Genomic DNA, 144,179 nt, shown 5'->3' with positions numbered 1-144,179 from the left:
CCAAAGGTCCAAAAAAGGCGTGGATTTTTTAAAGATGGTCAATGGTCCAACAAAGGCGTGGATTTTTTAAAGATGGTCAATGGTCCAACAAAGGCGTGGATTTTTTAAAGATGGTCAATGGTCCAACAAAGGCGTGGATTTTTTAAAGATGGTCAATGGTCCAACAAAGGCGTGGATTTTTTAAAGATGGTCAATGGTCCAACAAAGGCGTGGATTTTTTAAAGATGGTCAATGGTCCAACAAAGGCGTGGATTTTTTAAAGATGGTCAATGGTCCAACAAAGGCGTGGATTTTTTAAAGATGGTCAATGGTCCAACAAAGGCGTGGATTTTTTAAAGATGGTCAATGGTCCAACAAAGGCGTGGATTTTTTAAAGATGGTCAATGGTCCAACAAAGGCGTGGATTTTTTAAAGATGGTCAATGGTCCAACAAAGGCGTGGATTTGGTCCAACAAAGGCGTGGATTTTTTAAAGATGGTCAATGGTCCAACAAAGGCGTGGATTTTTTAAAGATGGTCAATGGTCCAACAAAGGCGTGGATTTTTTAAAGATGGTCAATGGTCCAACAAAGGCGTGGATTTTTTAAAGATGGTCAATGGTCCAACAAAGGCGTGGATTTTTTAAAGATGGTCAATGGTCCAACAAAGGCGTGGATTTTTTAAAGATGGTCAATGGTCCAACAAAGGCGTGGATTTTTTAAAGATGGTCAATGGTCCAACAAAGGCGTGGATTTTTTAAAGATGGTCAATGGTCCAACAAAGGCGTGGATTTTTTAAAGATGGTCAATAAAGAATATTTCTTCAAATGCCCAACAAAGGCGTGGATTTTTTAAAGATGGTCAATGGTCCAACAAAGGCGTGGATTTTTTAAAGATGGTCAATGGTCCAACAAAGGCGTGGATTTTTTAAAGATGGTCAATAAAGAATATTTCTTCAAATGCCCAACAAAGGCGTGGATTTTTTAAAGATGGTCAATGGTCCAACAAAGGCGTGGATTTTTTAAAGATGGTCAATAAAGAATATTTCTTCAAATGCCCAACAAAGGCGTGGATTTTTTAAAGAATATTTTTTAAAATGTCCAACAAAGGCGTGGATTTTTTAAAGAATATTTTTTCAAATGTCCAACAAAGGCGTGAATTTTTTAAAGAATATTTTTTCAAATGTCCAACAATGGTGTGGATTTTTTAAAGATTATTTCTTCAAAAGTCCAACAAAGGCGTGGACTTTTAAAGAATATTTTTTCAAAGGTCCAACAAAGGGGTGGATTTTCAAAGAATATTTTTTTAAAGGTCCAACAAAGGCGTGGATTTTTAAAGAATATTTTTTCAAAGGTCCAACAAAGGGTTGGATTTTCAAAGAATATTTTTTTAAAGGTCCAACAAAGGCGTGGATTTTTAAAGAATATTTTTTCAAAGGTCCAACAAGGGCGTGTTTTTTTTAATATTAAAAATGTCGCTCTAAATTCTTCTCCGACCATTTATGTCCCAGACCTTAGGTCACATTTCCTATTATTTTAAACAAAACCCATAACTAACACCTGCCACAAAATATACCATTCGCATGAATGCATTTTAGGTCTTCTTGTGTGAGAGCACACAGTTTTTGTGACATAAGAGGAAGAAAAAACTTGTGCATTTCTTTCAAATAAAAAAAGAATTTGTCCACACACTCCCATCCAATAGATAGGCGGATGTACATTCATATAAATGCATGCAAGGCATCATCTATGGGTCCCACAAGAACATCTACCTTAAAAAAATATTGGAGCGGATGGGAACTTTTCTGCTCCACATCTTTTTTTCTTCATATTTACATATAAGATGTGGCCATTTACAACAGCGGAGGAGACACGCTACAATGGAAGTGTTGGTGTGTGTGTGTGTCTGAATGTGTGAGTATTTATTCTTCGACTGTTTGTTTCGTTCGATGTTTTATTTTTATTTCAATTGTTTGTACGTGCAACTTTCAAAGTATTTGGCATTAGTTGGGTATCAAAGGATGTGTTTATCGATTGTACTTGACATTTGTTTTGGGGATATTCGTAGTATTAACCCAGTGATGTTCGGAGAATGTTCATCAACGGTGATGGCTGATTTGAATGGCCATACAAATGATGTCCCATTAGACAGACAGTCATCCAGCCAGCCACTGTTGCTGTGATTATGTTGACGATGTCATTAAAACATTTATGTTAAAGCAACAAATATGTATGAATGTCTGTCTGTAGGTTTGCTGGGGAAATGATGTAAAAAAATCGACACGTGATGTGTTTGTTTTTTATGTGCGTGTGGAGTTTTTCTTTTTTTAATGTGTGTGGGTTTTTTTTCGGAACCAAATTTATGAAATTATAGATCGTTTTTTGCTTCTAATTTCCCATTGGGCTTAATAGACTTCCGTTGATATTGAAGGGTACAAGGGATTATAAACATATTTCAATAATTTTGATTATAAAAATATTATATTAGATGGTTTATTAAGGGGGAATTTAAAATGTGATAATTTATAAATATTTTAATTCTTATTTATTGTGATTGACAATGTTTTCGATGACCTTCGACTGTAGAATCCAACAAATGATATTTATTTCAAGGTTCCAAAAAATTGAGGATTTCCTGGAAATATTTAGATTTTTAAAGAAAATTTTTTAAAGGTCCAACCAAGGCGTGGATTTTTTAAAGAATATTTTTTCAAAGGTCCAACCAAGGCGAAGATTTTTTAAAGAATATTTTTTCAAGGTCCAACAACAAGGCGTAGATTTTTTAAAGAATATTTTTTCAAGGACCAACAACAAGGGGTGGATTTTTTTAAAGAATATTTTTTCAAGGTCCAACAACAAGTGGTGGATTTTTTTTAAAGAATATTTTTTTCAAGGTCCAACAATTTTTTTAAGAATATTTTTACAAATATCCAAGCAAGGCGTGGATTTTTAAAGAATATTTTTTGAAAGGTCCAACAAAGGCGTGGATTTTTAAAGAATATTTTTTGAAAGGTCCAACAAAGGCGTGGATTTTTAAAGAAACGTTTTTCAAAGGTCCAACGCAAAGCGTGGATTTTTAAAGAAACGTTTTTCAAAGGTCCAACGCAAAGCGTGGATTTTTAAAGAATATTTTTTTCAAGGGGTGAATTTTTAAAGAATATTTTTTTTTCAAGGGCTAACAATTTGTTTTAGATTTTTTAAAGAATATTTTTACAAAGATCCAACCAAGGCGTGGATTTTTTAAAAGAATATTTTTACAAGATCCAACCAAGGCGTGGATTTTTTAAAGAATATTTTTTCAAAGGTCCAACAAAGGCGTAGATTTTTAAAGAAAAGTCTTTCAAAGGTCCAACTAAGGCGTGGATTAAAAAAAATCAAGGACCAACAAAGGAGTGGTTTTTTAAAGAATATTTTTTCAATGGTCCAAAAAAGGCGTGGATTTTTTAAAGAATATTTTTTCAATGCTCCAAAAATAGGCGTGGATTTTTTAAAGAATATTTTTTCAATGCTCCAAAAATAGGCGCGGATTTTTTAAAGAATATTTGTTCAATGGTCCAAAAAAGACGTGAATTTTTTAAAGAGTATTTTTTCAATGGTCCAAAAAAGACGTGGATTTTTTAAAGAATATTTTTTCAATGCTCCAAAAATAGGCGTGGATTTTTTAAAGAATATTTTTTCAATGCTCCAAAAATAGGCGTGGATTTTTTAAAGAATATTTTTTCAATGCTTATAACCCAGGAGTGGATTTTTTAAATAATATTTTTTCAATGGTCCAAAAAATGGCGTGGATTTTTAAAGATTTTTTTTTCAAGCGTCCAACAAAGGCGTGGATTTTTAAAGAATTTTTTTCAAGACCTAGAAGAGGCGTGGATTTTTAAAAAATATTTTTTCAAAGGTCCAACAAAGGGGGAGGATTTTTAAAAGAATATTTTTTTCAAGGGCTACACAAGGAATATTTTCAAGGGCTACACAAGTCGAGGATTTTTAAAAGAATATTTTTTTCAAGGGTCCAACAAAGGCGTGGATTTTTAAGGAATATTTTGTTCAAGGGTTCAAGAAAGGCGTGGTTTTTTAAGGAATATTTTGTTCAAGAGTAATTTTTTCAAGGGTCCAACAAAGGCGTGGAGTTTTAAATTATTTTTTTATCTGATTGGATCTTGTACGAATATTTTTGTATTTGTGTGAGGAATTTCACATTAAGTAATACAAATATTTACAATTTCGCCATTTTCTTCTATTATTTGCAAAACTATCAATATTTAATAAATATTTCATAAAGTTTCTAACGGAGGGCGTAGTTAATAAAATTCTAATGGAAACCATAATTTCCCTATTGGCTGATATTTCGACAACACCATTTTGTTAAAATCGCCCTCATTTCATTTCCTAATTTGCAAAGATAACAATACAACACAAACAAATTGATTCTCGGTGAATAAGCAAATAATCAAAAAAAAAAAAACTATCAGCCAACAAATGAAATTTCAAACACAAAATATACAAAACAACAACTCTGTCACATTATTTGATTTTTAGCAATTCACACCAAAGTCAAAACAATCATGTCCTCCACGTATACGTATACATACAAATTTATCATTTCGTTTCACTTTGAAGTGTCACTTTTTTATGAAGGAAACACTATTTGTTTTTTGGTTTTTTTTTCGTTCAATTAGTTAGATGTCAATCATTTCAGTTATTCGTTTTGTTTCGTTTCAAGTGAAAAATCAAAGCATTTCAAAGACAAGACGGAATGTAAACACGTTAACACGTCAAGTGTTCTTCATTTGCAAAATATACGTATTGACCAACTGAACGATGTGTACATATCATCGAATAGATAAATTTATAGATATATTGTTGTGCAACAACAAACAAATCGGTATCTAGTTCTATATTTCTTATTTCAACACATTTCTACAAAAGTTTTCGCATTCATGTGAAATGTTCTTCTGACATATAGACGTGTGCAAAAATTAATGAGGTAACATTTTTTAATTAATTTTTTTATAGTCCAAAATAATATTTTTTAAGGGTCTAACAATGACGCGGATTTTTTTTTTTAACTTTTTTCCATGTTCCTACGAAGGCTAATATTTTTAAAGGGTCCAGCATACAGTTGAAATCGTTTATAAATATATGCTCTTTATTTGATATATAGACCCATTTCGCCGGTCCCATTTTTTATATCGATTTCGACTGTATTTTGTTAAGAATATATTTTCAAAGTTTCCACTATGGATTCTATGGATATTAGTAGAAAATATTTTTCTATATAGTGTACATTTTTTTAAGAATATGTTTCAAGGTATAATAATGGCGTTGATTTTTTGACAATATTTTTTGTTGTAGAATTTTGTAGAATTTTTTTAAGAATTGAAAGAGTCTTTGTTGTTACTAACAAGGCTCTTAATAATGCGTTTTTTTTTTATTTTTTGATTATTTTTTTTAGGTCCAAGTACTGCATGTCGTTTTCTAAGAATATTTTTAAAAGGTCCAACTGGTTTTTAGGGATAGATGTGCAAGGTTTTAAGACTCACGTTGATTTTTAAGGATATTTTGCTAGGGCACAACAATGGGGTATATTTTTTACAAATAATTTCCAAGGGTCCAATAAAGATGTTTTTTTAATGGTTCGACGTGAAGTTTTTTAGAATATTTTTATGGGTCCAACAAAGACAGAAATGCTTCGATTTTTTACGAATATAACTTCAAGTCGAATAAAACGCGTGGTTTTAATTATATTCTCTCAATTGTCCATGAAACGCTTGTATCCCAACCTATTTTATGCACTTTGGTTGGTTCTTGTGTGGGTTTTTGGTTTGAAGTCTTTACGAATATTTTTAAGAGTAATTTGTTTAAGGGATCATCAAAAATGTGTTAAAAATTAAAAAACAAGGGTTCCACGAAGGCGTATATTATTTTTCAGGGCCTAACAAATTAATTATATACGAATATTTTTTAAGCCCAAAAAAAAAAAAGGAGTTTTTTCGAGTATTTTTAAGAGGAAAGTGAGTGAATTATTTGATATTTTTATGATTAAATTTCTGGGGACCAAAAAGGAGTGAAATAAAAATATTTCTTCAAGGCTGCAACACATACATATATCCAAGTACATATATCAATATAGCCTACATCAACGTAATGATCCACTGATTATCTTTCATAATCGGGACTAAAAGTAACCGTTGAGTTGTTTTTAGTCCCGAGATTTTCAAAAATATAGTCTTCCCCCCTTGCCCCTTAGTGAACAATGTATTAAACACATGAAAGTATTTTTGTATAACTCCATATTATGGCATTTAAAATGTGTATGCGACCGAAATGTCTGTACGTTATCTTTCCAAGTTCTCGGGGGTTAGCAGACTTCTTCGTAGAAAATGTCCTATTTAGGTTTACAAACAATTGGATACCAAAGACAAACATGAAGTAACCCATGGTACGATCAGGAGTGTCGTAATACTACGGAGCGTATTGGGCAACCCTTCAAACAGTAGCACCACGCAATGCGAGGGAGAATTATCGAGAAAAAAGGACAGAGGAGAAACGTATTTTTAGAAAAAAAGAAAGGAAAAGAAGAACGTGAGCGTGAGTAAATCGAGATGTACAAGAGTCAGAATGAAGTCCGAGTGAAACACCAAATCGACGGCTTTAGTGTGGGCACATCTTCCTGTAGGGATGAAGAAGGTAACATGGTGACAGATATAGACAGCGTGTTGAATATATGGAAAGAGATACCCTAGAACCAATTAGAGATGACGGTATAGATTGTACGTATAACACCTAGCTAAGGTGAGGTCAGATTATCAAATAGTCGGCTGAAGAATAATAAAACAGCAGGTGCCGATGGATTACTAGTAGAGTTGGGCAATCTAGTTCACTTAGCGGATTGATATTTCTCGTTTCTTTTTTAAAAATGAACTAGTTCCTTAATGTAGTTGCTTTGCTCCATATAGTTCCTTTTCTCCATACAGTTCCTTTGCTCTCTATAGTTCCTTTGCTCCAAATAGTTCCTTCGATCCATACAGTTCCTTTGCTCTTTATAGTTCCTTTGCTCCATATAGTTCCGACTCCTACATAGATCCTTTAATCGTTCTTTTTGTTTTTTTTTTTGCTCACATAGTTCAGAAAAAAAAGAACGAGAAAAAAGGAAAAGAATAAAGAACGAGATCAAAAAGGAACGAGATCAGAAAAATTAATTAATTATCGAGCTGGAACTAGTTCCGATCGTTCCTTTCTCGGAATAGTTCCAATGAACTAGTTCGTTCTGGAACTACCCAACTCTAATTACTAGTCGAACTTGTAAGTCAGATGCTGATCAGGAGCATGCACTAATGATTGGAACCCAAACATCCTGTGTCCCGTGCACAAAAAAGGAGACTAGACGTTATGTGCCAACAATAAAGGAATTAGTCTTCTTCCCTGCTGGAAAAGGTCATACGAAATGCAAATGTGAACAGAAATGGCAGTCTGTACACAAAACAGCACATGTTACTCGCCTACGCCGATGACATCGACATAATGGGTCGAACATTGCGAGCGGTAAAAGCCACCTTTTAACGAATTAGGAAAGAGTCTGCCAAAGTGGGACTGGCAGTAAATGGCGACAACACAAAGCTGATGGAACTTGAAAACTACAGCTTCGTGGTAGTTAATGATTTTATATACCTCGGTACTGCCATAAACAAAAATAATACCATCAACATTGAAATCCGGAGATGAATAGGTTTGGCCAACATGTGTTACTATGGTCTGTGTAAGCAATTAAAAAACAAGGCCACCTCTCGCCAGATCAAACTTACACTCTACAAGACGCAGATATTACCCGTGCTGTTGTATGGATCTGAAGCATGCAAGCAGATGAAGCTGCTCTTGGAGTGTTTGAGAGAAAAACTCTCCGGAAGATCTATTGGCCGATCTGCGTCGACGGTGAATATAGTCGAATGAACCATGAGTTGTATTATCTATTCTGGGACATAGACAGAGAAAGGAAAAGAAGAACGTGAGCGTGAGTAAATCGAGATGTACAAGAGTCAGAATGAAGTCCGAGTGAAACACCAAATCGACGGCTTTAGTGTGGGCACATCTTCCTGTAGGGATGAAGAAGGTAACATGGTGACAGATATAGACAGCGTGTTGAATATATGGAAAGAGATACCCTAGAACCAATTAGAGATGACGGTATAGATTGTACGTATAACACCTAGCTAAGGTGAGGTCAGATTATCAAATAGTCGGCTGAAGAATAATAAAACAGCAGGTGCCGATGGATTACTAGTAGAGTTGGGCAATCTAGTTCACTTAGCGGATTGATATTTCTCGTTTCTTTTTTAAAAATGAACTAGTTCCTTAATGTAGTTGCTTTGCTCCATATAGTTCCTTTTCTCCATACAGTTCCTTTGCTCTCTATAGTTCCTTTGCTCCAAATAGTTCCTTCGATCCATACAGTTCCTTTGCTCTTTATAGTTCCTTTGCTCCATATAGTTCCGACTCCTACATAGATCCTTTAATCGTTCTTTTTGTTTTTTGTTTTTTTTTCGTTCACATAGTTCAGAAAAAAAAGAACGAGAAAAAAGGAAAAGAATAAAGAACGAGATCAAAAAGGAACGAGATCAGAAAAATTAATTAATTATCGAGCTGGAACTAGTTCCGATCGTTCCTTTCTCGGAATAGTTCCAATGAACTAGTTCGTTCTGGAACTACCCAACTCTAATTACTAGTCGAACTTGTAAGTCAGATGCTGATCAGGAGCATGCACTAATGATTGGAACCCAAACATCCTGTGTCCCGTGCACAAAAAAGGAGACTAGACGTTATGTGCCAACAATAAAGGAATTAGTCTTCTTCCCTGCTGGAAAAGGTCATACGAAATGCAAATGTGAACAGAAATGGCAGTCTGTACACAAAACAGCACATGTTACTCGCCTACGCCGATGACATCGACATAATGGGTCGAACATTGCGAGCGGTAAAAGCCACCTTTCAACGAATTAGGAAAGAGTCTGCCAAAGTGGGACTGGCAGTAAATGGCGACAACACAAAGCTGATGGAACTTGAAAACTACAGCTTCGTGGTAGTTAATGATTTTATATACCTCGGTACTGCCATAAACAAAAATAATACCATCAACATTGAAATCCGGAGATGAATAGGTTTGGCCAACATGTGTTACTATGGTCTGTGTAAGCAATTAAAAAACAAGGCCACCTCTCGCCAGATCAAACTTACACTCTACAAGACGCAGATATTACCCGTGCTGTTGTATGGATCTGAAGCATGCAAGCAGATGAAGCTGCTCTTGGAGTGTTTGAGAGAAAAACTCTCCGGAAGATCTATTGGCCGATCTGCGTCGACGGTGAATATAGTCGAATGAACCATGAGTTGTATTATCTATTCTGGGACATAGACAGAGTTCAGACTTATCGAGCTGCAGCGACTATGTTCTCATGTTGTGAGAATTGGATGAGGATGCCCCAGCTCAAAAGACGACATTTAGGAACAGCCAAGTAAGTGTCGGTAATTAGGTATTCTCAAAGGATAAAAAACAATAGTTTAGTTCCAGCCTAACAGAGGAATGTACAAAGTTCAGAATAGTCGCACCTACCTCTCGGTACTGTTTGTTTTATAACGCTTCGTGGGGACAGTTCAGGAAGGGTCCACTCCTTCTGCCACTCAATATTAAAACTAAATTTTTGTGTTTTACAATATAAAAAATTTTGATCTTGCCAAAATAAACATAACCCCATTAGCCACAAAACTGACGCTTTAAAAATGTGTTCGGTCGAGGATAGCCTGCTATAGCATACAAGGGTGCTACCGATTTTTGTCCAACAAAATTACTATTATATGGAACTTTACGTTACCACAAGTATTGGAAATCTGCTCATAAAGAACAAAATCTTCGTTGAGTTTAGCCGGTCCTATCTTTTATATACCATGAGCTGGACTTTTGAATGAGAGCCAATACGTCTAAAAACATTTCCAAACTCCCCAAAATACGAAATAATGGGGAACTATTTGCTACCCAATGAGAATTCAAAATAATAAATCATAGCCAATTTGGTTAAAAACTTTCCAAAAGAAGATTGTATCGAGGCTATCCTAAAAAGTGATAATTTTTGGTATGATATCTTGCACTGTAATTCATTGTAATATTTCTAAATATTTATGGTTTTTAAAAGGCCCAGTACTTGTAAATATTCCTCGGTTAAGTGGAGTAGTGTGACCTTTGAATTCAAAGGGGTCCACATAAGGCTGTCTAAAAAATACAAATAACAAATTTGACGAATATATTTTTGTTTGAATTTGAAATCGCTGGAATAAATACAAAATACTGGTGCATTTTCCTAGAATATATGTAATCAATTTACACTTCTGAACATTTTATCAATAGGGCACAGTTGTTCCACATTTAATACTTATTAACCAATCTTCAAATATGTCACACGCCATTGTTTAAGAAATCTCAGTAGTCCGCAATGATGATAATTCGACAACGGAATTGCTATTTATTTTGGCATTTTGTCGTCGTATATCATCGGAATCACCAAATAATGCAAATTTTACTTTGGATTTTAGCCCAGCAGCGGCAGCGGTACTACGCCAATCATTGGTTCTCCATCAAAAGCTTAACATGACCGCATATCACATGCAATTTAAATAAACATACGTATGAACACACACACATACACACATGCAGACACACCTAGGCACACATTCGTAATATAACTGGCACTCATACCAAACCGCACAAACCAAATATCAGCAGTATTCGATTACAATTTCTGCGATAATTCGCAAATGTTACGTTGAGAAGAGTGCGTACACACGGCACAGCGTAATTGCATTATTGGCGATAAAATATACCACCAAAAATTCACGAAATACAGGTGTGTGTGAGTGTGTAAACAACGTACACATATTACAATCAGAAACACACACGCACAGAGACACCTTCACTTCATCGCAAAATATGCGTTATTCGTGCGTGCCTTTTAGCAATTTGGTGTCATACCCCAAAATCCGGTGTAAATTCCAAATGGCCGAATTACAAATGTCGCTGATGTATGAGCAAACAAACAAACACATCACGCACACATACACACACAAGTATACTGGGGAATGCTGTGGCAACTCGACCACAAAAGGAATATCATAAAAATGCTAAATTGTCCTAAATGGAGTCAAAGGGTTAACTAACTGCTGACTACCCCATTTATAGCCATCATCATCAGGATGTTCCCAACAGAATTCATTCACACACACTCATAATGATGGTGTTGCAAAGGTCTTGCCGTTGGTGGTAATGGCTAAACATGGTGCAAAGGTAACCGAAAACAACCTGGTCGTATAAAAATACACATTACTCGCAAAACACACACACTCGTACACAGAAATAAAATTGCTTAGCACCCACACACAGCCAAATGCAGGGCAACGTGTAATACAAACAATTGGCATTGTCACAAAAAAGAAAAAAAAACAGCAGAAAACTGGTTATAACGTGGTTAGCTTTTATTTCGTTGGTTACGTGCGTAAATGCTCCAAGTACTCGTTAGGTACTTCAATGAATATACTATCTGTGAATATTGGGGTGTAACGAATCATAATATGGTAAAGAAACTAAAATAAATTCAAGGGACTTGGGTCGATCTACATCATTTCTTCTTCTACCCAGTAAGAATCTAAAATAACAAATTGCAGCCTATTATGATGATAAATGTACTTTTATGTGGGGTCTGATCTACCCTTCAAATTCGACCAATATTAATAATTTTTGGTAGTGGGACTATCTACCTGACCAGAACCTAAAATATAAAATTACAGCCAAATTTACTAATATATTTACCAAAAATACCGAATAATGAGAGCTTCCGCTATATGGGGTCTACCCATTAACATAGGCCAACATAAATAATAAATTTTAGGGAAATTGTCTACATGCAAAACCAGTAAGGAAAGTAGTAAATTCGGACTGGGACGACTATATGATACCCTTCACCACTTTGGGTATATTGCGCATATGCATCCTTGCATTTGCATGTCAATGTTCCCTCGAAGGAACATACGCATGTCTGTCTGCAACCTAGACACCTGTTCGAAATATATATACCCTCATGGGATATACCCTCAAACTTCGGCTACTATTGATAGTAGTTGACAGAAATATTTTCTAGGTAATGAAACACGTACCCAAAACTTCTTATAATTCTGATATATGGGAAATAGAGTTATATGGGGGATACCGTGAAATTTGGGTCAATGAAACTCAATGAAAATCCTAAATATTAAATTAAAGCCACTTCTTTTAAAAAAGCACGCGAAGTCCCCAAAAAATCCGAAAATGGGAGGTACGCTTATCCTGGCACGTTGTTGGTGGTGAGACTTTCTACCTGAGAAGAATCAAAAATATAAAATTACAGCCAATTTTGATAAAAAAATCCAAACGTGTACCGAACAAGGGGCGGTTCCCTTTCATAGGTTTAGTAAGGAGAACCCAAAGAAACCCCTAAAAATCAAATTAGAGCTAATTCTGTTTAAACAAATGTACCCGAAAACCCGAAAAATCAGAATAATGGGAGGTACGGTTACATGGGATTTACCCTGAAACAGCCAAGGAGGACCCAAAATGTGCTCAAAATCTCTAAAAATATCGAATATTGGATTCAGAGACGTGCGCATGGGTCTTTAGAAATCCACGTCTGAAATGCTTCTTGAAAAAAAATTTGCTTTAAGAATTCACTCCTGTATAGGACCTAGAAAAAATATTTTTTAAAAAAATACACGTCTGTATGGACCTTGTTTTAAAAACGACTGTACGGGCTTACAACTTGCAAAAATAAAATAATATATAAAAATTGCACGCCTGTATGGGACCACGAAAAAATATTCTTTAAAAAAGCCACGCCTGTATAGAACTTAGAAAACATCTTCGTTAACAAATCCACGCCGGTATATGACCAAACAAAAAAAAAACTTATTTTAACAATCCTCGCCTGTATAGGACCTATAAAAAATATTTTTTTAACAAGTGAAAAAGCATAATGTTCGGCCGGGCGGAACATTGGATACCCTCCACCATAGGTATACTGACAGGTACTTGAAATTAAAATATAGGGAAAAAGTGGGCTCACACTGACTTTTCTACAAACCGATTATGTAAACCACGATACAAATTTCAGAAATTTTTAATGGATAATTATACCCTCAGACTTATGGCTAATGAGAGTGTATACACTTTGACATGATGAAAATGATCCTCATCGAAATATTGGTTCTAGACCCCATATTTCTTTGTACCAAATTTGTTTTTTCCAAACGTAGTTCAAGTTCGAAGAGGGGGAATATTGGTCCACTCCATTTGGTACCCCCCATAGGGGGGCTAGGCCTAAATGCGGGTTATAGTTCGTTATCGAAGTTTACGTTCTAGTTTTTTATCTCGATATCCTCCGCAGGTGAAATGATTGCAGCAGAGTCTTAGAACCAAACTCAAAACGCGAAACAAATTAGATAACTATTTTACTATAATAAAGGGGGTTATATGTGGACTACCTCAAAAAGGGGGGCAAATATTAATAATTTTTGGTGGGGAGATTTGTTACCATATACGACTACAAAATACCGAATTGCAACGCATTCGGTAGAAAAACGCGCTCAAGAACCTCAAAATAGGGGTACCATTATATGGGGGCTATCCAAAAAAATGGACCTATATTCATAATTTTTGTGGAGATATTTTGTACCTATTAAGAACTCAAAAAACTAAATTACAGCCAATTCGGTGGAAAAATACGATCAAAACCCCCAAAATACTGAAAATTAGGAGGTATCGTTATATGGGGGCTACCAGAAAAAAGTGGACATATATTTATAATTTTTTGTGGAGACATACAATACGTACCCAATACGAACCCAATGTACCAAATTTCAGCGAATTCAGATGAAAAACGCGCTCAAGACCCGCAAAATACGGAAAATTGGGGGGTACCGTTATATGGGATATATATGCCTAAACGTGGACCGATATATCCCATCTTCGAACTTGATATGCCTGCAGACAAAAGACAAACCTATGCAAAATTCCAGCACCCTATCTCAATTCCTTCAGAAGATAGCGTTATTACAACAGACGGACGGACATGGCTAGATCGTCCTAAAATTTTACCCTGATCAAGAATACACATACTTTATAGGGTCGGAAATGAATATTTCGATGAGTTACAAACGGAATTACAAAATTAATACAATGGTGGGGGTATAAAAATCGACCCCTTGAAAAAATCTACTTTGAAAATCCACGCCTCTATAGGACTTAGAAAAAATCTTCTTTAAAAATACATGGCTGTATGGACCTTATAAAAATATGTTGTAAAAAAGGATTTCGTGAAACCTCAGCCTGAAGGATGTCTATTGAGGCCTTTTACAGATAAAGGACCGTTTTGTAAGCCTTTTCTATACGGAACTCCTTTTTAAGGGTCTCACATTTTTTTATTGCCTTACATATTATTTATTTTTAAATTACTCCCCAAATTTCCCTGTCATATATCAAATTATGTATATACATACACAATTCCGGAGCTGTAAATAAATACACACACACATAAATATAAATATGTTATGTATCTCTCTGTTAGAGCTACAGCCTGACACATCTATGACTGACTAAAGCCACTTTCACATAAAACGACAATAAAACTCAAATAAACAGAGGGATGTGACTGAAAATAAAAATGATAACAACAACAAGAACAATAACAACGGCAGCAGCAGTGAAAACAAAATACATACATACATTTACAGATATAGATATACGCACGCACAAAAAAGAAAAACTAAGAAAATTATGAACTCTGAAGGGTTGATGTGCAGAATTTTAATGTAAATTGGCGATAAGATGGTACAGTGGGTTAGCCCAGTGACTTATTTGGCAATCAAGGGGTAGTGATGGAATGGGACACGACACTTGAGGGCGAGCTATCGAAATAACATTCACAACGAGCTACTCAAAAATTCTAAAAAAAATGTTGAATCCTCTAAAAAAATATTCTTAAAAGAACACTTAAAAATATTCTTTTACAAATCTGCGCCTTTATTGGTCCTTAAAAATATTGTTTAAAAATTTCACGAATACATTGGTCCTTAACAAGTATTATTTGAAAAAATCTACGTCTGTATTGGTCTTGAGCAAATATATATTTTTTTTTAATTCACATCAATTTTAGTCCTTGAAAAATATTCTTTTACATATCCACGCTTGTATGGTCCTTGAAAAAGTAATCTTTAAAAAATCCTTGCCTTGTGTTGGTCCTTGAAATAATATTATTTTAAAAACCGTCGCAGTATAAGTCTTTGAAAAAATATATTCTTTTAAAAATCCTCGATTCGGATGGTCCCGGAAAAATATTCTTTAAAAATCCACACCTGTACTGGTACTATACAAAGAAAAAATTAAAAACATCTGATGGTGAAGGTTTTGAAAATGTTGCACACTGTGCAATGACATCGTAAAAGAAACACATCTCATTGTAGGGAGTCTAATAGGTCCCTTCACAGTGGATAGGATACATCCATAATGGTTAGGCCACAGATATCGTGTCGGAAAAAATTATGATTATTCATTGACAAATTCAATGAGATTTGCCAACATAGTGGAGGAATGTCTAAAAATCATAGGCTGGGTATTGACTTCAAATTCTATAGTCATATAGAAAAAGGAAGGGCAAGTCGTTAATATTTTGCCATTATAAAACTGAAAAATGTTATCTTCAAATGATAACGCCTCCCCTTTGCCGCCCTGCAGCATCCCAAAAGGCCCAGGGAAACAAATGTGTAATTTTTCAATGAGTTTGAGGTTATTGTGGCTTGTGACAATCATGATGATGATGATGCGGATGCTGATGATAAAGCAGCTTCCTTTTTATTCCGTCCGTCTGTCTGTCTGCAATAGTATATAAAAATACAATATTAGAAAAGTACTCACATACACATGCACGCAATAGATACAATAACTTAACGAATGAATAACAACAATGGCGGGAGAAACAAAAAAAGAAAAGAAACAAATGGAAAAAGGCAACAAATAATAATAATAATGGGATAACAAAACACCCTTGACACCCAGTTAAACAAACAGTCAAAGAATGCCAACAAGAAAAGAAACAGTAACAGCAACAACAAAAAACGAAAGAGGATTAAAGTCATTCATACAAAATGAAACTAAAGAAGAAATAACAACTACAACAACTATATGAAAATGAAAATAGAAAGCGCTAGTTGGAAAATAGCAATACATAAGCAAGTAAATATAGTGAAGCAAAAAAATAGAAAAAACGAGTAATCATGAACACGCAACAGCAAAATGGAAGAGGACACGAACAGATACATATACATACATATAAGTATAAATAATATATATAAATATATCCGCGCAGTGACTATTTTAAAGTTTTGCAAAACAATTTGTAAGTTATAAAAATTAATTAAATTATTAAAGTGCCCCCTCCAGCTTGTAATCGTCGTATATAATTATTTTAATTTTGTTTTAGGATGTTTGTGTATCAGTAAAATTATCGTAACTTTAATGTTTTAGCCGCATTTGTACATTCACCTGAATGTAATTAAGCATTTCTAATGATTATTTTAATTATTTTGAAAAATTATTTCTTCTTTCTTCAATCGTAGCAATGCGCCTATCTTTCATCACTGTCTTCAGTTTTGAAAAGTGGAAAAATTAAGTGGGTCAATTCCACTGTGGTGAAATTTAAACTACTTTGTTAAGTTTGTTTCATTTTTTTGTGCCGCAACTATATATCCCTTATACAAGCCCACATTTTATACTCTCCACCATAGAATGGAGGGTACCAAATTTCTCCGCAATAAATTATAGATATATGTCCACATTTTCTGTCAATCCCCATGTAACGTTGCATCCAAATTTTCAGTATTTTGAAGTTTTTTTTCTGTAGTTTTGGTGATGCAAAAATGTTAGTTTCGACATTGAGCTACATCAGTCCTCAATTAGGCAGAGCTCCTCATATAATATGTGGTGTACGTTGGAATTGCAATTTTCGAATTTCGAAAAAATGAGTGTTGTGCTGAATTGTGCTAGGTTTGTGCCAAATTGTGCCGTAACTTTTTTTTCGAAATTCGAAAAACTAAGGAAGATATTCGAAAAAACATTTTTTTTCGAAAAAATTTCACAGAATTGCAATTTTCGAATTTCGAAAAAATGAAAGTTGTGCTGAATAAAGCTCAATTTGTGCTCAATTGTGCCGTTTAAATTTTTTCGATATCATGTACCGTTTTCGAAAAAATCGATATTTTCGAACGTATGGCAGGATTGCAATTTTCGAATTTCGAAAAAATTAAAGTTGTGCTGAATTGTGCTAGCAGAGCACACAATTGTGCCGTTTAAAATTTTTCAATATCTCTTACCATTTTCGAAAAAAATACGATTTTCGAACATATGCCAGAAGTTGTGCTGGATTGTGCTCAACGAGCACATAATTGTGCCGTTTAAATTTTTTGAATATCTTTAACCGTTTTCAAGTTTTTGCAATTTCGAATATATAAAATAAAACCAGTATTTTGTATGAAAAATCTTTGTAAATTTGCTAAAAATGCAAATATCAAAATGCGCTAAATTGTGCTGAGTTGTGCTCGCCTAGCACAATTTTTTGTCCATACATTACAAATTTCTATCGCTACTCGTTACTCGCTAAAATTAAAAAATTCTTATAATTTCCTTAAAAATTAAAATTTTCGAAATCTAAAAGTTGTGCTGATTTGTGCTAGCCTAGCACAACTTTTCGTCCATAAATCGCGAAATTGTGTTTCCACTCGTTACTCGTTAAAATCGATCATATTTATTTGGGGATAAAAATCGTTGTAATTTTGCTAAAAATCCAAATATCAAAATGCGCTAAATTGTGCTGAGTTGTGCTCGCCTAGCACAATTTTTTGTCCATACATTACAAATTTCTATCGCTACTCGTTACTCGCTAAAATTGAAAAATCCTTATAATTTCCATAAAAATTAAAATTTTCGAAATCTGAAAGTTGTGCTGATTTGTGCTAGCCTAGCACAACTTTTCGTCCATACATCGCGAAATTGTGTTTCCACTCGGTACTCGTTAAAATCGATCATATTTATTTGGGGATAAAAATCGTTGTAATTTTGCTAAAAATCCAAATATCAAAATGCGCTAAATTGTGCTCGCCTAGCACAATTTTTTGTCCATACATTACAAATTTCTATCGCTACTCGTTACTCGCTAAAATTGAAAAATCCTTATAATTTCCATAAAAATTAGAATTTTTGAAATCTGAAAGTTGTGCTGATTTGTGCTAACCTAGCACAAATTTTTCGCCATACATTGCAAATTTCTATCGCTACTCGTTACTCGCTAAAATTAAAAAAATTCTTATAATTTCCTTAAAAATTAAAATTTTCGAAATCTGAAAGTTGTGCTGATTTGTGCTAGCCTAGCACAACTTTTCGTCCATACATCGCGAAATTGTGTTTCCACTCGTTACTCGTTAAAATCGATCATATTTATTTGGGGATAAAAATCGTTGTAATTTTGCTAAAAATCCAAATATCAAAATGCGCTAAATTGTGCTGAGTTGTGCTCGCCTAGCACAATCACAGCACAAATCAGCACAACTTTCAGATTTCAAAAATTCTAGTTTTTAAGGAAATTATAAGAATTTTTTAATTTTAGCGAGTAACGAGTGGCGATAGAAATTTGCAATGTATGGCGAAAAATTAGTGCTAGGTTAGCACAAATCAGCACAACTTTCAGATTTCAAAAATTCTAATTTTTATGGAATTTATAAGGATTTTTCAATTTTAGCGAGTAACGAGTAGCGATAGAAATTTGTAATGTATGGACAAAAAATTGTGCTAGGCGAGCACAACTCAGCACAATTTAGCGCATTTTGATATTTGGATTTTTAGCAAAATTACAACGATTTTTATCCCCAAATAAATATGATCGATTTTAACGAGTAACGAGTGGAAACACAATTTCGCGATGTATGGACGAAAAGTTGTGCTAGGCTAGCACAAATCAGCACAACTTTCAGATTTCGAAAATTTTAATTTTTAAGGAAATTATAAGAATTTTTTAATTTTAGCGAGTAACGAGTAGCGATAGAAATTTGTAATGTATGGACAAAAAATTGTGCTAGGCGAGCACAACTCAGCACAATTTAGCGCATTTTGATATTTGCATTTTTAGCAAATTTACAAAGATTTTTCATACAAAATACTGGTTTTATTTTATATATTCGAAATTGCAAAAACTTGAAAACGGTTAAAGATATTCAAAAAATTTAAACGGCACAATTATGTGCTCGTTGAGCACAATCCAGCACAACTTTTATTTTTTCGAATTTCGAAAATTGCAATTCTGGCATATGTTCGAAAATCGTATTTTTTTCGAAAATGGTGCTCTGCTAGCACAATTCAGCACAACTTTAATTTTTTCGAAATTCGAAAATTGCAATCCTGTCATACGTTCGAAAATAATGATTTTTTCGAAAACGGTACATGATATCGAAAAAATTTAAACGGCACAATTGAGCACAAATTGAGCTTTATTCAGCACAACTTTCATTTTTTCGAAATTCGAAAATTGCAATTCTGTGAAATTTTTTCGAAAAAAAAATGTTTTTTCGAATATCTTCCTTAGTTTTTCGAATTTCGAAAAAAAAGTTACGGCACAATTTGGCACAAACCTAGCACAATTCAGCACAACACTCATTTTTTCGAAATTCGAAAATTGCAATTCCAACGTACACCACATTCATATAATGATAACTACAAGTGTTCGGCTATTCCTACTCCACGTAGTTGGCAATTTTCATATTGAACCTGCAGCTTCCACTCAATCCCCTCTAAATTGCAGTATTTAAGGGATATCAAACCCTACCACGTGGCGTCAATATCGATCGACTTTTTGGATTTTTAAGAAAAAAATTAACTTAATTACAAATTGCTCAAATTTGTATTTTGTCGGCATAGGTCCACTTTTGGTATGTTTCCTGCATTTTCATTTCAAATACCTGTCAGTATACCTATGGTGGAGGGTATCCAAAGTTCGACCCCACCGAACTTGACACCTTGTTTCACATGTTGTCTTTTTTGTTCCTAGTCACAATTGAAGTAGTTTTAATTTGACTAGATATTGTGAAAATTAAATTTAAAGAAATTGAGAATGAAGTCGTCATTGACGTTCCAGGTTAATGTACACATATTGGAATCTACGAATCGGAAAATTTTAAAACCGAGATTTTGTAAAAACTGTTCAAAAATGCTCCCCTATATATAATATATGTATATTATATATTTTCATACCATATACGTGAATGGTGGAACAAACACTCCACGTTTGTCACGACATTGACACGAAATTTTGCACGTGGAATAGAAGTTTGTCCGATTGAAACAACATATTGCACTACGTACGAAAAGGGGTCTAGAATAACGTATGTTATGTTTGGTTAAAATAGGTTTAACTTTTGATATAGCTCCCTATATATTTTCGAACGATTTCAAACATCCAAGGTTTGTCCAATTGCGATGAAATTTTGCTCAGCGTTCCAAATAATGCCTAAACTTACATTTATTGATTTTTGTCGGAATCGATTTTAATTTAGATAAAAAAATCTGTCTGTCTGCGTGATTGAAATGAAATTTTACATAGATTGGCGAGTGAACTGTGTATGGATTGAAGTCGGTTCACATCTAGATACTGATTCACATAATTATTTTTGTCTGATTTCACTTCAATAGTCCTTAAAAATTGCTACGTATGTTAAAATTAAAAGATTACAAACATTTATGATATATACAGTTGTGGTCAAAATTATAGGTGCGCAGCCTGTAATCAATAGTTGGAAAACGAAGAAACATGCTGTGATCGGAAGATTCAAAAAATATTTTTATATGGTGATACTGGGGTCTGACAGTATGTGAAACGTCCAAATAACTAAATTTACGATCCATAAAACAATCAAAGATGGCGGATCACTTTTGAAGCTTTGTAAGATTTTCTCGTACTGCGGATTTCGACCAAGGTATTGGATTCAAAATGCAATTTATGCCGCTCAATGCTGCAACATATTATGGTTCTATAAGCAGAATATGAAGTACATATAAAATGGAAAATTCAACACAGCAATGGTCCAAAACAGAGCAGTCGATTAGCAAAACATTTATCCAGGACATTACGCGATTTCAAGAAAAGAATATGGTTTTCTTCAGTAAAATTATTTCAATACAGTACATTGCTATTATTTTGACTGCAGCTGTACCTAAAGTTGCGACTTCTCTACTTTCGTTACTGGTACAAAACAAACGTTTATTTGTTGTACCATTCGTTATACGCAGTATAAACCTAAATTTGGAAACATTCGTTATATCCCGAATTAGTTAAACTAAGTATGCAATATACTGAGCGTCTATGTATCAGTTATATCACATGTAGACTACAAGAAAAATGGCAAATAGAAACTGAAAATTGGTATAAATGTAATTAAAAACCAGTGAGCGGAGCAGTATAGTCGGACGGACTGACCATATGATACCCTACACCACTTCCATGAAAATATAACTTTCTGTGGTTCTATATTCTGGGCTTGGGCAATATTTCGCGATATTTGCACACTCTTAACCATATTGAGGTCAACAAATATCTAATATTCAGTACATCCCTTCTAATTACTTGTCCAGATTCCCTTCACCGTGGATTGTTTTGTTATGTTCGGCTTTCAATTATGACCTATAGATCGACTCGAAAAAAAAACACACACAAAATTAAGTTAAAACACAAAACACAAAAAGTTAAGTTAAATCCCAATATTATTATCTGATCAACCTCGAAAATTATAGGCGTTCTCCTTGACCATACCTGGATCCTGATGAAAATTTCAGCGATCAGCGCTATATTTTCGCCCTCTAGTGTGGTAATGGGTTACTAAATAATATCTGAATACTTAAGCACCTGTAAATATTTACGTGTAACTTCCACATCCGAGAACATACGACAATACAATTGGTATCAATTTAAAGGTTAACCACTCATCTTGCATATACTAGCAACTTCTCGGGACTATGTCCTTCAGGGGCAAATCTATACCCTATAGAGTAAATATTTTGTAATTTTTCACACAAAAGGCCAGGGCCTATTTGACCCCATATATATATTTACCGATTTTTTTCAAAACAGGAACCCGACAAAAAATGAGTTTTTGGTCCATTTCATCCCCTAAATATTAACCGATATTTACAAAATAAAGGGGTCTTCATTGGCCAGAACCCATCCTACATACAAAATTTCGTGAAGATTGGTCCATAACTGTGGCCTGTATCGTGTTTACATATCATAATGGACAGACGGAAGGACACACATGACTAGATCGAATCAGCTATTCGAGATATGACGATCGGTATTCTTAATGACAACATAGTTGTCTGGGGTATAATAATAAACATGTTTATTCTTTGATAAATAAAATATTCTAAAAAGAGGGTAATTTAAAAATAGTTTCTTTGAAATAATTCAATTAGAAAAATCGATCTATATTCCCGGCCAAAAGAAATTAAATTCTCTGAATTTGTCATTTATCTAGCTTTGTCATTTATTTACTTGGGTAGTATATGGGTTGGGCTATAATTTAAGCAAGAAATCCTTTACCAATTAAATCCATTCCGCAACATTTAATTATTGTATTTGATAATGATGTAATATGTACGTTTTTATATATATTCCTATTTTGCTATGAATACTATAAATGTGTTATTTATGTTATTTGTCAAATATGCTAACATATGCCCTTTTCTTAAAAGTCCTTAATATAACTAATTTCTTGCTCATAATCAAATTATACCAGCGCCATGCCATTAGTCTAAGTTTATACAATTTAATTTTTTATCTTTTTATTTTTCACGTGGTTTGTCGTATTCCATTGCTTCCTATTTCATCGAGTTTTTTCAATATAAAACTTCATTTTGATCATGTAATTTACTATTTTCACACTGGCCCTTCTGTTAGTTAGTCCTTCCGTTTAATTATTTACTTATAATCGTTGTTAATAAATTGGACATGGTCGATGCCGCCGGCTATATAAATATTCTATAATTTCCTAGAAATGTTCGATACAAAACAATTTTCCCAAAGAAAATTTCCTCTGATTTTATTTCCTTCCAATAGGCTGTTTGCTGTTCAACAATGGTATGTTTCCCGTTAGTGTCTTAAAATCAGAATGACCGGTTTTCTCTTTGCTCAAGAAGCAAGTTTTTCTCGGTAATGGGGTTGTTCTGATAAAAAATTCAATACATTTAAACAGTTAATAAGAATAAAGAAGACAACACATGCTCTATGTTTTCTCTCTTTTTCTCCCTCTCATGTGCTTCCTTCTTTTACTTGTTCGATTATCGAACAGCAACATCAGCAATGTCGTGTCTATTAGGGTAGTAATGTGTGTTCCGTTATTTCTCAATAATGGTTGCCTGAGTGGCATATCTCCCTCTCTCACTCACTCTTTCTCATTTATAGTTCTCATTCTTTCTATACGAGTCTACTCGTTAGTTTGTAACTAGTTGGATGTTTTCGAATATATCCATCCTTGTCAGGCAAATGTTTTGTTTCTTTCTTTTTTTTGTTTTTGTTGTATCATGTTTTGTTTTCCTTGTGGCGAGCACTACTCTACTGAGATTTCTTATCAGAATCTCACACAGAGACAAACAACTGGTATATGGGTATGCATGTGTGTGTGTGTGTTGTTGTTTTCATGAAGGAACACTATTAGAAGTATTGTTATGCTTTTGTTTCGTCTTATCTCTTGTTGTGTTGTGCTGTATTGCCATCGTTAACCAAAGACCGATCGACCACTCGTCATTGTTTTGTTTGATATTGTTTTTGTATGCAAGCACTGTTGGTGTTGGCGTTGTTCTTGTTGTTGTTGGCCCTTGGTTTGTGTGCTCTGATTTTGTTGTGGCGCTGGTATCTCTTGTTGCTGTTTTGCCCCGCGCCAAATACTCAGAAAACCAAACGACCGGGCCAGTCAGTTGCCCGTTGTTGTCTCTTGTGTTCGAGAGCATTGCTGTGTGCCACGGTAAAAATGTATACATTCGCTTGTATCTCTCTTAAGAACGTTGAAAATATTTTCCCGCCGTTGTAAACATGGTGTATGAAGAAGAAACGTATTGGTAATTCGTTGTTTTGGGTTTCAATGCCGCCTTCTTGTTTTCAAAAAAAAAAAAATATCGACACAACAACGAGTGGATTTGTAAGGCTGCTAGTAGCTGGAAAGCTTCGCCAGAAAAACCCTCGGAAAAAGGGGTGGTAAATATCCATAACCGCCCTCTAAATCTTCTGGCGCTGCTGCTGCCATCACTGCTGTCTCCTCCGCTGTCGTTGTCGTCGTTGCTCTTTTTTGAGTATATGGTGGTAGTTAACACTGTGCTGCTGGATATTTATGAACATCGCTGTGTGTGTGCCTGAATGCGTGCGTGTGTGTGTGCGTTCTAAGTGAATATACAAAATATATATTTTTTTGCTGTTGGTTGGTATCTCCGGCGGCGCGTTTCCGTTTTCCTAGCCTGACTGCATTGTCATTCGTTTACGGTTACTCGTAAAGCAGACAACAGACAAAACAAATACCGCTCGTTTAACCTCATTACCAATCAATCCCCATCAGAATTGATACAACAATCCGTAGGCCACCACACGCTCGGAAACACAAGTCACTTTTATTCTGTTGGTCGTTCACATTCACTCTCCGTCGTCTGTTTGTCGTTTGCCACCGTGCTAGTTAGCAGTAATAGATCAAAGCGAACGAACGAACGAAGCAGGCAGCTCATTCATTCTAATTACCCCCGGCTGGATTAAATTATTAAAACAGTTAAGCCGTTGTGGATTTGAGAACTGCAAAGCTTTTTTGCAAGTTAATAACACAAGAAAAAAGTAGAGGAAGAAAAAAAAACAACAACAAAATACGAAAAATAAAATAATAACAAGTTTAAAAAAATAAATCTATCTCTATGCCGATTAAAAGTGATTATGAAAATCAGTGAAAGTGTGTTTGAAAAAATTTAAAAAAAACCAAAACAACAACAAAACGAAATGAAATCACAACAAACCCCGTGGAAACAGCAAATCAAAACACAAATCAATAAATCTTTTAAATAAATCCCTTAATATTGATACAAAAAAGATTTGCAATAATTTTTATTGTTCAATAACTTTAAAAAGGAAATTCCAACATTTCATAAAAAATTCCAAAGAGATTAAAAAATTAAAGCGTCGGGTCATAAAAGTCAATCATTAGCTGGCCATTAAAACATTAAATATTAAAAAAAAATCAGAAAAAGAAATATATCTTTGAAAATAAAAACGAAATCATAAAAACCAATAACAACAACCTAGTTCTTCAAGGAGACTAAAAGTTCTAAATAAAAATTTGTGTTATTTTTAATAACAAAAAAAGTGTAAAAAATTAAATTAAATAAAAGTGGATTAAAGGTGAACACAAAACTACATCAATCAAAAAAATTTTTGCCAGTTTGCAACAACTACAAAAAGGTGAGATATATTTTTATTCTTCATAAAATGAAAAAAAAATAATAAGTGATAGTTTATTTAAAAAAATTCCCCCCAGAAGAACTTTTAAAATGTATTTAAATAATAAAAAAAATATATATGGCATTTTATTTGAAATATTTCCCCTCCGGAAAAACTAGTTCAAAGTTCATTTGATCATTTATTATTATTTTATTGTTGTTGCTGTTGTTTTATTCTTAATGATTTATAGCCGTTTTACCTTAACATTTTGTTGCCGAGATTTATAGTGTTCCGGGTGCAGAGATTAGTCTAGTTAATCCGTGGCATATGGATTTGTTAATTTTTTTATTATTATTTAGATGTTTCGGAATGTGAGAAATTTTTATGTTAAGGCGTAAGAAAAAATTAAGCCCGCGGCAAAAATCAATTTCAATTTTTTTTATTAAAAAAAATAATAATAAAAATAATTAATAATAATAAAATAATTAAAAAAATGCCAGAAATACAAGTTTTAAACAATAAATGTTATTTATTGGAATATTTATTGGAATATTCCTGAGACTTTTTTAAGATTTTTCGAATCTCGAAATTTTTCCGAGTTTTTAACGAATTTCGGATCAAACATCTGATATTTTTTCGAATTTGGAATCAAACGCAAATCCTATTTTCTGTCCTCGTTTTTTTTTTTCTTTAGAGTTTTATCCGAAATTTTGCAGAAAATCGAAAATTCCATAAAAATTTCCAATTTTCCGATTTTTTACCGATTGTTTTTAGTATGTTAGCTTTCAAAACATGATATTAAACCTTTCCACTTTCGTGGAAATATTAATGTGGACCATAGTAGAAAGTCTTTTCGGAACTATTTACCTACTCTCTAAGAATATTACAATTGTTTCCATTAATTGGGATATTCAAACCTGTATCTGTGGTGAAAAAATGTTGGATTTCATAATCCGAAATAAAATGAAATCAATTAAATTTCTAAATGTTGACAATGTTTTATTTGAAAGTATTTAGTTTCTAAGCCCAAAAACAGTATATTTTTGAGTTCGAACACTAATAGCCTAGACAGACGACAGCCTTAATTTGCATTAACAGTCTTAATTCAAATTAACTTGTACATTATCCTCATTTTTATGTGTCGTAAATTCACAAAATCAAACTGAATTTATACTGAATTAAACAATTCCAATATGGCAATGCTGTAGAAAATAAATTATTTGTTGTCAAATTTGTTTACGTTTATGAAAAAAAAATTAGAAATAAAGGCAAATTTCAACATTTTTTCCAATCGGGAGCTGTTTTACAACCATTTTAGCTGTTATTCTTCCGTTCTGTCATGTATCCATTTCATAAAGATGTAATCCCAAACAATATTGGAAACAATTATGAAAATTTTCATCATACACACAGACAAACAATAGTTTTGAAACAAAAAACTGGTTCATAAATGCAGAAACTCTCGTCTGTCAGGGGTAAATATTAATTCAAATTAGGAACTTTTTAATGCAAATTAAGGCTGTCGTCTGTCTATGGTATAACACAATTTCTACAGACACCTTTTACGATATTTTCGTCCTGAAAAATTTATAATTCGGGTATAAAACTGTTTTCGGCACGAAATTATTTGAATGAAAATCATTTTACCTCTTCGTGGGGGTTATACTTTAAAGGTGAACACTGTCGAGTCTATGCAGAACTATTTTCTCTGCAGACCTATTTAATTTAAGTTATTAACGATGCGGAAAAGCCCTTTGCATTTTATATTAGGGCATTTGAAGTAGGTTTGGCACGATGTGGAGTGGAATAAAATTACCTTAAAGTGAAGCAGAGAAGACCACATAGGAGATAAAATCTTTGCAGCAGAATAGGTTAATTTTTTCGACAAAAGGGTTATTATAAAAAACACGTCATATCTTGATAAATTTCTAAAAAACCTTAATGTCAACAGAGAATGAAACCACTTTTCCAGATTTTCTTCCATTTCTTGACAAAGTTTTCTTGATGATTTGATTGGAAGAATAACCGACGGCATTATAATATTGCCTAGAGCTTCTTGAACAGCTTTCAACAGCCTAGTAATGGCAAATCCAATTTGGCATGGATAAAAAAAACCTCTGTAAATTGTTTAAATTTATTGGCCCATATTATCGAGATCCTATTGTGATCTGTATCTAAATTTTCTATCTATTATTTATTGCATTTTTGGATAAATCGCTCATTTGCTACAAATCAATTTTGCAGATCGATTTTGCAAGGAACAGATGAACTTCTACAGCTTCTCAATCAGATTATGAAAGAGATATTCATCTGAATTTTTAACCCAACATGAAGTCTGATATAGAGAACAATTCTGCATAATTAACTCAAAAATCTTTTGATTTATGCCTGTTTTGTAGCAAATCAGCGATATGATAAATATCGAAAATTTATTTTGGAAATTTTTTTTGTTCGATTTTACAGTAATCAAATATTTCAACTTTTCTTCGGTTTTATATCCCGTAAAACATTCCATATCGAATAAGGAATTTATAAAATATATTATACATATAAATCCGGTTACATTCCTCTTATTTAATATGAGGTTCATTCAGACAAACTGTAAGACTGGACAACAACAATGAACGATTATTATTATCGAATAATTTGATTTTTTTGCTAATGAAAACTATTTTTAAAATTCTAATAACCGCTAACCTTACACTCTTTCTTAATAACCCTTATCGAGCATTTTTATGTCGGAATACCGAATTATACACGATGTTTATAGTATCTAATTGTTGGAAAACATTCAGTATAAAATATTTCATTACTGAATAGTGGGCTTCCATATTCACAATTCTGCCTTATTTTTATGAAATGCTTCCTGCAATTTGGTTGAACTTAATGTGATTTCTTGAGATACAACCTTTCTTAAAGCGGTTGTGTCACAATTCAACTGGCTTTGGCCCAATCTCGTTCATGAACCGCAACGCTATTTTTCAGTTCGTCCCGCAGATGATTCCATTAGTTCATTTTAGTTCCATTGTTCATTGGTGCACGTCCCTTACTACGGTCACTGAACGGGAAGATCTAGAGCAACGATTGGGTCGAAACGAACAAGGTGAACGAGAGCAAAAAAAAAAACGATTGAGGCAAAACGAACTAAATGGACCAATGAACCGAACATGGTACCGATCGTTCCGTTAGGGAATAATCCCTTTGAACCTTTTAATTACTTTTTTATACAGTCGAAATCGTTTACAACGACCTCATTTATAATGCCATATCAGTTATAACGACTGTATCCAAAGTCACGATATAGGTTCTGACATTTCATTTATATCGTTTATAACGACATATGGCTTATAGCGACATGGCCGCCGTTATAAGCGATTTCGACTGTACAATACTTTCATTGTTCATTTTTTTCAAATAGTAAAATACGGAAATCGACTAAAACTATTTTTATTTTTGGACTTCATATATTGCATTTCTATATATGGACTTATATTTTTATTTTTAGTTTTTTACCGACGGCTAAATATAAACAATGACAATATTAATATTTATTTTTAGACAAAATTCAATATTAATATTCAAATATATTTAAATTAATAACAAAATTTATAAATTAAAAAAATCACCCGTAAACATATAATAAATCTTACATTAATTTCTACAACGTTTATCACAGCACGTACATAGATAGATCTCTTTCGATTTCACCATACTAATTTATATACATAAAGAATGTATACACACACTTATACATATGTATATACACAATATACATATCTAAGTATATTGATATATATCACTCCAATTGACAAATGACGTCTACTGGCCATTTAAATTTGTCGTGTTTTTCTTTTTGTTTTTTGGTCCTCGTCACCAGCTATCATCTATCTACTATGTACATATATATGTATATACCTATGCAGAATATCTTTATGGCCAATAGTAATTTGTCCATGTTTTTTCATCATAACTCTCAACCAACACTTCAACTAATAAAAAAATAATTATTTATAACAATTTATGAGAGAGACAAAAAAAAACGAACATTGACGTCATTTCATTCATTTCTCCTTATTTATATACAATTCTATGTTACACATTTAGCTAAAAAAAATAAATAATAAGAATAATAAAAAAGAAACACCCAACGCTTTGCGAATAATCCATTATGGCTGGTCTGGTTGGCTGACTGGCTCTATTTGCATATTTTGTCAAAGCAAATAGAAAAAAAAAACAAAACAAAAAAACTCTTTTGAAATTGTTTATTATATGGTGATATAAAATAATAATAATAAATAAAAAACAATAACCTACACACACATAAAATGATGTTGGAATTTTTTTTTGTATACGAAAAAAATGAAATGAAATAAAAATAATTAATGATATTTGGCCACCCCATAAGGTGCAAACCACAAAATGTTTTGTTTTATACGAAAAAATTAATAAAAATGCCGGGACAACAAGAAATATATATGCGAATAAATAAAAAATTAAATAAATTATTACAGTTCACCATGATTAAAATGAACACGACTTTTTCAATTGTTATAAGTGGTAATTATTTAGAAAACAAATGGCAAAATAATTTACCAAGAAAAAAAACATCATTTGCATTTGTGGTCGCCTGTGTAATAATAAATATAGACCTAACAACAAATTGCTTATAATTTATGATTATGTTTTTAATAATAATTATATTGTGTTCTCTTTTTGAATTAATATTCTAACAGAAAATAACCAATAATGTTTGAGAAATTTATGTGCAATACCGAAAATGTTCTCATAGAGAAATAAATTATAAAATTGAAAAAGATTGAAATATAAATTATTTTTTTTGTTAACTAAATTAAATGGAGAACTTATAATAGGCATGTTCGTTAACATAATAATTTTGTAAAAAAAGTTGTAAATAAAGTCAATTATGTTTGAGAAATTTATGTGAAATCCCAAAAATGTTCTCATAGAGAAATAAATTATAAAATTAAAAAAAAAAATTGAAATATAAATTATTTTTTTTGGTTAACTGAATTAAGGGAACCCCCGCCCCCCATTCTCGATTTTAATTTTTCAAGATTTTCAATGGGCTGGTAAATCAATACCAATGCTTGTTAAGGTTTGTAACTTTGCACATATATATTTGAAGGTTTAGAAAGGAAGAAAAATAATTTACAAACATTTTTTGTTGTTGTTTTGTTGTTGTTTTTTGTAATTAAAGAGAAGTCCTTATTTTCGATGGCGGTCATGATAACACCTCACTGGAACATCGGAATCCGAAAATTCCAACGGTGTTAGAAAGAGTACATGCCTGGCTCTCGTATGAACTAGGATTATTGACTTCGCTCTAAAATGAACAAAATGGCGCACCTTTGAAAAAATATTTTTTGGAAAATCGCCGATTTTTTACCAAAAACCAAGTTAAAAAATAAGGAAGATCTTCACCGATTGGCTTTATCCTAGTTCATACGATAGCTATACACTCACAGAGAAACGTGTAAAAATTGGAATCGATTGTGTTATTAGTTTTTGAGATATCGTGCCCGCCATTCGCAAAAGAGAAAAACGCTGACACAATAAATCGGCTATATTTTCAAGAGTTCTTGAGATTTTCTCTTGAAATTTTGTAAGGACATTATTGAATTAGTGTAGAATCGAATTAAATCAAAAAATATTTTGACCCCGAGAATGGGGGGGTCCCCTTAAATGGAAAACTTACAATAGGCATGTTCGTTAACATAATAATTTTGTAAAGAAATTGTGAATATTAATATTCTTAAAAATTTATTCGAAATTTTTCTCGTAGAGGAATAAATTATAAAATTAAAGAAAAACAAAAACAAAATGAAATATAAATTATTATGATAACTAAAACGGCATTTACATTAAAACTATTTACCGTGTTAACCTACTCTATGAGGATTTATTTGGCATGTATACAATGGAATTGACAATTGAAACCCACTGGGTTAAATAAATCCTGTACAATGTAAACGTACAATAAATTAAATGCAGAACTTACAATAGGTATTTTCGTTAACTTAATAATTTTGTTAAAAAAATTGTGAATATTGACGCGTTCTTAGTGGGAAGAGAGTGAAATGAGGGAATAAATTGGACAGTTGTGTTACTGAAAGTCAAGGAACACTTACTACTCTGTAATGGTAGCATCAGAGGATTTTAAATCACCTATTTTCGGGGGAAAATCACATTGTTAAGAGTGATCTATAAAATATAATCACCATTCAGAAGGTCTTCTGCCAGTTCCAATCCCTACTGCCTATGGAAGAATTATAAAAAAAATTCTTAAAAAATATTTTCCATCTTCAGGTGATTTTTTTTCAACACCGCCACAAGTTCTAAAGAAGTCCCTGCATTTATGAACCAATATTTCATCTTCTGCATTTGAAGATCTGTAGAAAATATTTCATCTTCAACTTCAACTATCATTTTTTCCAACAAAAAAGATAATTGCTTACCACAAGAGTTCCCTAACCTTGTGTCGCATGCCAGTCTATGCTGAGGCGTTATCTCTGTTTCTTCTCTCCCTATTTTTGTTTTGTAGTATTTATTTTTTTACGCAAATAAACAAATAAAAAATACACATTTATATATGTATGTTTACATGACTATTATTATTACTGTGAATGTTGTCTTCTTACAACAATTATGAATGTAGGGACATTCTTAAAAAAAAAACAAAGAAAAGCAATGAAACGAAATAAGAAAAAATATTTACATTTCGGTTCATATCTTGGTTGGTTTCGTTGGTGTTCTTGTACTTTAGGTTTTTTTATTGCTCTTCGCTATTAATAGTAATTAGACCATTTACTGACAATTTTGTATGTGGTGGTAGTGCTGGTGGTGTTGTAAAGGTCTTGTAATGATTATCACCAAGTTATCACCTTAAGAAAATTTCTATTCTACATGTGTAAATGAAAGCAGCGACCGAAAAAACCAAGAAATTTTGGTAAGATAATTAAAAATCTGGATTTAAATATTGAATAATGTTGAAGTTATTTCCAATAATAATGTTATGAGAAGATATATAACAAAAAAAAAAAAATAATAATAATAAATAAATAAAAAAAAATTAATTTTAAGGATCGGTTGACCATAATCCCCATCATCCCCACTGAAGTGATCACATTTACAGACAAATTTTCAAATGTGGATTTATAATTTTATTTTAATTGCCTTGTAAGGGCAGTGATCATTTGATCAAAAATCTGCTTTGAAAAGGACTGTTTCTAGAAGGAAGAAAAATGTTTGACCTTGACAAATTTGAATTTAATTCGCATATGCAAATTCGCATCAGGGTGAAATAAATACAAGTTATCAACATACGGCCTTTGTAAAGCCACATAGGCCAATATGCTTGATGATCTGCTTAACCAACGGCGAAATGCGTCGCTTAATGGTGGGTACGTAGGTTCTTCTCCAGACTTTCGCTTCCATTCCAAAACCTAGATCAAAAATATTTTCTTAAGGTAATAAAAATTGGATTTGAAAAAAAATTCTGAAGAATTATATGTGTGGTCAAAAAAATATTTCCATCTAAAAAAAATATACAGGCGTAAAATTATGAAAAGTCTAAAGAAAGGTGGATAAAAAAAATATTTTCATCTAAAGAAAATTCTTGGGACAACTAAGGTGCTGCATATAAAAATAAATGGGATTCGTCTATTAGAAAACGTGTTTTGAGAAACCAACTTTTCAGACTAAATTCTATTTGGTTTGTTAGCCTTTAGAAATAGATGGAGAAGGTTCTTGGAATTAAAAATAATTCTAGGTTCTACAATATATACACTCATTTCGAACCCTTCTATTGGCACCCACATTAACATTTCTCTGTTTGGGGGTTCCTTACCTTTCGAAACACCGAAATGTCAAATTAAAATTATATGGGCGGATTTATTGAAAAATATTGGAAAAAAAATCCTTTGAAAATCGAATGTGTCAAATATGAGCAATATCGCTTAAAAATTAGTGTAGGGCCTTTAAAATACGAACATCCGATGACATTAGTCGTAGGAGTTCTTGATCCTCAAAGAATAGGGGTATTCAAAATATCTACAACCCCTTGAAGACCCTACTAGGCTTATTTTCCAAACAAAGTTTATTTTAGTGCAACATCACGGACTATGGACCTGCATTTTAATAGGAATATAAGCATAGGGGTTTCAAAATCACCATACGAATATAGATTAAGTCTGATGCTTAATGTGAAATTTCTTTAAAATATTGTTTCGGAATTCATTTTACAAAGAGTTTGTTTCAATGTTCCTATTAGACCAACTCGCGATTACGAACCACTTCCAGTTGATTATTACAAACTACTCTAATAATGATCATTTACTTTAATGGAATTCGATCTATCTGAAAATCCTTATTAATTTAGTCTGTAAGGATTTTGTATCTATAGACTTAAGATAATAATAAAAAAACAGAATCATTTTAAGACCCTAGACTTATTTTCCAAATAAAGTGTCCTTATGTGAGCATTTCAGATAAATAGATATCCTCTTTCAAAACATGTTGTGTAGATCCTTGTATCCACACAAAAGGGCCGATTTTCTATAATAAACAGAATTTGTTGTAAATTGAACCTATTCTATTGGATCTATGTCAGAAAATGAATACATATTTAAAATTTAAAGTATTTTTTTTAATTCAAAAGCACTAGAATTTAATAAAAAATAATTCCTCAAAAAATATTAGCCTGGTAAAGAAATCGAGGAGTTTTTTTAATAATCTTTGTTCAGTGACCCAAAATTACAAGTTAAAAATATTTGGTCAATAAATTATTAATTTTTTTAATTTAATTTTTTTTTTCAAATAATCTTCGTTTGATGATCCACAATTACAAGGTATACCCCCTCCTCTATGTCACTAAATATAAATATTTATTTCTTTACTACACATATCTCCTTCGCTCTCTTTTTTGTGTGTTATAAATATTCAAACCATTATTTCAAACCATAATCAATAAAGAAAGCAAAAACCTTGACAGCAATCATAAATTTAATAGCAGCAAAATACAATAATAACAAGAAAATTTAGCACACAATGATAAAAAAAGTATACCAACAGTCGTTTTTGTTTTGCCGGGCAACTCATAAATAGTGCCGGTGTCAGTATTGCCGTTTTTTGTGGTTCTTCGTTTATTTTACCGACCGTTCGCTTGTCCTTCTGCTCTTCACCACACATTCGAACACCGAAACCACTGAGATAAACATCTTAAATAAATAAGTAATAAAATAAAATAAAAAAAATTGGCAAATACACACACTCGCTTGGTTAAACTAACAATGGAAAAATTCAATAAAAAAAAAATCTAAAAAAGAAGAGCAACAGAACCAGAACTATTTATGATAGTCATTAACACAATCAGAACGCTCACAGATATGAACTATCTCTTCTTGTGCGGATGCATTCATTCAAATATTCACCGATATCGAACTGCAATATTGCGCGTACGCACGCACAACAGAAGCAGTGACAGGGATATATTAAACCATAAATGTTCGAGTAAATATTTATTTAGTAGCATTCAAGCAGCCAACCAACTAAGCCAGCCATTCAACCATTTATTAGCTACCCAGTTGATCGCTGCAACACCTTTAAATATTTGCATTTGCATCTAATTATTGCATTTGCAGCAACAACAATATAATTTCTAGTTAGAATTGCAGTAGTGTTCGGCTGGCTTTCGCTTTCATTTTTGCATTTCGAACCACAAACGCACAGACAGACAACCACCTAACCTACCCAGCCAGCCATGCAGCAATTCAGGCAAAAATTTTCAGTGATTATCTGATAAGCTATATTATAGCTGCTGGCAGTTCTTTGTGGCTGCTGCTGGCTGGCTTCTTCTGTAAACAGACATTTATTGTTGTTGATTTGGCAAAAAAAAAACTCTTCTTGTTGTTGTTTTTGTTCATAATTTGTTTTGTTTTGTTGTTGTTGCATTTTTTGTTATCTTGTAAAACCAAACAAATCTTAATCTAATAAATGTTGATCTCTATTTGATCCCGAATAGGATTAACTTGTATTTTGTAAGGATTAGAAAATTTATTTCAAAAATGTTAAGTGTTTTCGCAAAAAAAAAAGTGTTGGAATGACAAAAAAACTGAAAATAATAAATAAAAATAAATAGAATGTAAAGTTCACTCACTCACTACTATTCAGTAGTGAGTGACAGTGATAAACAATTTTTTGTTGACGTTTAAACAATTTATTAGGTGTTGTTATTTTTTTTTTTATTTTTTATTTTGACACCTGTTGTAATGGGTTGGAGGATGGTTCGATTGAAGTGAATTTTAGTTTGAGATATGCGGCTAGGGTCTTTAAAATACCTGAAAACAAAACACCTGACATCACAGTCAAATAGATCTGCTTGCATATAATTCTGGGTCTAGGTCTTAATGACAAAATTTACATAGAGATCTGAAAATTTAAAATTACAGCTACATCTTTGGAAATCCTGGATCGAAATCATTTTATGACATTCGGCACATTATGATAATTTTACATTGATCAATTATCTTCAAATAGGTTTGAAAATTTGAAATTCCAAACTACAACAACTTCTTTGTAAAATAATGTTAGGGCAGGTCTTCAAAATAACAAAAATTTGGTCCAAATCCATTTACTGGATGGTATGCCATTCAGCTCATATTGAAAACTGGAGTGGGATAAATCCACCAATCAGATTGGGAACCGGTTAGAAACTTTTAAACACCTGAAATGGATAGGTTCTCAGTGATAAATAGACGTCTTTTGAGTCAATTTTAAATATAGGTTCAGGTTCAAATAATTAAAAATCGTTGCGGATCCTTATATTGTAGGATTTGTCATACAGCTCATAATAAAGGCTGTATATATTTCGATCAGTGGAATCAAAATGTTGAGAAATGAGACCCAAGGAGAACCTGAAATGTAAGGCTAGGGGCGGGATTTTAAAATAACTAAAAATCAATGCGGTTCCTTATATGAACTCATATAGAAGGTTGTCTATAATATGGAAAATCGATTGAATTGGAGGCTAGAAACTTTTAAACACCTGAAATGGACAAATTCTCAGAGATAAATAGATCACTTTGCCGACAATTTTAAATTCAGGAGGCCTAAAAATGCAAATTATGGGTAACTCTTTGCATAATATAGTTATGTCGGACCTTCTAAATAACTAAAAATTTTTGCGGATCTTATATCGGAGGCTATGTACAGTTATGTACAAGCTTCTAACATGAGACGGGTTCTTTATGTGAGAATGAGAATATGACCTTAACCTACGGATGCTTATATGGGTAGCTATGTTAGAACATGCAAATTTCTGTCAGACCGTAAGAATCTTCAAAATACCTAAAATCAGTCGGGACCCCAATATAGTGCTATGTAAAAAATTGGACCTACTTTAGGTTGAAAAAATAAGTTTATGACCATAAAAATACATAGAAACTAGTATGTGGACCCTTATATGGGGATCGAAATATTGCAGACATTGAAAAATTGCTGTCAGGAGATATATAGGCCCTCAGATAACCATAATTGTGCTGGTCCAGGGATATGATAAAAATGTTATTGCATGGAGGTTTTCTTATTCTCAGAGAACCTAAAACTGTCAAACCGATACATAGGTTGGAGAATTAGGTTAGGACCTTCAAAATTCCTATTCTATTCCCGAAACCGTATATATGGGGCTATGCCAAAACATGGACCCCCTTGGATGTTCTATGCCTGTAATTTAATTCTTCGAATTACAAATTTCGGTCTTATTACAGTACATCGTTTGAAGTATATGACCTTCAAAATACCAAAAACCAATCCGAACATGGGCTTATATTGAGCATTTTTACCCTTTCACCCTTTTTTGCGGACTATATCAAAGCATGAATTCACATTGAAAATGTTTCGACAGAATGTTTTTTCCACTGAGAACCTAAAATATTAACTAATCGAAACAAAAATAGGAAGGCCAGAACCTTGAAAATACCTACTATAGATCCGACCCCTCTTTATCATACAATGGACTCGCAGGAGAATCGAGAACCTAAAATCTTAATTAATGGAAATATAGACAGGAAAATAAGGCTAGAAGCCTCAAAATACATTTAATCAGCTCGGATGACTCAGAAACCCCTCAAAACGTCTAACCAGATTGAAAATTCTACACCACAGGTATTTTCCTCATTCGAAAAAAAAATATCTAAAATTCAATAGCAAAAGTATCCAAGGATTAGTAAAAATATATGTGAAAAAGTCCAAGTATATATTTTAAATTGTCAAAGCTCTATCGTAATTTCAAAAGAAGGCCATGAGAAAATCGACATTGAATTTTACTCGGATCGAGAATATTTGTATTTAATTGGGTCTCCGAAGAATTTTTCGAGGTGTTGTAAGCGGAATAGTAATTTTAATTACACTCCGCTTTGTGGTGGGGGAAATACCAAAACCAAACAGGCCCTATGTAGATACAGAACTTCTATGAACAGTTCTTCTACAGAAGGCCTTAAATATATAGAAAACTGTATACAGGTATTCTATGACAGAGTGTGAGAGATACAAAAATTCTACGGACAGAGTCATCCACGGGTCTGGTAAAGACAGAAAACCTTCAACAGGCCTTTGATATGTTGAAAACTGTCTGCAGTTTGCTATGACATAGAGTCATTAACAGTTCTTCTACAGACAAGAAATACGATATGTTTCGAAATTCTTCGACACATCTTACAGTACGCTTTAAAGAGAATATCATCTACAGATGGAAGAAATTCCAATATTGGATGTTATCCTAGGGTCTATTAAAATTTCGAAAATTATAGTATCATAGATATCATGGGTTCTGAAAGTTATTTTATGACCGCTTCTTGTTCTTCTTAAAGTTCTGATGCAAATGTTATCAAAAAAAAAAAAAAATGGAAATGAAAACAATTTAGTTATCTACCTTTATTTATTATTTAAAGAAGAATACCGAAAAAATAAACTTAAAACTATGGAGAAGGTCTAAAGTCTTTCTTTACCCACGACAGATACCAGGGAAATAAGGTGAAAAAAATTTTTAATGATTTTCAAGATTATCACGTTAATATTTTTTGTTGTTCTACAAAGAATACAACAACACAACCAGGCAGCATCACAAATATTTGTTGTTTTCCTATATACGCAGGGCCATGCCACAGAAACGAAAATAAAAGAAAAACAACAACAAATATTTCCAATGCTGCGGTTACTTGCCAACAAGATCAACGACAAGTGTTAAGATAGGCTGTCTTTAAGAGTGTTGGAAGGTTAAGCGGCTAATGTTTGTGAAATCTCACAATCTCTCAAAGAACAACAGCAGCAGCAACAACAAAATTCCAGATAAAACAAACATTGCCTTTATCTTTTATGTTTTTTCTTTCTTTCGTTTTTTTATAAATAATTGTTGCTAATCATTGTTTATCTTTTTCTCTTGTTCTTCTTTTTAGACTACCTTTGCATAATTTCTTTCGTTGGGTTTCTTGAAACGGCCTGAAAATTGTAAACTTTACCCCAGTGTACGATACCGGCCTCACCACGACGACTACATTTTTGCAACACTTCAAGGACGTCGTCACGACGAAGTTCTCGGGCAGAGATCACCATCTGCCTCCGCTACATCCGCACCACCAACAAAGCACCCTGCACGGCCACCATCAGCCACACCAAGCTGTGGCTCAAGGATTCTCCACCATTTTTCCCACATATCTAGGTATGGATCGCGCCAGCGGCGGTAATGCTGCTGGCGGCGGTCATGGCTTGTCCACCGCTCCGATTGGTGTCGGTGTTGGCGGTGTGGGTGGTGGTGCCCTAAATGGCCTCGAAGCAATGTCAGCCGAATCGACTGGCCTGTGTTTACAGGATTTGGTTAGTGCTGGTACAGCAGCGGGTGCTGGTTCCACCGGCTCTGCAGAAAGTGCCACCACAACCAGTACAGCGATGAGTAGTGGCAGTACCACGGGAAGTTCAACTGTAAACAGTAATGCTTCGGTGGGTGGCGGCAGTGACCACTTGCATAATCATCATAGCCTCCACGATTCCAGTTCATCGGTTAGCATTTCACCTGCCATTTCGAGCCTCATGCCAATCGGTAGTCTGAGTCATTTACATCATGGCGGTCAGGATTTGGTTGGCGGCTACTCGCAACATCCACATCATAGTGTTGTACCCCCGCATCATACACCGAAACATGAACCGTTGGAAAAGCTCCGAAGTAAGTAGTAATGATTGATGAATTATCTATTATCTATATTATCTAAGGAACATTTATTTATATAAGATGTTAAGATAAATTGGGATATACTGCCATAGAAATGAGTAGATAATTATTTTTGGAATCAGTATAAGGTATCATCGATTCTGGGATATCATCTATGTTATCTAGATAATATAGATGTATTATCTAGATAATATAAATTTACCAAGTTTAATATTATGTGATAAAAATCAAGTTAATTTAATTATCTATGGAATTTGATTAACGTAGACAAATTATCTATGATATTCGACAGGTGTTCATAATACATTTCTGTTAACTAAATGGCAAATGTAAAGTATCTATGTTATATAGACGAAAAAGATAAACTATCTTTGTTATCTTCACAAAGCAAATTAATTATCTACATAATTTTGATTATACAATTGAATTATCTTTGCCAAAAGGATGACGTTTACTAATTATTTATGTTATCTGGATAACGTAGCGAGGTATCTATGTTATCTAAGGGACATGTAGGGAAGATAAATGTTATCTAATTTACAAAAATTGCAACAACTACATAAATAAATTTGATTATCTATGGTATCTAGATAATTTATATAATGCATTTTTGTGGCTTGGCTAACGTAGATAAAGTATCTATCGAATCTGTGAGGTGTACATGACATATTTATGTTATCTAAATTACATATTTAAAGTATCTATATCATCCAGATGAAAGGGACAAAATATCTATGTTATCTAGATAACAAAGATACTTACGTCATATTTACGTCATTTAGATTATAAAATTGAATTATCTACGTCAATGAATGCATGTTTACGAATTATCTATGTTATCTGATTCACATTTAGTAATTATCTATGTTATCTGTAGGACGTTTATAAAGTATATATGTTATCTGGATCACTACATGTTATATTCACGACGTTTGTGAATTATCTATGTTATCTAGAATCCATGTATGTATTATCTATGTCATCTCTATGACGTTTATTAAGTATTTATGCTATCTGAATCACATTTATGCGCTATCTATGTTATCTGAATCACATTCTACATCACCCATGATATGTTTACTTATCCGAACACATTATCTATTTTATCTAGACCACTTTTATGCATTATCTTTATGATGTTTATAAAGTATCTATGTCATCTGGAAGACATGTATACATTATCTATGTTATCTAGACCACAGTTATGAATTATCTATGTTATCTTTATGACGTTTATGGTGTATCTATGTTATTTGGAAGACAAGTACACATTATCTTTGTTATCTAGATCACATTTATGCTATATCCATTTTATCTATGTTATCTAGAATTAGCTATGTTAACTTGGTGACGTTTATAAAGTATCTATGGTATTTGGAACACAGGTATGGATTATCTAGGTTATCTGGATAGCATATAAACATTATCTATATTATCTAGACCACAATTTTGGATTATCTATGTTATCTATATGACGTTATGAAGCATTTAAATTATTTGGAACACATATGTGCCTTATCTAGGTTATCTGGAATACAGTTACGCGTTAGCTATGCTATTTTTATGACGTTTAAGAAGTATCTACGTTATCTGGATCACTTCTATGAATTATCTACGATATCTAGATGACGTTTATGACATATCCTTGTTATCTGGGGTTCATTTATGAAGTATCTGATGTTGCTTAGGAAGTATCTTTGTCATCTGGGGTACATTTTTACATTATCTATATTATTTCAATGTTATATATAAAATTTCAAGAACCTTTACGATTTATCTAAGTAATCTAAAAACAATCTATGCCATCTGTACAACATATTATTACGAAATATATTGGATACACGATTCAAATGTCATAAATTAAAAAATCTGAATCGGATTAAGTAATAATTTGACAATTTTTTCTAACCGATCATTACCTAAAATTTTATTATACGCATTTTTTATTATTTCCCATTTTATTATTCCAAGAATTATTTTTGTAAACATCAATTTTACAATCATAACAAGTTGCGTGTACGAAAAAAAATATTTCCCCCAACAATTTTGTAAGAGATTCCGATCACTGCTCTTTTTCGTTCATTATTTTTTGACAAACAGTGTCGTTGCTTTTTAGTGACATTTAACAAATTAACAGCAAATTAATGAGGTTATAATTCACCACACAAATGAACAGAGAGAATGTCAGACATTCAGGGCAGAATACAGAATAAGACACACAATTGCCGCCGAAAGAAAAATAAAAAAGCATCCAAAAAAAAAAACACCAAATTGTCGATGAGTGTCGTTTACACATTGATCGTGTACGACGGTGGGGGATGAGGGAGGTAGCAGAAATTTGGAAAATTGATCATTTAGTATTGGGAGACCTATATAAGTTCGGTGCGTCAATTTTCATACATCCCTCCTTTTTTGGTTTCGGACTTTCCGGCAGAGGGAAATAATGTATGTGTTGAAATGACACGGACAGCAACAGGCAAACAAATCGGTGACAAGTATATGGTGTATGTGAGGTTGTGTGTCCCACTATATATTGCCATACATTCCAAATTGGTGATAATTAGTCAACACCAATAACAATCTATGGCATTAGATGGTCCACGGAATTGAATGCACACATGAATGGGGCGGAATTTCTGTGGGTGTTTGGCGTTAAATTTTTTCCACCTCTATGTTTTTTTTTTCTTATTTTTTATAGAAAAATATTCGAATATATCACAATAACTGAAGTGGCCCATCAAATTATAATAAAAATAATTAAAGAAAACTGCTACCCAAAAAGAAATAATTTCACAAGATTGACTGACAGAGAGACAGACAGGGCAAGTGATCAAAATCCCATAAAAATGTTTAACATAATTATGACAATAATCTATTTGAATTCGAATCGATTCGTATAGAATTATGAGATAAATGATTTGAATGATTAGAAGTGGCGGAATGGGAAGGGAAATATATGCTTAAGCATTTCCTTCCGCTTCCGTGTAGAAGGCGAAAAATCCCTTATGTTTGATGGCTCGCATACAAGTGTATGAATAACTGAGCGGATGGCTGGTGACCCCTTTGTGATAGGATATTATCCAAAACGTCACTTCAATTCCCAAAACAATTTGTTACAAACTGCGGCAGTGCCAAAAGGCTTGCTTCACAGGCAGAAAAACACTTGTGACCTCCGCCCCCAACCCCACACTCACCAAAAGGCCAAAATACACAACGCCAAGTGCCACATGCACTTGACGTTTATTCAGTGGAAATTGTGGCATTGCGTTGTCGCTCTATGGAACTCAAGAGCATATCAAATTTCCAAAAACAAAAGAAGACCCACAGAGCAAAAAAAAAAGGGAAAACTCCCTTGTTGCACTTTCACACTCTCACATAATTGAAGTGTCAAACAGCGAAATTACAAAAGCCGCTTAGACAGACATAAAGGCATCATCGTCACCACCACCACCAAAGTCATCATCGTTGTTGCTGCTGTTGTTCCTGCCACAGCTACATCATTGGAGGCAGCAATCATGTTGCTTGCTTCCTCGGTGGTGGTGGTGGTGGTGTTGTTGTGTAATGCTGTGTTTCAATTTGCTTGCGCTCATTCATTGTTCATGCGAGAGGGGTGCTCAATTAGCCGTAACATTTTTCCCGTTCCTTCGCCCCGTTCACACGAAATTTAGACGACATCAATTTTTGTTGTATCGTGTATTACAAATGATTACACAATGATTAGGTTGGAATTCCAAGGGAGTATTTTTTCTTTCTTGATTGTTGTTGTTGTCGTAATTTGTTCACTTTTGGCAAACAAAGATGTTGCGTGAAAATTTATCAAAAACATCGCTTTCAGATCAGCTTCATTAGATAATGACACAGTGGAGGGTGGTGATTTTGGGGAGATCTTTTAATTTAAAAATCTATAGAAAAATCTCATAAGGCAGAACAACTTCAAATGGGGTTCAATAAAAATAAAACCCTACTGTAGGGTCAGATAGGTTGGGAGAAGGCCTTTTATATACCTTACAGGTCGGGGCACCAAGGGTAGACATTTTCAATACGATTTTATTGGAAGATATTCTGGCTTGATATCTTTAAGTGGTGTTCTATAAAAAGAATAAGGTTCCGAAAGACTATATACAGATCTTATATGGACAAAAGACCTCTAGAACATCTTCCAAGGTTGGAAGGTTGATCAACAATTGCATACATGTATTTTAGGACGACAAAAGGTCACAGGTTTTCCATGGCAGTTCCTTTATAAGTAGAAACCCTATTACAAATCTTCTATGCACAGTGGGTCTCCTAAGATCTTTTGTGAAGAGAAGATATATCTTCTACAGACAAAAGGACATGGAGTTCTTCTCGGGACAGAAACTAGAATATCATCAAAAGGTCTACTAAGTCCAGAATACCACCGATAGGATTCTATAAATGACGATTTACTGCAAATCAAGGTTGAATAAAAATTTCGTAAATGTTTTCCTAAACAGGAAAAAAACTTTACAGGCCTTTCCTGGGCAGGACAGAAGTCTTTCAAGTACAGAATACCACACTAAGATTTTCTATGGACATTTTCATTCAAAAATCTTTTGTTAACAGACGTCCTGCTGTTATTCTATGGCCAGAATACCACCTTCCCATGCGTATATCACCTCCTAAGCAGAAGAATACCTAGACTTCGTGCAGATCTGCTATGGACATGGATCCCTTCTATAGAAATTTTACGGACAGAAGTGCTCTTTCATGTCTTCAATGGACAGAACACCGCCTACGGGCTTCTTTTAAGCATATCACCTTGCATAATCACCAGTTCACAGAAGTCTAGGTCTTCTACACGAAGAATTCCTTTAAAAATATAAGAATCAACAACTGACGACATCCTGCAAATTTTCTATGGACAGGAGCCCTTGTATAGAACTTCTTTGGGCAGAAGATCTCCTACATTTCTTCTATGGACAGATCATCCATTCCCCCGGGCATATCACCTCTTAAATTCTTCTGCTAATAGGAGATCAGACCAGAATACCTTTCATAGAACATCTATGTACATAAGTCCTCTTTTTACCTCTTCTACGGATACGAAGATTCCTCCAAGCCTGTAAAAGTTCAACTATGGGCAGAAAACTTCCCATTGGGCTTCTACGAACAGAAGACTTCCTACCGGACTTCTGTGAACCGAATTTCTTCTAATTGTCTTCTGTTAACTGAAGCCTTCATACAGATACATTTTGAACACAGGATAAGTTTTCAGTAGATACTCGTAAAACACCTCCTTGAGATCTTCTGTATATAAACGACCTCCTGCAGGTCTTTTATAAAGAAAATGCGTTTATCCGATATTCTATAAACGGAAAACCTTTGACAGGTCTCCTATGAACTCAAAACATTTTAATAGAGAAAGAGGGCCTTCAACACGTATTCGGTAAACACAAAAACTTCGAAGACCTTTGAAATATTTTTCATAAATCCCAATTTGGAGGTCTAATAGACCTGATAGGAAAGAAGGCATTTACAGGATTAGAATCTTTAAGAGGCCTTAGGTAAACATAAAAACTTCGATAGGTCTACTAAGAACAAAAACAGGTCTTCAAAAAACGAATAGGATATCTAAAATTTAAAGAAGTCAGATCCTATAAAAATATATTTTTAATGTGGCTCAAGCTCCTCAAAAATGTTCTGAAAAATATATGTGTATTGTTCTAATATCGCCTCAAAAATATTTAAAAAATCTTTCTCAATACTCTATTGGGGCTTGAAAAAATAGTTCAGAAATCCGATTTTGAAGGACTTATGATCCTCAAATCCAAACTTGGCTCTATTAATACTTAAACAAATATCAGTAAATGGTCACGATAATAGCTTGAATAGCGCCTTAATAATAATTTCAAGGCCCAAGCTCTGGTAAGATCTCAAAAATATCAAATAAAGTCTGTAAAAAAAATCTTTAGTAGGGGCTCTAAATTAGAATAAAAAATCCACGCTTTCAACTCTTTGGGGAACTAAAAAATAATTTTTTTCAACAATAGGTGTCGGGTAGGCCATATCAATTTATTTAGCGAAAGATTCACGATTATGGCTCCAATTGGTCTTCAAAAACCCGTTGCTCTGATAGTGGTTAAAAATTCCCTCAAAAATATTTTTAAAAAATCTACGCCCATGACACTAATGGAAACATAAAATTATTTTTTTTCCAAAATAGGTCTCTGATACGACATAACCATTCACTTTTCCCAAGATGCACGATTATGGCCCCACTTGGGCTTCAAGAGCCCTTTGCTCTGATAGGGTCATACAAAATGTTTAAAATAATCCATGGTTATCCTCCTGTTGGAATTAAACATATACCCATCGACAGGTCTTTTTAGAGCCCTTGAAAATATTTTTAAAAAATCTACGATGGATCTCTAAAGCTCTGATAGTGTATGGAAAATAGTTTTTTTTAAATTCCGAAATAATCTTCTGGCCCTAATAGTAGTGAACAGGAAATCCTTCGACAGGTATTCCATGAAATGAAGCCTAATACAGGTTTTTTTTTGCAAATTGTAGACCTTCTACAGATCCTCTATAAACCTCTTATAATATTATTCTTCTCCAAAAGTTCCCTTTAAAAAAAAATTCCCCCACTGTCCCCTTCCCCTTCCTCCTTCTCCTCACCCAGACTCAAATCAGCAGAATTTCCCTTTTGTTCATTTTGTTGTTGTTGCTATTGTTCCGGAGTACCAAAAAATTATATTTATTTATAACAAGTGTGGCACATATAATTGCTATAAAATCGGCTATGCCATGGCACAAATGGAGTGAAGTGGCTGGCTGGCTGAGAAGTGTCTGCCACTGCCTTTGTTTGTAATGCCATATCTGTTATGAATATGAAATTTCTTGGTTCGACTGCTCAGTCGCAGTCTTTTGTTTTTCCAGAGCATGGCTAATTTTGTTGTGTTTTGTTAGTTTTGGCAAAGAGATGACATGGAAATCGATGGCGATGGTGATGATGATGATGCTACCGTAAATGATTTGTTTGTTGTCGTTGTCGTCGTCATTGCGTGACTCTGTTTTCCTATTGTCAGCTAGCTAGGCAGTCACTGAATTTGTTGTGTGTGGGCCTGTATTGTATTCATGGGAAATTGTGACAGCTGTTGATGACATATTTTCCAATTTTATGGCTTGACATTTAAATATCGGTGTTGTGATGATGGTGGTGTTGATTTTTGTGTTTCGTTGTTTTGTTGTTTTTTTTTATGAGGAAGGGTACTTGACTCGCAAAAAAATATGTATGTGGACATTTGTGGTTTAATTTTTATGGGCGTTTTGTTTTCATTTTTTTGTTTGGTATTAAGGACTGTTAAATGTGGCAATTTAGGCTAGTCACACTTGTTGGTGGGATACTATTTTTAAACATTTGGAACAAAACGTTGGACTACATTATCTAGTGATTCATTCTTCAAGGAAGACCACACATTTTTAAATGTTTCAAATTAAAATAAAAAATATTGAAATACAACATTTTCACTTGTTTCCCGTACTTCTCCAAAAATAACATCTAAACTCCAAATACCCCAAAAATGTTTATCTTCCAAAAACAGGACAAAGTTTAAAGGTATTTCAATTTGCACAGAAAACCAAACTAATCACCCAGCTATACACACATGTCGTAGACAGTCATACGGAACAGCCATCCAGACACAATGCAACAAATTGCATTAATTCGAACGTAGAAAAACAAACATAGATAAAACTCCAACAAATAAAATATAAGCATGCAAATACCCGAAAAACGTTTCCAACAGATGATTTGCATGGCTATGACTGCAATCCTCTATAGATCCTTTGTAAAGGACCTTATATGAATGTATGTTATAGCTGTATTTACAGTATTTGTCGTTGTCGCATTGTAATACTATTCAGCCAGAGAGTAAACATATTCGGCAAAAGGTGTGTAGTAGGAAAAACACACACATGTGAGGTTAAGTTTATTAGGGGTATTCACTCACTATGAAAAAATAAAAAAAAAGAAATAAAAAGGTGCAGAGGTCTCCAAAGACCTTACAAAAGGTATGTAAAAAAATCAAAATATTTAAAGAAAGTCCACATCTAAGGTATAGGTCTTCTCACTATATAAAACAATAGGCTTGAGCCATAACTATGGAGATTCGAAAATACCGAAACAAATCTATTATTAAAGCTCTAATAGAGTTTCACAAATATTTTTGAAAACATTCTGGATTATATGGTTTCAAAAAAAAAAAAAAAAAAAAAACTTAAGACAAGTTCAAAATTCGGATACCCTTCACCACTTTGGGTACATGCAAGAGATGTTCATATGTACAATATCCTTTTGATAGAATAGACATATCATATTTGGAGGATCATTGAAATGGAATCGGACAAAATTAACTGCGTACATAGATATTTGAACTAAATCAAAACAACCCATACACATAAACTTTGAAATTTATGAAAAATGTACATAGGCTCCTCTATATGCACCATTTGCATAAAATCGGACAAAAATATATGTGGGAGCTATATTTACATTTGAACCGATATATATCCGAACCTATTTCAACAAAACTTCTCGGATGTCAGCCTCTTTGTCTCAATCGTAAAACATTGACTGTATGGTGCTCCATTTACATAAAATCGGACGCAACTATATATGGGAGCTACATCTAAATCTAAACCGATTCCAACAAAACCTCGCATACATCTATCCAAACCTAATTCAGTACGGTGTGCGAAATTATGTCTTAATCTGAAAAATATTGGCTGCATGGTGCTCCATTTACATGAAATCGGACGAAACTATATGTGGGAGCTATATCTAAATCTGCCGAGTAATTTCAGTAATTTCAATATGGATATTAACCTGTAGTAAATTTCAATACGCTATGCAAAATTTTGTCTCAATCGGACCAATATTGGCAGTATGGTGCACCATTTACATGAAATCTGACGAAACTATATGTGGGAGCTATATCTAAATCTGGACCGATTTCAACAAAACTTGGCATACATCTATCTGGACCTAATTCAGTACCCTTTGCAAAATTTTGTCTCAAACGGACCAATATTGGCAGTATGGTGCTCCATTTACATAAAATCGGACGAAACTATATATGGGAGCTATATCTAAATCTGGACCGATTTCAACAAAACTTCTCATACATTACACTGGACCTAATTCAGTACCCTGTGCAAAATTTTGTCTCAATCGGACCAATATTGGCTGTATGGTGCCTCATTTACATAAAATCGGACGAAACTATATATGGAGCTATATCAAAAGCTGAACCGATTTTTTCCCAATTTCAATTGGGATCGGATCATAAATGCGACCTGTAATTTGTTCACAAAAATACATGGACGAACGGACAGACGGACATGCATAAATCTACTCAGAAAGTGATTCTATGCATATTCTCAAAAGGAACCATGGGTCTATTTCGATTCCTTTTGCCTGTTACAAACATACGCATAGACATAATACCCTGTATCACAGTGATGTGAAGGGTATAAAAAATGTAAGTCCACGTTTGTGGGACTTCATATTTGATGATATATATTTTTTGGAACAACTCTAGTTTAGTAAAAACGGTCAGATTTTTCTGAATTTTTTTTTCAGAGGTAGGTATTTTTACCCTAATTATGGGGATATCTTTTTTTCTTGGGGGACGTACCCGGTTACCCTGTTATTTGACATGGAAGTACGGGTACCCGGTTATATCCGGTTCCACGGATCCGGTTAATATAAAATGGCCGGCCACCCAACAACAACCATGCTATTTAAAAGGAAATTCTGTCATGTAGAACGATTTTCCTTGTTTTTATAGGGTTCTAAGGCCCATATCTTTTGATTCACAACAGATACAGACACATGTCGCACCATTTTGTGGTCTATAATTTGAGACAGCATTGGGGAGGGACTATAATGGACCCAAGTTCGACTTTTAGGGGGTTTTCAATAAAATCGGAATTTGTTTACTGTATCTCGAAAACGGTTTGAGATAACCGTATCACCACTCAATGGAAAGGTATTTTTATAACATTTAAAATGATATACATTTTATATTAACCGGATCCGAAGAACCGTATATAACCGGGTACCCGTACCCGAACTTCCGGGTCAAATATCCTGGTACGTCCCCCATGAAAAAAAGATATCCCCACCATAATGAGGGTAAAAATACCTACCTCTGGAAAAAATTTCAGAAAAATCTGATCGATTCTACTAAACTAGAGTTAAGACAAATATTGTTTTGAAATGCCTCGCTGAGAGCCTTAAAAATTAATTTAAAAAAAAACATTTCAAAAAATATATCCAAAAGTTTCAATCAAATTCAATCCATTTAAATTTAATCTATGGCTCCGATAATTCTTCAATTCCTAGATTTAGAGAAAACTATATATATTTTAAATAGTCCACGTTTATAGCTCTGATAGGCCTTTAGAAATACATTTTATTCTAACACACTATTAAGGTTCAACGTTCGAAGTTTTTAGAGACCTTTAATAATTATTTTAATATGTTGAAAATTATTTTAAAATGTGTGGCTCTGAGAGACCTCCAGATTTTTCTCCGAACATCCATCCTGTTAAGACTTTCAAAATGTTGTTCTCCACCTGTGAATACCCCTAATATCTGCTGTTGACTACATTTGCAAAAGGGCAACACTTGCCACTTGCAATAACCCCAACGGATATTATCATGGCCATTTTCAACTGCTGACAACTGTCCTCGGTTCCCCTCTCTCTCTCTCTAAATATTCGATTGCATGGATACCAACGTTGCCGGTATCGTCGAACTACCTTTAACAATGTTGGTGATATTTTAATGTCATTGCTTATGTTGTTATATTTGTTTGTTGTTGGCGATGTTGTTTTTCCAAGGGGGGGCATTACCTATTTGCCAGTTGTTGCCACTACTGCCGCTGTTGTTGGCATATTTGGTGTTGAAATAATGGTTTTGCAACGTGTTCAACATGTATGCATTTGGGATTTCAATTATTGGTTATTTAAAACGAAACAAAAAATAAAGGTAAATACCTTGTTGTCATGAATTGTAAATATAGCAACAACAACAGATATGAGGAAGGAAATGGAGTATCAGAATTTATACTACAAATGGTAGTCATGTACGAATGAAAAAAAGTATTTATTAATAAAATAAAATTATGCATTTATGAATTTTAATGGCTTTGAAACGTGTGTTATTATAAGTTTTTTTTTTGTAACAAAACAAATCTATTTTCCTCTACTTTTTTATAATTTCCTGGGAAATTTATCGATTTTGTTTGTTGTTGCTGTTTTTGTTTTACTCACATGATGCTGTTAGTTCACACACGTTTTCAAGTTCATAGTTTGTCACAACAAAAACAACATTTTATTTTTAGCCTTTGGAAAAAATTACTCTTTAATCCTTTTTGAGTGATGTTAGCATGCATACTAGTTGCCGCTTTTGGCCAACACACACGCACACTCACCCGGTAGCATCATCATCATCATTGTCTCATGTCTCGTTTTTTTAATGATTTGTTTTGTCTCATGTTTAAATACTTTTTTAATACCATCAAACGAAAATGTCGAGCAGATGAAGATGAAAAAACAGAAACGAATATCTGCTGTCATAAAATAATACTGAAATACCCTTTAATATCCACACAACAGTCAAAGAATTCGTGGATCCCGTGCACAATTATTTCTGTTTTTTACAGATGTGGAAGATGGGGTTTTCAGTTTTTTTTTTTTGGTTTTTTATGTGTTCTTATTTCTTCTTGCGGGTTGGGGTATGGCCGACAGCAATTTCGTTTTGTTGTGAATTATGTTGTCAACAGCTGTTAAAGTGTGAGTAGCTCTTTTTTCTGTTTCTTTACTTTGGTGGCAGAATGCAATAGTTATTAGCATACTCATTTGTTACGAAGAGTTCCTGGAAAGTTTTTTCCCCAATTTTTTTTTAAATTTATGAAAAGGGAATAAAAATTTAATTTTAGTAATAAATAAATCAATTTTAAGATTAGACTGATAGGCCTTTAAAAAATATTAAAAAAAATTAATCATAAAAAATTATTATTGAAGAATATTTGAAGTACTTTCAAATTATCTTTAAAGAAAATAACGCAATGAACTTGCTGAAATTGTTTTAGAAATCTAATTTGGGGGTCAGATATTTTCAAATCAATTCAATATGTTCATCCGTAACAATTTTTATTCATTATAAGATTTGGGGATCTGATATTTCTCTAAAGAAAAAAAATGAAAAGAGTCCTTCCGAAAAAAAAATAAAAAAAATCACCATTAAAAATATTTTTTTTTTACAAATCACAATTTATAGACCGGATAGCCATTCAAAAAGTTTAAAATATAATTTTTTAATTAATTTTCTATAAAAAGTTGGGTTGACCTTTAAATTGATATTTAAATATAGTGATGTATCTACTAGCAGATGTGGGAGTTACAGTCAAATATTTACATGTGCTTACGTATTCAAATATTATTTAGTAATCCATTACCACATTAAAGGGAGAAATATCGCGCTGATGGCTTTGCAATTTTTCATGAAGTTCCAGTTATAGTTATCAGTACAACGCCTACAATTTTTTATCAGATTAAAATTTGTGTTGTGATGAAATCGGCTCCGACAACAAATTTTTTGTGTGTTTTCAAATAATTCAAACACACCCACCGTGAAGGTTATTATCTGATCATCACCTAACATTTTAGGCGTTTTCCTTGACCATGACTGGAACTTCATGGAACATTTCCGCCCTCCAGTGTGGAAAGTTAGGTTCGTGGTAATATATGTAGGGTATCGTAAGCACCTGTAAATATTTAAGTGTAACTCCCGCATCCGAGTACCTACGACTATATAATTGGTATCAATTTAAAGTTCAACCACTCATCTTGGATATACTATCAACTAAACAACTATGTTTCAGTGGTAAATATATACGCTTTGTGCAGCCACAAAATTTGTAATTTTTCACACAAAATGTTGGTCCTAGACCACCTTTAAGTATTGACCGATCTTTATCTCGACTAGCTGAGTGCTTATTCTTTGTGTCCGTCCCCTTTTCCATGCAAAATTTGTTTACACATAATTGCAGGCCTCTGGAACGACCAGAAAAACCGAAATTGTGCATGTAGTTTTTTGTCCATTAAATCCCCCTAAATATTAACGTTTTTGGTAAAGATCGGTAATATTCATTGGATGAAATATCCTACATGCAAAATTTGTGAAGATTTTTAACTGTGGCCTGTATCGTGTTTACAAATTATAATGGACATCGACGGACACACATGAAGAAGGAGACTCAGCTAGTCCTAAGAATGACGCATGCGGTTTTGATAAAGGTGGGTCAATATTTCGCGGCGTTACAAACTTTTGGGGCTGCACAAAGCTATAATACTCTTTAAAAAGAATATCAGAAAGTCAAATTATATTATAAAAAATAAACTCATGGACTTGCGGATAATATTTTAGAACTCTGATTTTGAGGTCTGATGTTTTTTCAAAAACATATGTTGTCTATCTACCCACTACTATTGTTGCGAAATTGCATCTACGAATTAAATTCAACCGTATCAAGGTTCGGTCATTTGGCATCACACCAGAATATTCCTTTTAAGAGCAGATAATTGGAAAAAAATTATAAAAAAATCTCAACATTTATGGCGTTTATGGCCCTCAAAGATTTAAAAATAGGGCAACGTTTAGAGCCCTCACAATCCTATCCCTCAAAAATTAAAAAAAAAAAAACAGATTCCAAGATATTGTTCCGTTGCTATTAGATTCAAAAAAAAAAATCAATTTGTTTTTAAAACATCCTATTTTTTGAACATCAAAAATATTTAAAAAAAATCCATGTCTTCAGATAGTAATAAAAAATAATTTTTTAGAACATTGCAGATAAGCCTTGAAATAATTTTAAAAAAATGCTCACCTTCCGATGATTATTATAATGATTACTTTGGATGATCTTAAAATAATTTGAACAAATTTAAAAAGACAACTACTAAATTTTAAAAAAATCGATTTTAGAGTCCAGGCCTTCAGATAATCTTTAAAAAATGTATGTTTTTAAATCCAAGCCTTCTGATAATCTATACAATATATTTTTTAAGAACACGTCTTCGGATAATATTACAAAATATATTTTTTTTTAAATCCACGCCTTGAGAAGATTATAAAAAAAAATAAAAAGATGCTTCCAAACCCTTTTTTTGTTTTTCCAAATGTTCCATATGGCTTAGGCCATAAAAGCAGTTCTTCAAAAATTATATTTTTAGATCAGATAATATGTTTAAAAATATTCAAATATTTCTGGGAAAAAATATATCCGAAAATTAATTTTATCTATTTTTTATGCACAGTTCCAAAAAATTATTTCAGGAAATATCCACAAAGATCAGGTCATCTATGCACATAATAGTTTTTTCAGCAAATTCCGCACAATCATTGTTTTTTGCACTCTTCTTCCCCCCATAAAGCTTCAAGATGAAATATTTTCTCATTAAATTTAAAAAAAAATATATATATATTTTAACATTCCACCAGTAACAGAAAAAATGTGTATTTAAATGTACATATTTACAAACACTTGTCTAAAAACAATGTCTGTATAAATTTCCATTTGTAGTATTTACACACTTCTAAGTGAAAGGTTCAAAAAAAGCGGATCGCAGACAATTTTATTTTGTTGTGTTGCGTTCAAAAAGATAACAAATGACGTTTATCTTTCTATGAATTGGTTTATCTTGAGAATAATTGTAAATAGTGGAGGTATATGTAGGTGTAGATGGTGGTGGTGCTGCATACTCTTATGTTTGTGGAATTTATTTGAAAATAATTTGTAAATTTTGTTGGCATAAAAGACTTAGCATACGATTTGCTGCCGAGAGAGAGAGAGGAGAGGAAGAGCAAAATGTTAAAGGACAAAGGTAGCACATTTATTTTTGCAGAATAATCATCATCAATGAAGTATTTCAGACCCATCCAAATCGAATTCAGACTTGGTATCGATTTAAATGAGTGCTTCTTTCGAATGCTAGATTTTCATCGATCTAAAAGTTTTCAGAGCTCGTCTCCGAATATAAAAATATATTTAAAAACCTTTATAATATAATCGGACAAACATCTAGGCGAACATTGATTTTACCCTAAAAAAAATCTTGATATTAAAATAATTTGGAAATTTTTTTAAGGGGAAATGAATCGTTGCCCACCAACAATTATTTTTCCAAATCTAACTCTATTTAAGTATTATTTTTTTTTTATTGAATCCAAAATTTTATTTTTCTCTATCTATATCAAAAACTAAAGCAATTTGTAAGTATTACAACTATCTTCATCAATTGTATGGTCATACACTCATTGCAACTCCCCTTATTTTCCACTACATTAAATTTTCCGCTGTCAATATGGAAAAGATAAACATTACGATAATCTTCATTTTGGGCCAATAGCCAAAATCAAGACCATACTCTAAGCGGAAAATTACTACAAACAAATTCATGCACTTTTATAATGAGAACAGCCCTCTCCAAGGAGTCTGTGGTCACCAAAACCAAAGGACAACACCAACACCAGCCCAAAATTGCATTGAGAACACAAAACAAATGTTCCAGCTTTTAAGCATAACATATCATATGGTCTCGGTAATGTCATTATAATTTATTTTTCCTTAGTCTCTATGTGCAAGAGCAGATTGAAACTAAGGGCTGGCAATCTAAATCTAAAAATCGTATTGAAGATTGATATATGGCTTTGCTGTCAGTTGTGAACAAAAACTCATTTGTCCTCAACTTCGCAGTCCTTAAATGCACGACATACAATGTACAGACACAATAGATAAATGTGGTCAAATTCTCGTTGAATTGAGTTTCTGTGGCTAATTCAAGGAGAATGTCCTTTGCCGTTTTGGTTTTTGGAAAGGGGGAGGTGCTTGGTTGACTTCTATGTAGTATGTGATTATCATGTGATTTTGTGGTGGACATCTCAATGGAAAATTTATGGCTAGCATTGATGGCTGGCCGAAACAAAAATTAGGCAATTATTATTGGGCAAAAGGCAGAGGAAATTTGTTTGGCAGACTGAAGATATTGGAGTAAAATACATATTTATTAGCAACATATGCTAACAATTTGTTAACAATTTCACAGTTAAATGGAGATCCATTTAATACAATTGTTTGGCCATAATTTTAAACGAAATCTGCAGTCAATCTCAAATTTAAAATATCTTAAGAATTCTTCTCACAATTTCTTTTCATTTCCACTTCTAATAAATTATCTTAAAAATATCTCTGGCTTGCACAAAAAATGCTTGTTATGACAAAACATAATTTAAAGCGAAAAAAAAATAATTTATTTAAATTCCATTACTGTTTTTTTTTGCTTTTTTGCTAAGAGATTATATTTAAGCCATTTAAGAAATTAAAATATTGAAAATGAAATTTTATAAGCACGCATAATATGATTTGTTGAAATCTGTTTGTATCATTTAAAATAAAAAGATAACAACAATAAATTAATCCTTTAATAATTCCTTTCAAATATAATTTGTGTGGGGAAATACAGACACACTTTCAAAATGAAATGAAAATTTCGAAAAAAAATTGCAAATCAAAAAAAAAAAAAAAAAAAAAATATGCCACATTATGAGAGGTGGATTAAAAGAGAAGTGACAAAAATTCTATAAAGATTATAGATTCGCATACATATATGCAAGACGAGGCAATAACTAATAACAAGTATGATGGAATGAAGAAATCAAAAATCTCTTTAAAAATTATTTAAACAATTCTTAAAAAAATTAGAAGACAATTTTTAAAAAATATATAGAAAAAGATAGTTCAGTTTATCTTTTAAAATTAAAACAAAATATGCCTTCAGATAATCTTGAAAAATAGTTTTTTTAATCCAAGATTTCAGGGTACCATTTAAAATTAATTTTAAAAAACATCGTCTTTTGAGGCTTTAAAAAATATTTTTATTAAATTCATGCCTCTGCGAGGCTTTATACATGTTTCTTTTAAAAAGTCCACGCCTCTGTGAGGCCTTAAAAATGTTTCTTCTAAAAAGTCCACACCTCTGTTGAGACCTTAAAAAGTTTTCATATAAAAAATCCATACCTCTGTGAGACCTTAAAAGGATTTCTTTAAAAAAACCACGCCTCTGTGAGGCCTTAAAAATGTTTCTTCTAAAAAGTCCACACCTCCGGCCTTAAAAAATCCACGCCTCTTATGTGACGTGTTGAGGCCTTAAAAAATCCACGCCTCTTATGTGACGTGTTGAGGCCTTAAAAAATCCACGCCTCTTATGTGACGTGTTGAGGCCTTAAAAAATCCACGCCTCTTATGTGACGTGTTGAGACCTTAACAAATCCACGCCTCTTATGTGACGTGTTGAGGCCTTAAAAAATCCACGACTCTTATGTGACGTGTTGAGGCCTTAAAAAATCCACGCCTCTTATGTGACGTGTTGAGGCCTTAAAAAATCCACGCCTCTTATGTGACGTGTTGAGACCTTAACAAATCCACGCCTCTTATGTGACGTGTTGAGGCCTTTAAAATATTTTTTAAACAACCGACGCCTCTTGTGTGACGTGTTGAGGCCTTTAAAATATTTTTTAAACAACCGACGCCTCTTGTGTGACGTGTTGAGGCCTTAAAAAATCCACGCCTTTGTTGAGACCTTTAAAAATCAACGGCTTTGTTGAGGCCTTAAAAATCCACGCCATTATTGAGCCCTTAAAAATTATCTTTAACAAATCCGCGCCTTCGTTGAGCCCTTAAAAATTATCTTTTACAAATCCTCGCCTTTGTCGAGAACTTAAAAAATATTTCTTAAAAAATCCACGCCTCCGAAATTATTTAAAATAAAAATCAAAGCTTCTGTTGAGGGCGGAAAAATATAAAAACCCAATGCACCTATTTTGTAATGACTTTCCATAGGGCCTCTTAAACGGCTGTGTAGTATTTTTTTCCTATAGAAGGCCTTCTTCTAAATAATTTATTTTAGTTATCGAAAATGATTCCTTATCTCTCGGGGGGTAGGGTGTATCATTGTTTTTCCTAAATTTCACGTTCAATTAAATTTTCCTTAAATTTGTCCTCAGTTTTCCCTAACCGCTTTCCCTAACAACTTTAAATACACACACAGAGAAACAAGTGTTATTTTTTCCCTTGTTGTTGTTTTTTTCTGGCAAAGTAAAGCAACCGGAAAATGAGGATAAATGTTGTCTTAAATGTCCCCGGCCCCCAAATCCAGCCTCCTTCTCTCACTATGAAACGTTTTCATTTATTCTAGTGACAAGACAGCAGCAGCAACAACAACAACCACAATATATAAAGATACACGAGAGCAACAAAAAAAGGAAACAACAACAAAATGTCTTCTTTTTCCCATTTATCTTATGCGTGCTACAGTGCGTGGCAGCAGACGATGAGGACGACACGGGAATATGAAAAACTCCCATGATTCTCGCAAAAAAATATCCTTCTCGTTGTCATCTTTTTTTTTTTCTTGGGCACTTTAATTTCACGTGGAGCATGGAGGGATGGATAGGGTGGCATGCAGAACAGCCATTTGAGGCTGGCATACAAGTGGGTGTATTAAAGAAAAGAAAAATGTTTTCTGTAGACTAACGTCTAGGCAGCATAGAGAAGGGATATAGCCACTCGACAGGCATTCATTCATGCAGTGATTATGAATTCCAAATGTGTAACCAAATATCGATTTGTGTTGAACACAAAAACAACAACAACAGCAGCAAAAAAATCTTTAGATTTCGTGGGAGTTTTATTTTTGGTGTTTAAGTCTTTAAGAATCCTTCTTAAGATTTTACTAAAATTTAAAGGGGCCAAAAAATAATTTTTAAAAAATCTACGCCTTCAGATAATAGTGAAAAATAATTTTTAAGGAATCCATGCCTTCAGATAATTGTGAAAAATAATTTTTAAGAAATCCACGCCTTCAGATAATCGTGAAAAATAATTTTTAAAAAATCCACGCCTTCAGATAATCTAAAAAAATAATTTTTAAGAAATCCACGCCTTCAGATAATCGTGAAAAATAATTTTTAATAAATCCACGCCTTCAGATAATCGTGAAAAATAATTTTTAAAAAATCCACGCCTTCAGATAATCGTGAAAAATAATTTTTAAAAAATCCACGCCTTCAGATAATCATGAAAAATAATTATTAAGAAATTCACGCCTTCAGATAATCGTGAAAAATAATTTTTAAGAAATCCACGACTTCAGATAATCGTGAAAAATAATTTTTAAGAAATCCACGACTTCAGATAATCGTGAAAAATAATTTTAAAAAAATCCACGCCTCTGGGAAGTTTCTGAAAAATAATTTTAAAAAAATCCACGCCTACAGATAATCGTGAATAATAATTTTTAAGAAATCCACGCCTTCAAATAATCGTAAAAATAATTTTTAAAAAATCCACGCCTTCAGATAATCGTGAAAAATAATTTTCAATAAATCCACGCCTTCAGATAATCTTGAAAAATAATTTTTAATAATTTCACGCCTTCAGATAATCTTAAAAATTATTTTAAATAAATCCACGCCTTCTGATAGTCATTAAAAATAATTTTTATAAAATCCGCCCCTTTAGATAATATTGAAAAATAATTTTTAATAAATCCACGCCTTCTGGTAATCATTAAAAATAATTTAAAAAAAATCACAAATTCTAATAGACGTGAAAACTAATATTCAAAAAATCCGCAATTTAAGCTTTATCTCTCTCTCTCTCTCTTAAAAATTGCGAGCTTTATGGTGACTAAATCCACATCGAATTTTATTCTAATTATAATTGCCCATTTCCCATCCTTACCCATTCCAATAAAAAAAATTGGGAACTCCATGTTCACCTCATTCCTCAATCAAAGTCAATAGTTATTAGCATTATTGCTATTAGCAAGACCAAGAAGAAAAAGGGTCAACATATGCATTACTGTCACCTTTTGCCAAGGAAAATATTAGCAGACGGCCAAGTTAATCCTTTTTTTTGTGTGTGTGCCGGCAATAATAACAGCCCTTAAAGGAGACAACGGCCATTACAACTACAAAAAAGGAGAAATGATGAAGATAGCAGAAATGACAAGAAAAAAAAAACAAAAAGCCCTCAATGATGAGGAAACCAACAAAACACACCCTTCTTCTCATCCTCCTCCTATCAAATAATAGTTAGGATAAGGGAAAACCTGCAACCACACTTGTTATGACCCCCAATCGCCCCTTTCCAACAACAAAAACACATAAGGTTAACCCCAAAACGAAATACAACAAACCACCCACTCATCTATGTTATACCACTTACCCGGGTCTCTCTCGCCCTCCATAGCTTCTCTCTCAATTCTCCCCAATACCCTTCGCAAGAGATAACGACGACAAGCAAACAAACATATCACTAAATGATATGACAATATAATGAGGCAAACAATGTTGTTGTTTTTTTTTTTGTCTTCTCCCATATGTCCAACCATTGAAATGATGGAGCAAGGGAGAAGGTTATTTTAAGAGGAATGAATTGTGAATGGATATGGTCATGGCCGCACATACATATATAAACTTGTAGAGAAAATCACTGCAATAATGAACAGTAATGGTATAATAGTATGTACAAGTACAAGGATCACAAAAAGTCAAAAGGAACAGCCAGAAAAAAACTAAAAACACCCACACACTCACATGTATGGATGAGTGAGTTAGTGAGTGTCTGGTAAAATGAGTATGGGGAGATGGTTGTGTTGGCAAATGATAGAGCAAAAGATAATGTCCAAGAAAAACTCATTAATTTTAGTGTGATGTAGCGAGATAAGATTGATATTTGGAAGGAGAGTAGTTTTTTTTTTCTTTTGCACATATAGGAGGGGAAGGGAATAGGGAAAAAGAAACAATAATACAAAAAAATGTTAGAAAAGCAAATTTCTTAATATTGACCTTTAACAAATAGTCCTTTAAAATGTATTCAAAAATAATCCACACTTAATAATATTTAAAATAAATATATTTGAGAATTTCTTCAAAAAAATTTATTTTGAAATCTTTAAGAAAAACCTTAAAAAATATTTAAGTAATTCTCCCCGAATAATCCTTTTACATTTTTTATACCCCTCATCACAATGTGGTACAGGGTATTATGTCTTTGTGCATATGTTTGTAACAGGCAAAAGGAACCGAAATAGACTCATGGTTCATTTTGAGAATATGCATGGAATCACTTTCTGAGTCGATTTATGCATGTCCGTCCGTCTGTAGATGTTAAATTGCAAACAAAGTACAGGTCGCATTTATGATCCGATTTGGATGAAATTTGGCACAAGTCACTTATTTGGCCCAAGGACGAACCCTATTGAAATTGGTGAAAATCGATTCAGATTTATATATAGCTCCCATATATATTTTCGCCCGATATAGGCACCAAAGTCCCTATATATCTTTCGATTTGCATGAAATTTGGCATAGCGTACTGAATAAGGTCCAGAATGGTGTGTGCCAAGTTTTGATAAAATTGGTTCAGATTTAGATATAGCTCCCATATAAAGTTTCGTCTGATTTAAGGTACATGGTGCACCAAAGTCCCTATATATCCTTCGATTTGCAGGAAATTTGGCACAGCGTACTGAATTAAATCTTGAACGATGTGTGTTAAATTTCGTGAAAATCGGTTCCGATTTAGATATAGCTCCCATATATATTTTCGTCCGATTTTAGGTAAATAGTGCACCAAAGTCCCTATATATCCTTCTATTTGCTCGAAATTGGGCATAGAGTACTGAATTGAATCTAGAATGATGTGTGCCAAGTTTCGTGAAGATCCGTTCAGATTTAGATATAGCTCCAATATATATTTTCGTCCGATTTAATGTAAATGGTGTACCAAAGTCCCTATATATCTTTCGATTTGCACGAAATTTGGCAAAGCGAAATGAATTAGATCTAGAATGATGTGTAAAGTAAAGTTGTGTAAAGTAAAGTTTTTAACTGAACTGCTTAGTTTCATGAAAATTGGTGCAGATTTGGATATAGCTCCCATTTATATTGTCCTTCCATTTGATGTAAATTGTGCACTAAAGGCCCAAAGTTTGTACGATTGACACACAATTTTATATAATGTACTGATGTTAATATAAATTAGTCTCTGTAAGTTTCCTTGAAATCGGTTCAAATGTAGACATAGTTCCCATATATATTTTCGTTGGATTTTAGGTAAATTTTGACTGACACGAAATTTTGCACAACGTATCATATTGAGACTAGAATCACGTTATTGTATTTTAGTGAAGATGGTGCAGATGCAGACACAGTCATATATAATTCTGATTGAGATTAAATTTTGAAAAGTGCGGCCTACGAATAGCGTGTATCAAGTTTGCTCTATATCGATTTATATAAATTTGATCAATTGAGCGCAAAAGACTCTAAACTTGCCTGAATGAAATGAAATTTAGCATAGGTTCCAGAAAGGCATAATGATCACATATTCAAGTACGTTCATGTCAATTTTGTTTCGAAAAGGCGGAGTCTGTTAGGAGACATATGAAGAATATACCCACAGTGGTGAAGGGCATCATATAGTCGACCCAGTTCGACTTTACTACTTTCCTTGCTGGTTTTTAAATAAAAAAAAATAAATTTTCTTTTTTTCACATTAAATCCCGCCCATAACTACATTCAAGCGAATACTATACCCATGTTAAAAATTTCTAAATTTCAATTGGAAACCTATTCTATTCTCCGTTTAATTTTTTTTTAATTTACATTTTTTTAATTTTGAAATTCATAAATCATTGTTCTGATTTTTTTTAACTCATAATCGAGGTTACCACCTACTGTCAAAAATTATAATTATAATTGTCAAAGTAGCGGATTACAGTGGCATTAAAAGGTATTAGCTAATAGCTGTCAGGCAACAACTGACAGTCTGTCGGATTCTAAAAAAAACTGACAGTAGCATATAACGCCTCCTTTAGGCAAAAAAGGATCACACACACACGTATAGTGGCATTGAAATTTCCCGTCGTTGTCGTCCCAGAAGTCAAACCTCCCATTGTGAGTGAGCGTGTGCAAGGTTTTCTGTTGTTGTTTTTGTTTTTTTTCGTTTTTCTAAATCTCAGAAAATTAAACATTTTGTGAAAATCATTCATTCATTCGCTCATTCATACTGTTGCCTGTCAACATTAAATGCAATAAATGAATTCTAAACGTTTCCAACGAAGTTGCTGAGGTTAGGGGATGAAAATGGAAAACAGTCAAATTGTTGGTCGGCCACAAAACTATTAATCATTTGTTGGTGTCCCCGCTGCTGCTGTTGTGCGTTTCCACTAAGGGTAGTTTACCATCCGTCAATGTATTTGACTTTATCACATTGGCAATAAAATCGTAAATGCTTAGAAATGAAGCGGAGAGGGGAGAAGAAGTGATTCATTCATAGTTTTTCTATGAATGAAATGAAAGAAAATTTTTGGAACAAAAAATTAAAAACAATATTAATTTCAAAGGCATTGTTGTATTAATTCGTAAAACAAATAATGCCCGTGTGTGTGTGTTTTTCTATACAAATAATCCTTAAATGGGATAAGGATAGTTATTTGGTCTGTGAAAACCACAATGCCACTTATTCGCATTTAGGGGCTTGACTGGGCCAAACAATAAATTAATGAATCTGCAATGTTTTGGTATTGTTGTGACCACCAGTTCTTGTTTGATTTTATGAGGAAAAAAAAATAAAACTGATGCTACTAAAACAAATAAATATGACACACGACACCAAAGGACAGCAAAAAGTAAATAAATAAGTACACCACACAAAAGGACCCACCACAAATTCGCTGAAAGTCGGTTAGGTTAGGGGCTACTGTTCAGCAGCATCATCATAATAAAGTTTCGAGGAAAAAAACAGGGATATTTACCTTTCAGGGAATAATAAAAAAGTCAAATATAGGTCCATAGAAATCCTTGTGTCCCTTCTATAAAAAAAGGACATTTGGTTCCTCTAGAAAAAATTGGAAACACAAAAAAAACCAACTAATGATGATTTGGCAAATATGAATCTCTATATTTTTCTAATTTATTTTGTTGTTGTTTTTGCTTCCTTCTGGTCCCCCTCTTCTTCATTAGTATCATCCACATCAGCTGTTATCCTTTTGTTTCACCCTCCATCTCCTCCCTAGTTATCATTTCTTTGCCATTTCTATTTTTACCACCAAATCAATAACTATTTTGACATTTGAAGAAATAAACTGTCATTTCATTCATTTATTTCGTCGATAACAAATGTTTTGTTTTCATTTCATGGCAAATGGCAAACCAATTTTCTGTTTACTGTTCTTTTTGCAAAGGCGAAAGGATTGCTGGGGAGTTCTCTTTGTTTGTTTGTGTTTGTATCGTATATTGATGTTGCCACGAAAAAGGGTTCATCCCTGTTATCCTTTTTGTTGTTTGTTTTAGTCAATGAGTTTTAATTTCACACACCATTTGTTTTCATCTCGAAATAAATGATGTGCAAAAAATTATATATGAACAGGTGTTTGAAATTTATGATTTGGAGATTTCTGATTAGAAGGATAAAAAGACAAAAGGGGAAAGGATTGAAAAAAATGTTAATATAGGAAATCTAGTAATGTTCACTGTAGAACCCCATAATATTTTAAGATAGAACTTGGAGATTTCGCACATACATTGCTTCTACTCCTAGGATGTGTATCGGTCCACGTTTTGGTATAGGCCCTTATACGAAAAGTAAGCCCCAAATATTTTATATTTCGGGAATTTTGGCAACTTTTAGGTAGAAAAATCCTTCTAATAACAATATTTGCCCACATGTTGAGATCACCCTACGAAAAAATGGTCAATATTATCCTAAGCCTCAGGGCAGCCCCCATATAACAGCATCCCCTGTTATTCAATATTGTGACTATTTTTTTCAACCGAATTGAATCAATTTTGATATTTGGGTTCACATTGAGTGACATATTTTCCTACACAAAATTATATAGATATTAGTCCCAAAATATTATTAAATTAATTTTTTTTTAGGTAGCCCTCATATAATTGCGCCTATCGATTTTCGGTATTTTAGAGTGTTTGGGTTCGTCTTATACCCATATAGGCTGTAATTTAGCATATGAGATTCTTATAGGTCAGTATATCCTCTCACCAAAAGTGAAAAATATTGGCCCAAATTTCGGGGTAGGTCTCATAGAAGAATACCTGCCAACTTTCGATATTTCGCATTTATTTTAGGTCCTCAATGGGTATAAAATTTGCCCAAGTTTAGTGGTAGCCTTCATATAACAGTACTCCCGGAAATTTGGTATTTTGCGAAGTTTAGATACATTTTCCAGTCGTGTCAAAAATGGTCAATATCGGAACCTCCCTAAATTTCAGTATTTTGAAAGTTGGGCAACAGTTTTCAAGCACATTGGCTGTTATTTAATATTTTGGATTCTCATTTTGTAGCAAAACCTCATACCAAAAATAGTCAATATTGACTCAATATTTAGAATAGACCTCATATAAAGGTACCCACATTTCTGTATTCGGCATGTACCCACATTTCTGTATTCATATTTTGACCTATCCATTGGATGACAAATTTTCCTATCAGAACATTTTCAATATCGGCCCTCATTTTGATATTTGTAAGGATTTTGTTTGGCATCTTCAAGTTCCTAGCTCATTTTATTTAAGATGAGAGTCTAAAGTTAGATATTTTTTCTGACAGAAATTTACAATGAAATATCACTCTTATAAAAATTGTAATCGATTTTTAGGTATTACTAATTTGCACTCGGAGGGAATAAAAAGTTCGAAGGCTTTGCATAATCTAAGTTTGATATGAGGTTTTCTGACTAAGAGTCGGATTAAAAGGGAAAAGGACGGCGGAAAAGTATGATTATCGATTTCTTGTCTATGAGGACCCTAACTATAATTTTGTGAGCAATGTTTTTGTAGAATATTTGAGTGTCAACAAATCTTGTTTTGTGGTATTTATTTTACGGTTCAAATAAAAAAGAAAAAGACGCACAAGGACTCGAGATAGAAAAAGGATATATTTTACAAAAATAATTTTCATTGAATTTGACTGCAGAAAAGTGATCAAAAATAACCTGCAATTGTCTCAAACCATGATATAAAGTTTTTTTCTTTATGAACTACAAGTCCAAAAAAATTTATCACCCTGTAACTCAAAAACTGGATCTATAGCGAATTTGTACTTCTGGGAAGTACAGAATACTCGCCAAGGGATTTTATACCCAGAAGAAAATGTTGACCACCCAAAAAATTGCAACACCCTGTAAAATATAAAGAACTACTGTTAAAATTCGGAATTATTCGCTTCGTCAGTCCCCAAAACGTATTCTAGTTGTTTTTTTTTTTAAATCGTGATAGAAATTTTCATGTTTTTTCCTACAAACATTTTTTTTAATTCTTCCAAGATTTAAAATATTTTTTAGTTGTCAATTTTTTTCAGCAGGTTGTTCTAACAAAAAAAATCTTACAAAAAACTTGTTCCCTTTTTATAAAAATCACTAATCTCCCTCCAAAAAAACAACATGTTTTTGTACGTGACTTTTTTAGAATTTCCAAACACGCTGTTGTTGTTGTTATTTTTTGTTGTTTCGTTAAAAAATACATCGTTTCATCGCGCCTCTTAAAATAGTTTTATTGTCCACAGATGCTCTTCTGGCTATTCAAATAAAATTGTAATCGACCATGAAATGCAACAATTCAAACAAATAAAACAAAAAGGGCAACAAAAGTTATTGGCAATTAAAAAAAAAAATGTTACAAAGTGTTCGATTGCAAAATTATTTTATTTGGAGGGGTTGTGAAACATTTTGGGGATTGTTGTAAAAATTAACAAATATTGTAATAAAAATTATGTAAATTTGATGTTTATTAAAAAATAAACAACATTAACAATTTTTATTTTTATAAAAAATATATAAATTAGACTAGGTTCATATTAAGGTCATATTTGATTTAATATGACCTGAATATGTCCATAGTGTAAGGTATATATTTTTTTTATAATAATTAAAATATTTATTTTTGTTTATTTATTTATTAAAAAAAATCATATTTTCCTAATTTTTTATTTTTATATTAATTATTATAAATCATATATTAAACTAAGTTCATATTCATTGCGTTAATATTAAAAATCTCCATAATTATTGACTTTTTAGACAAGTTTGTTTAAATATCTTTAAAATTATTTAACAATGATGAAAAAAAATTAGAATTTTTATTAATAATCTCTACTGAGGTCATAATTGTCCCACAATGTCCCTCTCTGCCTCATAATATCATCTCTTCCTTCTTACAAAGTATATTATAAATCACATTAACTAAGTTATGACCCAAAGGCCCATAAAAATTCTTAGGAGGTTATTCATTACATTTATTAAATATTAATGAAGACCAGTAATATATATTTTTTTTTTTCAATTTTCCTCGAACACGAAAATTGTTTGTAAATGAAACCACTTTGCATTGCAAACAAATGTAAACATTTGTTTGTGCGCTCTAAGTGGCCCTCTCCATTCTGCGGAAGGCCCAATAATTCATGTCACAGTGACATTTTTATGTGACACAATTCCCCCAAGATTTGTTCAATGAATTTTTATTGATTTTTTGCCCTAAAGAGAGGGAGTGAGAGAGAGGGGGAGAAATATTTCCCTAAACATTTGGAATCGGTCGCTCATTAGTTCAAGTAATTTGTCGATTGGAATTTCCAAGTAAAGAAGTTGCATACTTGACACTCCACAGGTTGTTTATGTCGTCAGCATCATCAGTCATTAATGCCACCACGAACATGCACCACACAAACTTGTGGCATGTGGCACTCAATGGGCTAAACAATTAAATTGTTGCACTATTTTCAAGTGTTCTTAGTGACTCGGAAGAGTGAAAGGAATTTGAGAAGATTGAGAGGTATGGAGATGTTTTGTGGTACACAAGGAAGAAGAATTTGGAAGAAGCAAAAATAAGAAGTGATTTATGGATAGAAGAGGTCTTCTTCAAGTAGAAAAAATATCCTTCAACGATATTCTTAAAAAATCCATAGGCATACGTCTGATATTCCTGGAAGGATTTAATATATTTTTTTTTTTAAATCAGCCCAATCGTTAAAAATAATTCCGTGTGGAATTTCTTTATTCTCCCTTTTTCCCAATCGTAAAGAAAATTCCGCGCGGAATTAAAGGGAGAAGAAGTAGGCATCATAAGAAAGTTCGATTTGTGTTTTTCCTCTCAAAATATCTCACAAACAAAATCGAAGGGAGATAGAATTTAAAATACAAAACAGGAACAGGAACTTTTTGGCAATTTTATCCACTTAGGACAAAGGTGAACTTCGAAAACAGTTACCACCTCGGAGAGGATAGAACTAAATGTTGATTGTGCCATACAAACATCAAAATCATTTCCAACGCAAGTTTATATCCACCTTCAGCAAAAAAACGTAACACGATGTTGCACCAAAACTTCCAAAAAAGTATTGGAATGCTGGTTTGCTTACCCGGTAGTATTTTTTGAATCTGTTGGGAAATACATATCAGATGTTTCAATTATTTTCAACTTTTCTGCACTTACAATGATTGTGGCAATTCAAGAGGATTGGAACTATCTCGCATTTGTCTTCTTGACAATCTTGTAGAAGTTCTTTGTTGCTTTATGGAAGTAGCAACATCCTCTAAATATTCTCTAAGTATAATACTATTCATATTTTGGGTTTCAATTATTTATTTCTTTTTAATTATTTCGTACAACACAAACACTTTAAATTTGCGCAAACAAATAAAGGTACACAAAGTATGAAAAAGACCCACAGTTGAATAAAATGAGATGCCATATTCCAAAAATTTTATTCCTAGATTTTCTACGATTGGAGGATTTTTCTCTCGAGAGAAATTCTTTCCTTAGGAATAGAATTTCTCCCACATTTTGGTGATTGGGCTAAAATAGTTCAAACTTTCATAAGTTCGACCCTGACGAAATTTGTATACCCTCCACCATGATTATGAAATGGTCTTCCATATATATAGAACGTGGTCTTGTATTTCAAAAATAGACCTTCTTTTCTTAATTTATGATTAATAACCCCTTTTTCAAACGCCCTTCTTAAAAACTCAAGTTCCATTAATTTCGCTTAGAGTGTTTGCCGGCACACTCTTAACGGCCGGGTCGTTAGACAAGTAAAGTATCTTAAATGGCCATTATTGAAATTGCATTGCAGACAAACAGATAGACAAGAGGCAACAACTTGCACGACAAGAGGCAACAACTTATCCCTATCGGGATAAGGATAAAAAACAAAAGATGAAGAAAAAATAAAATAAAAGATAATACACAATCTTAGCCTCCAATGGGGCCCATTAGAATCGGAAAAAAGCAAAGCAAAAAAAAAATGTAGACACTCGCCGCATAAATGGCCATAAATCCTTTTATGAGCCATTTAATAGCATTTTAAGTAGGTTCTGGTTATTTCGTCTACTTGAGGCTCATCTTGTGTGTGCCCATTCATGATTCAATGGCTGGCAAAGATTTATCGGAGAAAAACATATTTTTTTTTTTTGCTAAAAAAATAAAGTGAATTGCTTGAAAAGTATTTTTTTTTTCATTTTTCGTGTTTAGTTTTAAGTTAGCAATAATCTGTATTTAATATATAATTGATAAGAAAAATAAAATTCCGACCCCTCCTTCCCTTTAAATATTGTTTTTTATATAATGTTTTCTTTGTTCTTCGTCTTTTGCCAATTCTGGTTTATTCTTTTCAGTTTGGGCTGAGACTGGTGATTTTCGTGATAGTCATAGTTCTATGGCCGCTGTAGCAAATGGCTTGGAGCCATCCCATTTAAATAATTTCCAAAATTCATCGTCATCAACATCGAACTTGGCCAATCGGAGTAGAGATCGTAAGGATGGTAAGTAAAATTAAAAAAAAAAATTATAAAAACATATTAATATAAAAATCCGGACCGAACTTTTAATACTCTACACCATGAGGTAAATTTTCAAAATATGTAACATCCATTGAGAATTTTATTTCTGGCGCTAGGCCATGGGTAAATTGTTGCCAAGAGAAAATAGACAATAAGGTTTGAAAATTGGTCTAGAATCGGAAAAGATGTGTGACCTTTGTATATGGACTTATATCGAAAATGTTTTGTACACAACAAGATCCGGTGATGCTAAAATGTAGTCATATGGGTTAAAAAATGCGAATGGGACTTTCCAAAAAAGCTAAAACAAGGACTGGAGTTGTATATGGAGTCTATATGGGGACTAATAAATACAGACGAGGGTTTCTAACCAATGAGAACCCAAAATACCAAGATACATATACCTTGGAATCCTCAAAATACCGACATTTTTAGAGGTACCGTTATGGGGCCTAACTTGGACGGATTTATCACAGTTTGGAGTAGTATCAATATCCGTGCGAAATTTAAGGGCTCTCTCTTAAATATTACATGCTATATCGGAATTTTAGCAGACGAACGCCTTAGAATTTTATTCGTATCAAGAATATAAAGATACTTTATGGAGGTGTTGGAATATTTGGCGAATATTTGGAGGTGTTGCACACGGAATAACATATTGAACATAGAACCCGCCTAATAGTGAAGGTATTTAGTTTTTGCATAAAATCTTTGAGGACCCTTAAAATATTAAAAAAAAGTCCCTCGCTGATTTTTTTTAATTAAAAACTCCCTACCTCTAAAATTAAGTTAAAAAAATTTGGTACTTTCAGAATACCGAAAACCCCCTCTCAATAAAAGTCAGTTATCGACTTTCCGATAATATCGATAATTTATGATCTTCAAACCCAACGGTAGCAGCAGTAACTGTCGCATTCATGCTACGTTGTCGTCACAACTGGTCATAACACACCTATTTCGGCAAACCGTCATACATACACAATCGTAAAAATATATATGTTTGTAGTTCCCCTACTCATAAATCGGTGGTTAGCATTCTCATGACCGTGATTATTTTGATAGAATGCGAAGGAAGGGCACCCCAAAAATAAACCAACACAGAGGGGGGGGTGCATGGCAGGAATACAAACTTCAAATCAATTTTGATAAAGCAAATTTCCTTTGTCGGCAAATGTTCGTTCTAACCAACATTTGATTATGATTGTGGTGGCCGATTGTGGTGATTTCATGTACCCAAGTACTTAAAAATGTTCTGATATTGTTATTGTACATACTTATGTGTATGGATGGATGGATGGCTGGCCTGGCTAAAGAATTCCATAACAAAAAAAATGATTGATCGATATATAGAATTTTTCTATGTTTGAAAATTATTGTTGATAGCTAATATTTTGTGTTGTTGTTTTTCGAATGTTGCTTTGTTTGGAAGCTCAATAAATCTGTTTATAGACAAATATAAATTTAGGCTAACTACTGATATGACCCAGAGCGGCATACTACAAAAATGTCTTTGATCTGAAGTTTTTTCAATAAATTTTCAATTGAGTAATAGCTGGAATATGGTAAAAGTTTTTGTAATAATGGAATTTAAAAAAATGGGTGAAGTGACCCACCATTTACAGTAGTAGGGGGTAGCTTTTTGTGTTATTATTAAAGCAGTTTTGCGGTAATTAATTTGTCAAACATAAGTGCCTAGGTTTTGCTACCCTTTCCCCCAAAATTTTCAGTATTTTTTTTGTTCTCTAAGGCGCCCCTTTTTGCTTTAGTTCCTCCGCTGATAAAAAATACGTGTAATAAATGTTTTGTCAACACGTTAATAAATGTCATCGATTTTTTGTAAATTGGAGGAATTCTAGGTAGCTTATCTTTGCCAGTTTGGGTTCTTTTATGTTTTTGGATGGTTTTTGATCAACATTATCGATTTATGTTTATTTTTGAGGAGTTTTCAATTATTATTATTTGTTAATTTGGTGGTTATACGTTTTTAATGATTTTTGATAAAAAAAACAATAGACATATATGCAACAACCTATTATTACGAGATATACCACTTCGAAAAGTCAGAAAAACCCATCAAATGCCAAAAAAATGGCCCCGAAAATCCTGGAAAATATCTTATATCCGACTATCTTTTATTCTATAATATTCTCTATCCGTCTTTATACCATTCTAGTCCTTGAGGAATTATCCTTAAAACCTCTACGCTTCATACCCTGCTAGTCCTTTAGGAATTACCCTTAAAACCTCCACGCTTTATACCCTGCTAGTCATTGAAGAAATGTCTTTAAAAACCCTACGCTTTATACCTTGAGAAATTATGCCTTGAAAAATTATCCATAAAAAACCTACCCTTTATGTCTTGAGAAATTGTCCATAAAAAACCTACGCTTTATACTCCGCTAGCCCCTGAGGAATTGTCCTTAAAAAAAATACGCTTTGTACTCTGCTAGTCGTTGAGGAATTATTCTTAAATCCTGATATATTATTCTTATAAAATCTATACTTTAGATCTTGGAAGTCCCTGAGAAAATATATTCATAAACGTGTGGGAAAATATTCTCAACAACTATACAGTAGACCCTAGACAATTTTGGGAACATATTTTTAAAAATCGACTTAGAAGAGATTCCTTAAAGACAATGACAAATGAAGAGATTTAAGGTTCTATGCTTGTTTTCAGAATATATTATGAAGGACCAGCAGAGGCTAAAGGGAGATATCTACGCTTTTGACTCTAATTATCTTTCAGAGTATTTTTAGTCCCTTAGAAATTATATGTGTATTATTAAATGTACGCTTTAGCCTTTTAAAAAAAGTCACCCTTTAGCCTCTGGTCGTCCTTCATAATATATTCTGAAAACATGCTTCAGAATCTTAAATTTCTTCATTTGTCATTGTCTTTAAAACATGCTTCAGAATCTTAAATTTCTTCATTTGTCATTGTCTTTATGGAATCTCTGCCAGTCCTTCAGAAAAGACTGGAAGAAGAAGAATATTCTGTAAAAAATCCAAAACAAATTTACATTTTAGAATCTTGTAGCCCTACCGAAAATATTCAGGAAATAATTTAAGCTTTAGACTCTACCTCAAAATATATTCTCAAAATATACTCAAGCTGCTTCAGCCTCCGCTAGTCCTCTCTATGCCCACGCTTTAAAAAAAAAAATCCACACTCAATCCGAACAATATTCTCTAGACTACTCACAGGGAATATTCATAAAAAATTACGGCCGGTGTTCTCACATTACACTTTCAAATCCGAATTTAATGTCCAGAGAAATATTCATAAAATATTCTGAAAAAATGACGTTGAACTTCTGATAGTCCTTAACAAATCCTAAAAATCTTGTTAATTCGCTGTTTCGAAATCCTGGGATATGTTTTAAAAATATCAGACTCTTAGCTTCAATAAAACCAAATTTACACGTAGGTTGGATATTGTCAACACAAATTCAAAATTGTTATATTAATTCTGTTAGCAATGACTTACCCGATCTGGTAGTAGTCCTCAACCTGCAAATAAATAAAGAAAAATAAAATTATTTAATATATGTTTTTAAATTCATATTTTTTCTAATGTATTCATCATTTATTTTTTGCAGGTAATAATCGTTCCCTCAATGAAACAACAATTAAAACGGAAAACATATCAAATTCCGGACATGATGAACCGATGACAACGACCGCCGATGAACCGAAAAACGATAAGAAAAATAAACGTCAACGACGTCAGCGTACACATTTTACATCACAGCAATTACAGGAGCTGGAGCATACCTTTAGTCGTAATCGTTATCCGGATATGTCGACACGTGAAGAAATTGCCATGTGGACAAATTTGACGGAGGCCCGTGTTAGGGTAAGTTAGAACTTAGATAAAAATTATTTGTTTAACAAGAAGAACGAAATATGGAGACAAGGAATGTTTTGAAGGAAGTTTGCCATGACATGTTTATGGTGATTGATTAGTCAAAAAATAGTATAAAGAAATTAGGTATTTAATATTTGAATATCAGAGCAAAAGAGAACAGGGTTGCCATTATCAAAATAAGCGAAGAGAACAGTGTTGTATGCGCCAGTGTTAGTCCCCTTGGCAACCTATCTGCCAACATATAACCTCACATTTTGTGTTTTCGTTATACAGTTTAAAAGGAAAATTTATTGCTCTGCCATCCAAAAAACATTTTTCCATACAATTTTGTTGAATCGTAAATTTCATTTGAGGTTATGTTGTTTTGTTTGCCTGCGCCATTGGTTGGAGAGTACAAAATACATTAAATGCTTTAAAAAGGCAGATTAAGCTTCTGTGGTCATAGGGCGAAAGGAGTGGAAGCGAATTCTGTTGTTGTCGCAATGGAGTCATTGTAATTTTTCTGGTTGTTGTTTATTTGTGGTTGTTACAAAAAAAAGTGGAAAAAATCTGCATCTGAAAATAAAAACAATATTTACACCATTGTTGTACAGCTGCTAAATGGCTAGCTGCCTGCAGGGCGGGTTGGCTGACAATGGTAATGTGTTGCAATGTAAATATTATCATTCCCCCCGGTGAATTGCAGTGGGAATATTGAATGCGGTATGGTGTTAAACCTCCTACCAAAAACACCAACACGTACAAAAATCCCACAACAGAGTCGAAGCCCAGCAGCAACAACAACAAAGCTGTATATTTTCGCGCAATGCAGTTGCAAAAAACAAAAACAAAACAAAAAAATCCACAACAACACAGCACAGAAAGTCTGTCCATGGACCAAAAACTCACTGTTGCACCATTTTGTAAAGTTGCCATAAATTTCAACACCATGTTTGCAGTGGTTTTACTAACAGTAGCATCAGCGGTTTTTACCACAAACAACCTCAATACCATCATCAGCAGCAGCACGAAGTCGGGTACTATGGTTGTAGCCATTGTGTTCTGGCATCATCAGCAGTATCACACCCTGCCACCCAACCCAACCACCAAAACATTGTTTTCCGGTGAATGGAGGTAGATTGCTGACCAGTGCTTGTGAGGCTGGCTGGGTTGCCTATTCTGGAGCGTTATGGCCATTCATATTTTAACTTAACTTTATGTCTACAAGCTAAAGTTGCCATTTTTATGAGTCTATGTGGATGGTATTTTATTGTAAATTTAAACAAAATAAAATGCCTTAATTGAGAGGGAGATTACGGGCAGGTCCGGAAAAAAATAAATACAAGAAAAATTATTTTTATAATGCCGCAAGGAGAGAAATTCCCTTGGACGGTGGGTCAATTTTTAAGAGCTTGCGATATGCTATGAAAAAAGTCCACAATGCACACAAAGGTCATGCAATGAACCTTTGAAAAATATTCTTAAAAAGTCTACACTTTAGACTCCGCTAAGCCCTTAAAACATCTAAATTTAGACTCTGATAAGCATTAAGAAAAGGTCCTCAAAAATCCACGCTTTGACTTCGATATTCCTCCTATTAGCCTTAGGAAAATATTCTTTAAATGTAAACGCTTTAGACTTTGCCAAACACCAATAAACTATTCATAAAGAATCCATGCATTATGTCCTGCTAAGCCTTTGAAAAATATTCTGAAAAAATCCGCTATTTAGCCCTGAATAAGCCTTGAGAAAATATTCATAACAGTCGATGATTCAGACTCCGCGCCTTAAACTCAAATAAACCACTGAACGAGTCAGTCCACCGAAGGAGTCAGTTCACTGAACGAGTCAGTCCACCGAAGGAGTCAGTTCAATGAACGAGTCAGTCCACCGAACGAGTCAGTTCACTGAACGAGTCAGCCCACCGAAGGAGTCAGTTCACTGAACGGGTTCAATGTTTATTATTATCGTTAACTGAACGACTTAGCTCACTGGATGCCGTCGGTCACAGAACGACATTAAATTTTATTATCTTACTAACAGTTTCCTTCTCTGAAACTCTAACTTTGACCAATTGAACTGAACGACGTGAAACGCGTTGAACCAAAACAATTTCACTTAAAATAATAGAATGAGCAATTGGATTCCAGGTCCATAGTGGCCATCATAGAATGCGAGGCTCAGAAGGTCAAATGCGAATAATGCAGTACTGTTTTAATTGTATCTGGAGGTCAGGTAATAATTTTAAATAATTTTAGTTGATCCCGAATTTAGTTGCCGTGCCAATTGAACTGAGTGACCATTTGAACCACATAAGGCAACTGAACCATTTCACCACCATTTCACTTTTAAAAAATATGACCTGAGTTCTTTCGATCTCTGAACTAAACGGTATTGCCCATGACTATTCTGAGAATTTGCTATGTTTTGAAATAATAGTCTAAAGAAATCCTCGCTTTAGTCTCTGAGACGTCTTGAGGAAATATTTTTAAAAAATCCACGCTGAACGAGGTGAACCAAGGCTTAGTTTATTTTAAAAAAATATGACCTAGTTCCTCCGATCTCTATGAAAAGCCTAGAATAATATGCCCATACCAAGCAGTGTTCTTCACAGTAAAGTCTGTGGTCAGATCGTAGTTTATTTTTCAAAAGAATTGTCCAAAAAAACTTCTATTTTAACCCTCATATTTCTTGGACTATTGTGCAAACTCTTTCCTGAAGAAAAAATGAACTAGCTTAATTTAGTTCAAAAGTTCCTCTTAGCTGTTCAATCGTTGCTTGGATGATGTCAGTTAAACCGGCCAATGAACGATGTAAATGAACATTTAGATAAAACCCTAGGTGAACGAGAACAAAAAGGAACGACTAGAGCAAAACGAACTAGAGGTACAAAAGAGTCTAGTACCGATGGTTCCATTTGCAGAATACCGATGGTTCCTTTTGCAATTCTATCGAATTAGACCAAGTTGAACATAGGAGTTTTTCTTGTAAGGATTGTAATTCTATTGAGTAGATATAGAATCAAAGATTTTTGTTGAACTCGATGGATACAAGCAAGGATTACAGCAAATTTAGCAGGATTACAGCAAATTTAAAATATTTCTAGCCACGAGTCGCCTTAGACTAGCACCGCTTCCAATTGTCGGCTTTAGTCCTACAAACGCTACCAGGCTACCTATGAAATGGGTATGTCAATTCTCATTCTATCGAAAGAATTTTAATTCTACTGAGTAGGTTTAGAATCGAAGATTATTGTAGAACTGGAGACAAAACATTTTACCAACGATAAACTTACTTTTTCCAATGGAGCATCTTTACTCGAAGATCAATTGCTATGGAAGAACTTTCCCAGGCTTTTTCATACAAACTAAATAGCTTCTTTTTAATGTGATTACTAGTTCTATGAAAATGTCATTTAATCTCCCGAATGTTCTTCATACGTCGTCTTGCATGCCATTTGAAGATACTATTTCTCCGTTTTGTGATTCCTCTTTAGATAAATACTTCTCTTTTTATTACTCAGCTTTCCTTAAGATCTTCAAAGAAAGTTGGATCATGTCTAGAATTCTCATAGAGGTATTTAATTTCTAATTTCGAATACCTATAAAAATCCTATTATTTGTCGAAAATAGAACCTGTGAGAATATCATATTCTCAAATTTCTGTTCCCACACACCATTTAAAAAACGTATTTTCTTAAGGATTACCAAAATCTCACTTCTAAAGCCCTACATAAATACCAAATCAGCTGACTGCTTCAAACATCTGTTAGAAGTGTTAAAAAACAATGACTTCTATGTCAATAAACACAATGAACCCTTTTCCCCGAAAACGCTACTCACTCAACACGCACAAATGTCAACAACTCGTCATATAAAAAAATCAATGTGACGCTTACAATTATGATTTGTAAACATGGGCAAGTATAGATGGCGCCTAGCGGCAAACATAAAAAGCAATATCTTCATAGAACGCCAAACAGTAGTCCGGACAAGACGACAGAACAACGCATAAACCCTCGTTCATTTTTGTCAGGACAACGACACAAACAATTATGATTATTATTTTTTCTTTTGAGAATATGATTATGATGATTGGTGTGTGACGAACAAATGTCAATACCAACAAACTATACCCATTATTGCAACAACTCCACATTTGTTTTGTGTAATGATCGATTGTCAGTGACAGTAATCAGACAGATACAATGGGCAAATAAGAGCGACTTACCGACACCAATGGTCAGAATTGGAAAAAAAAACATTTGGAAGTGTGTCTGTCTGTAGACAACATTTTTTGAACAATTCTAATTAAGGTGATAATATTTGATAATGTTATCTAAACTAGTAAAAAAGGTGTTTCGTTTTGAGGAAGACAGAGATTTGTTATGGTTACTTGCTTTCCATGGGGATTATGGTGTTATTTTGTGAATTATGGTATATTAATACAGGTGGCGCCCAAACAGAAATCAAGATAGCTATGTACTTTCTTTCGTCATGTGGGAAAGTATTAGTTTTTTATTTTTAAAAAAATCAATCAATAGGTATTAACTTCAAGTGGGGATATCATGAATCTTGATATTGGAAAATTCGGAAGGAAAAGTTATTTTGAACGATAATATACAAGATTGAAAAGGAAGGGGGAATTGTACGGTGTTTATTATTTTTTGGAACAAAAATCGTACATGGAGACATTCATAATACTTTTAAACCTCCTAAGAAGTTTTGAACCGCCTCGAAATGTTTTACTTAAGAACCAAAAAAACCTTACTCGAGTATGTGTATATTAACTACAGATTTTCAGGTGCATAAATATCATCTAACTATTGAACAGCTCAATACAATCGGTATTCAAAGTATTAAATATTTGAAAGTGTTGTTACAATTATGAGTATCCCAATCGGAGTCTCAGTCTAGGAATACTTAAGTCGATTTTCGATTAGACTGCCCTAGCTCATACGATCTTTTCCATGAACCATTTAATGGAACTAGTTCCTTTGTGAACTAAACGATTTTACGTGCGACTAATTGATAAATCGAATTTTCATGTATCAAAATTTAGTTACTGGAATTATTTTTTTATAATTTTTTCCTGCAAATAGCCAATTTCGTTCCTGAAGCCGTTTGATCTTTTCGGTTCGCTCTACAAAAGGAATTAGCCATTCATTTAGTTCCATAATTCATTTACGTTCAATCGTTAATTCAGTTCAATGAACGAGAAGATCTAGATAAACGATTAAATCAAAAGGAACTACGAGATCGAGAACAGAAAAGAACGACTGGAATAAAATTAACTAGATGAAAGAAAGAATCGGGCATAGTACCGATCGTTCCTTTTGCTGAATAGTTTATTCGATTTTTCACAACCCAAAAATTCAATTCTAAACAGTTTCTTTAAAAGTTTTCTTCTGCACATTTCCTGGAAAACTTTTTGCCTTAAATATTCATGTTTGCATTCTCCGTATTCTCCATTTAAAGTATTTCTCAAATATGCCTTTGTCCTTTTTGTTATACGATTAACTTCAAGTCAAACAAAACTATTATTTTTACTGCACAATATTTTACTGCTCTCTGCTTCGGAATTGTAGAATAAAAAAGAATACCATATTGTCTCTTCTTTTGTAACGAAAAAAAAGCAATACAAAGAAGTAGAACACAAAAAAGTTGTGTTTGCACAGGATAATCCCTTTTTTATAAATTGTGTTAAATTTTATTACTTTTATTTGTATCCTGCAAACAATGAAACTTTGAGAGAGGGAGGAAGTATTGTTCCAGCAACACTATATTCTGACTTGGCTGGGTTACAACTACAACCAAGGGTTGTTTTGTTGACTAACATCATTAATTTCCATGTGGTTTTTTTGGAATTCATTTGAAAATCTAAATAACTCTAAAGGGAATAATTTTCACCACCACCATCACCCTTTCCCAAAAGAAAAATCATTTCTCCCCCTGTCGAGCTAAACGCAAATTCAATGTTGATGACAAATTATAAAAGCATTGTTTAACATTTAGATTTGATTCTATTACTGCGGCCCGAAACCCATCAATTTTATGAGAAGACGAAAGGGCAATAAAATGCCTCATATAATGTAAATCTATATGGACTGAATGGTTGACTGACTGGCTGGATGACAGAAAAAAGAGCACAAAGAGAGGGGGAACTTGAATCGCAACAGAAGCAAGCCATATAAATTACAACAATATGGATATCATTAGGTGTAAAATATGTTTTTGTTGGTTTTTACCGCTTGCAACACATGTTAAAATTGACATAATTTCGCATCATAAAAATATTCCATATTGTAAGGACAAAAAAAGGACACAGACACTTGTTTGTTTGTGGCCAGAGGTAAGATGATGATGATGGTGGTGGATCATCGTCATAATGGCAATTACGCCACTACTGAATAAAGCCAATGATTATGATTACAATTACATAAACTCTGGTGCTTTCCCGGTGTTTTATTTCCTTCAACTCCCAAACTCTTCGGCATCATCCCTTGTCTTGAGGAAAATGAGAAAAGTTTTGCGCTGTACATAAAAGTTTCGATTATGGTTTTGCGAAATGTGTAGAGAATTCGAATATACCAAAATGTGAACAAATGTTCAAACGATACAAATTGTTGTGGAAATTTGCATTAAAAATCCATGAAATTACCATTGCAGCAGCAAAAACAAATTTGTCATCATCATAGCTGCCATTAGTGTCAACATAGAAATGTTGTCCTTTCTCTTTTTGTCAGAGCAAAATAAAAGTTTTCTTTTATTGCATTGCTTTAAATGCCGGCAAGTAATTGTTATTCTCTAAACAGCTGTTTGTATTTCGTTTGCCGTTTTGCCTAAAAGTATGCAGCAGGTCTTGTTGGTATTTGTTGATATACTCCTAATTGTTATTTTATGACTTGAAGAGATATATTCTCATTCTAATGTTATAAGACAATTTTACAAACAATTTTTACAGACTACTACTATAAGACAATTTTTACAAACTACAATGAATTTATTTGAGAGGAGAAAAAAATGACGATTTTGTTTTCAGGATCTAATTTAAATCATCTTTTTGATTCGATTAACTAATATAGTTCACTCAGATGGACTAAGTATTTCACACATTCTTCGGATATTCTTAAAGCGCAAAAAGCTGTCTAATAGTTTCGATGCTAATGACACGAAGTTCTCATAACGAAAAGTTCCGATGGCTCCATTCGGATGATATTTTTTGTTCAAATGAGAACTCATATTTTTACAAGTACGCTTGATATGTGGATTACAAAATTGAACAGATTTTCTGATATCTGGTTATGTTTCCATTTTCCAAATAAAGCGAAGAAATTAATTCGATTCAACAAAATAAACTATATGAACAAAAGAAACGAAACTTTAAACTATTCCGACCGTTTATTTCACAGAGTAGTTCAATCGAAATTAATTCTATTCAACAAAACAAAGATGAACAAAAGAAGCGAAACTCCGAAACGAGTTAGCTCTAAATTTATGTATTTCAGAAATGCAGAGGAAAAACCCCGAGAACAAAGCTTTCTGAAACCTTTCAGACCGGGTTGAGTTCATTATTGAGCAAAGTGAACTAGAATTAAAACTGAACTTAAAATATTCTGACCGTTCATTTCATTGAATAGTTCGTAACTACATTACATTCAACTTGGCATTTCAAGGGATTTAGATGTTATTGTTTTTTTTTGGAATGAGGAAGTACTAACGTGGGAAACGGAGGAACTCCAAACAATGTGAAATAATGGACTAAACTAAATGACTCAGGGTACTTTTCATATGTTAATATCTCCCGACGAAAACCTCCTGCTGCTATTGAGTAGAGTTTGACAAACTCTTTCCTAAAACGGTTCAATCTTCTTTGTTTCGAAACAACAAGGTCGTTCATTTAGTTCCGCAGTTCCTATTCAAGTACAATCGCTCATTGTTAGACCTGAGTTAATCCGGTCAATGAGCGATAAGATCTACATGATAAATGAACAAAATCATCGGACCTATTGTCTATCAACCCTTTGAACTGGTTCATTCTGGAAGGTTTCAACTATCACAGTGTGCTAGGATATTTCAGCTGAAAGAAAGTCTTTGTATTAGCAACTCATCATTTATAGAATCTGTCGGTCAACGGACGGACAGAATTCAAAATAATACTAAGTGAACGTAAACAAAGATGGGCGACTGATAATGAAATATATGAACTATCACCGATCGTTCCTTTTGCTGAATAGTTTTATTTTTCAAATTAGTTCGTTCTGGAAAGTTCTAATCATTCGGTGTGATAGAAAAATGGTTTCGAATATATCATCTGATGAGTCTGTTGGTGGCTTGGAAACGGAATGAGAATTCAGGGGGACTTTTTCGAATCACCAATTGAATCGATATCGATACATGTATTCGGTTGGATTTCCTGCCAATTCAAAAAAAAAAAATTTTACAAAAAATGTGGACTTTATGAGACTTTGTAGAGGTGTTGTGTCCCCCAGAATTGAAGTTGATTGAACGTAACATAATGTATACGCTTTGTCCTTATGTGGCTTGTTGTTCCCGAATTTTTGAAAATCGTCTATATTTTCTCTATGATTTTATTCATGCTATATTTTTTGAGGTTCGGTTTAAAAATTCAGCTAAAAATTTCTAATACGATAATACTGGGGAATTTTCCCTCCATTAAAATTCTCCTCCACAATTTTTGACATCACCTCAATTCGGTACTAAATCAATTTCCACCACATTAAATTTCAACAAACATATAAAAAAACACACAAAATGTCCTAAAGAGACTCCAGTACATACATACATACATTTTTCAAATGGTATGGTATTTTTATGGACCGCAAATATCTAACCAACTTTAATCCCATTCGAACTGTTTTTTTTAACATTCACAGACTAGGTAGGCTAGCTCACCTTTGATGGTGTAACCTAAAGGTGGTGGTTGTTGGTCTGGCAGCCATATGGCGACAGGTGTTGCCAATTGTGTGTAAAGAACATTCATATTTATCGCATTGGCACACAAAAAATGAAAACGGGAGTAGAGCAAAAAAAGAAAAAACATCCTTTGGACAAAAAAAAAAAATCACCTCTCTCTATGACAGAATAAAAATAACCATTAAATGCTCGTTTTTACTAACCAAAGTTCAAAGGTATAGAAAATATGTGTATGTGTGTGCAGCATACATAAAAATATGTACATATGTATGTATGGGATATGTTCGATTTGACGACTCCATTTGAAGACATAACAATGGCTTACAGGCCATCCGGTCGTTTATTTCTATACAGAGGTGGAGGAGAGTTTTTTAAAAATCCATAAAGTCAGCCATTAATGGTTGTCGCGGGCATAAAAATACCCTCACACATAAATGCCATTGGAGGCTTACAAATGGTTGGGGTTTGTTGTTGCTGTTTTTTCTGCGCTTGATTACCAATTTTTGTCCGAGTTTCGTACCAAAATGGTTTTGGAACACATATTTGGTGGGGATTAATACGAATTAGGTTTAATGGAATTGAAAAGTCTTTTTTTGTGACCAGCTTTTCTGCACACAAGGTTATATAGACAGGGTATTTGTAGTAACTTCGATGTTTTTTTATAGATCTGAGATTTTCTTTTTATTATTATTGTTTGAATTGGTTTCCAATTGGCTAAACTTCTGAAGTAAATAGAAGAGAGCGGGACCATCGTACACACTTTACAATTTAAATCAATTACTTGGGGTATTTTCATGGGAATACATTGGTACACTTCTTTAATTACCTACAACTATGGAGAAGAGGGAAGGGAATGTTTGAGAGAAAAAGAGAGATAAAATAACATTACTGCTGGCTCGTGTCTCGGAGGTAATTAAAGGCAAACACAACTAAAAATTACCGAAAAATCAGCAATTTCACACTTCGAACTAGAATTCTCACACATACATCGAGAAAAGGTTGCCCGACCAGGTTCTGATTACCTTTTACTAGGGGTGAAAGTAAATTTTCGTCCTTTAGTCTACATTTGTTGCATTCTAAAGTCAATTAAATTACAAGCATATTTTTGGTAGGACGTCTGTGGTGGTTGACTGGGTTGCGTGCACGATTATTTGGCATAACTAAATTGTAACACGCGCCTCCACGCGTTCTAATGCTTAATTAAAATCTCATATAAGTTAACTGTTGTCGTGCCGAAGTGATTTGATTTCAGGATCTAAAGAAATTGGAAAAACAAATATTTGCCTTTTGGTGGGAAAAAGGAATGAAAATGAAGATGTCATCCGAAAGGCTCGTTTGCGGGTTGACAAGTGTAACGAATCGGCGTAAATTTTTGCATTAGCTGGATAATGAGCTTCGAATTTCAGTTTCATTGGAGATTATGGGAAAATTACAAAAGGTTTATGTGGGAACATTGTTTTTTTTTTATCAGAGAGAAGCCATGACAGGTCCTTTCTGCTCCCAAGAGAATATGTCATGAGCTAGAAATAATTAAAAGGTATTGACGAGGTTTATTGTCTATAGACATATTTAAAGGAACTTCTTCTGTTCTTACTATAGAAACAAATCTATAGCGGAAGGTAACTTATGACCTTTGAAAAGTCCTCAATTTGAAGGGAACCTCAATACAAAGGGGACCATAGCAAGGCGTAGATTTTTTAGACAATTTCTTTTTTTTGGGACCATAGCAAGTCGTAGATTTTTTAGATTTAATTTTTTTTCAGGAAGCATAGCAAGATGTAGATTTTTAAAATATATTTTTTCAGGGTCCTTATCAAGGCGTAGATTTTTTAAATGATATTTTCAGGGACCATAGCAAGGCGTAAATTTTTTCAGGGACCCTAGCAAGGCGTAGATTTTTTAAATTACATTTTCAGGAACCCTAGGCAAGGCGTAGATTTTTTAAATGATATTTTCAGGGACCAAAGCAAGGCCATAGCAAGGCGTAGATTTTTTAAATGATATTTTCAGGGACCAAAGCAAGGCCATAGCAAGGCGTAGATTTTTTAAATGATATTTTCAGGGACCAAAGCAAGGCCATAGCAAGGCGTAGATTTTTTAAATGATATTTTCAGGGACCAAAGCAAGGCCATAGCAAGGCGTAGATTTTTTAAATGATATTTTCAGGGACCAAAGCAAGGCCATAGCAAGGCGTAGATTTTTTAAATGATATTTTCAGGGACCAAAGCAAGGCCATAGCAAGGCGTAGATTTTTTAAATGATATTTTCAGGGACCATAGCAAGGCGTAGATTTTTTAAATGATATTTTCAGGGACCATAGCAAGGCGTAGATTTTTTAAATGATATTTTCAGGGACCATAGCAAGGCGTAGATTTTTTAAATGATATTTTCAGGGACCATAGCAAGGCGTAGATTTTTTAAATGATATTTTCAGGGACCATAGCAAGGCGTAGATTTTTTAAATGATATTTTCAGGGACCATAGCAAGGCGTAGATTTTTTAAATGATATTTTCAGGGACCATAGCAAGGCGTAGATTTTTTAAATGATATTTTCAGGGACCATAGCAAGGCGTAGATTTTTTAAATGATATTTTCAGGGACCATAGCAAGGCGTAAATTTTTTAAATGATATTTTCAGGGACCATAGCAAGGCGTAAATTTTTTAAATGATATTTTCAGGGACCATAGCAAGGCGTAGATTTTTTAAATGATATTTTCAGGGACCATAGCAAGGCGTAGATTTTTTAAATGATATTTTCAGGGACCATAGCAAGGCGTAGATTTTTTAAATGATATTTTCAGGGACCAAAGCAAGGCGTAGATTTTTTAAATAATTTTTTCAGATGCCATATCAACGCGTAGATTTTAAAATAATGTTTTCAATGACCATGGCCAATCAAGGTTTTTTTTTTTAATGAAGAAGAGCCTTCAAAGGTTTGTATGTAAAGAAACAGAAATATTGAAAAAAATAATTTCCTTTACAAACAAAACAGAGGCAGAGAGAGAGAGAGAAACACAAAAATTTGCCCAGAAACCAATTGATTTCCAATTGAAATGTAATGAAAAAATCCATGTATCCTCCTGTGTCACATCGACAATTAATCATATTCTCTCCCAACTATAATGTCTAATCATTCAAATTTGTTTACACTCAAAAAAAGAGAATCTGCACAAAAAACGGAAACAAGAAATTGCACAAATAAATAAATCACAACACACACTCCCCTTACCTACTATCTCCTCTCAAAAAAAAGGAACTGAAAAAAGCGAAAACACTTTTTAACCAAGTCTTTATTTGGCAATTAGTCAATATTTGTTGACATTTGTTTCATGGCAAGAGTAACCAAAAAATCCAAATCCAAAACTCCCCTTAACTTGTCATCATCATCAATCAAAACTTCTTTGCCTCGGAGTTTTTTTTTCGGTTTCCAATCGAAAGTTAACGTAGCATAAAAATAGCAACAATTTTGTGCTACTATTTTTTACCTGATGCCATAAGGACAAGATTTAGTTTTTCTGTTTCTGCTGGTATATCCATCCATCCTACTTGTAGTCTATCATCACCGAGCAAAACCAATTAAGATTTGCGAAAAAAATCCCTCTTGCAGATTTTCACTATTTTTTTTTATTCGATTTGGGTATGATGGACCCTTAAGTGGAAGTTAACGAGTGGATTTGAGTTTTTTGTTTCGTCTTCATCTCTCTTTTTATGGTTAAATGTTTAGATGAATTGCTTTATGGATGAATGGTTGAATGGCGGACAGTCGGCCAGCCTGCATAAGGATGCATTTGCTTGCCTGGGGCATGGATAAAGGACCATCGTCGTATCATTTACCAAATGATACGTGAAAAGTGACAATTGACGAGATCGATGACGTTGGCAAAAAAATCCATTTCGTTGTTACTTAGTTTGCATGGCATTGAGGGCAATGCGAAGTGATATATGAGTCATGGGAAAATTATTGGCAGTTGGTCAAGTTTTTTTGGGGGAACAGATTTTTACTTTTTTTTAAAATTTTCGCCTTCTAATGTGATAATGGGTTACTAAATAATATCTGAATACGTAAGCACCTGTAAATATTTACGTGTAACTCCCACACTTAGTGAAGAAATATTGAGAACAATGTAGTCCCGAAAAATATATATAAGTCCACGCAGAACCTTGAACAAATTTTTTACATTACCGATTGAAAGTTTCCATTTAGAAACTATTACAGTCAAACTCGTTTTTAACGACATCGTTTTAACGACATATCGGATATAACGACAGTATCCAAAACTCCCGAAAAATAGTTCTGTTCTTTAGTAGATATTGCTTATAACGACCAATTTCTCCAATCCCTTGACCGTCTTTATAAGCAGACCCGAGTCTACTTATTTTTCCTGAGAACCCAGATCTGTTTTCTAGGAACCGGGAAAATTCCTCTTCTAACAGAATTTCTAGATAAAACCAGTGAGCGGAGCAGTATAGTCGGACGGGGCCGACCATACGATACCCTACACAACTTCCATGAAAATCTAACTTTTTGTGGTTCTATATTCTGAGATTTGGCAATATTTCGCGATCTTTACACTCTTTTGACTGGCTAGAGGTCAGCAAATGTTACTAATAATCAGTACAGCCCCTCTAATTACTTGTCCAGATTCCCTTCGCCGTGGGTTGTGTTGTGATGTTCGGCTTTCGACTCGAAAAGTACAAATAATTAAATTTTCGGTCCACTTCATCCGAAAAGTTATTATCTGATCATCACCTAACATTTTAGGCGTTGTCCTTGACCATAACTGGAACCTCATGGAACATTTCAAAGCGATCAGCGCTGTATTTCCGCCCTCCAGTGTTGTAATAGGTTACTAAATAATATATGAATACGTAAGTAGCTGTAAATATTTAAGTGTAACCCCCGCATCCGAGTACCTACGACAACATAATTGGTATCAATTTAAAGGTCAACCACTCCTCTTGGATATACTATCAACTTCTCGGATCTATGTCCTTCAGTCGTAAATATATACGCTATAGAATACAAATTTTGTAATTTTTCACACAAAAGTTAGGGTCCATTTGACCCGCTAAATATTGACCGTTCTTTATTAAAACTGGCATGCTTATTCTTTGACCCGATCCCCTTCTCCATGCAAAAATTCGCGGTGTTTGGGCCATAATTGTGAACCAGAAAATCAGACAAAAATTTAGTTTTTGGTCTGATCTTTTCCAAAAACAATAGGGGTCTTCATTGGCCAGAACCCATCCTACATGCAAAATTTCGTGAAGATTGGTCCATAACTGTGGCCTGTATCGTGTTTACAAATTATAATGGACAGACGGACGGACACATGTCTAGATCAACTCAGCTAGTCGAGATATGACGATCGGTATACTTAAAGGTGGGTCTAGGACCAATATTTCGCGGCGTTACAAACATTTGGGGCTGCACAAAGCTATAATACCCTCACAACATAGTTGTGTAGGGTATAAAAACAATTTTCTTAGAGATTTGAAAATAACTTTATTTAATTTTCTATTCACCTTCCCCTTTATCCTCTCCTCTCCACCTTCTCCATTTCTTTTATGCATCAACTTCATTATAACAGACACAATTTATTTTAATTTTAAAAAGTTAATAATTTTTTCGTAGAAATGCAAAAAAAAAATCCACCCAAACCAAAAACAAAAAAAAATTCCAAAACTGGAACTTTTTTTTCACATAAATTAATATTTGCCCATAATTCATGTTGTTGTTGGAGTTTTTGTAACATTTGCTCGCTATGTGTTTTATTTCTTTTTTCTTTTGTTTTTGGGGGTAAATAAAAATTTTTGATTTATTTTCTTGCCATTTTTATATACACACACATATAAACGAAACACAAGAACAACAACAAAAATAATATACATTATGTCTATATATACATACATATTTAAAGATATGTATACATTGTGAAATATTTATATTTGTTGTTGTTGTTGCTGCTGTTGTTGTATACGTTTCTTTTGTTTGTTGTGCTGCTCTCGTTTTTCTCATTCATTCAATATTTATACACCAGCAAAACGTGATGTTATAATTCTTCCATTATTATTTTTATTGTGGGGGTGGCTTAACATTCATTTATATAGATATGTATGTATGTAGGTCTGGATGTATTTATATTGGAGGGTTGCCATTGCTTCGGAACCGAGAGAGAGAAAGAGTCTATATTTATGTAATATTCAGAATACTGAGTATTTAACAAACATACATACAGACACCATGTTCCGACAATGCCAGTACTTACTGCCATATACAATTTTTCAATGTAGAAATGTGGGGAAAGGGGTTTTGGTGAGAGGTGGGAAGGGGGGAAAGGGAATGCAAAAAGAACAAACAAAAATGTAAAAAAAAACAAAATAAAACAAGATTTTCAAGTATGCTACGTGAGTACGAAAAGTGTATTTATTCTGGTGTATTTATGTGTATTTTATAATTACTGCACATGCGTATTTTTGATACTTAAATCTGCCCTGGGTAGAAATGTGAATCTAAACCCCCTCCACTCCCTGCCACTCATAACCCAGCATTGGCAGGCAGCAAGTCCTTTAGTTGGAAGTTTTTATCCCAGAGCCTGGCATCTAAAAATAAAGGAATATTATGGAAAGCCCCCTCATCACTGTTGCCATGTTACACCAGCCATCTGTGTTTTGAGAAGTTCCGCACAGAGGGTAGGAGGAGTAAAATCTTATTTTATTTCAAAAAAAAAAAAAACGGAAAAAAACAAAATAAAACAAAATAAAAGATGGCGTGTTGTATTCCACGAAACAAAATAAATATCTACAAAAATGAAATAAATTCAACAATGGCACACAGATTCACAAAGTGCAGAGGGTAATTTGCTGCCATACCCCACAGCCAGCCATCCCCCCATGGCTGACTGACTGGTGGGTTCCAGCAATATGCCAAAGTACATTTATTTTCATTTCCAAAAAGAGAAAATACGACATTTTTGATTGAAGTAGCTTAAAATTTAATATTAAAGTTGAGAGAGGAAAAAAACAAAACAAAAACAAATAATTGGAATTGAAAAATTTCCCAAAAATGGCATCATCTGTTGCAGAATTTTTGAGATCAAGAAAAAAAAATATTAGGGAAAGTAAACATCGTTTTAAACAGGTCCATAAATTGATATTTTTGACATATTTAATTTTTTTTATGAAATTGGGGACAACATTTAATTTTTTCTATGGAAGAGAATGCAGGGTGCGGATCAGGGGTTTGAGTATCGAAATTTGTTTCCAGAAGCATGAGAAAAAAATGTTTAGAGGTAAATTGCTTCTAGAAGCAAAATGAAATATCAAACTACAGACTCGCAGGTTGCAATATTCGACTTCGGACCTTGAACATACCAAAAATTATGCCTTACCTCCTTTATACGGGAGCTATGTGGGAACATGGACTTACATTAAAAATGTTCTGCGAAAAAGTTACGTGAGCTATGCGGGAACATGGACTTATGGACTGAAAATGTTTTGTGAAGAAGTTGTTTACCCAACAAGATCCCAAAAAATGGCACTTTGGAATGCAAAAATATTGTCATATCGGTTGGAAAATGCATAGGGCCATAAAAATACCTACAAAGGGTCTGGAGCTTTGAATAGGGCCTATCCAAAGAAGTAGACCAATTTGGAAAAAATTTTGGTAGGAATATTTGCGACCTAATGAGAACCCCAAATAATGAAATAGATCCACTTAGGTTGAAAATCGTGCCCAATCTCCCAAAAATATCGAAAATGGGAAGGTAGCATTATTTTGGGTATATACCAAAATCTGAATCGATATTGATAATTTTTGGAAGGGACATTTGTGATCCAATGAAAACTCAAAATATCAAATTAGAGCCACATCTCTCAAAAATATCGAAAATCGGAGGGTACCTTCATACGGAGGCAAAACCAAACCTGAACCGATATTGATAATTTTTGGTAAGAAGTTTTGTGTCGCAATGAGATTTCAAAATATCGAATTAGAGCCCAAACGGTCAAAAAACCTGCTCCAAGCTCCTTAAAATACCGAAAATCGGAGTGTAACATCCTATGGGGGCTATACCAAAACGTGTTCCGATATTGTGGATTTTTCGTAGGAAGATTTGAGACTCTATGCGAATCTGAAATATCGAATTTGAGCCAATTCGGTCAAAAAACCTGTCCAAGCTTCTTAAAATACCGAAAATCGGAGCTGTAACAAAAATTGGATCGAAATTGATAATTTTTTGTTAAGAAGTTCTGTGATCCAATAAGATTTCAAAATATCGAATTAGAGCCAAAACGGTTATAAAACCAGCTCAAGCTCCTCAAAATACCGAAAATCGTAGGGTACATCCTTTGGGGCCTATATCAAAAAGTGGATGGATATTGATAATTTTTGGTAGGAAGATTTGAGACCTAATGAGAACCCAAAATATTGAATTGAAGCCAAATCGGTTAAAGAACCTGCCCAAGCTCTCAAAATACCGAAAATTAGAGGGTACTGTTATATGGGGACTATATCAAAACGTGAACCGATATAAATAATTTTTGTTATAAAGATATGAAATCTAATGCGAACCTAAATTGTCAAATTAGATGCAGTTCGATTGAAAAACATGCCCAGAATCCCCAAATTCCGGAATTTCGGAAGGTATAGTTATATGGAGAATATGCTAAACGGTGGACCGATACGGATTATTTTTGGTATGACCATTTGAGACCCAACGCGAACTCAAAATATCAAATTAGAGACAATTGGGTTGAAAAACAGGCTCAAAATCTTCAACATATCGAATAATGAGGGTTGCCGCTATATGGTACCTACCCTGAAACATAGGCCAATATTGATAATTTTTTGTAAGGAGATTTAAGACCCAATGCGAACCCATAATATAATGCGAACCATAAAAAAATACCGAAATTCGCATATTGGGAATGTACCAAATCGTGGACCAATATTGATAATGTTTGGTATGAGGATTTATAACCTCATGGGGAACCAAAAGATGAAATTATAGCCAATTTAGTTGAAAACGTGCTCAAAATCCCCAAAATATCGAATAATGAGGGATACCACGATATGGGGACTACCCCGAAAAATGGTCCAATGTTGATAATTTTTGCTAGGAAATTTTTTTACTCGTTGAGAATCAATAATATATATATATATATATAGCCAATTCGGTTATGAAGCGGTACTCCATCTCCTAAAAATACCAATAATCAGAAAGTAGCGTTATATAGGGCCTTTTCCAAAAAGAGGTTCAATAAAAACAAATTATAGCCAATCCGATAGAAAAAACACGTCTAAAATCTCCTAAACACCAAATATAGGAGGGTACTGTAATATTGGGGGCTAGACCAAAATATGGACGGATATATCGCACTTTCAATACCAAACATACTTAGAGTATCAGAAATGTGTGTGTATGCAAAATGTCATAGCTCTCTATTAAGTATTACGAGATCTATCGGCATTTCCAGATTCAGGTAAATCGTCTGTAAATATTTCGAGATGTTGCAAAGGAATGACGGAGGTACATTAATGGTACATGGCTGCCCTCTGGCTGAGAACGTTTAAATTTCTTCAATTTTTTCAAAATGTTTACTTATTTTCTGTATAGCAATAATTCGGAATGCTTTGAGGACCCTTCTTCCAACGATTTTTATCTAATTTGTCATTTCAGGATTTGTGGGCAGTGAATATTTTCTTGTCTCTCCGATTTTTATTTCTCCAATTTTTATTTCCTTGCCAACAAAAAAACTAATCAATGCCATTTTTTTCATCTCTCTTCCAGGTGTGGTTCAAGAACCGTCGTGCCAAGTGGCGTAAACGTGAACGCAATGCCATGAATGCTGCCGTTGCTGCGGCCGATTTCAAATCTGGCTTCGGCACCCAATTCATGCAACCATTTGCCGATGACTCCCTCTATTCATCGTACACCTACAACAATTGGACCAAAGTTCCCTCACCGTTGGGCGCCAAACCATTCCCATGGCCTGTCAATCATTTGGGTTCGATGGTCACAACAAATCACCATCAGAATTCGGTAAATTGTTTTAATACTGGGGCCAGTGGTGTGGCGGTCAGTATGAATAATTCCATGTTGCCCGGCACTATGGGTACCACATTGACAAATAGTAATGTTGGAGCTGCACCCTGCCCCTATAGTACACCTGCCAATCCATATATGTATAGGGCGGCGGCCGAGCCCTGTATGACCTCAAGTATGTCATCGAGTATTGCAACGCTGCGCCTGAAGGCTAAACAACATACAACCGGTTTTAGTAGTCCCTATTCGGCACCATCACCCGTGTCGCGTTCCAATTCGGCGGGTCTATCGGCATGCCAGTACAGTGGGGTGGCTGATGTTGTCTGAGAAAACGCCCTTGGGGCTTTGCTGAATCAACATCAACACCATTTGCATAATTTTTCGTCGTCATCATCGTCGTCGGGTAATCATCAAAGTGGGGGAGGAGGATCAGGTGGGGGCAATAATTTGGGCAACCATTGTGTTAATCTGAATAGCAATTTACAACATCATTTGCAACAACATCATGGTAATATGCACAATAACAACAACAATTTATTGATGGATCATCATCATCACCATGGAGATGGTGGGGGTGGTGGTGAGGATAAATCGCCTCATGATCATCATCAGGGTGATATTGGTGGTGGTGGTAGCGGCAATGGTGGTGTTGGCGGCAATTCAAATGGTCTCATGGGTTCCAATGGCAACACTGATGGCGGCGAAGATGATGAAGATGTTATCGATTGAAGCGGCAGCAGCAGCAAATCCCGGGCAAAGAAACTACAAAAACAACAACATCGGCCAAATCTCCAATTGGGAAATATCAAAATCTTAGATTTAAGTTCTATGGGAAAAACAAATATAGTTGAAGGATAAAAACCAAAACCCTAAAAATCAATCAACGTGTTTTTTAGCAAAGAAATGAAAAAAATAATAATTGTTATTTGTAAAAAATATGTCGTAACAAATTAAAAAAAAATAATTAATAAAAACCCCAATCATAAATAGTTTTGTAAGCCATGATAATAAAATAAAAAAAATGTAATTTATAAAATATAAGAAAAAAAACAAAAATCAGCTGTTTTGGAAAGCTATAAACAAACTGACTAAGCAACACAGCTGCTTTCCACACAAAAACAGCTGATAGGGTTGCCATGTCAAAAGAAAACAAATCAAAAAACAGCATGGAAAATTAAACAACAAAAAAATGTATTTTATAAAATACTTAAAAAAAGAAGAACAATAACTACTTTAGATTATATTTTTTTTTCTTTTTTCATTATAACCAAAAAATCATAATAATTATTATATATTAAAAAATAGTTTATTTAAATCATAATTTCATTCAAATTTTTTTCTGGTCATTTAGCAAGTTTTTGTTCAATTATCTTTAATATCTTTTTTTTATAAACACAAAACCAAAAACGAAACACCTTTGTAAATATTAAATACAATTTTTAGGATAACCACCATTTCTCCAAAGACCGCCAAAACCAAAAAACTTATTTTTAATTTATACCAAAAAATTATTTAAATTAATCATTTTTTAGCAATTTTTTCTCATTCATTACTTATTTCTTTTTAAATTAATTTAGTCAATTTATGTATTTGCATTTTTTTAACTTTTTATCATACCAAAAATATCATATTTTTCAATTTTTTTTTCAAATTCAAATACTTTTTTTCAAATTTGTATTTTTTTAAGTAATTATTTTTCGTATCATAATAAATACAAAAAAAAAAACAAACCTATAAATAGACTTCTTATCATCTCTATACATATTATTATTATTGTAAAACAAAAAAACATATTAATAATGGAAGACAAACAAACAAATATTAAAATAAATATCTCTTAATATATAATGTCACACACACACACACAACAACAATAAAAACAATTAACCGTTTTTATGAAAGTTGTCTAGTCGTATATAAAATTTGAAGTATAACACAAAAAAATAAATAATTAATTATAATAACAATAATTCAAATTAATACAAAACAAACCAAAAACAAAACAAATGTATAGTTTTTAAGGACTTTAATCAAAAACAAACAAACCAACCAACAACCAAAAAAATAAGGAAGAACAATAAAAATTTAATAAAAATCGAAAATTTCAAGAGTTTTGTATAAAACACATTTCCTACAAGGGTTCAGCACTTACTTACTTAGCTGGCTTGTGACAAAACTTTCGTTTCATAAGCCGAGCTTAAAAAAGATTTCCAGGCGCATCGGTCTTTTGAGCAGTTTTTCCAGTTTGAAAGGTCATATTCGGCAATGTCGTCTTCCACTTGATCTTTCCATCTTATTCGTGGTCTTGCCCTTCTGCGTGAACCATCAGCTGGTTCGCTTTTATATGCCTTCTGGGCTGGGGCATCTTCATCCATTCTCACAACATGACCTAACCAACGTAGTCGCTGCAGCTCAATACGTATAACAATGTCGATGTCCGAGAATAGCTGGTACAGCTCATGAGCGATATTCAACGTCAACACAGATCGGCCCATAGATCATCCGGAGAACTTTTCGCTCAAACACTACAAAGAGCTGCCTCATCTGATTGAGCAAGTACCAATGCTTCAGGATACATACAACAGCACGGGTAATATCAACGTCTTGTAGAGTATGAGTTTGGTCTGGCAAGAGGTGGCCTTGCTTTTGTGTTGCTTACTCAGACCATAGAAGCAACTGTTGGCCAACACAATTCTACTCCGGATCGTTCACTACCTCGAAACTGTTGTTGCACATTATATGCGATGGGAGGGAATAAGTCTCCTATTCCTCTATAGTTGGCACATATCGTCTTGTCTACATTTTTGTGTACGGGACACAGAATGCTGAGGTTCCAATCATTGGGCATGCATTCCTCCTGCCAAATTGTACAAATCAGCTGATGCATACTCCTGACCAGCATCTGACCACTGGTCTTGAATATTTCGGCTGGTAATCCATCGGCACCTGCTGCTTTATTGTTCTCCAGCCGATTAATTGCTACTCCGACCTCATCTTGGCTAGGTGGTATACAATCTATACCGTCATCTCTTATTGGTTCTGGGGTATCTTCTTCACCGCCACTATTTGATGAAATTTCTGAAAATACGTTTCTCCTCTTTCCTTTTCACCCGATAATTCTCCATAGCATTACGTGTTGCTACTGTTTGCAGGATTGTCCTATACGCTGCGTTTTCCAGGCCAGTAGCATTACGACACTCCTGATCGTACCATGGGTTGCTTGATGGTGGTTTTTGGTACCCAAGTGTTGATTTTGCTGCAGTTTGTAAGGAGTGGGCAATTTTTTGCCATTGTGCTTCTATACAATTGCCGGGACAAGAAGTGCTTTCGTCAAGCAGGCGGGTAAGTTGAGCGGAGTAGGCCTCGGCCACCTGTTGTATTTGTTTGCAGTTTTTCGACGTCGAGTTTCCGTGTTGTATTAGATTGCACTTTTGCTACCATGTTTTGCTGCCGCGAAGTCTATCAACCTCATGCCGTTGTCGAATGTTACTTCATGAAGGCTAAATTTTCCGACGCCAAAGATATTTTCCCTCCCGGTTTTGCATTAAAATCTCTTAGCATAATTCTAATGTCATGGCCAGGGCAGCGGACATATGCTGTTTCTACTCACTCGTAAAATATGTCTTTGGTCTGCACATCTTTGTCTTCGGTTGGAGCATGAGGGCAAATAAGACTGATGTAGAAGAACTTCGCTTTTATACGGATTATAACAATTCGCTCATCTACTGGAGTGAATCTGGAGAAGAGGGCGTTTATTCTCCTGTTAACCATAAATCCACAGCCAAATTTATGTTTCGTTTCATGGCAGCTATTATACAGTGCGTAATCGTCTGATTTACTTCGGCCTGTCCCGTTCCATCGCATTTCCTGTAAGGCAAGAATATCGGTTTTGTACTTCTTGAGTATATCCGCCAAAGCGAAAACTGCGCCTGTTCCGTACAACGTGCGCACATTCCAAGTGCAGATTTGAAGATCGTGGTCCTTTTTACGTTTGTGGGGGTCGTCATTATTAGGAGGTTTGGTTTCCTATGTTTTTCATAGTAGGAGGGGTTTTCCGAGTGTGGGCAACTAATCGATTTTTTATAGTTCTTATGAGTGAACTCGCGGCACATATCGGCTCACTATTTAAAGGGGTGATGAAAATAGCTACCCCAGGTGACACCTCGGGGAGATCAGTGTAAGGTAAGCCTGGGCTTCGCCATGTTGAAGCCAATAAGAACCGTTGTTTGGTATCTATCAATACAATACCATGGTAAAAATACCATATGAAAATCAAATCATATGAGTTCTCTCAAAGCCCTTCAAGTTTTTTTCTTGATGTGTTGAAATAAAAATAAGTCATTGGGTTTCAAGTCAGGGCTGAACGGTGAATGAACCATCAATTACATGTTTTAATTGGCAAAAAAGTTGCTAGTTTAAGCGATGTGAGAGAACTCGCATTGTCTTGGTACAGAATGATTTCATACGTCTCCTCTTTCATTCATCATTTTTGTGAATTTTTCTTTAACCAATTGAAATGTAGCTTTCATATATAATTTCGCCCGATTTTTTATGTAGACATTGAGAAAAAAATTCTTCAATGTGAAGTTTATTGTTGATGTTACAATGGTTCCATATCACGATATATTTCTCCATATCTACCCTCCACCATAGTATGTAATGACGCTTGTCATTCCATGTTTAGGTCCTGAAAATAATAATTTTAGACAAAGAGACCAATCCTAGAGCATTCTTCAGCTCTGATCCGAAAAAAAAAACTTAAAAGTATATGCGAATCAAGCAACATCATTCTATTGACCTGGACATATTTGGGGCTGTGGGGTTTGGTTCATTGTTCTGTTGAAAAATCCAATAATATATTGTCTAATATCAGGGGTTAACTTAATTATGAGTTTCGATATTGGCTAATTTTTATTCGACAATAAATTTCGATACGATTCGATCGGAATTTTTAAAGAAAAGTTATCGATTTTTTCGAGAGTAACCGGTAATTGATATGTAAAAGACCTTTATATTCTACGGTGATGTGTTTATTAAGTAGATATATCACAAATTCTATTGGAGAAATTTGCTTGTAATTTTATTTTGTAAAAATTTTATAAAAACAATAATAACCAGTGAGCAGTCTAGTCGGACGGGGCCGACCATACGATATCCTACACAACTAGCACGGAGCTCTTACTTTCTACGGATTTTTTTCCGAGCCTAGGCAGGTGGTGCTAGGTGCTTCCTTACACTGACATATTTTCCGAATATTACTAATATTCAGTACAGTCCTTCTAATTACTTGTCCAAAATATAATTGATTGTCCAATTCCTTAATTTCTCGGGTCCATGTCCTTCAAGAGTAAATATTAGTTTGGGGAAAAATGTTGATAAAATCGGAGAAATTATCGAAGTTGACCGGCATGTAAACAGACGTAACATCGCCTAGGAGCTAAAAATCGACCATAAAACTGTTTCAAAACATTTACACAAAGGTAGATTGAAAAAAACTCGATGTTTGGGTGCCACACCAAATAACAAAAAAAAAAAAAATATGATGGATCGAATTTCCATATGCGAAGCCTTGGAATGAGAAAAACCCATTTCTTAAAGGGATGGTGACTGGAGATGGGAAATGGATCACAATGGAAAAGACCGTGTCCAAAGAGCGGCGAAGCAGGACTAACAGTCAGGAAGGTTCTGTCATGCATTTGGTGGGACTGGAAGGGGATTATTTATAATGAGTTGCTTTCATATGATCAAACGTTAAATTCTGATCTCTACTGTCTAAAACTTCACCGTTTGAAGATAGCAATTAACCTGAAACGGCCACAATTGGCCAACAGACCAAGAGGTGTCGTGTTCCACCAGGACAACGCTAGGCCACACACATCTACAGTGACTTGCAAGAAACTTCGGGAGCTTGATTGGGAAGTTTTAATGCATCCGCCATACAGTCCGGACGAGGCACCAAGCGATTATCATATTGATCTTGCATTGACAAATGTATATAATGATAAAAAATTTGATTTTAGGGACGATTGTGAAAATCGACTACTAGAGTTTTTTTTTTTTTTTTTTTTGCTAATAGAGAGCAGGACTCTTTTCTTTCTTTTCTTTCTTTTCTTTTCCTCCAAACTAATATATACGCTATGGTATACAAATTTTGTCATTTTTTTACAAAAAGCTCAGGGTCCATTTGACCAGTTAAATATTGACCGATATTTATCAAAAAAGGTATTCCTGTTTTCTTTAGCCCGATTCATGTAAAATTTCGCGGTGAAAAATAGACAAAAATATAGTTTTTGGCCCATTCATCTCCTAAATCTTAACGGATCTTTACCAAAAACAATAGGGATCTTCATCGGCCAGAACCCGTCATAAATGCAAAATTTCGGATGGACGGATGGATACACATGTCTAGATCAACTCAGCTAGTCGAGATATTACGATCAGTATACTCAAAGATGGGTCTAATAACAATATTTCAGGGCGTTACAAACTCTTGGGACTGCACAAAGCTATAATACCCTGACAACATAGTTGGGTAGGGTATACAAATACATACCCTAGCTACAAATCAAGATATGGAGCTAAAAATGATCAATTTTTCCTCCTGGAGGCATTTCATCCACAATACGAATTTTCCACCCCCGGACTCCGGAAATTTTCTATCAAAAACATATGATTGCAAAAAAAAACATTTCCAAACTCAGCAAATTGTCCAAATGTGGGAGATACCGGTGTATGAATGTTAACCTTAATGTTGGCCAATTCAGTTCAATGTGCCCAAAATACCGGAAATTTGAGGATACCGTTATAAAATGTGGTAAACATTCTAGAATCAGTAGGAATGTATGTATAAAATTTCAAAGCCCTATCTTAAATATTTAGAGTTCTGTCCTGATTTGTTTGTTCCGGTGGATAATTAATCCACACACCTACAATTGCTCTCATGGTATACATATGTTTTTTCTGCAACCTACGGTAGTGTTTTAAAGGTTCAGAACGATAAGTGGTCTCGGAACACTTATGTTGCTCTGAGAACCTAGATTCGAATCCTAGCCGTACTCAGCTTGGGTATTTTAATTTGAGTTTTTTGCCTACATATTAATTTCCTTCCATCATTTCCCCCTTGGCGTCTCTATGAGACCAACATCAATTTATCGTGTTTAAGAAAATATTATATCTTCAGGTAGCCTAATGAAAGTCTTCTTTCAGATAGGAAAAGAATGGCATAGGTCACCTTAAGGTTTGACAACAAAGGTAACCCAATAATCTAAAATTTTATTTTCGGACCCGCCATGGCCTTAAGAAATTGTTTGGTACTTTAGTTAATCTATTGAACACATTTTATGTGTTATGTTTTAGATCATTATTCCCCACACCCATATAAACTTCAAGATGCCATAATCAGGAACAAGATATATGAGATAATGTTCCAAGGAGGCCATACCATGTTGACATATTAATTATTTCAATATCTTAAGTACATCATTATATTATCATTTTGAAGCAAGACATTTATTATAGAACCCATCCCCCACCCTGCTTCATCTTGCCACTTACTGCAGATACTAACCCATTAATATATATATAAATATATATAAATATATAATTATGTATGTATGTTCGTTTTTCGCAATGGCGGCGGGTCGTTTATATTTGTTTCGTTGTCTTAAGTAATGTTTATAATTAACTTTTTGGCGTAATTAATGCCAACTCTAATTATTGTTAATCATGCTGAGAGAATCTAAAAGCGCCCACAAGAAAAAAAAACATCTAACATTCCATTCTGTGACGCAGTTCCATCAGTTAGGACACAAGAACGAGAACAGCAACCCCAACATAAATATATGAGCTACAATTAAAATCAAAACCCAAACCCCAAGTTTGTAGCGAAAGATCCCATTCCTCATCGAGAGAAAGGGAACGCTTCACTTCTTATTGTTGTTTTTTTTGTTTCTCTGTAAAAAATGTTTGGTCTTTAATAAAATATCTTTTTTGACTTTGTATTTATTTGTGTTGAGTTCGCTTCTTCGTATCCTGGGAACTAAGACAGACGCCTGCCATACGCAGCAACAATACAACAACAACAAAAATTCAAGTCAGTGTGTATTGTTGTGTGTGCCATGAAAGAAGGCTTCAAACCAGCCCCATTGGAGAATAAAGTAGCAGCGCCATGTTGTATTTCCATCAAGTCAGTCAGTTGGTCTGTCTGTCGTTTGGTGGGAGTTAATATCTCTGACAGTATGGTAAGCATCAACTACCCCAATGGGGGCCATACATCATGGCTTCATTTTGAAGAAGAAGAAGAAGTTTGTGTGTTTGCTGAACATTAACCCCCTTCATCAGTGATACAATATTGGGTTTCCCCACCCCCTTCTTCTTTTTTGTATTCTTGTGTATAGTTGACAGTCTGTTATTATTTAAAGATACTGTTTTCCCTGTTAAGATTTGGTTTGGGAAATTATCGGCTTTTGGTTTCTTTAAACGGGGAGATAAATTGTCTTATGTTGGGCAATGTATTCCTGATACCTTCTTATCTTAGCATGATTATTATAGTTTTTATCATCATACATGCAATTATTATTATTTCCATGGCCCTTAGCTATTAGCCCTTCATGTATACCCTACAGTCTGCTGACCACACTTTAATATGTAATGTTAGTCTTGATTTAGATTAGGCGAGTTTACTTGCGGCAAGTCTTTGTTTGTAGGAGAGAGGGGCAAGGGGTATAGAAATGAAAAAAAATTGCTCGTACCGACAATTTTCTGGCAATTCGTTTTGTGTATTTCGGATTTGTTGACATTTTATATGTATTTAAATGTGAAAAAACAACAAATAAAAAAATATTTTGGAAACCGAATTGCCTTGTATAGACGCATGGAGCAAGTTCAAAAGAGAACGATAAAAATTGCCGCAAGGAAACTCGCCTAATATAAATCAGGACTTAGGTAACAAAATCGAGCTCATGGTCCGTCAGAATCATTGACGTAAATGACATACAATTACAAAACTATTAGGTTTTTGACAAAAGAATATGGAAATTACGTATGCTTTACTGAAATTCTTATCAAATTTCAAAATTGTCTTCTGAAAAAGTTTTGAATTTTTTATCAGGACAAATATATTCTTCAAAATAACTGCATGCATTTTATACAGATATATTACGTATTCGACGTTTATATTAAGAGCCCAGAAGGACATATCCGCCATAAGTCAAGTTTTGATGACTTTTTTGCTGGTAACACTGAAGTTCATGAAGAAAAATCTTTCATTTGAATTTGGCGAACAGGTAGAGCTAGAACTCTAAAGTTTGGAAGGAGGGTTTTTGGAAATTCCAGCTGTAAGTATCCTAAAAGTACTAAAATTACTTAATTATACCCTACACAACTATGTTGTCAGGGTATTATAGCTTTGTGCAGACCCAAGAGTTTGTAACGCCGCGAAATATTGGTCCTAGACCCACCTTTAAGTATACCGATCGTCATATCTCGACTAGATGAGTCGATCTAGACATGTGTGTCCGTCCGTCCATCCGTCTGTCCATTATAATTTGTAAACACGATACAGGCCACAGTTATGGACCAATCTTCACGAAATTTTGCATGTAGGATGGGTTCGGCCCAATGAAGATCACTATTGTTTTTGGTAAAGATCGGTTAAAATTTGGGGGATAAAATGGACCAGAGGCCGCAATTATGGCCCAAACATGTCGAATTTTTACATGGAGAAGGGGATTGGGCCAAAGAATAAGCATGCCTGCTTTGATAAAGATCGGTCAATATTTAGCGGGTCAAATGGACCCTGACTTTTGTGTGAAAAATTACAATATTTCTATTTTATAGCGTATATGTTTACTCCTGAAGGACATAGAGGCGATAAGTTGATAGTATATCCAAGAGGAGTGGTTGGTCTTTAAATTGATACCAATCATATTGTCGTATGTACTCGGATGTGGGAATTACACGTAAATATTTACAGGTGCTTACGTATTAAGATATTATTTAATAAACCATTACCACACTAGAGGGCGGAAATATAGCGCTGATCGCATTGAAATGTTTCATGAGGTTCCAGTTATGGTCAAGGACAACGCTTATAATTTTCGTTGATGATCAGATAATAATTTTTGGATGAAGTGGACCGAAAACTTATGTTTTTGATTCTACAATTATAAGCCGAACATCACAACACAACCCACGGTGAAGGGAATCTGGATAAGTAATTAGAAGGGTTGTACTGAACATTAGTAATATTCGGAAAATATTTCAGTGTATGGAAGAGGTGCTATTGACCTCTAATCGGGCAAGAGGGTGCAACTATCACTCGGAATAAAAATCTGCAGAATGATAGAGTTCTGTGGTAGTTGTGTAGGGTACCGTATGGTCGGCCCCGTCCGACTATACTGCTCCGCTCACTGGTTTTAAATTAGGAATACGAATCAAGTATCGATATAAGGACCAAAGGAGATAGTTTTGAAAGCAAGTACTCATGTATAAGAAAAATACTAAACTGTACTAAATTTGGTACAATTTAAATGTAGTGGAACGGATGGAGCTGCTATACTGAAATTTGAAATTAATATTACCGTCAAAGTGTATAGCTATATGTAGCTAGTTTGGAAATTTATACTTATATGTACGAAAAGTACTAAATTTGATACAATTTGGATTTAGGCGTACCGATAGAGCTGGAATACTAACTATTTGAGCTACAATCCTAAAATTTGAAGTTTGGAAATGCTTATTAAATGGCACTAAATTTGGTACAGTTTAGATTTAAAATGAACCGATATATCTGGAATCCTAAAATTGTTTAATAAGATTTCCATTGAATTGAATATGTGTGCTAAATGGTACTAAATTTGATACAATTTGGATTTAGGTGAACCGATAGAGCTGGAATCCTAAAATTTTGAATTAAGATTGTAACTATATTTAAAATTTGGATTTTTTTGGAAATAAGTACACGTTAGTGTCGAACTGAATTACTGTTGCGGTCAGAATCTATGTGTAGTTTTGATATGTGGAGGTAAATTTGAAATTGCGACTGCAAAGGTTCTAAAGTTTTAGTTATGTTCGATATAGGTGTTTAAATAATTTCCCCATTCGCTAACGAAATAGCGGGCATATGCTAGTTATTTATATGATTTTACCAAATCGGATACTCCATTCGTTTCATGTGAAAGTCTGATATTAGATTTACAAGTTATTAAAATATTGACACTTTTTGTAGGAGGTATCAGAAGGATTGGACTGTTTCAACCCATCTTCGAACTTGATCTAGGTATTGTTAAATATATTTTTCCCACCAAGGTGGCCTAATTTTGGCATCATGGGTTTTTGGAGTGTTGAACACATGAAAAATGTCCTATTGACCCTCTATGGCGGAGGAGGGATTAGAAGTCGGTAAGCCCCACCCTCAAAGGCCTGTATATGTATAACCAATATACGGACGGTGGTTTGTAAATCAACTCCAAATTGTCTTAAAGGGATTTGGTCTAAAGAGCATTTGGGACAAAAACCGTTATTTCGATGCGGCACAAAGTGTATAATCCATAATAGTATACAAAATCAAGTAAAACGGTTTTCCGGTAACCAGTCATTGAGATTTATGGGATGAGACTTATATATTGCACCGACCCTTACAATATATAGTTGGGGAAAAATAAATCAATTATGAATATGTCGATAAAATCGAATAAATTATGGAAGTTGACCGGCATGTAAGCATTCGTAACATCACCCAGAAGCTAAAAATCGACCATAAAAGTGTTTAAACCATTTACACAAACCTGGATTCAAAAAGAAGCTCGATTTTTGGGTGCCACACCAATTAAAACCAAAAATAAGATGGATCAAAATTCCATTTGCGAAGCCTTGGCCAAACGGAATGAGATAGACCCATTTGTTAAACGGGTGGTGGCTGGAGATGAGAAATGGATCACACACATTAACCCGGTGCGAAAACGATCGGGATCAAAGAGCGGTGAAGCACCTCAAACGGTTGCCAAGCCAGGACTAACGACCAGGACAGTTCCGCTATGCATTTGGTGGGACCGGAAGGGGATTATTTATTATGAGTGGTTTCCATATGGCCAAACGCTAAATTCTGCTCTCTACTGTCAACAACTGAGCCGTTTGAAGATAGCAATTGACCAGAAACGGCCAAAATTGGCCAACAGGAGAGGTGTCGTGTTCCACCAGGACAACGCTAGGCCACACACACACAACTACAGTGACTCGCCAGAAACTTCGGGAGCTTGGTTGGGACGTTTTAATTCATCCGCCATACAGTCCGGACTTGGCACCGATTATCATCCTCTTCTTGCATTGCAAAATTTCTTTAATCATAACAAATTGGTATCTAGGGGGATTGTGAAAATCGACTACTAATAGATTTTTTTTAATAGAGAGCGGGACTTCTATGAGAGAGGCATAATGAGGCTACCTTTAAAATGGCAACAAATCATACAACAAAGCGGTGCATATTTGGCCCAAATCGGACATTCCGAAGTATGTTAAATAAAGTCCTATAGTTCATATAAAAATATTGAATTTATTTTTCCCCAACTAAATATTTTCAAGACTTATTTTAGGCGTTGGTATTTTTCAAGACCTACTACCATTGAACATTTTAAGGAATATTTTTCGAAAATCTATTACAGGCGAGGATTTTTTAATAATATTTTCGAAGTCTATTATTGGGCGTGTATTAGTGGCATGGATTTGTTAAAGAATATATTTTATGAGCATGTGTTTTTTGAAAAACTATTTTTCAAGGTCGGAAAATAATTTTTCAAAGTCTATTAGAGGCCAGGAGTTTTTAAAGAATACATTTCCATTAAAAAAACAAATTTCAAAGGCTATAACAAGCGACCATTTATTATCTACAATCTATTCAAAATAGGTCCATGTTTTGACATAACCCGATGCGATTTCGGTATCGGTTCCTAGTTGAATTTTCTAACAGGTAATTTCCCTATCACTTAGGATCCATGCTTTGAAATAGGCTATTTATATAAGGGTCCCAGTGGATTTACTTTCGAAATCATTTATAATTTTTTATTGCATTATCTTTTTTCCAAATAAATAGTATTTTACAAAATTGTCTTTAAAATTCTGAAAAAATCCGATTTTCTTTGTAATCACATTACAAGGATAATAAAACATCATAAACATTTATTTCCCGGCATTTTACCACTTTAATTGATCCCATAAAATAAGATAATAGAAGAGTTTAACACAAAATAATGCCTAACGCCCAATGTCACCGTGTCAAATCGAAATGAATACTTCTTAGCAATGGGTGGTGGTGGTGGGGTGACAGCGGAGTTGTAGCTATTAAAGTAACATTTTTTCGGAAAACAAAAATTTGGTTAGAAGGATATCAGAATGTTTGTTTTTTATTTTATTTTCGACACAGTTGGAAAGACATAAATAACTTGGCTGAAACGGCGAACAGCAAGCCGGAACTGAGAGAGAGAGATCGTGAGTGAAAACGAAACATGAAATGTTTACTAATGAAGTTCTAAAACAGCAGGACGACAACTTATTAACCCTTTGACACTTTTGGCAAATAACAATAACAACTGTAACGGCAGGAGAATCGACAACATTACCCACCGCACATAATATAAAATGGCAATGTGTGCGTGTGAGTATACGATATGTATGGCTGTGGTGCGTAGAGAATGATAGCACACCCCCAAAACGGAATAATACACTAAGTTTCAAAAGTTTAAATGCAGATTTTAATGAAAGCATCCACACATTAAGATTATCAGCATATTTCTAAGACTAAAAATAGCGGATTTTGTGTTTAAATTGAGCAGATTTTTTACTCTTTCATCCCGTGAGAATCCTAGCATTATTGTCATTTGTGTAATTTAAAAATCCACATTCACACTTTTTACCATAACTGTGAATAGTCACCAACCAACATTTAAATTGACTAAGAGACTTTGACTAACACAGACTCACACAACCTGAAATAAATATGTTGGTAATGGCTTCAAAATTTAGCTATAGAACCCACAACCTCATTCTCTTCCATTTGCTATGACGGTAGTCGGAACCACCCACTATTATTACGGCAATAAAATCAATCTTATTAAAAATTCAACTTTAAATTGTTAAAGGGGATGGAATGTGCGCACGCGAAGTGGTAGGGGAGACTTCTTGTTTTACAAATGCTTGTTTGTGCGTGTTTTATTTCGTTTCGTTTTATTTTGTTTGCATAAATCTTAAATAAATCAAAACTCTCTTGCAAACACACACAAAAAGTTTGTCGCTCATTTAGATTTATTATGAAATCGACATGAGGAGGAGAGGGGCGCTTTAAATGATGGGTGGGTCGGATAGGTAGTTATGTTACCTTAGTTCAATTTAAAAATTATTGGTCAAATTTAATTCCATTAAATGTATTTTTAGTAAAAGTAAAAAACTTCATAAAAAATACGGGACACGAACTATTTTACCCTCCACCATGAGGTCAGTATTAGAGGTGTCTAAAATCAATTATATGGACGATATGCCATTGTTAATTGTTTGCATACCAAATTACACACAGTTTGAAATATATAACATATAAGATTTTGAAAAAATAGATGACAAAAACAAAAAAGTATAATAAATAAATAATATCATGTGTATAAAAGTACATTTAGACATTGCATTTACTTATAAATATATAACATGAGTTAAAAATCGTTAAGTACGACCGGGTCAAATTTTGGGTCCGAAGCGAATAATCTTGGGAACTTTATATAAGGAATACAGCAAAGAAGTATGATGGCAATTTTTCTTAAAATTAAAAAAAAAAAATTAAAAGATGGGTTTCATTATATTGGGGCACTTAGAAACTTAGACCGCAAAATATCAAATTACGGTTGCAAAACGTCTCTAAAAATCCTGAAAATATCAAAATTTAATGATTAATAATTTTTTAGGGATGTTGCCGACAGTTATATACCCTCACCCTATGGTTTGCGGAGGATATTGACCATTTGTGTGGGAGATACCAGAAGGAGTGGACCAATGGTAAAGATAACAGGTTGTGAAAAATTTGGTTTAAATCGGATATTCCATTCGCTGATATTGGATTCATAAATATTGAAAATTTCGATCAGGGGGAGGACAGGCACCGGAAGGTGCCATATAACCGTAATTTCAGATATTAGGTAATTTTTTGGCTTCCTCTTAATTTAACTAACCATCAAAAATATATTGGCAAATTTCCTGAAATTTATTTTTTTAATTAATTTGATCCTATATCTTCCCAAGAATACTTCATTCAAATAAAAAAAAAAACTCGTGAAGACACCGATTTATTGTTCCTTCGTACTTCCTATGTTTTTACAAAAAACTTTTAATCCATCCAATCGGTTCCAAATGTTATCAAGTTATTCTGGACCTCCATAGCTATCGTATGAACCAGGATAAGTGTAATTGGTCAAGATCTGCCTTATTTCCCTGATTGATTTTTGGTCGAAAATAAATGATTTTCCAAAAAAAAATTTCCTAGGTCCTGTTCCTGTTACGAGCAAAGTCAATAGTTCATGCGAGAGACAGATATATAGTCTTTGTATTCGCGTTGGACTTTTCCTTAAATACGAAAAACAACAGAATTTGTTCAATTTATTAGGTTGGGGGAAAAGAAATCCATTATGAAAATGTCGATAAAATCGGAGAAATTATCGAAGTTGATCGGAGTTAGCAGTCGTAACATCGCCCAGGTGCTAAAGCTAGATTCAAAAAGAAGCTCGATGTTCGGGTGCCTCACCAATTAACTGAAAAAAATAAGATGGATAGAATTTCCATCTGTGAGGCCAAACGGAATGAAATAGACCCATTTCATAAGTGGATGGTGACTGGAGATGAGAAAAATTTATCACATACGGTGGCCAAATCAGGACTAACGGCCAGGAAGATTCTGCTATTTATTATGAGTAGGTTTCATATGGCCAAACGCTAAATTTTGATCTCTTTACTAAATTCTGATATTTCACCAGGACCATGCTAGGCAACACACATCTACAGTGACTCGCCAGAAACGTCGGGAGCATGGTTTTAGAAGTTTTAATGCATCCGCCATTCAGTCCGAGCTTGGCACCAAGCGATTATCATATTTTTCTTGCATTGGGAGGATTGTTAAAATCGACTACTAGAGTTTTTTTTCAAAAAGAGAGCTTCTATGAGAGAGGCATTATGAAGTTACCATTAAAATGGCAACAAATCATATAAAAAACGGTGCATATTTGAAAATTTTAAACCAATAATGTGGGGTCCCCTTAACTTTGCACATCTTAATATTTCTTTCAAAAATATCGGTTCACTACTTCTGGTACATCCCCCACAAAATGGTTAAAAATGTAGTTGAGATATCGGTCCACTCCTTCTCTTTACCTTCAAGGGAACGAAATTGGCAGAATATCTAGCTTCAACCAAACTTATGTCTTTATAATACTATCACCAAACCTAGATCAAATCTGAAGATGGGATAAACCGGTCCGCCCATTCTGGGACCTCTCCCACAAAGCGTCAGAAATTTGGTCGACTCCTTTTGTTACCTTCCCCACAAAGGGCAAAATTTTAAAGAATTGAAAATGTGAAGTGAATGGGGATGGTCCAAACTTGGTCGACCTTAGTATTTATACTAACCATAGATTTAGTACAACTATAGGTTATGCCGATCTTATAAGGACAATTATTATTTTTTCTACAAATTTAGATTATTAACATATGTCTTTTAAAATCCTATAACACCTACAGATGTCTTCATTGACCCTGTCCTATAACAATAATAACAACAATAAAAGATTTGCGGTCACATTTCATTCATTCACTTATTTCGGTACGAGTATATCTGCTGTGAGCCCTCTTCTGTCTTATTTCACATCTCTCACACATCACATCACACGCACAGGACAATTACCCTTATTCCCAATTTCATTCACTTTGCATGACACTGCCATTTGGCTATGAAAGCCTATAAGGATGTCTGTTGTCTGTTCGGTCGGTCACATACCCTGCCTGCCTACAGCTATCCTTCCACTTTCCACTCTCATTTATTTCCTTCCTTCCATTACAATTACTTTTATTATGCGGTGATTTTCTGTGTTCACCTCACGGGGTTGTCTTTTGTCAGGCAGTTTTCATGGTTGGAAGGGTGTCGGAAAGAGGAAAGAATAACAACAACAACAGCAACACAAAACGATGGGTGTCCCAGAGCAAATGGAGGATAGTGGCTTGACGTTGATTATCATGATGAGGAGGATCGACCACGACGTTGTGGATGCGGACAATGATGACGATGGACAGACGGACGGACGGACGGACGGACGGAGACGCTGAGACATCGACGACGACACTGACGATGATGATGATGGGGTGCATATAAATTCGACATAATTTTATAGTAATGAATGAATTGATGGATGGTTAAATGCATGAATGGTTGGTTGGATGGAAGAATGAGTGGAGTGGGGAGAGGTAGGAAAGGAAGTATGTCAATTTGAACTTTTGTCCGCCGCACCAGTTTATTTTGCCATGGCACAAAGCGTTTTAAATAAATAAGAAATTGAAGCGACCCAAGGGGTGATGGGGTGGATTGCGTTCGAAATGAAAATCAAAAGGAAGAAAACAGGTTTATTAATATTGGTGTCAGTTATTCTGTAAGTGAGTGTGTGCGTGGTGGTGGTAGTAGGCAATGTAAATATTTTTGGTCATCAGGTTCCAGTTGGTGTAAGTTGGCACCTTTTACTTTTTGCGGTAAAAATAAATTACATTTTAATATCATGCCGGGGTTTGGTTGTTGTTATTGTTTTCTTCCTTTTCATTTGTTCTATTTTAATATTTTTATTGGTTTTTGTTTTTATCTTATTTGCATATCTTCCCCCTTCTGCCGGTGTGTACCACACATTGCATTTCCGAATGCAGGTGATTATTAAATCATATCATGTGTGTTTAATGATTCACTTAGTACCTCCTTCTTTGCGTGTGATTTATAGTCACATCTTTTGTTTAATTAATTTTTTGTAACATTTCAATTTAAATTTATTTTTACAAGGCAGTCATCAATGACCTTCTATAGGAAGAAGACAAGGAGGTCTTCTATAGCTAATGAAATAGTAGAAGCTAATGATTTTTTATATAGAAGGAAGCTTCGGTGGTCTGCTATGGATAGACGACAAGAAGATCTTCTGTGTATGGAAGACGAAGCGGTTTTCTTTAGAAGGGAAGTCTTCTATGATTAAAATACAAGTGGGTATTAAAGAAAATATGTAATTCTATTGGTAGGAGACTAAGAGGCCTTATGTGGATATAGATTGAATATCATCAAGGCTAATGAAGGTATATATACGTTGCTTATATAAAAGCAGTTAGCTGAGCAGTATAGTCGAACGGGGCCGACCATACGATACCCTACACAACTATCACGAAACTCTAACTTTCTGCGGATGTTTATTATCTGATCATCATCGAAAATTATAGGCGTTGTCCTTGACCATAACTGCAACCCAATGGACATTTTCAAAGTGATCGGCGCTATATTGTATTGGGTTAATAAATAATATTAAAGTGTAACTTCCACATCTGAGTACGTACAGCAACATAATTGGTATCAATTTAAAGGTCAACCAGTCCTTTTGGATATACTATCAACTTCTCGGGTCTATGTTCTTCAGGAGTAAATATATACGCCATAGAATAAAATTTGTGTCATTTTCCACACAAACGTCAGGGTCCATTTGACCCGCTAAATACTGACCAACAATCTTTATCAGAACAGGCATGCTTATTCTCTGACCCTATTCTCTTCTCTATGTAAAATTTTGCGATGTTCGGGTCATACTTAGCGACCAGAAAACCCGACAAAATTATGTATTTGGTCCATTTCTTCCCCTAAATATAAACCGATGTTTACAAAACAATAGGGTTCTTCATTGGTCAGAATCCATCGTAGATGCAAAATTTCGTGAACATTGATTGACGATCGGTATACTTAAAGGTGGGTCTATACATTTCGCGGCGTTACAAACTCTTGGGACTGCACAAAGCTATAATACTCTGACAACATATTTGTGTAGGGTATAAATATGCCTCATTTATTAGACACCCTGTATCTTTTGACCAAACCCGTTTCAGACAAATTTGAGTCCATATACAAATATCCATTCGTTTGTGAGTCTGCCTGGAGCACATGAAATTTCGAAGAGTTACAGTTGTCACTCAAACTTTGCATCTATCTATCATAATAATACAAGTTTGAATTTCAAAGATAAGGAGTTTCGGTCTAATCTTTCTGATAGTTCACCCGTAAAATTTAAATGTTTTTGCTGAAAAATCTATTTATAATATGTGAACGATATACTAACGATTTGACGCCAACTCTGCAGAACCAAATATGTTTAGCAAACATATATAATGCTTAACCATGGAGTCTATCTGTTAATTCCTTCCAGCTCCTCCCCACAAAGGGTCCAGATTTTGAAAATTTGTTAAATCATATACCAATCCTATTCACAACTTTTGAAAATATATACAATTTTTTTTTCGGCAGATGGCTGTATAGATAGATAGAGGTTTCTCGTAAAGTATCGATCAAACAATTTCAGATTTATGCTCGTTGGAAGGATGACATTTCGCAGTAAAAAACATTATTTTGCTGCTTTTTGTTTGGTGCATTCAGTTGTGAATTACAGGGTGTTAAAAATGAACATGAACAAAGAGAAAATTCGGTACATGTTACAATTTTTCTTTGACAATGGCGAAAATGCAAGCCAAGCGGCTAAAATTTTGAATGGTGTTTATGGTTCCGATACTTTAACAATTATGTGCAATTTTGGTTTTGTAGATTCCGTTCAGGAATTTTTGATGTTAAAGATCCACCTTGCACAGGTGAGCCGGTCGTCGAAAATGTTAGCAGTGGTAACATTGCCCAGGAGCTAAAAATCTGTTTCAAACCATTTAAAATTGGCCAGAATTGGCCAACAGGAGAGGTGTCGTGTTACACCAGGACAACGCTAGGTCACACACATCTACTGTGTCTCGCCAAAAATTTTGGGAGCTTGGTTGGGAAATTTTAATGCATCAGCCATACAGTCCGTACTTGGCAACAAGCGATTAAAATGTTTTTCATGCTATGCAAAATTTCTTTAATGATAAAAAATTGGTATATAGGGTGGATTGTGAAAATCGACTACTAGAGTTTTTGCAAATAGAGAGCATGACTTCTATGAGAGAAGTATTATGAAGATACCTTTAAAATTGCAAGAAATCATACAACAAAACGGACTTCCGAAGCATGTTAATTAATGCCCTATAGTTTATATAAAAATAATGGATAATTGATATGTTTAATATTACCATTACCACACTAGAGTGCAGAAAGTTCGCTCGAAAGTGTAAGAAAGAGGATCTGTTGGCCTCTAATCGGAAAAGGCGGTACAAATACCGCGAACTATTGCTCCATTCCCAGAAAGTTAAAGTTCAGTGGTAGTTGTGTAGGGTATCATATGATCCACCCCGTCCGACTATACAGCACCACTCACTGCTTTTTGTGATCACATTCGGTAAAATTGAATATAAAATATTATTGTAAAACATATCCTGTTTTCTATGTCAAGTCCTTATGGGTCTTTTTCGCCCTAAACAATTGATAAAACTTTCATGAATATCATTTGAAAACTAAAAATAGACTTTAAAGTTCGAATGGAAACCGAATTGATGAGATATTAATGAAACATTTAAATATCTTTAAACTATTACAACTACCAATTATATACCTTACAATTGGTCAGAGACTTCGGAAACGAATTTTAAACGCGTTTTTCTCGAAACAGTGTTTTTTTAATGGGTACTAAATTTGGTACAATTTGAATTTGGGCTGAACCGATAGAGCAGGAATGCTGAAATTTTGTAGATCGGATCACTGTTTACGGTGCAGAATTGGGCTATGTAGGAAATTTTTGGAAATTCGTACTAATATGTAGGGGAGAGGGGGGCACCTTTGAACACTTTTTGCTTTCAAGCCTTATAAAATTTTTTATTTTATAATTTTTGGTTTCTTATAAATTTTAACTAATAGGTACATATGTAACCTTTAAAATGAATATACATATGACATACTATAAGCTTGATAAATATATCTTATTACTGTTTTAAAGGACGAACTCAAAGTGTTCAAAACTGCCCCCCCAGGGGGCAGGGTTTAGAATTGGGGAATATAGAAAGATTAAATATTCATACTAATGTGTTTTAAATGGTACTAAATTTGGTACAATAATATTTGGGTGACGCAATCGGGTTGGAATCCTCAAATTGGGAAATATAATTTCTATTGCTTTTATATTATTGTGTACTAAATGGTCCTGAATTTAGTAATATTAAGATTTGGGTTAACCTATAGAGCTCGAATCATGAAATTTGGAATTAGTTTTGGAAATAAGTACTACAAGAGTACGAAATGTAATAAATGATAGACAAAATTAGTATAGAGCTAGATTGCTGCTGCAGTCGGAATAGTACGTATTCCAGAGGACAAAGGAACTAAAGGGTACTAACATTTTAATGATGGTCAATATTGGGGTGTAGATTGATTAGCTCTTCAGACTATGCAGTTCTCTGTGAAAACAAAATATTGTATTTAGATATGTTTAAATAATTCTCACGTTCACTGACGAAGTAGCGGGCATATGCTAGTATTGAAATAAATGACGTTTAATACATGTTATATATGTATATGATGTTTTCAACTTTTACAGCCTTTTAATAGTCAAAAACCTAAAAAATCGTCACAGGACCATCTCTGATTAACACTATAAAGCACCGCCATATAATACACTCTAAGAAAATGGACAAGAACCATGAAAATGGGAACCCTTACAAATCGGCTCAGCGCCTTTTTTACCGGTCGAAGGTGATATTATTGATGTAGACTGCCAATCGTCTATCAGATGAGAACCGTCCCTACGGCCACCGATAATGACCTCTTCGATATGGAGGAGTAAATAATCAGAGTTCTCCCATCTCTTATTAGAGGACGAATACCCATGTCCTCTCACCGCTAACCACTTCTGAAGGAAAACAAAACTCAGACCCTTCTTTAGAATAGCACAAAGTGGACATACCTAAATATATATAATATTAGAATTCAACATTTCGTTCTTTTAATAAACCCAAAAAGGACTTTCATGTAACTCCTTTCTTATTTTTCCTCCATAGAAAACCAAACTGAAAAGAGGGTTATCTCTAACCAAGCCAATTTATGTTCTGTTACATACATACGTACGTACACCCCAAAGTTAACACCACTGCTTCAATTACATTGCAAGTTGTATGAATGAAACGAACATGGATTGACTGGGAGTGCGGGTGTATGTGGGCGTTAAATGTGGCTGGTATTCCTTTGTGTAGAATAGAAATAACCTTATGTTCGAAAAAAGGAATACTCTCCCACCAAACAAAGCAGTCGAGTCAAGTGACATATTTTATTTGCCATACCCAGCAGTCATTCATTGTCTAATGACAATGTCGAAATGTATTTAAGAATGAGCGGAGATTGTGTTGTGTATTGTTGTTGTTGTTGTGTTAGTTAAATAAATATTTTGCAGTATATTCTTCAGCAATTGTGGGTTATATAATGTCAATGAAACAATGAGACAAACATCTCAAAAAATACATACTCCCCATGCTGGGAGTGTGCGTTCATGCCTGTATGATATAAAATCACCACCAACATCGCTGTGATATAAAAATGTGGAATTTGTGATAACTGAAATGAAATGAGAAATCTAAATCTAGTAATCAGTTGGTGACTGTGATTGGCAAATGTACCAGCCATGGACAATTTAACCTTTTGCTTTTGTTATCATTATTAAAAATGGAGAACAATATGAAGAGTATTGTTTTCTTTGAAATCACTTAAGACTACACATCCTTCATAGATGTTGTTATAGTGTGATTTTTTGGTAGTTTAACGTCTGACCAAATTATTATATTTTAAATATGGAGGGATGAAATATTGAGGGAGGGATCAAAAGTATACAAATATGCTACTAACACCACTGAACGCAACATTAGTATTACTTTTGATCTACTTCTAAAAATATATGAATGTAAGAAGAGTGTGCTATAATGGGAGTGAAAAGTATCCAAAAAGAGTGTCAGTCGGTTTTACGTACGCTAAAGGCTCCAATTACCCATGAAAAATTAATTTTCAAACTAAAGTAGCCAGAGGATAGCGCTTCAATTTTAAATATTTAAAATTTTTAAGAAATAATCAAATATCTCTCGTTCTACAGGGTGAGATGAAAAAACTGCAACCAACTTCAGACTGCTGCCATTTCTAAGCCTCTCGTACGACAGCTGTTAAAATTATACCAGTGACAGCTCATTGTATTGTTTACAAGCGTACAAAAGCATTTTTGTGAAAATTTTCCAAAGTTATTCGTGATGGAATTCAAGCGTAATAGTGTGATGTCTTTATATTTGTCTGGAAAACTACAAGAGGCTATCGTTAGATTTAAATGTGAATAAATCTTTTGTGTCTCGTAAAATCGCTTGTTACCGTGATACTGGTAGCGTAGCCCGATGTCAAGGAAGTGGACGGAACAAAACAGCAACATCAGCAGAAATGGTTCGAAAAGTAAAGAAGCGACTTGATCGAAACCCGCGTCGCAGTGCAGGTCAAATGACCACTTTTTCTGTGCAAAATTAATAGCGGCAACAAAATCTTAGTATTCGTCATGAAATTTGGCCCAACTGATTTTTTGTTACTAGAATTGTTATTGTTGAATTTGGAAGAAATCGGTTCAGATTTGGATATGGCTCGCATATATATTATCATCCGATTTCAGGTTTAAAATGCACCAAATCGGTAATATACAACGGATGACGATGACATTTGGTTTGTACGATTTTTTTTGAGTCTGCAAATAAGTGTGTCGAATTTCGTTCATAGCGGTTCAGATTTAGATATAGCTCCAATATATATGTTCTATCCGATTTCACGTCTAAGGCTATAGGCTAAAAACAACTTAGGAAAATTTGTTTCAGATCGGTCCAGATTTAGATATAACATCCATATATATGTTCCATTCGATTTCACGTTTAAACCACGCCAGAATTGCAATATACAACCGATCATAACGAAAATCAGAAATCTCTGCCAAATTTGATTCAAATCGGATCTGATTTAGATCTGATCTGATTTGGGGTTCTTGGGGTGTGACGTTTCTCAGTTGAAAGGTCAGTAGCTTATTTTCTTTTACCAAATTTAAAGTTTTTATTAGGTGCAGTTTTTTCTGAAAAATTCTTAAGCAAACAATTTAAATCCGAATATAGCCATTCATGATTTTTGTCTTTGAAAACATTCATGTTTCTGTGACATTTTTACCAACTTTGCGCTAATTTTCAGCAAAATAAATGAACTGTTTGCTTTAAATATTTCTCTCTTTCATCCGAAATGTTGTCGACATCAATTTTGCTCACTTAATGTTTGAAAACAGCATCAGCTTTTTTCTTTTTGTTAAAGCTTACTGAAAGTCAATATATCAAATTACTTTAACTCTTTAAAGTCTTCATAGGCTAAAGGGTTATTTTCAAGTATAGTGTCGCAAACATAAAAATGTTTTGATTTAATATAAATATGCTCACTTGTATCTATATTTTCCATTTTACACTAATTAATTATTGTAAACACAATCGAAATAATACGCACTCAAAGTTGACTAAGCACCATAGAAATATAAGCATATTTATAGAATAAATTATATTGAGCGACTTGCACGGCCAGATGTGTAACGGTACTTCATATTTAGCACTAATATATATCACGTCTCTCTATTTTGAAGTGTTCTAAATACAAAAACAACAACAACTCGTGAAAAGCGACACTTTGATTTTTTTTTCAATTTTGCACAGAGAAAAACCGGTCATTTGACCTATAGGCCGAAAAATGGCTCGGAAAATATTGAAAAATGAGCTCGGGCCATTGAAATTCTAAAAAGTGCTAGAACTCAAAAGAGCTAAAGAGTTGCTCTGCTTGTCCGAAACTGGTGAACTGCCGAATTTGGGTTTCTCCAAAGAGAAAACATTTGTAAAGAAACAAAATGATCGTGTTTACTTGCGCAAAAGGTCAGCTGAAAATGTACACCTTTGGTTGGCCACGAGAACTCAAGCGCCGACAATGGTGATGGTGTGGCCGCCATAAAAAACAGCCGACGGTCGCTCTCCACTCGTATTAATCGACCGCGACATCAGAATAAATGCTGAATATTATCGCGAAAATATTCTGGCGGGTGTATTAAAGCCTTGGGCACGCAAACATTTTGGCCACAGACCATGGACATTCCAAAAAGACTCAGCACGCGCCACCCAAGAATGGTTACAAAATGAGGTTCCTCGCTTCATTTCCAGCGCACAATGGCCACCAAAATCTCCGGATACCAATCCGTTGGCCTATTGGGTCTGAGGTATTTTGGAAAGCAAGATTGGCACTAAAAAATACCGAAGTGTCGATCATCACAAGCAAGCGCTTCGCCGGGAAACATTCGGGCAGCGTGTGATGGTTTCATTGGCCGTTTGAAGGCCATAATTCGTGCCAAAGGTGACCAATCCGAACAAATCTAAACATATTTTAAAATTTGATGCTAATTCCGACGTTTTTTACTTTTATTATAAAAAATTAAAAAAAAAATGTAAAAATTATGGCGTTTGACTTTGTTGCAGTTTTTTTTTATCTCACCCTGTATGTTTGGCCGTAAAGTATTTTTTTGTTATAAATGTTTCTTACCTTTTAATTTCCAGCTTCAATCCTGAAAATAAGAAAATTAGATTTTAAAATCACTGTTTTTTTTTTTTTGTGTTGCTCTAGTTATGGCGGATAAATGGGATATCTGGCCCACAGCGCGGATACTCAAATTCAAAATTTTAACACTTAGGAGAAGAGGTGCCAGAAGGAGTGGATTGATGGGTTCTATCTTCTGACTTAATATAGGTTTGGCTAAAATATTCCGATATGCACTGTTTGGTTGAAATCGGTCATCTCATTCGTTTAATATTGGATGTGCAGATTTCAAATGTTTGTAGGGAGGTAACAGATGGGGCGGACCTATCTTGATGTATAAAAGTGCTTAGTGTTCGCCAAGACGAAACGTTTGAAGCTGGAATCTTAAGATTTTGAGTGTGGGCTGTTGTTGGTGTGTAGGCATGAGATAAGGCTGGGTTGTTGGAAATTAGAACTAGAAGGCTACGAAAAGTACTAAAATGTACTAAATATGGTGCCTTTACTAGATTTATTTATAATTGTATATATATTGAACATTTATAGCTAGAATCTTGAATTTTTATATGGAATACACGTTGGGAAGGAAATTGTTTTAGAAATACTTAAAAAAAAATATGAAATGGTACTAAATTTAGTACTTTTGCATTTATTTGAGCTTATAGAGATGGAATCCTAAAAAAAAAATAGAAATACTTTAAAAAATTGTTTTTATGTGTACAAAAAGTACTAAATGGTACTAAAATTGGTAAAAGTTGGATTTTGGTGAACAGATAGAGTTGGGAATTTAAATGACTGTAGGATTGAAGTACTTTAGGAAATTCGTACTTATTGGTACGAACAGTACTAATAGGTACTAAATTTGGTAATTATTGGATTTAGGCGAACGAAGAGACCTGGAAACCTAAAATTGTTAGAATTGGGTTATGGAGGTATCGTTCTTACGTGTACTAAATTATACTAAATTTGGTACAAGTTGATTTTGTGTGAACTGGTAGAGCTGGACTCCAGAACTTTGAAATTAGGATTACTGTTGGAGTGTAGGATTGAGGTAATTTAGGAAATTCCTAATTAGGAAAACAAAAAGTACTAAATGATAATAAATATGTTTTCAATTTGTTTTTGCGGATAGGACTGAAGTCCTTAAATTTGAAACCTGGAATTTCAATTAAGATTACTACTAAGAACACGATTGATGTAGTTTAGGAAATTCGTACTTCTAGATACGAAAAGTACTTAATATGGTGCAATTTAGAATTGTGTGAGCGGATAGGGCTGAGATCCAGAAACTTGGAATGAAAATTACTGTTGGAGTGTAAGATTGAGATAATTTTGCAAATTCGTGCGCATGGGTACGAAAAGTACTAAATGTACTACATAAGGTACAATTTCAATTTGTGTCAAGGGTAAAGCTGGGATTCTGAAAGTTTTGTAAGTTTTAGGTAGTTTGGAAATTTTTTATTTATATGGATGCGAAATGGTACTAAATTTGGTACAATTTGCATTTAGGAATCCTGAAATTTTGGTTATTGTTGGAGTGTAGAATTAAGGTTAATTTGGAAATGTATGCTTATTGGTACTCAATTGTACTAACTATGATATAGTTTGCTTCTGTGTAAAGGGAGGAAGCTGGAATCCTGAAATTTGGAATTAAAATTACTATTGGAGTTTATGATTGAAATTTGGATTCACTTTTGAAACTTCGTAATTATGTGTATATGATACAATTTAGATTAGAGTGAACGGATAGAGATGAAAAACTTATATTTGGAATTAAAATTACTGTTGGAGTATAGGATTGAGGTAGTGTTGGAAATTCGAACTTATAAGTACGAAAAGTACTAAATGGTACGATACGATATATGGTACAATTTGGAGCTATGTGAACGAAGAGGGCAGGGATACTGAAATTTATGATTAAAATTACTGTTGGAGTTTGGAATTGGGAATGTTTTGGAAAATCATACTTACGTCCACGAAAAATAATAAATGGTACTAAAATTTGTACAATTTGGTCTGTGGTGAAGGGGTAGCACTGGAATCCTGAATGTTGCAACTTAGGTTACTGCGGGAGTGTAGGATTGAGATATGTTTGGCATATTTGTACGAAATGTATTTTACAGAATTCTACCAAATCTGATACAATTTGGTTTTTGGTGAACGGATATTGCTGGAATTTTTAAATGTGGACTTACGATTACTATTTTGACTTACTTACGATTACTATTATCAGTACGAAAAGTACTGTATTTGGTCCAATTTGGATATGGGTGGAATTAATATTACTGTTAGAGTGAAGGATTTATGTAGTTTTAGAAATTCTTACTTCTGTATTAAATCTGGTATCCTGAGATTTGCAATTTAGATTACTGTTGAGCTAAGAAGATAACTTTGGAAATTCGAATTTATATGTACGAATAGTAAATAGAATAGAAAATTCACTTAATTTGGAACAATTTGGATTTGGGTAACGGAGAGAGCTGGAAACCTAAAATATAGAATGTGGGTCATTGACGGAGAGTACCAAAGGGTTTTTGGTACTAACTGGTACTATATTTAGTGGTGGTATGAAGGTAATCTTGAAAATGTGTACTTATGTGTTCGAAGAGTGCTTAAAGTGAAAACTGTAGGCATTTGCTAAAATATTTAATTGGAACTATGTTCACTTTTTAATCTGCGTAATCGAAAAAAAGAGATTTCGGTAAATATTCTTTAAAAATTTGCATTTATGGGTCCCGATGGTAATTAAAAAATAATCTTTAAAAATCCACACCTTGAAAATTTTGATTTAAAATTCTCGCTGTTTGACCGGACAGCCCTTGATTTTTTTAAGTCGACGTTTACAGATCCTGATGACCCTTAAAAATCCACACTTATTGGTAGGATATTTCTTTAAAAATCCCGGTAAGTGTCTTGATCGTTCTAAATGAAAAATCCTTTAAAATAAATCAAGTCATATACAAATTCTGATATACATATATATTTAAGAGTCTCCAAGGGGTTTCGAGCAGATCTTTTTCAGTGTTTTTAGAAGGAATATTTAAAGCATGATTTCTAGTGTCTTTAATCCGAGTTTTTCTAATGTGACCTACGAAAGAATTGTTCTAAGCACAGTTTTTGTTTAAGAAATCATCTGTTATTTGTAATAATTTCATTATATTAAATTGACAGTTTTTCATCCTCATAATCTTTAATATTTTTACCCCCCAAAACAATGTCAAAGCAATGAATGTCACCTTCTTTTCTAATCGTTTATGACCCTCCTCTATATTATATTGTGTTCCGTTTTTCGGTTAATATTTTTTCTGTTGGTTATTTTGCTTTGCTTTCAGTCAACATTAAAAAGCCATAATAAGAAGATCACAAAAACTGTCATAAAATTTGGTCATATAAAAATGTCTAAATTCAGACGCAAACAAAACAAGGACAATAACCACGTTAATATGGACTGGCCAATGAAATAGGGGGGACGAGCTAGTGGGAGCAGGAGTATATGGGTCTGAGCTGGGCTCTATATTGTGGAACTTTTATTTGATTCGTACTGGAATTACTTTATTTATTTTCAACTTTTTATTTCTTTTTTGTTGCTCCATAAACTTTATTGTTTTCTTGTATTCAAGGATGGGGAAGAGGAGGGGATGGGATGGGGTAGTGGTGTGGAGGCTTGGAAAAGGGCGCGTGTTTTTATATGTTTTTAGCCACAATTTCTATTTTTGCAATCTTCTCATGGTGTGGTGGTTTTATGATTTTTGGGTCAATATGGCGGCCATGGAGCTTGCATCCGAAATATCAACAAAATGGTGTCATGTTTTATGGTTGTCATTTGAAGCTCATAAAAATGTCTTCATTTTGTTTGATTTTCTTTATTATTTTCTTTGGAGAGAGAGGTGGACATTTATTTATCCTTAAAGGTAGTAGCTGGAGCAGAAGCAAATTTCATTGTGATTTGATTAGTTTGAAATGCCACGTTTTCATAATTAATGGGTAATTTTATAACCTCTTTGATTAAAAAGTCATTAGATTGCTGGAGGCTTAAAGACAATTAAACGGGTTTTACAAAATTAAAATCAATTGGGCTGATGGTTCATGACAAAATATTCTTTAAAAATCCACGCCTATTGGCCAGATGGTCCTTGAAAAAATATTCTTTAAAAATCCACGCCTATTGGCCAGATGGTCCTTGAAAAAATATTCTTTAAAAATCCACGCCTATTGGTCTGGTGGTTCTTGACAAAATATTCTTTAAAAATCCACGCCTATTGGTCAGATGGTCCTTGAAAAAATATTCTTTAAAAATCCACGCCTATTGGTATGGTGGTTCTTGACAAAATATTCTTTAAAAATCCACGCCTATTGGTCTGGTAGTCTTTGGAAAAATATTCTTTAAAAAATCCACGCCTATTGGTCTGGTAGTCTTGACAAAATATTCTTTAAAAATCCACGTCTGTGGGTTCAACAGTCCTTGACAAAATATGCCTTAAAAATTTTCTTTAAAAATCCACGCCTATTGGTCTTCTAGTCTTTGGAAAAATATTCTTTAAAAAATCCACGCCTATTGGTCTGGTAGTCTTTGGAAAAATATTCTTTAAAAAATCCACGCCTATTGGTCTGGTAGTCTTTGGAAAAATATTCTTTAAAAAATCCACGCCTATTGGTCTGGTAGTCTTTGGAAAAATATTCTTTAAAAAATCCACGCCTATTGGTCTGGTAGTCTTTGGAAAAATATTCTTTAAAAAATCCACGCCTATTGGTCTGGTAGTCTTTGGAAAAATATTCTTTAAAAAATCCACGCCTATTGGTCTGGTAGTCTTTGGAAAAATATTCTTTAAAAAATCCACGCCTATTGGTCTGGTAGTCTTTGGAAAAATATTCTTTAAAAAATCCACGCCTATTGGTCTGGTAGTCTTTGGAAAAATATTCTTTAAAAAATCCACGCCTATTGGTCTGGTAGTCTTTGGAAAAATATTCTTTAAAAAATCCACGCCTATTGGTCTGGTAGTCTTTGGAAAAATATTCTTTAAAAAATCCACGCCTATTGGTCTGGTAGTCTTTGGAAAAATATTCTTTAAAAAATCCACGCCTATTGGTCTGGTAGTCTTTGGAAAAATATTCTTTAAAAAATCCACGCCTATTGGCCTGGTGGTTCTTGACAAAATATTCTTTAAAAATGCACGCCTATTGGTCTGGTGGTTCTTGACAAAATATTCTTTAAAAATGCACGCCTATTGGTCTGGTGGTTCTTGACAAAATATTCTTTAAAAATCCACGCCTATTGGCCAGATGGTCCTTGAAAAAATATTCTTTAAAAATCCACGCCTATTGGTCTGGTGGTTCTTGACAAAATATTCTTTAAAAATCCACACCTATTGGTCTGGCGGTTCTTGACAAAATATTCTTTAAAAATCCACACCTATTGGTCTGGCGGTTCTTGACAAAATTTTCTTTAAAAATCCACGCCTATTGGGCTGTTGGTTCTTGACAAAATATTCTTTAAAAATCCACGCCTATTGGGCTGTTGGTTCTTGATAAAATATTCTTTAAAAATCCACGCCTTTTGGCCGGTGGTTTTCGACAAAATATTCTTTAAAAATACACGCCTATTGGCAGGATGGTTCTTGCAAAAATATTCTTTAAAAATCCAAGCCTATTGGGCTGTTGGTTCTTGCAAAATTATTCTTTAAAAATCCACGCCTATTGGGCTGTTGGTTCTTGACAAAATATTCTTTAAAAATCCATGCCTATTGGCCTCCAAAAATATTCTTTAGAGACCCAGGCCTTTTGGCCTGCTGCAAAAACATGCCCCTTAAAGTACCTCTCCCCCCTCTTCCTCTACACAAATTGACTGTTAACTCTTTAGGCTGTAGTGTTAAATCCTTGGATTTATTTCGAATCGACCTACGAAATTTGTTGCAATATTGAACTAATATTCCAAACAATCTGATTTCAAATTTCACACTCAATATATTTTAATCTAAATAAGAATATAAGAGAAGCGATTTTTTTCGAAATAAGTTAAAAAGAAATCCCAATAAAATGTTTATAATCCAGTTGAAGTAACGCCCTTTTTTGTTCTTGTTGTTGTTGTATTGAAATCCTTATATAATGCAAGTCAATCAAGCGAAAAATAATAGCAACAGTAGTAACAACAACACACAGAAGTTCGCATATGAATTAAATATTTCGAACAAAAAAGGGCAACGAGATAAAAATACAATAACAAAATAAATTGTGATATTTCTCTATCTCACTCGACCCCATCAGAGACCCATGGCAATGATGTTCCTCGGAATAGAATATTGGAAACTATGGAGAACCGAACAATACAACACTGGTATGTACAAATGGGTGATGCAGTCAAGCATATGGTTAGGAAGAGGTTGATACAATACATGTTCAATGTATGGGCGCCTCTATATATGGGACTATCAAGAAAATATTCTATGAGGACCAGCAGACCAACAGGTGTGGATTTTTAACGAATATTTTGGCAAGGACTAGCCGCTCAATAGGCGTGGATTTTTAAAGAATATTTTTTCAAGGACCATCTGGCCAATAGGCGTGGATTTTCAAAGAATATTTTTTCAAGGACCATCTGGCCAATAGGCGTGGATTTTTAAAGAATATTTCTTCAAGGACCATCTGGCTAATAGGCGTGGATTTTTAAATAATATTTCTTCAAGGACCATCTGGCCAATAGGCGTGGATTTTTAAAGAATATTTGTCAAGAAACATCCGACCAATAGGCATGAGTTTTTAGAGAATATTGTGTCAAGATACATCCGGCCAACAGGCGTGGATTTGTAAAGAATATTTGTCAAGAAACATCCGACCAATAGGCATGAGTTTTTAGAGAATATTGTGTCAAGATACATCCGGCCAATAGGCGTGGATTTTTAAAGAATATTTTGTCAAGAAACATCCGGCCAATAGGCGTGGATTTTTAAAGAATATTTTGTCAAGAAACATCCGGCCAATATGCGTGGATTTTTAAAGAATATTTTGTCAAGAAACATCCGGCCAATCGTCTTCGATTTTTAAAGAATATTTTGTCAAGAAACATCCGGCCAATCGCCGTCGATTTTTAAAGAATATTTTGTCAAGAAACATCCGGCCAATAGGCGTGGATTTTTAAAGAATATTTTGTCAAGAAACATCCGGCCAATAGGCGTGGATTTTTAAAGAATATTTTGTCAAGAAACATCCGGCCAATAGGCGTGGATTTTTAAAGAATATTTTGTCAAGAAACATCCGGCCAATAGGCGTGGATTTTTAAAGAATATTTTGTCAAGAAACATCCGGCCAATAGGCGTGGATTTTTAAAGAATATTTTGTCAAGAAACATCCGGCCAATAGGCGTGGATTTTTAAAGAATATTTTGTCAAGAAACATCCGGCCAATAGGCGTGGATTTTTAAAGAATATTTTGTCAAGAAACATCCGGCCAATAGGCGTGGATTTTTAAAGAATATTTTGTCAAGAAACATCCGGCCAATAGGCGTGGATTTTTAAAGAATATTTTGTCAAGAAACATCCGGCCAATAGGCGTGGATTTTTAAAGAATATTTTGTCAAGAAACATCCGGCCAATAGGCGTGGATTTTTAAAGAATATTTTGTCAAGAAACATCCGGTCAATAGGCGTGGATTTTTAAAGAATATTTTGTCAAGAAACATTCCATAAAAAAATTATGGAACAACACATATATGGCTGAATATGGCAATAAATTTATAATCATGTACATACATTTGTGAATATGAAACAAAATGCTGGCAAACGAATGAACAACCGAACAAACGATAAAAGGGACAAGGGAACCAAGGATGTTCGGTGGATTGAAGCGAGAAAAGCTTTGGCTAAATGTGAAATCGATTGGAAAACAATTTCCAATTTTTAAAAGAATTATCACCGCCATATTCGCGCGTGCTTCACTTAAATCACACATAAGTAACCTCTAAATCTGTTCCCAGTGGCACACATGCGAATTGTGAATCATGTGAAGGGTATATCTTTGCACAGAACACACAAACACATACACAAATATATGTATGCTCACTGAGGTACGTTTACATTTTGCGAATTTGATGATGCTGGCTGCTGTCCCGTGCCGTTGTAATAGTGAGGGTTCCTCTTCAATTACAACGTTACAGCTATGCTTTTGTAGATATGCTAGGATCGAAGAAAAAATACATTTTGAAGATGCGAATAGAAAATGAAGGACATTGTCGTGTGGCTGCGTTGCCATGATTTGTCTTCAAAAGATTTCTTGAAGATTATTGTCTGGGGGACAAATACCAGGACAATTGGTAACACAGTTTTAAGTGTAGAGAAAAATTTGAATTCAATGCAAATTATTTGGAATAATTAACAAAGTGGATAAAATGTGTTTAAAATTATTTTGAAATCCGCTTTTGGTCCTTTTTAAAAATATTCTTTAAAAAATCCACGCCTGTATTGATCCTTGAAAAAATATTGTTTAAAAAATCCACGCCTGTATTGATCCTTGAAAAAATATTGTTTAAAAAATCCACGCCTGTATTGATCCTTGAAAAAATATTGTTTAAAAAATCCACGCCTGTATTGATCCTTGAAAAAATATTGTTTAAAAAATCCACGCCTGTATTGATCCTTGAAAAAATATTGTTTAAAAAATCCACGCCTGTATTGATCCTTGAAAAAATATTGTTTAAAAAATCCACGCCTGTATTGATCCTTGAAAAAATATTGTTTAAAAAATCCACGCCTGTATTGATCCTTGAAAAAATATTGTTTAAAAAATCCACGCCTGTATTGATCCTTGAAAAAATATTGTTTAAAAAATCCACGCCTGTATTGATCCTTGAAAAAATATTCTTTAAAAAATCCACGCCTGTATTGATCCTTGAAAAAATATTCTTTAAAAAATCCACGCCTGTATTGATCCTTGAAAAAATATTCTTTAAAAAATCCACGCCTGTATTGATCCTTGAAAAAATATTCTTTAAAAAATCCACGCCTGTATTGATCCTTGAAAAAATATTCTTTAAAAAATCCACGCCTGTATTGATCCTTGAAAAAAATATTGTTTAAAAAATCCAGCCTGTATTGATCCTTGAAAAAATATTGTTTAAAAAATCCACGCCTGTATTGATCCTTGAAAAAATATTGTTTAAAAAATCCACGCCTGTATTGATCCTTGAAAAAATATTGTTTAAAAAATCCACGCCTGTATTGATCCTTGAAAAAATATTCTTTAAAAAATCCACGCCTGTATTGATCCTTGAAAAAATATTCTTTAAAAAATCCACGCCTGTATTGATCCTTGAAAAATATTCTTTAAAAAATCCACGCCTGTATTGATCCTTGAAAAAATATTCTTTAAAAAATCCACGCCTGTATTGATCCTTAAAAAAATATTCTTTAAAAAAATCCACGCCTGTATTGGTCCTTGAAAAAATATTTTTTAAAAAATCCACGCCTGTATTGGTCCTTGAAAAAATATTTTTTAAAAAATCCACGCCTGTATTGGTCCTTGAAAAAATATTCTTTAAAAAATCCACGCCTGTATTGAACCCTTGAAAAAATATTTTTTAAAAAATCCACGCCTGTATTGGTCCTTGAAAAAAATATTTTTTAAAAAATCCACGCCTGTATTGGTTCTTTGCAAAAATATTCTTTAAAAAATCCACGCCTGTATTGATTCTTTGCAAAAATATTCTTTAAAAATCCACGCCTGTATTGGTTATTTTCAAAAATATTCTTTAAAAAATCCACGCCTGTATTGGTTCTTTGCAAAAATATTCTTTAAAAAATCCACGCCTGTATTGATTCTTTGCAAAAATATTCTTTAAAAATCCACGCCTGTATTGGTTCTTTGCAAAAATATTCTTTAAAAAATCCACGCCTGTATTGGTTCTTTGCAAAAATATTCTTTAAAAAATCCACGCCTGTATTGATTCTTTGCAAAAATATTCTTTAAAAAATCCACGCCTGTATTGGTTCTTGAAAAAGAATCCTTTAAAAAATCCACGCCTGTATTGGTCGTTGAAAAAATATTCTTTAAAAATCCACGCCTATTGGGAGGTTATTCCTTGAAAAAATAATCTTTAAAAAATCCACCCCTATTGGAAGGATAGTTCTTGAAAAAATATTTTTTTAAAGAATCCAAGCCTTTAAAAAATATTATTTTATTCGCAGAATCTATTTACATTTTAAATATGTTTCTCGTAGCCTTAACAAGAACTTGACATCGTAACATAGCCATTTAAAATAAATATTTCTAATCCTCTATTACATTTGAATGAAAAAATTGATCAAAAATCCTTTTAACGGATGTTTGGTTGGTATTTTGGCTTAAATCCATTTCGATTCGATTTTTTCACCATTGTTTTATTGCCAACCAGTCGTAGTTGTTCGTTGGGAGATTTTAATAAGAATAAAAAGCAATTTTCACATTGTTTTGGATTGAAAGAAGGACCAAAAAACTGATGGCAAAACCCTTTTAACTTTTGCCACCAGAATAACATACACGTTCAATGAACCTCCGGATTGCCCTTCCTCTTCAACGTCTCAAAAAACCAATTCCCCCAAAAGTACCATCATCAACATCTGTACACTTTCTTGGCTTGCCAGCATAGTTTGACTTCTTGGAAGAAGTCGACGATGAAAAAATAATCGAATCGAACCAGTCAGCCAGCCAACCAACCATCCCGTCAACCCTGCTCATTCCGCTCTCTATCACTCTCCCTTCCTCTAATACTTAAAAAAGAAAACTTTTACTCTTAAATATGAATTTTCTTTGGATTCATTCATTTTCACTTTTCGGTTTGCGGGGAAAATAGAGGGTGGCCGACACACGACTGTAGTCAATGACAAAAGACAAAATGTTTGCAAAAAGGTGCCAAATCGTAATTTACATGGATTTTCATTCGATACCTGAAGAATTGAATTGAAATCCACAGCAAAGCTACCGCTAATGTATTGTAGATTATGTTGAAATCCTCATTTTTATCCTGCCTAAAGTCACTTGTTACTACAAAAGGATATACGGATATACATATACACACACACATACATGTGCCAGTTATACGGAGACACACACAGTGACATCTCTGTGTCCGTGTGTATGTGTGCGGGTGAATATTTATGTATGTTAAAATAATGTTTTTTCTGTTCTGTTCTTTCGTTTGTTGTTATTATTGTTGATATTTTACATTATGCCAATGAACAAATGGCTGAATGTTCGTGTACATATGTATGTGTGTCTCTGTGTATGTGTGAGAGTCTGTATCACTTTGTATTATTTGTACAAATAGCAATTTATGATTATGTTTGTATTGGTTTGTTTGTCGTTTTTTAGTGTTGTGTTATTTGTAAAAAATAGAGTATGCCACACACACACACATACACACAAACTAACAAAAATGCCAACGATGAACGAACTTTTTGTCCTGATTATTTTGTAATTTGATTTTATTGCCCTACAACATAATCATTATGTGAACATTCACATGTATGTCTGTTTGAATGGATATGGTTGTATGCTGCATATAACTATAAAAATAGCTAAAAGTTTCAGGAAACCAGCAGCGATTTCCAAAGGATATATTTTAAAGAATATTCTTGAAAATGACCAATATAGGTGTGGATTTTTTAAAGAATATTTTTTTAAGGACCACAGGCGTGGATTTTTCAAAGAATATTTTTTCAAGGACCAAAAAAGGCGTAGATTTTAAAAAGATTTTTTGTTCAAGGACAAATACATGAATCGATTTTTTAAAGATTTTTTTTTGTTCAAGGACCAATACAGGCGTGGGTTTTTAAAGAATATTTTTGAAAAGGACCAATACAGCGGTTGAATTGTTTAAGATTATTTGTTCAGGGACCAATACAGCGGTTGAATTGTTTAAGATTATTTGTTCAAGGACCAATACAGGTGAGTATTTTTTAAAGATATTTTGTTCAAGGACGTGAATTTTTAAAAGAATATTTTTTCAAGAATCACCATAAGGCGTGGTTCTGTTAAAGAATATTTCTTTAAGGACCAATACAGGCGTAGATTTTTTAAAGAATAGTTTATCAAGGACCAATACAGGCGTGGATTTTTTAAAGAGTAGTTTCTCAAGGACCAATACAGGCGTGGATTTTTTAAAGAATGTGGATTTTTTAAAGAATAGTTTCTTATGGACCAATACAGGCGTTGATTTTTTAAAGAATAGTTTCTCAAGGACCAATGTAGGCGTGTATTTTTTAAAGAATAGTTTCTCAAGGACCCATACAGGTGTGGATTTTTTAAAGAATAGTTTCTCAAGGACCATACAAGCGTTGATGTTTTAAAGAATATTTTCTCAAGGACCATACAAGCATTGATTTTTTACAGAATATTTTTGACCAATACAGTCGTGGATTTTTTAAAAAATATTTTTGAAAAGGGCCAATACAGCTCTGGATGTTTTGAACAATATTTTTTTAGGGACCCAGGATATTTTAAAAAATAGGTTAGTTATTTCCAAAATAATTTTTTTTAACAGTTTTTGTTTAAGACCTCGATTATTTAACTCGACCAAAGCTGGATTTATTTTACGAAGAATTTTTGGATAGCCAATATTTTAAAAAATATGTTATTAAAACTGAGAAAATCAAAAGATTCAATATATGTATATATATATATATATATCAATAACAATATAAATACTTAAAGTCCATACACACAGGCATGTGTGTATGTGCCGGTATTTCATTTAATTTAGCTGCACTTGTCAAAAAGTTATGCCGAGAAAGAGGTTTTTAATAAATAAAATTCAATTTCGTTATCAATGAAATATTTCGCATGCAAATCCATACTACAGAAGTCAACTGCAATACAAAACACCATCAATAAAATGCAGAGTGGAGGACAGTGTGGCGAAACACAAAAAAGGAATAAGGAAATCCTGAACAAGTTACATTAAGCGAACCGGTGTTGGTACAGATGAACAGTAAAAAATTCCATGGAGGGTATAAATTAATTAGTCAGTCGGTTTGTTTTTTCAATTTGAAAATAATTCGTCAGAGATCCTGAGATTAATTCTCGTTCATTGCGGAAGTCTACTCTGATTCTTGGCCTTCTTAGATTTCAGGATTTACCTTTTACACTTTGGGTGTTATTCCATCCACCGGATTAGAATAGCATATTACCAATTCAGTTCAGACTTTCTCATTGAACTAGCCCATTTAGTTCATAGTTCATTGATCAATCGGTCCCATTCATCTCGTCCATAGTTCATTACCTAGTTTGTTGAACGATCATACCTTTGTACCACTGAATATTAAACAGTTTCTTAAAGGCCTTTGTTGATGAATTGGACGAGGAAGAATTGATATCCCTTTCCTATTCAAACTTTTCTTGTCCAGTTTCAGTGAATCATTTGTTCAATTAATAAAAACAAATATACATCCAGGCATATTTCATATGCTCATTCCTGGGAATCGTTCAATATACGGGAACTAACAAAAACTCGGTTCTGAAGTGGTTCGGTTCGCTTCGCGAAAGAAGTTCAGTTCATTCTTTTAGTTCCATAGTTCCTTTTAGTTCGTGTCAGTTAATTAGGTCAATGAACGAAACTATCTAGATGAACGATTGGTTTGAACTATGTGCACCAGTGTAAATAGGAGCGATTGGAACAAAGGCTAGATAAAGGAAACAACGGGTCCTATTACCGATCGTTACTTTTGCGAAATTGTTTCTTAGAACGAGTTCGTTTCGGAAGGACACTCTCCTAAACAAGTCTAAGTTAGACTTCTTATTTAAGGTAACTGAATTAGTTTGCATCGTGTTTACGTACGTTTGCATTATGAATAGTTCTGGAAACGAAACTAAAAATCACCAGAAACCTCCTGTCTGTGGTATAAAGCCTAGAGTTCAAGTCAAACTGTAAGACCAACTAGACAACCAAGCTGTTTGTTCTTAATAGTATCTAAAACTTACCTTCACTTCCTTGGAAGAGCAGAATGATGAGAAGTCACCGGAAACGAAAATCGATTTTTGAACAAGAACTGAGGAATTCGAAGGGTCCCAAAGTAAATTATCGAAGTTGATCGGCATGTTAGCAGTCGTAACATCGCCCAGGAGCTAAAAATCGACCATAAAACTTTTTCAAACTATTTGCACAAAGCTGGATTGTAAAAGAAGCTCGTTGCTTGGGTGCCACCACACCAATTAACAGAAACAAATATAATGGTTAGAATTGCCATCTGCCAAGCCTTGGCTAAACTGAATGAGATAGACCCATTTCTTAAACGGATGGTGACTGGAGATGAGAAATGGATCACATACGATAACCCTGTGCGAAAACGATCGTGGTCAATGAGCGGTGAAGCACCTCAAACGATGGCCAAACCAGGACTAACGGCCAGAAAATTTGTTGCTGTTAGGCCACACACATTTACAGTGACTCGCCAGAAATTTCGGGAACTTGGTTGAAAAGTTTTAATGCATCCGCCATACAGTCCGGACTTGGCACCAAGCGATTATGATATTTTTCTTGCATTGCTAAATTTCTTTAATGATAAAAAATTTGTATCTAGGGAGGATTGTGAAAATCGACTACTACAGTTTTTTTTTTGCAAATAGAGAGCAGGACTTCTATGAAAGAGGCATTATGAAGTTACCTTTAAAATGACAACAAATCATACAACAAAACTGTTCATATTTGGCCTAAATCGGACATTCCGAAGCATATTAATAATGTCCTTCTTTTTCCCACAACCTAATTTTTTGAAGTCGAGCTCTCATGTCCATAATTACATTTTCCACGTGATTGTATAGAGTGTTCTCACAAAGATTGGCCTGGCGAAGGCTACGTCTAGAACGCCGTCCTCTTCAAAGGTATAAAGACAGTCTGAATAACAAGAGCCATAAGGTCGACACCTTGAATAATCTTTTGGAGACATGTGTATGATTTTATAATACGGCCTTTTGGTCGGTAATTTTATCGTCGGTATCGATATAATATTCGGTTTAAAATAAAAATGATATCCTTCATATTTCAAGGTTCTATTCCTAAAGCATAAAGCTTCCCCAACGCATCGCAATCTCATTTGATTAGTGCTTGTGTTAGTTTTAGAAATCGTTGTTTCTTACTCCAGCTAAATTGATGATTTATCTGATGTAGCTCATGCCATTTCTTAGGGATGCCATCTATCGTTGCCTAGAAACAATGTATCCTTGAATATTGGCCATTGGGGGTTTTGTCCTTTCTAATTTAGTGTATCGTGGTATTCCGAGGTAATAAATTGATTATTGGAATGTCAATGGACTTCGGACGCTTTTCATCTATTTACAATGTGCATTTCATTCTCAGCTCTTCTATAAAAGATAAGAATGGTCTTGGATAAGAATTGATTCAGCTCTTCTATAAGAATACCTCCAGCCTTTCGAAAAGAAGGGCTCTAGCTCTTCGATAACAAAACATGCAGGTTTTGGTTAAGATTTTACTGTATTTTAGAAATCACGAGTTGAATTTTATTGTTCAGTCATAGAGCACAGTTTCCTTACACTGTGCGAGAAACTCAACTACTACTACTTGCCAGCAACACCCAATTGTGCCAACATCGGCTGCATCACTAGTTGAAATGCAGCAAAATGACAATCAAGGCAGATTAAAATATGATTTGACAGCTCAAAATGTTTACGAACATTTCAATATGTAGTATGCATATTGCATATGAAGAGAGGTTGAGTACACTTGGAAAAATTATAGGAAGACATGTTTAATCAAACACATTATAAATAAAATTCTAACTGATTCTGGATATACCACAACGTATTTCAACATACTTTTGTATGGGACCTATTGAAAATATGAATAATTTTGATAAGGATTCTAAATTACAGACTTTTCGGGAGAATACACCTTGCATTTTCTAAATAAAGGAAATATTGGAATAAACTTTATATGGTGGCTATGTTACAAGCCTCCAAAAATTTGAAAGATTTTCTACAAAATGATTGGCTAATAAATGTAGTTACGTTATTCCCAAAATACCGAATATTAATGGGTGTTATTTTATGGGGATCATCATACAGAAATGGACCCGTATATCACCATCCTAGTTTCAATACCAAACAAAATTTCAATGCTCTATCTCAAATAATGCGTTTCTTTTTCAACATATTGATGAATAAACTAAAACCAACTTCGCCTTACTGTAGAGATAAGTTCGGTATGCAGAACTTTTTATATCCTTTCCTATTCAGTTGAGAGTCTGACACTGACGAAAATGGATCGCTTAACTATCTCAAAAAACATAGAAATTATCAAAGCCCACTACAACAAACAAAAAAATTTCAGTCGGTATTGACGACAAATATATACCCTCAGCCTATTGTTTACGGACGTCTTCGGACCTACACACATTCAAAGCGGGTATTAAATTAAAATCGGACATAAATATTGAAAATATTGAACATTTGTGGGTGAGGTAACAAAATAAGTGGACCAATGGTTCCAATCTTCGGACTTGATCTAGACTTGGTAAAGATAATAGGTTGTATAAAGTTTTATTCAAATCGGATCGACTTCTTCTGGTACCTCTTCCACAAAATGATCAAAATTGTGAAAATTATGGTTATAATATTATGCGAACGATAGTATAACCATAATTTTCACAATTTTGATCATTTTGTGGAAGAGGTACCAGAAAAAGTCGACCGATATTCCCCACCCGGAGTAAGACTTAATCGGGGGTCAAGAAACCTTAATCCGGGGTCAATGAAACTTAAACCGGATTAAGCCTTAATCCGGATTAAGTCTTAATCCGGATTAAGGGTTTATTAAGGCTTAATCCGGATTAAGGGTCATTGATCCAGGATTAAGGCTTAATCCGGATTAAGGGACACTTAATCCGGATTAAAGGTACTTAACCCAGGATTAAGGGCCTGTTAATCCGGATTAAGGGAAGAGGTACCAGAAGAAGTCGACCGATATTCCCCATCTGGAGTAAGCCTTAATCCGGAATCAGTGAAACTTAAACCGGATTAGATGGCCTTAATCCTGGGTCAAGGACCCTAAACCGGATTAAGCCTTAATCAGGATTAAGTGCTTAAGTGGCCCTTAATCCGGATTAAGCCTTAATACTGGGTCAAGGACCCTTAATCCGGATTAATCCTTAATCCGGATAAAGTGTCCCTTAATCCTTGGTCAAGGACCCTTAATCCATGTTCAAGTACCCTCAATCCGGTGTCAAGGACCCTTAAACCGGAATAAGCCTTAATCCGGATTAAGTGTCCTTTAATCCGGATTAATAGGCCCTTAATCCGGATTAAGAGGCCCTTAATCCTGGGTCAAGGACCATTAATCCTTAAGGATTAATCCGGTTTATGGGATTAAGGTTTAATCCGGATTAAGGGTTTATTAAGGCTTAATCCGGATTAAGGGTCATTGAACCAGGATTAAGGCTTAATCCGGATTAAGGGTCCTTAACCCAGGATTAAGGGCCTCTTAATCCGGATTAAGGGCCTATTGATCCGGATTAAGGGACACTTAATCCCTTAATCCTGGGTCAAGGACCCTCAATCCGGTGTCAAAAACCCTTAATCCGGATTAAGTGTCCCTTAATCCGGATTAAGGACCACATAAGCCTTAATCCGGATTAAGTTGCACTTAATCCTGGTTCAAGGATCCTTAATCCGGATTAAGTGTCCCTTAATCCGGATTAAGCATTAATCTTGGATCAATGACCCTTAATCCAGATTAAGCCTTAATAAACCCTTAATCCGGTTTATTTAGGCTTAATACGGATTAAGAGACACTTAATCCGGATTAAGGGGCCTTAACCCAGGATTAAGAGCCTCTTAATCCGGATTAAGGGCCTATTAATTCGGATTAAGGGACACTTAATCCCTTAATCCTGGGTCAAGGACCCTTGATCCGGATTAAGTGTCCCTTAATCCGGATTAAGGCTTAATACGGATTAAGGGCCACTTAATCCGGATGGAGGGTCCATTTAACCCTTGGGCCCTTAGGGGACCCTTAATCCGGATTAAGGGCCAGTTAATCCGGATGGAGGGTCCTTGACCCAGGATTAGGGGACCCTTAATCCGGATTAAGGCTTAATCCGGTGTAAGGGTCATTGATCCCGCATTAAGGCTTAATACGGAGTAATGGTCCTTAACCCCGGATTAAGGCCTAATCCGGATCAAGTACCCTCAATCCGGGGTCAAGGACCCTTAAACCGGATTAAGCCTTAATCCGGATTAAGTGTCCGTCAATCCGGATTAAGTGTCCCTTAATCCAGATTAAGAGGCCCTTAATCCTGGGTCAAGGACCCTTAATCCGGATTAAGTGTCCTTTAATCCGGATTAAGCCTTAATCCTGGATCAAGGACCCTTAATCCGGATTAAGCCTTAATAAAGTTAAAAAGTGTCCCTTCATCCGGATTAAGCCTTAATCCAGGGTCAAGGACCCTCAATCGGGAGTCAAGGACCCTTAATCCGGAGTAAGCCTTAATCAGGGGTCAAGAAACCTTAATCCTTAATCGACTTCTTCTGGTACCTCTTCCACAAAATGATCAAAATTGTGAAAATTATGGTTATAATATTATGCGAACGATATTATAACCATAATTTTCACAATTTTGATCATTTTTTGGAAGAGGTACCAGAAGAAGTCGACCGATATTCCCCACCCGGAGTAAGCCTTAATCCGGGGTCAAGAAATCTTAATCCGGGGTCAATGAAACTTAAACCGGATTAAGTCTTAATCCGGATTAAATGACACTTAATCCTGATTAAGCCTTAATCCGGGGTCAATTACCCTTAATCCGGATTAAGCCTTAATCCGGGGTCAAGGACCCTTAAACGGGATTAAGCCTTAATCCGGATTAAGTGTCCCTAAGGGTCCTTGACACCGGATTGAGGGTCCTTGACCAAAGATTAAGGGATTAAGTGTCCCTTAATCTGGATTAATAGGCCCTTAATACGGATTAATAGGCCCTTAATCCGGATCAATAGGCCCTTAATCCTGGGTCAAGGACACTTAATCCGGATTAAGTGTCACTTAATTCGGATTAAGCCTTAATCTTGGATTAATGACCCTTAATCCGGATTAAGCCTTAATAAACCCTTAATCCGGATTAAACGGATTAAGTGTCCCTTAATCCTGATTAGGCCTTAATCCTGGGTCAAGGACCCTTAATCCGGATTAAGCCGTAATCCTGGATCAAGGACCCTTAATCCGGATTAAGCCTTAATCCTGAGTCAAGGACCCTTAACCCGGATTAAGCCTTAATCCAGGGTCAAGGACCCTCAATAGAGGGTCAAGGACCCTCAATAGAGGGTCAAGGACCCTCAATAGAGGGTCAAGGACCCTCAATAGAGGGTCAAGGACCCTTAATCCGGAGTAAGCCTTAATCAGGGGTCAAGAAATTTTCGTCTTTGGAATCGAATTGCAAAGAAGCTACGGTGAGCACATTCATGAGATATACACTAAACGAAGCAAAATCACGAGTTCTACAATCCTATAATCAGTTTAGCCCATTATCTGATTGCGCGTCCTGATTATAAGAAAAATTCATGTAGTGATTATATCGAAAAATCATACATTAAAACCATATTGTCCATGGGGTATTCTGCAACTTTTGTCACTGAGACCATATGCGTGCGTTGTGTAGTTTAGCCACAAATCAGGAACGAACACAAAAAAACTCGTTGGCTTAAACCCCTTTTTACCCATTTTCCTTCATTACCACCATCACAGCTTGCACCAAACTTATTATTTATTACCAATATTTTAAGATTTTAACAAGAACATTTCATTTTATAGAAATGAATTCAAATCATATGCAATATGTTCATATTTCGCGAGTTATAAGTTTGCAAACCTTAGTTTCAAGGAATTTAAACGATTTTTGTAATTTTCCATATATGAGGGTATATGGGAAATTACAAAAATCCAAATCAGCCAATAAGCTGAGGGTATAAAATTGTAATATTTGTGTTTCTGAGATTCCTCAAGAAATTGAAGAGAGGCCATTACATCTAGAAAAATCCACTGTTTGTTGTGGTATTTAATCCGAATGTGTAATTGGACCTCACTTCTTCAAAAATGACGATGGAACGACAGTCACCATCAAATCGGAGCGTTGTGGTCATAGCCATATGATTTGACAGGACGGTGCTACATGTCACGAATGTGGCATCATTACAAGAGGCATCATCATATGAGGCTACGCGATTGACTGTTTTTATACTGATATACCTTCAACTCTTGAGCATTTAAACCCCAACATTAGTCAAGTTGTGGCTGAAATGCCGCCCAATATGTGTCAAAAATAAACCGTGATCACAACAGTTCGAGCGGCGGTCATTTAAATGATGAAGTGTTTCACACATAACGTTAAAAAATATATAACAAGTGTAAAAGGCGTTAAGTTCGGCGGGTCCGAACTTTGGATACTCTCCACCATAGGTATACTGACAGGTACTAGCAATGGCAATATAGGGAACAATTTTAGCGATCTATCTCAATTCGTTTAGATGCTAGAGTGATTAATATACCCTACATACTATGGTGGAATCACGAAAAAAGTTTTTTTTTTTTTGTATTATTTACGTTTACTACGACTTTTATCTATTGGAAATACTAGAACTTGAAAATCAGTAACAAAACATTTAAATCTGGGTTCCCAATTTTCTAAAACAATTCATAGAAATCGACATCTTCAACTATAAGAAAACTTCTACAGGAATTATTAAACAGTACCCAGATTCAGAATATTTGAATTTTCGATGCCAGATTTTAATATAGGGAAATAGCTCGAAGGTTGACCTCAGTTCTATTTCTTTATATAACACTTCAGTCAGATCCGGATAAAGTACCATTATAATTCAGCCTAACCAATAAAGTCATTTGATTTTTGTTGCTTTTTTGTCAAGCTAGATTTTATTTCAGTGCATTTCCTCCAAATCCATCGTGAATCGTTCGTGCAGTCATCGTCAGCAAACTAAAAGGATGTTTCGTTTCATGATAACGCAGCACTTTGTGTTTTATCCGGAATGCATCAATCCTTATAAATGTATATATATGTATGTATATATACATGTATTTGTCCGTGTAATGAGAGTGTGTAAACATATATTCTCCATGTGGATGTACGTGTGTATGAGTGAGTGTTTGTCTCACAATCTATCCTCCTTTTCAATAAAAGAATTATTAATATTGAAATCACAATACATTTTCAATGTTCTTATTCAAAAATTTATAAAAATTGCATTGCATTATAAGCCGATATCATTTAAATTTAATACGTATTTGTCGTTTGGAAAAAGGATCCCCCAAAAATCTACGGCTATGGCTGTGTTCAAAAAATTTTATTTAAAAAATCCAAGCCTAAAACATCCCCGCCCATGGCTGTGTTAAAAAAATATTATTTAAAAAATCCAGGCTCACGGCTGCGTTGAAAAACCAGTAAGGCAAGTAGTAAAGTCAGACTGGGCCGACTACATGATAACCTTCACCACTTTGAATATATTCTACATATGTATTCGAAAAGACGTCGCCTTTTCCAAGGAACATTGACATGAACTTTAACGAACTTATCTGAATCTAAACCTAACAGCTCTAAATCTAACAAACAAATATATCAAAGAGGTTGTTAGTAATACTTCAACGTATAAAACATTAAATTATAGTAACTTCAGTACATTGTACGAAATTGTGTTCCGATTGGCCAAACGTTGGGTCTTTAGTGCACAATTTACATTAAATCAGACGAAAATATATATGGATGCTAAATATAAATCGGAAGCTATTTTCATGAAACTTAGCACACATCATTCTGGACCTAATTCAGTACCCTATGCCAAATTTCTGCAAATCGAAAGATATATAGGGACTTTGGAGCCCCATTTAGCTTAAGTCGGACGAACATATCTACATATGGGTGCTATATATAAATCTGACCCGATTTTCTCGAAATTTGGAACACGTCATTCTAGACTCCATTGAGTACGTCATGCAAACGTCGCGCATATCGAAAGATATATAGGTACTTTTTGGTGCACCATTTACATAAAATCGGACAAAACTATATATGGGAGCTATATACAAATCTGAACTGATTTTCTCGAAACTTAGCACATATCATTCTAGACCTATTCCAGAACCCTATGCCAAATGTCGTGCAAATCAAAAGATATGTAGGGACTTTGGTGCACCATTTAAATTAAATCAGACAAAAATATATATTGGAGCTATATTTAAATCTGGACCTATTTTCTCGAAACTTGGCACACATCATTGTAAACACAATTCAGTACACTATGCAAAATTTCATGCAAATCAAAAGATATGTAGGGACTTTGATACCCCATTTAACTTAAATCGGGAGAACTATATACGGGAGCTATATCTAAATCTGAGCCGATTTTCTTCAATTTCAATAGGGTTCGTCCTTGGCCCAAATAAATGAACTGTGACTAATTTCATCCAAATCGGATCATAAATGCAACCTGTACTTTGTTTACAATTTAACATCTACAGACGGACGGACTGACTGACGGATATGCATAAAACGACTCAGAAAGTGATTCTATGTATATTGTCAAAAGGAACCATGTGTCTATCTCGCTTCCTTTTGCCTGTTATAAACATATGCACAAAGACATAATAGCCTGTACCACAGTGTGGTGAAGGGTATAAATATTAGTTATAAAATCCACGCTTATAGATGTCTTGGAAAAATTATTATTTAAAAAATCCAGGCTTAGATCAATTAAAAAAATATATTAAAACATCCACACATATAACTGTGTTGAAAAAATATTATTTAAAAAAATCCACGCCTACAAGTCAGTGAAAAATCATCACCAACATGAAAAAGGCAACAAAAATACACAAGACGAATAAAGTCATAGCTGTCGACATATCTAATAGCAAATGGAAAAAATCACACACACACATCCGTACTCCCATGTGGGCATCATATTTTCTTCTTCTGTTTTTTGTTTAATTTTTTTTTTTTCGTGTGGCACTAAAGAGCTTGTTCGTAAGCTCTATGTTGTTCGTACGTTCGTGTTGTGGGTTGACATTCGTAAAATCTCTAAAATCCCGAAGGTCGTTCCCAGGGATTTTCTTAGATTTTGTCAGATTTGAATGAATTAGTTGCGTGGACGATTGATTTTTTGACCTTTTTTCCTTCCTTCAATTCCCTGCTGCTGATGTCCCTATACCTAAAGCCCAAAAATAGGAAAAACAAAATGAATAACAAAAACTAAATGTGGCTCTGCATATTCCAACAATGGCAGTGACACCAACCTAACCACAATTTTTGGATTTTTTCGGATATGTTTCTTATTTTCTATGTGTTTGCTTTTCTACGAAGCTATAAAAGTTTATTTCGGATTTTCGTGTGGTAGTGGTGGTGTGGTGTTATAGCAACTGGCTCTAATATTCTACAATTTTTTTACAGCTCATATGAGCGAGTAGTGATTTAGAGACGGGCCAATTTATTTGTTGTCTGGTATCTATTTTTGGTGATCCACTAAATTAGGTAATTTGATGATAATGACAGATACCGATTTGTCGAAATTGAATGGATCTCACACACGATGTCAGTTATGTCTGGATTTTCGAAATCGATTTGGGTATACCAACACAAGTAAGAAATATATTCAATATCAATAATTATTCCACCGAGATTTGAGCATGATTTTTTTAAAGAATATTTTTTTTCAATGACTTCCAAACGAGAATTTTTTAGATTTTTTTCTCAACACAGCCATAGGCGTGGATTTACTAAAGAACATTTTTTCAAACTACTATTTTTTAAAAACTACCATTTTTGGATTTGGATTTTTTTTTATTATTTTTTAAACAATATTTTTTTTCAAAGGGATATAGGCGTCGATTTTTTAATAATTTCTTTCTCCCCAATTTGTCCATCACATTACCATCAAACCAATCAAAATTCATATTCCTTGTGCTACCCCTTCATACCAACAGAAAACTCCCACACGTCTAGGACATGACAGCATCGCCGGACAGTTGCATTTATAATGCAAAACACATTCTGTCCCCCCTCGGTAATCCCAGTTTCTCAGAACTTTTCAATTCCTAATTATAATTAGTTGGTGCGAAATTGGGAAAACGAAAGAGGGGAGAGGAGTGAGATTCGGCTGGACTTGTTCGTTTTTGTTCATAAATATTAAAGAGGCATCCTTTTTGTGAAATTGTCTAAGTTCCTCTTGTACAATTGGCTTGAATTTCGTTTTCCTGGACATGTTGTCTTTGTTAAAACAAGAGAGTGAAGGACGCAAAGTGGTTGGCGTCCGAATGAAAGTGACATCTTTTGAATAAATAATTGAGTGTTGAAAACTGTTGTTTGGCAACAAAAACAACAACAACTATTTGTCTAAATAAATATTATACAAAAAAGAGCATGAAACAAATTAAGTATACGGTGATAGCAGGATGATGCTCACAACATCTATAGAAGAAGACCTATTGGTCTTCTCAGGAAGAAGATCCCTTGGCCTTCTATAGAAGAAAACCTGTTGGTCTTCTGTGGAAGAAGACGTCATAATCTTATGTGAAAAAAGACATCATGGTCTTCTATAGAAGAAGACCCCTTGGTCCTTTAAGAAAGAAAACCTCTTGATATTCTATGACAAAACCACTTGGTTTTCTTAGAAAAAATACCTCTAGATATTCTATGAAAGAAGGTCCTCTAGGAAAGAAGACTTCTTGGTCCTCGAGGAAAGAAGACCTATTGGTGGTCTAAGAAAAAAGTTCTCTTGGTCTTCTAATAAACCAAGACCTTTTGGCCTTTAAGGAAAAATACATATTGGTCCTCTAAAAAAGAAGACTTCTTGATCTTCTATGAAAGAAGACCTCTTAGTCTTCTAAGAAAAATTGTCTTTTGTATATGAAAAATTGTCTCTTTATATGAAAGCAGTTTTTCCAATTTGAAAGACCATTTCGGCAATGTTGTCTTCCACTTGATCTTTCCATCTTATTCGCTTTTATATGCCTTCTGGGCTGGGGCATCTTCATCCATTCTCACAACATCACCTAGCCAACGTAGTCGCTGCATCTCAATACGTCTAACAATGTCGATGTCCGAGAATACCTGGTACAACTCATGGTTCATTCGACGGCGATATTCACCGTCATCGCAGATCGGCCCATAGATCTTTTGGAGAGCTGCCCCATCTGCTTGCGAAAGTGCCCATGCTCCAGATCCATATAACAGTACGGGTAGTATCAGCGTCTTGAAGAGTGTGAGTTTGGTCTGGCGGGAGGTCTGATGTTATTTGTTTTATTTATGGCCTTACCAAGGTATATAAAATCTTTGACTACCTCGAAGTTGTAGTTCTCAAGTTGCACAGTTGGTCCTAGTTGCGCGTTGATACCATAAGCTTGGTCTTCTCGCCAGACCAACTTTGGCAGACTCCTTCTAAATTTGTTCAAAGGTGGCTGTTACCGCTCTCAATGTTCGACCCATTATGTCGATGTCATCGGCGTGGGCGAGTAACATGTGTTGCTTGGTGTACAGAGTGCATTTCTGTTCACTTTTGCCTCTCGAACTATCAACTTGTTTGAATCCTCGTTTAGTATTAAAGGGCTCCGAGAGGTCCTTTCCGATCTTGTGCTGATAAGGCTGTCGAATGCGGCTTTATAGTCAACGAATAGATGGAATGTGTCGATGTGTTTTTCGTGGGTTTTTTCCAGGATTTGGCCCAGAGTGAAAATCTGCTCAATGGTGGATTTGCCAGGTCTGAAGCCACATTGGTATGGTCCAATAATGTCATTGACCATTGGCTTCAGTCGTTCACACATTACGCTGGATAGCACTTTATATGTGATGGGAAGGAGACT

At 34.2% G+C, this 144,179-nt stretch overlaps 1 protein-coding gene across 1 annotated transcript; it reads left to right on the top strand.

Moving 5' to 3' along the window:
- The first annotated feature begins 39,357 nt into the window (after positions 1 to 39,357).
- Positions 39,358 to 92,950, top strand: LOC133332562 (pituitary homeobox homolog Ptx1). Its single transcript, XM_061540940.1, has 4 exons — positions 39,358 to 39,777; positions 69,571 to 69,717; positions 73,338 to 73,594; positions 92,315 to 92,950. Exons 1-4 carry the CDS (start codon positions 39,393 to 39,395, stop codon positions 92,894 to 92,896), a joined length of 1,371 nt encoding a protein of 456 aa, XP_061396924.1. The 5' UTR covers positions 39,358 to 39,392; the 3' UTR covers positions 92,897 to 92,950.
- The last annotated feature ends 51,229 nt before the right edge of the window (positions 92,951 to 144,179 follow it).

Source organism: Musca vetustissima, unplaced genomic scaffold, assembly GCF_032173495.1.
Source record: "Musca vetustissima isolate MV318-11 ecotype Yass unplaced genomic scaffold, APGP_CSIRO_Mvet_v1 utg41383, whole genome shotgun sequence".
NCBI lineage: Eukaryota > Metazoa > Arthropoda > Insecta > Diptera > Muscidae > Musca > Musca vetustissima.
This window is presented reverse-complemented; position numbering and strand designations above follow the sequence as displayed.

Excerpts from the sequence above, each read along its gene's own strand:
- LOC133332562 (XM_061540940.1), top strand. The coding sequence starts at position 39,393 with ATGTCAGCCGAATCGACTGGCCTGTGTTTACAGGATTTGGTTAGTGCT. Across the intron at positions 39,778-69,570 it reads ACCGTTGGAAAAGCTCCGAA|TTTGGGCTGAGACTGGTGAT; the intron begins GTAAGTAGTAAT and ends TATTCTTTTCAG. Across the intron at positions 73,595-92,314 it reads TGACGGAGGCCCGTGTTAGG|GTGTGGTTCAAGAACCGTCG; the intron begins GTAAGTTAGAAC and ends TCTCTCTTCCAG.